Genomic DNA, 127,422 nt, shown 5'->3' with positions numbered 1-127,422 from the left:
AGCTTTTTAAAGCTTAAGCCTCCAGATCTGATTTTATTCACCGCTTTTTCAAAAGAACGATACAAACTTGGAACGTAACGGTGACCCGACATCATGAAAAGTCCCGACGTTCTGACGTCCCCGCTGATGGAAAATGTCCCGGAAACTTTCCTCTCACTTTGCTCCACTGAACGTCACGGAGCCACAAAGACAGCTGTGTGAGCACACACACACACACACACACACACACACACACACACACACACACACACACACACCGCCACTCTCCCAAATTAACTGTTAATCATAAACGATAAGAAGAGCTGAGTCATGCAATTCCTCATCTTTGCTGCTCTCTCTCACACACCCACAGACACACACACATTGGGCTAAATTTCTCTTTTCCGCTGTCAGCATATTTTATTTTCTGCTGATGTTTGTGAGTCCAGATTATGTTATTTCGACTCTGGAGCGTTTCTGGATCAGACGGATTGTTCTGTCAGTGATTACGGCTCGTTTCCTGCTGGAGGTCAGCAGCCTTCGCTGAGGTTGACCTGAGGAGCAACAGTGGCGCAAAAAGTGGGCATGCAGCGCATGCAACGCAAAGGGGCGCTGCACCAGAGGGGGCGCCAAAACCCCGTCTGGAGGGGGCAGGGCGCCAATGATGTCTTCGCATACACTTCAGCGCGTCCGTACACTCCTTCACCTCGCGCGCACATCACAGGGTAAATGTAGCGAGTTTTACCTCTCACCTGTCTTCCTCTCGGGTGGGGGGAGAGGGTTTAGCAAAAAAATATTGCAGAGGTGTAACACTGAAGTTATTGAGAGAGTAAAACTGAAATATATAGTAAGTAGAAAACGCATGTTAAAATCTGAATACGTTTTTGAATGTAGCTGAAATCAACTTAAACCACCAGCAGACAGTACAGTACGCCGATTATCTACTAAAAATAATGCAAGAAATGTAACATAGAAGAAGAGGCATTAGTTTTAAAACCAATAAATAAACTGACTTGGAGAAATATATTTAGCCAAACACACCCGGCCCCTAAAAGCAACACTTCCTTCCCTACCTGGCCTTCTCTGACTCAACACTTGCTGGTCTCTCCATCCTCATGCTCTGATCGTCTCTAGCAGCTGGAGGAATCAGTAAGACCTACAAGCCTGTCCTGCTTCAGCTGCACTCTGCTGGTCATACTAGGATGGGGAGTTAGGAGAACACCAAATTAAATTAATATCATAACACAGCAAAAGGCATATTACATGTAATTCGGAATAAAACTAAGTACAGGACACACACACACCAAATAATAAAAAAACAGAAATTATGTGAATATCCTCCTTCGGCCTGTGACCTACCAGCTTAGTTTTACATTTTAATCTGGAAGAAAATATATATTTAAGAGTTACACTGCCTCCCCTCATCGACAGCACTGATTATGTGCTTGGTAAATAAATCATCTGCACCGTCACTTGACGTGTGGTGCAGATTAATGTGGACCTGATAACATTGGAGCAACGATCTGCTGTTTTCCCACTTTAGCTTCAATGCTATTTAACACACACACACACACACACACGGAGGATTACACAACAGTTTTTAACACATATTTCCTCCAGATATATTTGGTATTTTCCACTCTTAAAGCCACTGGACAGAGGTTCGTTGGTTAACGAATTCAACATAAAGACAGGCGAATATTACACAAGCCTAGTTTATGAGCTTTACCTAGTGCTAACATTAGCTAGCACAATATGCTACCGGGGATCGCGGCAGACAAAATATGTGACTGTCGTCATAAGTTGTGTAAGATTTCTTCCTTGAAACAGGGTGGACACTTTAGAAGCTGCTAAACGGTGTAGTTTTGTGAAGATTACTTACCGTCACATTCTGTGTCCCGTCACCGAAGCCCTGCAGTTCGGGACGGAGTTCTGAGATCTCAAGGAGTCATCCGCTTTAGGCAGCGCTAACCAATCGGAACACGTCTTACATCGCTCGTCCTTAAGCCCCGCCCCGGATGTTCATGTGAGATTCGCAAGCAAATAAAGTTGTTTAATCAAGAAATGTTGAGTTCAACCAAAAATCAGGAGCTTCAAAGAAAAGTTAGACTCAACCAAAAACTTAGGCTGTCAACCAAAAAAATCTGATATGCAAAAATAAAAGTTTCAAACAAAAATCAGTGATTTCAATTAAAAAAAACTATTTTGTTTTGTTTTGTAAAAAATATTTCTATGATTAAAAAGTTTTTAAGATTTTTTTTGTTTGAATTTTTTTTGACTGAATAATTGTGAAACAAATCTAACTCCATGCTCAACTTGCTTACTGAGAAAAATATGTTTGATGTGCATTACTAGTCATTTTTGGTCCTGCAGCTTGAATGTGATCTAAAAACATTTTAAATTACATTTCACTGTAACTTTGCCGACCCCCCCAAAATTGGTCTTAAGAAATGTTCCTGTTTATGGTCCCCCCCAATAATGAGATGGGATTTACGACCTTGACATCATTTGTGAGATATCTGAAGTTTTATTTTTCCTTAGGATAGAAATGCACCACAAGCCTATGTGCAATATACAAAGGCCAAACAGGCCAAAGGGTTTTCTCCCTTTTGATCCCTTCTAAGACATAAACAGAAACTTTCTATAAGAAGGAAGGAAAGACAAAATAAATCCAAACTATTTGGACCATTTTCACTGGGTAATAAAATCTAATGTGTCTCTTTTGTGTTGGTCAGAATGATTTAAAGGGCCGTTTTCATCTCTACCTACACAAACAGACATAAACATGCAGTGAATAAACCCATTTTCAACCAAAGAGTTGAAAATATATAAACATGTTTTCACTGAGGCTCTTTAAAAGTGTCTATATTTGACAGTTGTGACTCTATACAAAATAGACCAGGGTGTGTTTGCTTATTGTGAGGAAACGCAAAAGAAATTCCCCCCATGTCCGCTAGGGGGCGCCCAGTAGCCAACCTGGTCAGCTGCTCACCTCTGACCAGGTATTAACTACTGCTGATTTCATAGCTAATGTATATTCTCCAGTACAACCATGGCAGCCATTTTGAGAAATGTCCATCAGAAAAAGAAAACACAAAATCAAGAAAATAAATATTTCTTTGTTTCAAAACAGAACTTTAAGCACTGGATGATTTTCTGTAAAGTGCCTGAGACGATAAACTGAACTGAATTATGTGAACTTGGTGCTGATGGGCTTGAATTTTCCCACTGTGAACAGAAAAGAACATTTCTTTTTTTTTTTTTTTACCTTCCACCTCTGGTTCTGTCTGGGTTTGGGTCCAACTGGATCATCGTGACCGGGTTTCCTTCAGGTTCTGGTCCAGATCAGTCCCGGCCTGCTGAAGTCACTGCACTGCAGCAGGGCACAGATAACAGATGGTCGCCATGGGAGAAGCTCTTTAAGCTTTTTAACAGACAGCCGGAGGACCAGGCTGGTCCCCAGTTTGGAGTTAAGGTTTCACTGGGAAGAGGAGCTTCTCCTCGGTATCATCTCTTTCTTCTCAGATCGGCCTGGGTTTCCTGATGTCCTAACCAGGGATTAGACCCAGCCCTTAATGGAGCGCTGGAGTCCCTCAAAACAACCAAACTGAAATTACTTTTGTTCTTATTTGCATTCCCAGAGCTGACAGAGACTCTGTTCATCTCCACACAGCTAAAACTATAGATATTCAGGAATTAGACAGTACCCCAGGCCCTCATTGGACCCATCTACTCTCAGATGACAAACCAAACCAAATCAACCGACATCCCTGCAGGCGCTTCTGCAATGAGACTCAGCAATGGAAGAAAGAAAGTACACCCTCCTGGAAATAATTTAAATCTGTCATGGAGTGTAAAAAGATCATTCAGAAGAAAAAAACTAAGTGCACCCCTTGATGCAGCAGGTTGGAGAATCTGCAGGATCTCATCGCTAGGAATTCTGGGATGCATCTAAAACCTGGATTAGACTCAGATGGCGTCCAACAACAGGTGTCCTAACTATCTGTGCTACCCATCAAGCCGTCCTACCTTGCGATGCGCACATTGATGCTGCGTCACAATCTGCTGACTCGGCAGATTTCTTATCCTACCTGTGGAAGTTTCGTTTCGTCTGATTTATTTGGTCGAAGATTAAGGTAAGCTTGATTTAATTTATTGTATTTACACCTGGCTTTATAGCCCTGTTCCTGTTCTTTAAAGTATTTTAGTTTAATTACACAGGTTTTATTAAACCTTGCTAAATAGATGTTGGTAGCGATACTACGTGGGACTGAAGCTGTAATAGCGGTTTAATATTAGTGTATATTAATCATATCGCATCATTTCAGTGAGCTGCAGGTCGGTGACACATTGTGGCTGAAAACAGACATGAAGTATTAATGAGCATAAAGGAGTTGCAGTGATCTGTATTTGTCTGTGTTTAATTTAATTTCAATAAAAACCTGCTTCCCCTGTCTGATACTGTTTCATGCTGACAAACACCTCTGTACTTAAAATGTTTTTTAAAAGGTAGCACATTCTAATAATGACTGCAAACATCTTCAGGTTTTTATTTTAAACGGGTAGGATATTCAGATGAAGGAAGTGATCTCCTTGTGGTTTCGTCGTGTATATAATTTGTTCCAATGCTAAGCTAAGCATAACTCCTAAGCTTCCACTTCAGTCACTTAAATAATGGTATCCAATATATTTAACATTAACAACCTGCTGTATATTGCAAACATGATGTAGCAGTTTTAGACAGGCAGCACCAACAGATAGACATAGCCATCAACCCGTACTATGGCAGGAAAATCTGACGAGGTAGCACAGATAGTCAGAACACTGGAAACGGACGGCCTGCTCCGTCTGTTTCTAGTTTGATTGATGAATAAATATTAAAGTCATCAGTCTGAATGGGAACACACACAGACATACACACTCCTCAGCAGAGCTCTAGCCAATTAGCTAATGGCTTGTTAAGATTGACGTCCATTACAGCGCCTAATCAATCAGTTAAATTTAACAGACGAGGATTTAATTGATCTGTTTCAGTTTTGGAGTTGATGATGTGGTTACTACGGCAACTTGATGGGACAGAAGTGATGAAGAAGCTGAGTCAGCAGGATGAGAGTGAGCCAGATTAAACTGGACAGTCATCATAAAATAAACATACAAAATCATGAATTTATTCATTGAGTTAATGAAAGCAAAACAGACTTTAACAAGGAGCAAAGTCAGGACAAGTTTCTATACTTTATATTTTATCACCTATTAGTGCAGCGTTTCTCCACCCTGGTCCTCAGCCCCCCTGCTCTGCATGTTCTAGATGAGCCTCTGTTCCAGAACTGCTGATCCAAATGATTGCATGACCATCAGGAGCTGCAGATCCTGTTAACCACCCAGAGATAGAATCCAGGTGTGGCAGAAGGGAAACAGCTGAAACATGCAGGGCAGGGGGCCTGAGGACCAGGGTGGAGAAACACTGGACTAGTGTGAAGACGTGGATAATGTGGGGCCCGGGGAAGGGGGGGTCCAGAACCCCAATCTTGGAAAAGTCTAGAATTGTCCCCCCCAAAGAAATCATGAAAGAAACCCTTGTATTTAAACAATATCAATACAAAAAGGCAATAGAAACAAACTTTCTTCCACCTTTCAATGTCCCATTTGGTGACCCTTGCAAAGTCCAAACTGGCAGTTTTGTGGCGCTGAAGAAGTCGTGGCCTTTGAAGACGTTTTTTGTTTCTGAAGCCCTTCTCTTGCAGATGCCGTCTGATGGTTATTGGGCTGCAGTCAGCACCAGTAATGGCCTTAATCTGCGGCTCAGAGCTGGTGAAATTTTTTTTGGGTCTACCACTTGACTTTTTTGTTCCATAACCTTCAGGATCATTTAAAAAATGCAAAATGACTGTCTCACTGCGTCCAACCTCAGCAGCCATGGCACGTTGTGAGAGGCCTTGCTTATGCAGCTCAACAATCCTGCCACGTTCAAAGTCAGTGAGCTTTTTTGCTTTTGCCATCAGGAGGTCTTGACAGTGTAAAGACTTGGCAGAAAATGACATGGAGTCCAGATTTTTGCACAGCTTTTGGCTTTTAAAGACTTTGGTCTTAAACTTTTGATCAGCTGAAAAAATCATGTTTGAGTGTAAATGCAGTTTCCAGAAAATTCCCTGCTCATCTATGTCATAACCGACTTTAAGACCAACAGGGCGATTTTTGTGGCCGTGTGGGGGAGTTAAAAATAGTTTTGGAGTCAGAAATCCACTGTGCTGTGAGTGATTCAGAGAAAAAGATTCCTGACTCTGTGAGACATTCAGCCTCGTCTTTTGCTTGTTCGTCTCGATTTATGTCGTCATTTTAACTCAGAATCCCACTAAAAGTAATAGCTCCAAGCTGCACGTTTTGATACCACTTTTGTCGGGGTGCACGCAGCAGTTCAGGCCACAATAATGGTGACGTAAGGAGAATAACTAATATTAAAGAAACGCCTTATTGAATGTAGAGCATAGGTTCCTGCCATGCTTTGCATGGGCAGGCCCCAATAAAGAAACAAATAAAGAGACATTCTATTGGGTGTAGAACAATAGGTGCCTTCCATGTAATGCTATAGCAGGCCCCAATAATAATTTTTTTAAAAAGTACATTTGTAACTCTGTTACACTAGGCATTTTTGGTCCTGCAACTTGAACACAATTTTTTTTAAATCACATTTTACGTTATATTTTACTGTAACTTTTCCGACAAGCCCAAAATTCCCTGCTTCCTTCCCTGTTTATGATCTCCCCCAATAATGACATGGAGTTTCTGACACTTTGCGAAGATGTAGTTTTCAGACTGTGAAATGAGGAAACAATGCTTTCTGACTTTAGTTGGAGCAAAAATGTTGAAATATTTTCATTAAAAAAAACAGCAAAATAGTTTGAAAATGAACAGCATGTTCAATATAAAAATGTGTTGCTGCTGCTGGTTGCACATCAGCATCCTGTATTTCTAAAGTCATGCGTCTTTTAAATCAGTGTTTGTCAAACGTTTTCAGGCTGAGGACCACTTACCCCATTTAACAGTCAGGGACCACCAAACCTGAAATCTCCCCGCTATAACATAACTTAATAAATAATCCAACCTGAAATGAAAATATTAGTCTCTTAACTCAGGTATTGTTGTTTTCTGAGTTCTTCCTAATGAAGAGTGGTGCTGTTTGGTACATGTGACGACAGAGCCATGAACACATCTACTTTGAGTTATTTACATGTTACAGGTCCCGGGTGTCAGGACTGCTGTAACAGTGATGACACACAATATGAAGAGTAAATAAATAAAAGTCAGCAATGACGACCAAGTGCTGCTGTTGGCATCCAGATTGTGTTTGAGGCAAACCGGAAGTCCATCCCAAAACCAGCAACGCCCCCCAAATCCCAGGCTGAGCATGTCGGTGACGATGAAAACAGGCAATTAAAACATCAAAAAAAAGTTTCAATCGTGGCGCGGTGAGCTGTATGATATCAGACAGAATGGATCAGGAGAGCAGAGCCGTCAGAACCTCAAGAACCAGACAGCAGCATCTCTTCATCCCTCAATCATCTCCTAGGCTGATATGGTGCAGAACACTTTGCTATGATTAAGTTTCTTATTGTGCTTTTAGTCGACTATATTGTTTGATTATCAGATAATCAATTATTTGCTTATTTAATGTATAGTTGCATCAGCCAAAATAATAGGAAAATGGCCATTTAGAGAACAAATCATACATAGATTAACAGTAAATACATCAATATTTCCTCCTTTAAAAAGATTTGTTAGGGCTTTCTGTTTGTTTTATTAAGAAATGCTGACATATTAATTCATGTTCAGTGATCATTTAGTATTACTAATGTCAGACACAGACCTGCAGCCCAGGGGCGGATCTAGATGGGGGCCACCAGGGAACTGAAGAAATTATACTAAATAAATGTCTAATGTTAATATTCAGTGGTGATTTTTTTTAACCTTCACAATTTTACTTTAACAAAGAATTAAAAATTATAGTGCTGCATTTTAGCTGCTGTACGGAGATAGGATCCCCCTTTCCATCTGCAACCTGGATTTCTGGAGACACAAGTGGCTCTTTGGCTCACTTATATAAAATTATGAAATATTGCTCTGGTTTTTTGTTTTTGTTTCATTCTTTTCTAAGTGTTGCCATGAAAAAAACACTGACTATCTGGGTAATTCTGGTCCAGAACCAGCCTCCAAACCCAAATATTTTGGTAATACTCTGTACAATACCAGAATGTTCACATAACTTTTATACTTTTGGCTGTCTGAGGACACATTTTGAATATTAAATCAGGTGTTATGATTAGTTACTCAGTACTTGAGAAGTTTACCAAATAGTTTTTACACTTGCTTAATTAAACGTGTTTAAGGTACATACTCTGACTAGAGTAGCACATCTCTACCCTAACTGACCTCTATGCATGAACGATTGCTCTATGGATCACCTTTAAAAACAAAAAACACCTCCATAAAATATTGTCTATCACTGCAGCAGACGTCCCACCCCATGAGAGAAGGACGACGGGCCGTGGGGAGCGTCCCTTATTTTGATTTTGGAAAGGTGGCAACCAGGCACGTGCAGAGGGGGGGCCTGGGGGGGCTTGAGCACCTGCCCTTTTTGCTCCTTGCCCCAAAGTGCCCTTTTGGTCATTTTTTTTTGTGTTGGTATTATTATTTTCAAAGCCCTCTTCTGACACATAACATGTGTTATTATGTGCGGTTTAAGCAGAGAGGCAATGAAACACAACAGACACTGACAGGCCTCTGTCTGCCTTTCTCTGAAGAACTACTGAGGGGAGGAGACAGCCAGGTGAGGAAAAACTGTTCTTATCCATCATTCAATATTTTTATCATACAGACATTAGGCTGTTGTTGTTGTGCTATTAGCTAGCTGCTAGCTAACGACTTTGCTAGCAAAGCTAGATAAATAAAAAGCTTCTTCCCTGTGTACGAGGCACATCGCCCGTCCAAAACTTATCATCTCCATAATGGATAAATGTCCGATCGTCTAATTTCCTTTGCTGCATAATGTACATCGCATTTATTCTGGCGTTAAGTAAATGTGTCTTGAAGGAGAATAGCACTTAAATAATAGTCCAACAAGGATTTTCATTTAGAATTAAAAATAACTCACCTGAACTACCATGATAGATATAATGTATGTCATTAATGAAGGGGAAAAAAACTCAACCCAGACTTTAAGTTTAGGGTTCGCAGAGTATGAAGTTAAATTTTTCCCCTAATTATTCAATGGGAAAAAATAAACTAACCTCACTTAAGTAAAATAAAATTGTAATCAAAACTTTTGGAATTGTAATGATTTCTTTTTTAAAAAACAAATTGTTTTGTTTAAAAAACTTTTTTTTTAATTAATTAACTAATTTTTGTCTTGTGAACTTAAAAAGTTATTTGCCAAACATAAACTTTTATTTGCACACATCAGAAATCTTGTTGTGATTTTGGGTCCTGCCCATGACGTCATGTGAGAATCACAAGCAAAACTTAGAATAGCAAGAAAAGATTTCTGACATGCACAAATAAGTTTGTTTTGCAAAAAAAAATTCACTTCATGAGACAAATGTGTGATTTAAATGTTTAAAAAAAGTTTTAAGCAAAACTCAGCAGCTTTTCTCATGGTGACATGTATTAACAATTCAATTTTTGCTTTTGTTTTTTTCTTTTTTTCTGCAGTTCCACCTTAAAGTTTGATGCAGCTCTGCTTTCCTGAATGGACCATCTTCATCTCCACTGCAGCAAACAGGCAGCTCTGTTTATAGATTACAGTCACTAAAAGGTTGCATTGGGCCTTGTTTATATTAGACCTGCAGAAAGAAACTACTAATAAAATATCTTACATATGTATGTATGCTCTGTATAGAGATTTACCTTAGCTTTGATTGTATATTTCACAATTTTGTAATTTATCATTGTTTATTAAACTCTGAAAGCTGAGAGGCTTTAATATTCTGTCCTAGAAGGAGGTAAGATGAGCCTTTTTTTTTTTGGAGCACCTGCCCCTTTAGTGGTCTCTGCACGGCCCTGGTGGCAACCCTAGTTAAAGTGGTCTAAAATGATTTAAAAATTGGTCATTTTGTGACACCTGATGAAACTGCGAGAGGGTTATTAGTTGAACACATTTATCAGTTTAGTCCTCTTGTTTGTCATGACGACAGCAAAATCAGAAGATTAAAATATTATTAAATGACGACAGGTGACCTCACCTTCTAACGTCACCATCAGCTGAGGAGAACATGGAAGCACAAATCAAATTAAAACAGTTTGAAAAGTTGACAGCGTTGGATGGTTTTACTGGGGCTGCTGGACTGTCAAGAACCAGTCCGACCAGCATGATGAGGGGTTTTGATTTATGATAAATGTGTCCGAGTGAGACATCGCTGTTGTTAAGCTCATCTCTGGTCAAGCGGGGATGCTCTCTGTAGTCAGTGTCTCCCTCTGCTGGTGGTTGAAGGAACCAACAAACAGGAAGCTGTTGGTAACACGTGGTCTTTGTGGACATAGACATAATATAAGCATAGACCCCTCATGGACCAACTCCGGCGCAGGAAATACGGCGGCCATCTTGGAGCGGTATACCCTCCTACTTTGCTCAATCAAAACAGCAGAAGATGCCTCAGCACTGAGGGATATTGTTGTTCTGGTCGATGGATTATTGATGTGAGGGCTCCACAGACAACATTTCACAAGTAAGATGGACATATTATTATGTATATATTGTGATTAGAATATAACTTTACTGTATTTATGTCCACCGGCGAGATACCAGCTAATATTAGCTACAGTGCTTGGTGTAATACGGGTTCAGCCCCGCTATGAAGGCTAACTGAGATTCTGTTAATCTAAAAAAATTAATTATTCTCTAACATTGACTTAGATTATCTGACACAAGGGCCTATATTAGAAATGAAACAATATAACACATATTATAAAACTTATATTATGTGTTATAACATTCACCGGCAAAGTTTACACAGGTGGTAAAGACTATTATTTATATTCTTTCACTAGTAAGATACATCCTAAATCTTCCGTTTTTGTTTTGAAAGTTTCCTAAAGACACGATGTGAGGAAGAAGAGGAAGAAATCTATAAAGAGAGACGGATTCACTGCAGCACGGATGAACCTTGCATCGATTTTGGATTGTCAGCTGAAAAACATAAACATAAACATATATATATATATATATATATATATATATATATATATATATATATATATATATATATATATATATATATATAAACATGTATCCAATATATATTATTCAGTATTAATCTTTATTTATTAGTGTTTGTATAGTTATATAAATATATATTGATATTACTAAATAATTTATTAAATAAACTATGAACGGCTGTGTGCTTTGTAATATGCTCTTCATACATCGATATCAGAATATCCCATTCCTCTTCTATTGTTATAGCCACTAAGCATATTTAAATATGATGAACTATGTATTAAAAACATACTTAAAAAATACAATTGTTTATAAATGTTGCTTTGATAGATGTTTGAATATGGTTTACAGTAACAAAAAAGTGTGTTATGATCGATTAAATGCGCTGATACGTCATTGTGCTGCTAAACACATAACGCTGAGTGGAGTGGTGGACCGCTCCAAGATGGCCGCCCTAAATCTCGTCAGCGACAATAGGCGAGAGCGGTCCATGAGGGTCTATCCTTATATTATGTCTATGTTAGTGGACCGTTTGACAACCAGCGGTACTGACCCAGTTCGCCAAACTGGACCAGAACCAAACCATAGTTTTAATGATAAAATATAATTTAATTTAATCTACGTTCATTTATATTTTAAGTTAAACTTGTTAATTTAAAACAAGCTAATAAAATTAATTGCAATGATTTTTTTTTTGTTTTTTTTTAATGACCCGCCCATTTTCTCAGTTTGTCCAATCAGCGCCCAGGGTGAGCTGGCATAAATGCGCCAGGAAGTACTCGACATAGCAGGCTAAGCTAACAGAGTAGCCAGCGGTCCGTCTGTTTCCTCTCTGATTCCCGGTTCTTGTCCCGGTTGTGTGTTGTAAGGTGAGTCAGGGACGCTGAAGGAGGGCTGAAGGTAATATTACCCGGTCCAATATTGTCAAGATTTCCGGATCCGGCAAATAGACAGAGTCACTCGACAGTTTGACTTTAGTTTTCAGGAAATAGACTGTGCCGGATCCAGTTTAAAGCTTCTTAAGGGAACCAGTCCGGGTTCTTGTTACCGCGGGGTTCTAGATCAGAACAGCTTAGTAGCTGGTTCTGGAGCTGAAGGAAGCCTTCAGGCTGCCACACCTCCCGGGAAATGATCCACCGGACCTAGAATATTCCTGGAGAACCGAACCAGATTCTGGGTTCTGTTCTCCAGAACCACAAGAAATATTCACCCTAGGCGCCTCCTTGATTCATCTGTTACAGTATTTACACCCTGTACCTACTAAGAGGATCTCTAGGGTCACAGAGGATGACCTTTGACCCCCCCACCCCTGCCCTGATTAGTTGATTGAATTCAGACTCAGAGATTTTCCAGGTCAGATTTTGACTAGGCCACTCCACTTGGGGGGGGCCTTTCACCTGGAGGTTTAGGTCTGAATGACTGGGACCAGACTAACGGGTTCTGGTCTGACTCCACATGGAAGCTCAGAAAGGATTGGATCAGATCAGGAATGGTTCTGAACCAACTGGACTGATGCGGTTCTGTTGTGGTTCTGATGGGTCTGTCTCTCTCCGGTCCAGGAGTCCAGATGAGTCTCCAGTGGACGGCCGTGGCCACCTTCCTCTACGCCGAGGTCTTCCTCGTCCTGCTGCTCTGCATTCCCTTCGTCTCACCCAAGAGGTCAGTCACCTAGATCTGCTGCATCTAGATCTCCTGCTGCATCTACAGCAGGGGTGTCCAGACTTTTTGAGACCAAGATCTACTTTTTCTCTCACCAGCCGCCTGAGATCTACCTCAGGACACAAAGACATAAAAATTGCTAATTAAACTCTATTGACATATTTTATATGCGAATATCCATCAGTTATAGCAGAAATAATAAAGTGACAGAAAACCTGATCCAGTTTCTTCCTCAGTGAGATTCTGACACTGGGAGCAGGTTACTGGTTTCTCAGTCAGAAGCTGGTTTCAGACCAGCAGGTCAGTCAGTCATGGTGGATCTGAACTTTGGTTTGATGACTGAAATATGAGAAACTACAGACTGATAGGAGGAACCAGAGAGCCCAGTAAAGGCAAATCTTCTGAAGTCGGGATATAATTAATTTAATTTCACATAATTATCGTGGCAGAGATTACTTTAAAAACACATCATTCAGTCCGTTACATATCAGGTTTCCAGGCTTGATATTTATTCCTCGGTTATGAATAAGCCTCTCATGGACACAGCGCTGGTCGAGCAGCTCATTTAAACTCCTGCTCTGCTCTGTCGCCTTTTTTTCTCTTACTGAGATTATTAATTTTAACACGTTTCATTGATTTTTTATTCTTTTTTAATGAAGCTACAAACGTTTAGCATCTTAGTGAATATTTTTGATAAGCCCGTCAGAAGAGGAAGTGCTGCTCTCAGCTTCCTGGCAGCGATCAGATTGTCACCTGCTGAGATCGACTCAGACCCTTTCCGATCGATCGATCGACGTATTGGGCACCGCTGATCTAGAAGCTACCAGAGAGAAAAAGGATCTGATAAAATAATTGTGGTTGTGGATGACGAGTCCAGACTGTGAAGGTCATTTATTGTGACTTCAGTACTATTGAGCACATCAGCAACCCGGGTTGCTGGAACCCGACTATTTCGGGTTTCTTTTGTGCCGTTGTCATGGTGAATCGCAATACCTGCATGCCATTGGTCGAGGCTTCCTGTACTCTGGTTCAGTTATCCTGAGTTCGTTTCTCCTGGTCTGAAACTGAAACCCTGAGAATCTCAGAGCTGAGGAGCTTTACTCAGTTAGTTAACCTTGCTTTCTGAACCAGGAACTGGACTCACCCCCAGTCCTGACCCGATTCTGACCCAGTTCTCCTCCTGGTGTGTTCAGGTGGAGTCGGATCTTCAAGTCCCGGCTGGTGCAGACCGTGGCGCTCTATGGGAACACCTGGTTCATGGTGGCCATCGCCATCCTCGTCTTCCTCCTCATAGGTACGTCGGCCTGAACTCTCCTGACCCGGTAGGCCTCTGGTCTGTTGCCATGGTAACGGTGCGTGTGTGTCCAGATGCGTTCCGCGAGGCGAGGAAGTACAGCCTGACGGACAAGGTGGACGTGACCAACAACCCGACGGCCATCGAACACATCCACATGAAACTGTTCAGAGCACAGAGGAACGAGTACATCGCCGGCTTCGCCCTGCTGCTCTGCCTGTGAGACACACACACACACACACACACACACATACACTCTGACCATCAGCCTGGGCTGCTCCTTGTAGTTCGTGTGTCCTACCAGCAGGGGGTGGCAGCAGCCCGCCTGCTGCAGCATGTGATCCTGCAGCTGCTGCAACCGGAGTCTGGGAGGAAGTTCTCCTGCGCCGGGAGTCAGGAGGAGACGTGTGGCTGGAGCAGGCGCAGCTGCTGGGAGTATTTCGGGGCTGTGACGTCATCGGTGGCCATGTTTGGAGCGGAGGAAGCCCTTTCTCTGCCGCTCCGCTTCTGGACGCAACAACCCGATCGGTTTCCCGGCTTGGAGGATTGGAAGGAAGCCGCTCTGCTGTTTGGACCAGGTTCCAACCCCACAGCAATCCATCCGCTGCGGAAAGTAGTCCCAGTGTTCCCAGTGCTGGTCCCAGACTGGAGGGAAAGGCCACGGAGTCACTGTAGCCAACATTCAGTTTTAATGTTTCACTGGAAGTTTCTGATACTGAAAAATCTTCAGATGAACATCGAGAATCTTCATTAGACTGGGAGCAACTGGTCCTTTACAGTCAGACCAGAACCATGTGGGGAGTCGGGTCAGAGCCGGCGCTCTGTTAGGACATCCAGCTGAGCAGCTGGGACTGGCTTCTCTGGAAATGGTGGCAGCGGATCAGCGTCGTCGCGTCGTCGGGGCCCCAGCGTCGTCGGGGCCCCAGCGTCGTCGCGGCGTCGGGGCCCCAGCGGCGTCGCAGCATCTTGGCGTTGTGGAGCGGAAACCCGCCACAAATAGCTGCAGCTGCCTGAAAGCTCCTGAATGCATCAGCAGGCAGATATTTACAAGCTGCATGTGTTCCTGGGTCACATGACAACATGGCCGCCTCCTGCTGACTCCACGCAGCTGTTGCACTGCAGAGACCACAAATTTACATACTCCCAACATGAGCACTGAGCCGCCTCCTCCAGATGAGTCAAGTTATTAGAAACATCGGCGTCCTCAGCTGCTGCTCCCTTCCTGTTACTCACTCTGACATCATCACCTTCAGCACACTGTGTGTGCGTGTGTGTGTGTGTATGTGTGTGTGTGTGTGTCCTGATCCCAGGAGAGTTCATGCTGCTGACTGACTGTGTTGGTGTGTTTGTGCTGCAGGCTGCTGCGGCGCCTCGCCACGCTGCTGTCACAGCAGGCCACCCTCATGGCGTCCAACGAGGCGTTCAGGAAGCAGGCCGAGGGCGCCAGCACCGCGGCACAGAACTTCATGGAGGAGAACGAGGCGCTGAAGGAGGTGACGGCCCCCTCTTCCTCCTCTCTGGTTCTACGGGTCGTCTGAGCCGGATCGGCACCGCCGATGCTGCAGGTCGGCGTGTTGCTGCCAACACGTCGACCGCCTGGTTCTGAACAGCTGCTGCCGGGTTTCCATCAACGCTAATTTCTGAACGTAGAACGGGTGACGTTTCCTTCTCACAGAAACGTTTGAGCTTCTTACATGGATGGAGTTCAGATCACAGCGTCGCTCAGGTCAGCTGGAGGGCAAAGGTCACAGCTGGAAGTCCTGAAATACTTTCAGCTACTCAGTCCAGTTAGTGCGATCCAGTCTGTTTGGTACCAGATGACATCATCATAACAAGCCAATCAAAGAGTGCAGGTCTGAGTGGGCGGAGTCGGGCCAGATTAAACAGATTAAGGTTTAATCCAGGAGGTAACAGGAAGTCAGAGAAGCAGCTGATGTTAGTTTCTGGATAAATCAGAGTGAACGGTGTAACGTTCGGGTCAGTCAGGACTTTAACGTTTCTGTTTCCATGTTTTCCTCAGAAACTGCGTGAGGCTCGAATCAACCTTCCAGAAGCCGGAAAGAAAGGAGTGGGAATCCAGGAGGAGAACAAGGCTCTGAAGGAGGAGGTGAAAACCCTGAAGGAGCAGCTGCAGGACACCAAGAAAGGTCAGGAGGTCACATGAGAGCTGAAGAAGCTTTAAGGTTTAATCTGACCTCTGATGTTCTGATGCAGCTCTGCAGAAATCAGAGAGCGACGTGAGTGCGATGAAGAAACAGGCTGAGAACCTGACGGTGGAGTACGACCGGCTGCTGCAGGAGCACAGCAAGCTGCAGGCAAGTTCCTCCAGTCAGAGGCAGCATCAAGGGACCGCCCGAGTCCCATTAGACGGCCCCGTTAGACGGCCCCGAGTCCCGTTAGACGGCCCCGTTAGACGGCCCCGAGTCCCGTTAGACGGCCCCGAGTCCCGTTAGACGGCCCCGAGTCCCGTTAGACGGCCCCGAGTCCCGTTAGACGGCCCCGAGTCCCGTTAGACGGCCCCGTTAGACGGCCCCGTTAGACGGCCCCGTTAGACGGTCCCGTTAGACGGCCCCGAGTCCCGTTAGACGGCCCCGAGTCCCGTTAGACGGTCCCGTTAGACGGTCCCGTTAGACGGTCCCGTTAGACGGCCCCGTTAGACGGCCCCGAGTCCCGTTAGACGGCCCCGAGTCCCGTTAGACGGTCCCGTTAGACGGTCCCGTTAGACGGTCCCGTTAGACGGCCCCGTTAGACGGCCCCGAGTCCCGTTAGACGGCCCCGAGTCCCGTTAGACGGCCCCGAGTCCCGTTAGACGGCCCCGAGTCCCGTTAGACGGCCCCGTTAGACGGCCCCGAGTCCCGTTAGACGGCCCCGTTAGACGGCCCCGAGTCCCGTTAGACGGTCCCGTTAGACGGCCCCGAGTCCCGTTAGACGGCCCCGAGTCCCGTTGGACGGCCCCGTTGGACGGCCCCGTTGGACGGCCCCGTTGGACGGCCCCGAGTCCCGTTAGACGGCCCCGTTAGACGGCCCCGAGTCCCGTTGGACGGCCCCGTTGGACGGCCCCGTTGGACGGCCCCGTTGGACGGCCCCGTTAGACGGCCCCGAGTCCCGTTGGACGGCCCCGTTGGACGGCCCCGTTGGACGGCCCCGTTAGACGGCCCCGAGTCCCGTTAGACGGTCCCGTTAGACGGCCCCGAGTCCTGTTAGACGGCCCCGAGTCCCGTTAGACGGCCCCGAGTCCCGTTAGACGGCCCCGAGTCCCGTTAGACGGTCCCGTTAGACGGCCCCGAGTCCTGTTAGACGGCCCCGAGTCCCGTTAGACGGCCCCGAGTCCCGTTAGACGGCCCCGAGTCCCGTTAGACGGCCCCGAGTCCCGTTAGACGGCCCCGAGTCCCGTTAGACGGCCCCGAGTCCCGTTAGACGGCCCCGAGTCAGAGAATCTGACCTCCCATGTAACGGTGTCTTTGCCCTGCTCTCTGACTGCAGGCGAGCAGCGACAAGAAGTCCGACTGACGATTTGGTTCCAGACTGTCGTCTTCATCGCCGTCTCAGACATTTGCAGCTTCGACCTCATCATCCTGCTCTGATGTCAGTGGCCATGCTGTGCTGTGATTGGCTGATCCCACTGTCTGTTTACGTCTCCGCCTGAGAGCTTTCTGTTTTTCCTTTTGTTTGTAACCAATGTGAAGCTGCTGACCTCTGAGGACAAACGTGACTCCAGATTATGTTTCCTGCAGGAAAAACTTCATTCCAAAATAAAAGCATCAGCCATTACATTTGAAGCATTCTGCTTTAAAATGAGAAAACGTCCTTCAGTCTGAAGCAGTTCCTTAGTTCTGTTGTGACGGTATGGACCCGTTTCTGTCTCCAAACAGAACCAGGCTTGGTTCTGGTTCAGTTTGGGTCAAGGAACATGATAGTTTTTCTGATTCATTGATCAGATTTTTGTTTTAATGGTAGAATGTAATAAACTTATTTCTGTTCTTCTTCAGAGTCTGTCTGGTTCTGGTTCTGGTTCTGGTGTCCGAGATGCTGCAGAATGTCTTTGGTTCTGATTAAGTTTTCCAACAGTTTGTGAAGCTGAAGTGTTTTGAACAGTGCTGCTCTCTGATTGGCTGGATGGTCCTGATTTAGCTGCTGCTCTCTGATTGGCCGGATGGTCCTGATTTAGCTGCTGCTCTCTGATTGGCCGGATGGTCCTGGTGGAAACAGACTTTAACAGTTTAAGGTTTTAAAATGAAGAGTTGGTGTTTCACTGTGACAGGAGATGTGATGGTTTGCTGCAGAGTTTAAATTTTGCTTAAACGGATGGATCGTCATGGAAACGGCTCGGCAGATGAGAAACTCAGTTTCAGGTGAAACATGATGGCTTCTTCCTCCTCTTCCTCAGACCTGCAGCGACCTGAAGCGTTTCAGGACACACACGTCTGTTCCTACTGCCTAACGGCTGCCAAAGGGTCAAAGGTCAGAAATGAGTCGGCTCCATGTGATTGAGTTTATTTTATCCCTACATTAATATAAAAACATGAACATAAAGGGATGAGAACATTCACATTTTATTTATTCACATTTACATAAATATGTATTTTGACATGTTTTCACAGTAATGAAATTATATTTAATCGTCAGTTTTGAGTCGCTGTTTCCTCTTGGCGCAGATTAAATGACTAAATTTAAATATTTTCCCAGTTACTGAACAGACTGGCTAATTTAGCCAGTCATTAAAGTTTAATTGTAATTTTCTGTTGGTTGGTTTGAGCCCACCTGACAGCAGTGAGCTCTGATGGTAACTTTATATAAAAAACTAAATATGTGGCAGTTTTCTTAGTCTTCATTCATCAAATGTTCAAGACAACTGGATGTTAGAAATCAGTCGATCTGTTGCTCCAAACCTTTAATACCAAAGATTTTTTTTATTGTCACGTTGGTCGTCTCAGGTTGAAAAATTGGCCAACAAGTTTAAATCTCAGTGAACTGGGCATGAAGTGGGAACCTTTTGCTCTACTGGGGTCACAGAGACTCCTTGGTGTCTAACGCATATCTCTGCAGCTCCAGACTTTCTGGGAGCTGAAATCATATTTTTAGTGTATTTTAATACACTAAAGATGTCCCTGCCTGTAGAGATTGAAGAAACAGAGTTTTCCTCCAGACTCACAATATCCAGAGAACATGGGAAAGTCTGAGATGAATCCTGAGGAGGTCTGGGTTCATTCAGCAGCGATGCCACTTTTCTCCACACCTGCAGAAAAAAGAGGTAAGAGCAGCAGGGATGCTGCAATGTTTCACTAAGCTGTAAGGTTTTCTGGGAAAATTGGATTTGGGAATATTAACACCTTCAATCTTAATTGAAGAGTTTTTACTTTGAGCAGCTGGTAGATCATGTTCACTGATCCATTTCTCCTGTTGCAGTGAAGATCAAGTCTGGTAGGAAGAAATCTGGAGAAACGCTCCAACAGTGAGACATGAAAGACTGCAGGGCTGCACGTAAAAACTCAACTTCATGTTTATTAGGAAATCTATAGAGAGGCTGAAGTTATGGTTTCTCACTGGGAGGAAATCATAAAAACGTGATCAATGCTGGAGTTTTATTAGCAGCAGCTGATAGGATCACAAACCCTCCTGTGTCCCTAACAGCCTGCAGTGAATTATCAACTTCTTTAGAGAAAATAAAAAATCAGGATCAATGTGCACAGCCACACTAAACCCAGTATCCATGCTGTAGCCCAGCGGTGCCCAATACGTCGATCGATCGATCGGAAAGGGTCTGAGTCGATCTCAGCAGGTGACAATCTGATCGCTGCCAGGAAGCTGAGAGCAGCACTTCCTCTTCTGACGGGCTTATCAAAAATATTCACTAAGATGCTAAACGTTTGTAGCTTCATTAAAAAAGAATAAAAAATCAATGAAACGTGTTAAAATTAATAATCTCAGTAAGAGAAAAAAAGGCGACAGAGCAGAGCAGGAGTTTAAATGAGCTGCTCGACCAGCGCTGTGTCCATGAGAGGCTTATTCATAACCGAGGAATAAATATCAAGCCTGGAAACCTGATATGTAACGGACTGAATGATGTGTTTTTAAAGTAATCTCTGCCACGATAATTATGTGAAATTAAATTAATTATATCCCGACTTCAGAAGATTTGCCTTTACTGGGCTCTCTGGTTCCTCCTATCAGTCTGTAGTTTCTCATATTTCAGTCATCAAACCAAAGTTCAGATCCACCATGACTGACTGACCTGCTGGTCTGAAACCAGCTTCTGACTGAGAAACCAGTAACCTGCTCCCAGTGTCAGAATCTCACTGAGGAAGAAACTGGATCAGGTTTTCTGTCACTTTATTATTTCTGCTATAACTGATGGATATTCGCATATAAAATATGTCAATAGAGTTTAATTAGCAATTTTTATGTCTTTGTGTCCTGAGGTAGATCTCAGGCGGCTGGTGAGAGAAAAAGTAGATCTTGGTCTCAAAAAGTCTGGACACCCCTGCTGTAGCCAAACAACAAATGCAGGAAAAATGATTGAATATAAACACTTAACTAAAACTATAAAAACTTAGAGGAAATTATAAATCTATTAAGCTCCTCTTCCTGCTGTCTGTATAGTACTTCCACCTTTCCTTCAGAAAGTCCAGCCTTCATTACAAATGATCTGACCTGAGGTAAAGGTAATTTTATTTATATAGCACATTTTCAGCAACAAGGCAATACAAAGAGCTTTACATGAATTAAAAGGAAATACAAACAAAATAAACCAAAGGAAAGAGGAAAACCAATTTAGTGTTGTAAACAAGGGGTCCCCAAACCTTTTCCTGAGGGCCACATAACTTTCCCCTTCTCTGCTGGGGGCCGGAGTCAGTCTCACAGAAAAAGTGACGATTGCAGGAGCCTAAATGTACAAATATATTGTTTTCCAGAAAGCACAATCAAATAACCCTCTCTGGTTCTTCACAGAAAAAATCCAGGAAATATCACTATTTATGAAATAAATACCGTATTTTCCTGACTATAAGCCGCAGATATCTCCAGGTTTTCCACAGCGATGCAGCAGCAGCAGAGGGGTGGACAGCCACCATCTGAGTCATAACAGGTCAATTGAATATCATTTATTACGGTTGAAAAAGAAAAAGGTGCCAAGTTTAGATTTAACTGAACTGATAACTACGGTGGCCGACAGGTGCAAACATGCAGCAACAGAGAAAAGATGCAAACAAATAAAATGCAGCAAACAAAAAGTGCTGAAAACGGAAGTGCTCCAGACCACTAGGGGGAGTCTAACAAAAAACAGCTGTTACTCTTTTATTATGTCTATACTTCGAAGGATCAGTTTCTCAGGGCCCTTGAAAGGATGCAGAGCCTAAATTCGGACACAGCTGTTTTTTTGATAGACTCCTCCTAATGGTTTTGCATCTCTTCTTGTTTGCTAAATTTCATTTGGTTGCGTCTCTTTTTTTGTTTGCATCTCTTCTCTGTTGCTGCGAGTTTGCACCTCTCAGCCACCGTAGATTACGATAGTTTCCGAACAGTAACTGTAACAGTAAAAGTGCTGATCCTTCGTGTTGCTACTAGCATGAGCTAAATGAAAATGGCCGCTTTCTTCTTCTTCTTTAGATTCCAACAGCAGCTTGCATCCATTATTGTTGCACTACTGCCATCTACTGGATCCTAATATCTGTACCTCAAATTCTCATGATGATCCCAGTATTATTTAAAAAACGAAAAATCTTCTTTTTCCCCTCAATGCTGTTTAACTGATCAGCAACTTTCTCAAATTTCAATTCCCTATTAAATCCGAATTCCGTTTTAATGGGCTCGTTCTTCTTTTATTTCCAATTTTGACTTCCGATGATTCACTTCCTGCTAAAGAGCCCCCTGGTGGTTGAAGAAAAATCCACATATAAGCCACATGGTTCAAAGCTTAGGAAGAAAGTAGCAGCTTATAGTCCGGGATATACGGTATATGAAAAAAAATCTGAATGCTCTCTGGTATTGTTCAGGGGGCCGGACCAAATGTGGAGGCGGGCCGGATCCGGCCCGCGGGCCGTAGTTTGGGGACCACTGATGTAAAGTATATAAACTAGATGGTCCTATTCTGGGTTGGTAGCTAAGTATCAGTAAGTATCCTCTGGTCTAATCCCTTTTCTGGGTTGGGAGAACACGAGTCTAAAATGTAGTTAAGGTAGTTTTTCTGAATTCCAAGTTCTCATCCTTGCTAAATAAGTATAAGTAAGTAAGTTTTCTCTGGACTTTCTAAGTGTGCTCTAAATTTGTCAAAGTAATGAGTACTCCACAGTTTCTAAGTAAAAAAAACTAAATGTTTCTGTTCTGGACTTTTTTTTCTGGATTCTAAGTTCGTTCTAATTCCTTTTCTGGGTTGCAGTAACAGACATCTCTCTGCATAACAATCTAAAAATGAATCTAGGAAGTTTAATATTGGTCTAAATAGTGAGTACTCTACAGTTTCCAAAAAAAAAAAAAAAAGCTAGAGTGATTAATCTGATTCCTTTTTTGGGTTAAAAGTGAGTACTCCATAGTTTGTAACAAAATAAAATAAAAAGAGGACAGGAACACATGAGGGCAAATGGCAACATTCAGACAAAACAAAGGGCAAAACAAAGACATGAGTGAAGGCGGTGACGTCACAGGGCCCCACGTTGCTCAGCCTTCCAGCAGAAGTCCAATAGGATGTTGTTTTTCTAGGAATGTCCACAGCTGCATGGATACAGGAGGGGGTGTGGATGGAAGAGCGTTGTGTTTACATATCTTCAAGGAGATTGGAAATATGCAGCCCTTCCAAGGCCACACAGGAAAAGCCAATTCAGAAACAGAATGTCTTAGGTCGAGAAGATTATAAACTTCAATCTTCCCTAAAGTCTCTCCGATACGTCTCAGTTCCCAATCATCCAAATTAGTTTAGTCGTTCCACTGAGCCGAAACTAGCAACTTCTCCAAGATTGATTCCAACTCGTTAGTGAGTTTTAGAGTCCTCGTCTCTGTCCACACCAACAGTCTGAGTGTTCGCTAGTTCGGCCACAAATTTGTCTATAGTTATAGATCAACTGGTTCCAGTCTGAGTAATAAACTGAGTAATAGAAGCAGCAGGTATCAAACCTGGTTGATTCAGTCTAGTCCAGTGGTTCTTAACCCCAGGGGTTCGGCGGAGCCTCTGCCGCGGAGGTAAAGACACCTCTGTAAAGTCGTGATGACGCCCCGCTTTGCCATCACTTGCTGCAGAGGATCACGTTACATTGCTGAGCCAATCAGAGCTGCGGAGGAGCCCTGATTGGAGGAGCTCCACTCTCAGCAGGGATTTGAACTTGTGTCTTTAATTACTTCAGCAAAACTCACAGTTTTTACCAAATAAGACCCTTTTCACATGACGTCAGACAACATCTGTTTTGACTCGATCCAGTGTATCTTTAGTTCCGGTGTGTGTAGTTAACGCTGTTTCTGGACTCTAAAGCAGCTGCCACAAATATGATTTGAAGATGTATCACTATTTGCAAACAATTTTTCTTCATCAACATAATCTAAACTGGACAAATTCCTCGCTGATTGGTACCAGTTTGACTACGAAGGTACGTGTTTTGTTTTTTTCTAGCTGTTAGTTGATATGCTAGGATAGCAATAGTAATTTGTTAGCTGGCTAACATTACGGAGCCTGTTTTGGAAATAAAACGTATTTAGGCTCTAATCTTAATCAGATTTTTATAGTATAGACTGGGGTTGCCACCCGTCATGGAAAATGCATGATCGTATTAACTCCTCCTCACGTCATACACTAGTTTCACCACCTGCTAAGTAGCGACATTACCTGTAGCCACAAGTCCAAAAGTTGTCAGTTATGCCAAACACCTGCTACTCCATCACGTCCTGAGAAGAGTAAAAATTCCCTTCTCTCCCTCCGCGGGTGGTCTCTCTCATCCTCTGAGCTCGGGTCCTCTAGCTCATCACATTTCTCCAATGACTATTTATCAATTGTTATGATCAGAAGGTTAAGTTTCTTTTACTTTGTTTTCCTGCAGACTTGGCAGGAGAAAATTGATAACATAGGAATAATTACTTCATATCCCTTTTAACAGGTTACACTTGATTCTGCTGTGGAAACGAAGAGCATGAAGTTTCTGCTCAGCTGGGAAAACCCTGTGGATCACATGGTGGGACTTCTGCTTCAAACTGCTCACTACAGTTTACCACTGCCTCTGTCACCCACCAGTTCACTGCAGACTGGCACCAGTTCACTGCAGACTGGGACCAGTTCACTGCAGACTGGCACCCACCAAGGACCCCACATGGATGTCTTCCTAAGTTGTAAACCCTGAGTACATACTGTTGAAATAAAATTGATATGCCTTTGTAAATACATTTTCTCTATCAATGAGTTAAATTCAGTGGTGGAGAAAGTACTCAAAAAAGTACTTAAGTAAAAGTAAAAAAGTACTCGCTTTTAAAAATACTTAAGTATTAAAAGTAAAAGTACTTGCTGAATACATAACCTAATAGCTAATATCATTAAGTGCGCCGATAGTATTTAATTTGAATATATCATAAATGTGCCATTTTAATGAACAATGCCACAGATAGAGCATGTTTTTATTGTGTTTACTCTCTGTGACATAGTTTAGACTTAGATATGTGATTCTATGCATCATAATTTCAGGGATGGAAACATCTTGTCTCCTATCCTAACATAGCATGAACTATTTTGAAAGAAATCCAACAGAAAGGGGATGGAAAGAAGCTGGGTGGGGGAGGACATGCAACCGAGGAACCATGTAGCAGAGTTGTAGTCTAGACCACCAACCCGAGACCAAGACCAGCGCCCTGCGCTACGTGACAAATGAAGTGCACCTATCAAAATTGGTTCTCAGATTGATCTGAAAGATCCACATTTCCATAAAAACACCTAGATGTTAAATACTTAGAGCTGAAATATATTTAACCAGTATCAATTAAAACTCATTTCATTCTGTTTTGCTTCCATCGCTGTGCTACAACCCACAGAGGTCTCCTGCCATCCCTATAAAAATAACGCCCTGGGCGGTTGCCCATATTGCCCATGTCAGAAACCACAACTGTCTGCACCATTAAATATAGCAATTAACGGTAAACAACACTATGAACACTGTCCAACGGCGCAACAAGCAGAAGGAGCACCGTGACTGTTCTCATCCTCCCTCCCACTGCATGTTTGCCACCATGACAAGAGACGAAATCAATCAATGAGCATGCTCTGTGTTCATACGTTCAACTTTTACTTATTCGGAAATTAAATAAATGTGTGCGTGTGTATATATATATATATATATATATATATATATATATATATATATATATATATATATATATATATATATATAGCTATATAGCTATATAGCTATACAGCTGTTCGAATCCGGGCTGGGGCGAGTTACAACAGTGCAATTGAGCTATGCAGTGTGGGTCCTTAGGCAAGACCCTTGGAGCTATATAGCCTACCTCATACCATGAGAGACATTGATACGCATAACATGCCGGCTCAGACGTCGCCCGGCCAAACAAGGTCTGCGTCAGGTGCTGGGGAACCAGAGCACCTTGATGAAAAATGGGCTACTGGCACAAGACGGAAATGGGCGAGAGACGAAAACATGGATCTGTTGGAATGCTACTACTCAAGTAACCCTAGTCAGAGGGGTTACATGCAAAGACTGAGGGTGGAATGGTTACTTCGACACCCACAGTCTACAATGACTGCCAAACAACTAGTAGCTCAGTGTTCCAACATCCGCAAACGGCAACTGCTATCACAACTTGAGATTGACGAGGTACAACACAAATGCTACGGCGAAAGGGAGGAGCCCAAAGGTAAGGTCAGGGGGGAGTTAACTACTCCCCACCCCGAGACTGGGTATGCAGCCCCAGTAATGAACGAACTATCAAAGCTGAACGAGACAGCAACTGACCTGAGAAAGAGAATCGTGGCCCGAATGAACACCAGGCAACCCCGACGCCAATTACAACGGCTGAGTGAAGTACCATCAGAAAGTCTCATTCAAGATGTGAATGCAGCATTGAGAACAATCCCTACCAACACCATAACAGAAACCAATGAGCTGATATACAACTCAGCATCAGTGATCCTTGAAATGCTCGGCTATAAGAGCAACTATGAGACCCAATATCCATCATGGAAAAGACGGTTAGAGGCTAAGATCAAGATAACAAGGAGGGAAGTGAGCCAACTGTCAGAGCTCCAAAGTACCTAAGAAGTACAGCCAGATGCCCATACCTGAAGCACTCGAAACTGCCAAACAAAGGCTCCAAGCCTTGGCCAGCCGCCTAAAGAGATACACAAGAGAGAATGAAGCCAGGAGGATTAACCGGCTCTTCTCCACCCAACCAGCTAAAGTGTACTCTCAATGGCAGGGTAATAACAACAGAGCAGACCCACCAAGGCTGGAGACTGAACAATACTGGAAAGGCATATGGGAAAGGGAGGCATCCCACAACAGCAATGCACAGTGGCTAACCTCTCTACGAGAGGACCACAGCAACCTCCCTGAACAAGCCCCGGTAACCATCACTGTGGCAGATGTCCAAGAAAGAGTCTCGGGTATGAAAAACTGGACAGCACCAGGGCCTGACATGATCCATGCCTACTGGCTAAAGAAACTCACTGCCCTCCATGAGCGACTGGCAGTTCAACTGAACCAGCTGCTACAGAATGGGACTCACCCTGAATGGCTAACTGAAGGGCGCACAATCCTGATCCAGAAGGATCCCTCAAAGGGTTCAGTCCCATCCAACTATCGGCCGATAACCTGTCTCTCTACAACATGGAAGCTCATGTCAGGCATCATAGCAGCTAAGATAAGCGGGCACATGGATAAATACATGAACACGGCACAGAAGGGCATCGGCATAAATAGCAGAGGAGCCAAACACCAACTCCTTGTAGACCACACAGTCACCCGAGACTGCAAAACCCGACACACCAACCTGTGCACCGCTTGGATTGATTACAAGAAAGCCTATGACTCAATGCCACACACTTGGATCATTGAATGCTTAGAGATGTACAACATCAATAGGACTCTAAGAGCCTTCATTGCAAACTCGATGGGGCTGTGGAAAACCACCCTTGAAGCCAACTGCAAACCACTTGCACAAGTGTCCATCAAATGTGGCATATACCAAGGAGATGCTCTGTCCCCACTGCTGTTCTGCATAGGCCTGAACCCCCTTAGCCAAATCATCAACAAGACTGGCTACGGATACTGACTCAAGAATGGGGCCACAATCAGTCACCTCCTCTACATGGATGACATCAAGCTGTACGCCAAGAACGAGCGAGACATCGACTCACTGATCCACACCACCAGGATCTACAGCACTGACATTGGGATGTCATTCGGACTAGAGAAGTGTGGCCGGATGGTTACAAAGAGAGGGAAGGTCATCCACACAGAAGGGGTCTCACTCCCAGAGGGAACAATAGCAGACATAGAGCACAGCTACAAGTACCTGGGAATACCACAAGCAAATGGCAACCTCGATGAGGTCACAAGGAAAGGAGCCACAGCCAAATACCTCCAACGAATAAGGCAAGTCCTGAGAAGCCAGCTCAATGGCAAGAACAAGATCCGTGCAATAAACAGCTATGCCTTACCAGTAATCAGATACCCTGCCGGAATAATTAGCTGGCCAATGGAAGAGATAAAGGCCACGGACGTTAAGACTCGGAAGCTACTAACCATGCATGGAGGGTTCCACCCCAAATCCAGCACCCTGAGACTGTACACAAGCCGTAAGGAAGGAGGCAGAGGACTAGTGAGTGTGAGAGCCACTGTCCAGGATGAAACATCCAAGATCCATAAATACATCAAGGACAAAGCCTCAATGGACGATGTGCTCAGCGAATGTCTCAGACAATGGGGAACAGAGGACGAGGTGCTGGAGGAACCATCATGGGAAGACAAGCCCCTACATGGGATGTACCACCGACAAATAACTGAAGTGGCTGATATCAGGAAATCCTACCAATGGCTGGAGAAAGCTGGACTCAAGGACAGCACAGAGGCCCTCATCCTGGCCGCCCAGGAACAGGCACTAAACACCAGAGCAATAGAGGCTCAGATCTACCACACCAGACAAGACCCAAGGTGTAGGTTGTGCAAGGAGGCCTCTGAGACAGTCCAGCACATAACAGCAGGGTGCAAGATGCTGGCAGGGCAAGCGTACATGGAACGACACAACCAAGTGGCGGGCATAGTGTACAGGAACATCTGTGCCGAATATGGACTGGAAGCCCCGAGGTCAAAGTGGGGAACACCCCCAAAGGTGGTGGAGAATGACCGAGCTAAGATCCTGTGGGACTTCCAGATCCAAACAGACAAGATGGTAATGGCGAACCAACCGGACATTGTGGTGGTGGATAAAGAACAGAGGAAAGCCGTTGTGGTGGATGTAGCAATACCAAGTGACCACAACATCAGGAAAAAGGAGCATGAGAAACTGGAGAAATACCAGGGCCTCAGAGAGGAACTGGAGAAGGCCTGGAAGGTGAAGACCACAGTGGTGCCTGTGGTCATAGGGGCCCTCGGGGCAGTCACCCCCAAACTGGAGCAGTGGCTCAAACAGATCCCAGGAACAACATCAGACATCTCAGTCCAGAAATGTGCAGTTCTAGGCACAGCCAAGATACTGCGCAGAACCCTCAAGCTCCCAGGCCTCTGGTAGAGGACCCGAGCTCAGAGGATGAAAGAGACCACCCGCGGAGGGTGAGAAGGGAATTTTTTATATATATATATATGTATATATATAATAAATCCCCTTCTCACCCTCCGCGGGTGGTCTCTCTCTCTCTCTCTCTCTCTCTCTCTCTCTGTGAAGACCACAGGCACCACTGTGGTCTTCACCTTCCAGGCCTTCTCCAGTTCCTCTCTGAGGCCCTGGTATTTCTCCAGTTTCTCCTTTTTCCTGATGTTGTGGTCACTTGGTATTGCTACATCCACCACAACGGCTTTCCTCTGTTCTTTATCCACCACCACAATGTCCGGTTGGTTCTCCATTCCCATCTTGTCTGTCTGGATCTGGAAGTCCCACAGGATCTTAGCTCGGTCATTCTCCACCACCTTTGGGGGTGTTCCCTACTTTGACCTCGGGGCTTCCAGTCCATATTCGGCACAGATGTTCCTGTACACTATGCCTGCCACTTGGTTATGTCGTTCCATGTACGCTTTCCCTGCCAGCATCTTGCACCCTGCTGTTATGTGCTGGACTGTCTCAGAGGCCTCCTTGCACAACCTACACCTTGGGTCTTGTCTGGTGTGGTAGATCTGAGCCTCTATTGCTCTGGTGTTTAGGGCCTGTTCCTGGGCGGCCAGGATGAGGGCCTCTGTGCTGTCCTTGAGTCCAGCTTTCTCCAGCCATTGGTAGGATTTCCTGATATCAGCCACTTCAGTTATTTGTCGGTGGTACATCCCATGTAGGGGCTTGTCCTCCCATGATGGTTCCTCCAGCACCTCGTCCTCTGTTCCCCATTGTCTGAGGCATTCGCTGAGCACATCGTCCGTTGAGGCTTTGTCCTTGATGTATTTATGGATCTTGGATGTTTCATCCTGGACAGTGGCTCTCACACTCACTAGTCCTCTGCCTCCTTCCTTACGGCTTGTGTACAGTCTCAGGGTGCTGGATTTGGGGTGGAACCCTACATGGTATTCCCAGGTACTTGTAGCTGTGCTCTATGTCTGCTATTGTTCCCTCTGGGAGTGAGACCCCTTCTGTGCAGACGACCTTCCCTCTCTTTGTAACCATCCGGCCACACTTCTCTAGTCCGAATGACATCCCAATGTCAGTGCTGTAGATCCTGGTGGTGTGGATCAGTGAGTCGATGTCTCGCTCGCTCTTGGCGTACAGCTTGATGTCATCCATGTAGAGGAGGTGACTGATTGTGGCCCCATTCCTGAGTCGGTATCCGTAGCCAGTCTTGTTGATGATTTGGCTGAGGGGGTTCAGGCCTATGCAGAACAGCAGTGGGGACAGTGCATCTCCTTGGTATTTGCCACATTTGATGGACATTTGTGCAAGTGGTTTGCAGTTGGCTTCAAGGGTGGAAAGGCATATGTGGGACATATGCCTTTCCAGTCTCCAGTTTCCTGTTCAGTCTCCAGCCTTGGTGGATATATATATATTGCAGTGTACACAAGAACAAAGAACGGCTCTCAGTGAGGCTTCAGTCCCATCAACCTTAGTAAAGATCCGTCCAGAAGAATCGGATCGTTCCTGAATGTCATATCACTATATTGCACTTTGGTCACAGCGTTGTCCCATATATGGACACCTCAGTCAACACCTCCACACAATAATTCAGTGCATGAGTGACAACTTTTTTTCATCGCAGATGCAACGTGTCTCAGTACAGCTAGCTTTGCTAGCATCACGTCCACAGATCTTACCTTTCTTTAAGCTTTCCTTCCAAGTGATGCTAAAAGTTGGACTAAGTCCCACCGTGAAAGCGAAGCGCTGCTGGTTTTACATGTCGCCATATCTTATGGTTTATGCAGCTATTATATTACTGACGATCACACAGACATCTTCTCCCGCTCAGAGGAAACCACTGCGCATGTCTGGAGCTCCACCTGCGAGTAAAGGTGGAGGCGATGGGTGACAACAGACACTAAGTCACGTTATTGCTTGGATTTTACGGCGCCACCTTAAAACCCTGAACTTCACATTTTAACGGACAAAAAGAGCAACGGGACTTGGATGTAACGAGTAACGGGACAGTTTAGTAGAAATGTAGTGAAGTAGAAAGTACAGATACTTACTGTAAAATGTAGTGGAGTAAAAGCAGAAAATATCCATTATTAAATCTACTTAAGTACAGATACACGATAAATGTACTTAAGTAAGTACAGCCACAAACCTTATGTCTTTGTTCCACAATGGCAGCTTTAATTTTAGCATTTCTTCTCATCCACATACTTCGTTGCCAGATGTGTAAAATTTACAAAAAGATGCAATTTAAATGTAAATTTAAATTGAAATTAATTTTTCATTCTCTTAAGAATGTAGAGCTAATTAAATGACCTTAAAGTGGTTCCAGTTTCTCTCGATGGCCAAACTGTTGAAATTGTGGCAGATTTTAAATACCTTGGCTCGTTCCTGGACAGTCAGATCAACTTTGCTGAAAACCTGACTATATTTTGAAGAACTGTTCTCAGAGACTCTACCTTTTAAGAAGACTTAGTGATCTTGTCTATGTCTTGAATTTGGGGGAAAAAAATCATATTTTATTTATCACTACAGAAGGGTTCAGCACATATGAAACTGGTGGGTTCGGTACCTGAAAAAAGGTTAAGAACCACTGGACTAGATTAATCTCAGCCGATCTCCAACCTGCAGCGTTACTGGAAAATCTCTTAACCAGCCGCTTCTAGTAACCTGGTTTCCATGGTTACCGCAGCACTGAGATCGGCCTAGTCAAAGGGTTCAATGACATCCATATAAACACAGACGGTGGAAGAACCACAGAGCTGGTTCTGGTTCTGATCATGTTACTGAACCGAATGGAGAACTGGGTCAGACTCTGCAGTCCAGAACTCAACTGGTTCCAGTCCAACCTGAAGAACTGGGATTTCTATTTCAATAGGAAACATCTCAAGAGGTCAGAGGTCACATGTGGGGTTCCCCAAGGCTCCATCCTCTGATTCAATATCTATAAGCTCCCACTGACTCAGGTTATAACAGGAAATAAATAACAGGAAATAAGATCAGTTACCATGACGACGCAGATGATACACAGCTCTATGTTATGTCACCAGTTGACCTTTGACCCCATCATCACTGAACAGAGAACAGAAAAATGTGTGGATGAGACGAAACTTTCTGAACAGAAACTGAAGTTACTAAAGAAGAACGATCTAAAGTCAGTTTCAGTTCCAACTGTAAACCAGAGATCAGGCTGACCTCTGACCTCTGACCTGATCCACTGGTTCCTGAGTGGTCCTTCTAGCAGCTGCAGGACATTCAGGCCCAGAGGACGAAAGTCTGAGACCAGAGAAACTCATCCAGGATTTAGTGGTTTGATTCCTGCAGCAGGTCAGACTGACAGACCAGAAGCTGCAGCTGGAGATCTGACTAGAACCAGGAGGGTAGAGACACCACCTGGTTCTACACCACCTGATTCTACACCACCCGGTTCTACACCACCCGGTTCCACACCACCTGGTTCTACACCACCCGGTTCTACACCACCCGGTTCTACACCACCCGATTCTACACCACCCGGTTCTACAACACCCGGTTCTACACCACCCGGTTCCACGCCACCCGGTTCTACGCCACCCGGTTCTACACCACCCGGTTCTACACCACCCGGTTCTACACCAACCGGTTCTACACCATCCGGTTCCACACCACCTGGTTCTACACCACCTGGTTCTACACCACCCAGTTCTACACCAACCGGTTCTACACCAACCGGTTCTACACCACCCGGTTCTACACCACCCGGTTCTACACCACCCGATTCCACACCACCTGGTTCTACAACACCCGGTTCTACACCACCCGGTTCCACACCACCTGGTTCTACACCACCCGGTTCTACACCAACCGGTTCCACACCACCCGGTTCCACACCACCTGGTTCTACACCACCCGGTTCTACCTGGTTCTACACCACCTGGTTCTACACCACCCGGTTCTACACCACCTGGTTCTACACCACCCGGTTCTACCTGGTTCCACAACACCTGGTTCTATACCACCTGGTTCCACACCACCTGGTTCTACACCACCCGGTTCTACACCACCTGGTTCCACACCACCTGGTTCTACACCACCCGGTTCTACACCACCTGGTTCTACACCACCTGGTTCTACACCACCCGGTTCTACACCAACCGGTTCTACACCACCCGGTTCTACACCACCCGGTTCTACCTGGTTCCACACCACCTGGTTCTACACCACCTGGTTCTACACCACCCGGTTCTACACCACCTGGTTCTACACCACCCGGTTCTATCTGGTTCCACAACACCCGGTTCTACACCACCTGGTTCTACACCACCCGGTTCTACCTGGTTCCACAACACCTGGTTCTACACCACCCGGTTCTACATCACCCGGTTCTTCTCAAATTCATGGAGTGGATGCAGATTTTGCTGAACTGTTGAAACCCTGCAGACTTGTTGACTCGGAGCCACTGAGTCTTCTGGCTCCGGTACTTTGGGAGGTTTTTAGTTTAGGAAAGTTTTTGGGGTTGATTTATTATTTATCATAATGTGTTGATGGTGTCTTCCATCTATATTTTCTTCTGAATGGCCTTCAGTCATTGAAGGAAACTCTTTTCTATTTCCTGCTTCCTATTTATTCAAAATGATCCAAGTGCTCTAAAGCTGCAGTATGTAATGATTATAAATTATGTTTTTTTCATATTCCTTAAGTTGCCACCATAGTGACACAATGAGACACAATGAGCCAGGAGGCGGGTCTTAGCGCTGTCAATCATCCTCATGCTACACTGGGGTTACACCCTAACCCTACTCACCACTGCACAGCTTGGCATGAATGCTAGGCTAGTTAGCATAACCACCATTGACAGCAGACAAACAGTTTTTATAACAGTAAATTGTTTCTCTGCCATTAGCAGCAAGTACATGAAGCGGTTGGCAGAGTTAAGCCCCACCTCCTGGCTCTGATTGGTTCCTTTTGGTGCGTTCCTGCAGGCGCAGCAGCAACTCAGAAAGGAGATCGATCCTTCATAGATTATTGGTCTGACGTCATCTAGTCTAAAGTGAAATAATTCAACCATCAGATAAACCCCACAGCCTAAAGACTCTTCCCAGCCCAACAACCACAAAGACGCTGCAGCGGTTTGTCTTCACGTTAGATTTATTGCTTCGGTTTTGACACTTGGTACAACACAGATGGCATCATCAGGGCTCAGAGTTAATGTCTTCTACCTTAATGTTTGGCTGGTGACTCGTTAACAAAGAGCCCAAGTTTCACTACATTCACAGCTAAAAGTCGAACTACCGGGTCTGCAGACGAAGGACGGATCGTCACGGCGACACAACAGGAAGCTCCGTTTGGGCTGGAAACGGGCAGGAGTCAAACATTTTCAGCTCCAAAGCTCCGATCTTTGCTTCGGATGAATATTGGTTTGGTGAAACATGAAGACCTAACAGTGACGACATGTTATCTGTTTCCTGAAGTTTCTTCTGTTCACAGCAGAAGCTTGTTGGACCGCATTGTTCTGGTTCTGTGTCCATCAGAAAAATTGCAGAATTTCTTTAAGTCGGGTTTTCAACTCCAATCCATTATAGTAGATTTTTGAAGTTAGAGAGAGGGCTTGTTTCTCTCCTTTCATTATAATTAATAACGTTTTCATGCTTTAAAGCAGCAAACAAAAAACATTTTGTCACAATGTGCTGCCGTGACTAATTCTGACCACTTGGTGGCAGCATATCGTCCAGCTTCTTCTCTTTGTCAGACGTTTAAAATGAATTATTTTCATCATCTAATTTTAATGCAACAAAATGTAAGTTTTCCTACTTTGTGTTTCGAGCCCAAACATGATTGTTTAGCATCAGGAGGAGAGCGCCCCCTGCTGTGTGAGGCCAGCTTTGATTATTCTGCCGCACTTTTGGGCTTTTTTGCGTTGTGTTAAAGAAATCAAACATCCTCTCTTTCTATTATGTTTCCAACCTTCGCTAGTTTTTTTTCAGTCACATTTTAAACATTTCTTTCTGACAGAAAATCAAAATACAAATTTTATCTGCTCAGAGAACAGCAGGGAAGTTTCTGGAAAGCCGACGCTCCCCTTAACAACTTGGCAAACTGAAGTTTACTGACAGAATCTGAGATGAAACCGGACCGGACCGACCGGACTGGACCCATTTGGCTCCCTTTGATTTTGGACCAAATTTCTTTTTGTCTCATTCGGGTCATCTGAAATTAATCTTTGACACCAGATAATAAATCTGTTTTCTGTTCAGCTCTAGCTGCTTTTTCCCACATCCCTGTCCTGGATCAGAGTTTCAGCTCCGACTGGATCCGGTTCCTTGGTTTGGGACCGACCGGTTCTTCAGACCGGGCGTTTAAGTTTTGACACAGATCCATAAAAAACAAATTTAGAAGAATCTGGTTAAATTTGTGGAGTGAAAATGTGATTGCGGCTCCGGGTCTCGGTTCAGATTCGGTCAGCAGGTTTTTGGCAGATGAAAAATAACATTTAAACATGGCTGCAGATTTAAGAAGTTTTTCCTCCAGGCTCCAATCCAGACCCACACAGACTGAAGAAATTAAACATATTCAGCTTTAAACATACAACGTTTTTCATAAAATGGTGAGTTAAAAGCACAGCTGCAGATTAGTCCAATTAATGCAAAGAAGGATCTTCTCATCTGGGTTTTAATGTCATGTACATTGAGCCAATATCTCAGATATTTTAATACATCCAACTGAAACTAATAACTTGAGCATTGTTCATTTTTCTTCAGTGCTTAAAAGTAGCTGATGCATCTTTACATATAGTTATTTTTTCAGTTAATTTCTCCAGGTTTAATCTGGATGATATATATCTGGGTATTCTCTGCAGGTTGAAGCAACATTAAATTGTCCGTTCTAAGCTCAGTTTTCTACATTTCTATGCAGATGATTTGCTCTTTTATATGATAGCAAAGAAAGTTCAAATTCAAATTTTGATCCTACATTACTAATCAGATTTTTGTTTGCTCCATCAGGAAACTCCAAGATGACCGTGACTGGCCATAAAAATGCACCTTTTTATTATTTTCCTTGTGATTTTGCTTGGAAGAACATGTTGACCTGAAAAAGACAGAGTATGAAACTGAATTGATCAAACTGATCTCAGATTTAAATAATGAGAAAGTTTCCATGATTGGGAACCAAACATCTCCTTGTTGTAGTTGATCAGCTTTTATAATTGTTTGATAAAGTTTTTAGCCTAAATCAAACTGTCGCTGAAATCTGCTCAGTTTGATGCTGAATGTTTCGGATTTTTTTTCTGGTAACATTCAGGTTTCAGGTTAGCAGAACAGCAGGACTGAAGATTCATTTCATGGTCAAATGAAAACGGAGCCGACGTCAAGCAGGTGAAGTGATGTGAGCCGCGGGACGTCTGAGGGAAAAACACAGAAGGTCACCTGAAGCTAAAACTATGGAAACGCTTTAGCACTTTGAATGTTAAAATAAAGGACAGGTTTCCCTTTCATAAATCACTGCATCGCAGCAAACCCGCCACAATAAAAGCACCGGCCTTTGCTGCTTGTTCACGTCAGCCGCCGCAGCACCATATGGGTTTCCTGTTTCCTGTTTGGGATTTACGACCAGCTGAAGAATCAGAACCAGCAACGGGTTCTGATTCTTCCGACTCCCACCGGCCGCAAACATCGGCTAAAAAAAAAACCTCAGGTGTTTTATTTTGAAAGTCTGAAAGAGAAGTGAGGTAGGACTGAAGCGGTGGATTGTGTTCGCCGACCGAACGTGAACAATCAGCCAAAAATCATCATAGTGAGTACTGCATCAGATATAGCTCAAAGATTCAATATAGAGATTTCTTCATCAAAATAAAAGCCTCCAAAAAATAAACTTCTGTTTATTTTACAAAAACAAAAACTGATTTTTTTCATTATTTCACAACAACGTGCAAACGGATCTGGTTTTCCCACATTTGGATGCTCATTTCCCGGCAGCGGCGGGATGCTAACTGGTTGCTAGGAGACAGAGTCTTAGACACGCCCACCGACAGCGAACAAGAGGTCACAGGTCAACCGTTTGAACTCTAAAGGTGAGACAACAACATAAGGCAACGCTCGGCAACGCCATCAGTCCGCCGGCTCTCTTCAGGTTTCCGAACGACATTCGGATCAAAACGACTCTCCTTCTGACCCGGTTACCAGTTCTGATGGGTTTATGGACAGAACCAGTAAAGCATTTTAATCTTCTGCTAACAAGAGGAGAAAGAGAGGAAGCGGGATGAAACCCAACAAAGATGGGCAGAACCAACTGGACCGCAGCGTTGACGAGGCAGAGGAACCGGGTCGCTGGCAGCAGCCCAGTTCTGACATCAGAACCTTTTGGCACTCAGATAAGAACAGATGGCTGGAAATCTGATCACAGAACCTGAAGGGAACCAGTCGGTGCTTCTGTCTAGAACTCTGTCTGTCCTGACAAACAGCAACGATCCAAACTCTGTCGGCTGAAGGTTCTGGCTGACAGTGAGTCCATCATGGCTGTTTGTCTGGTTCAGGTTTGTGGTGACCGTCTATCCGACCCAAGACTAAACTGACCCTGTGGCCCTCACTGGAAGACGAGTTGTTTCGGATCGTCACGATCCGCCTTTCATCCTAAATCAGGAGCACCAGAACCCAACAGAACCAGAAGTCCCAAGGGAACCTGGGAAAAGCTTTGGTTGCCGTGGGGACCAATCAGAGTCCAGCTCATTCATGATGCCCTGCGCAGAAAGCGGTGGGAGGTGAGGGTGGAGGTCGGCCATCTTGTCTTGGGAGGGGTGGGCAGGTCCGGTCTACATGACACTCTCGAAGATGATGACCTTGTTGTCATCAGAACCGGGTGTCAGCGAGCTCAGGGGCCCGATGTCAGGGGCCATGTACTCCAGGTGGTGTGGGCCCCACACGGGACTGGTCAGGTGAGCCCAGCGCTGCAACACAGAGAAGTTATGATCACCAACATGGCTGCACCTCTGGCTTCTCAGCCAGTCAGCATTCACCGGGGACAATGAACCCAACCCGTCCGTTCCAGAACGCCAGACCTTCCTGCTGATCTCTGAAGGTCAGAGGTCAGGAGGATCTGCACTTTGACACCGATTAGTGAGAAGATCAACTGAAACAATGGAGAAACATTGACAACATTCACTAGGAACCGGAGCCAGTAGTCAGCTGGAACCGGACAGCGAAACCCGTCCCATTCCGCCCCATTCCATCCCATTCCGTCCCATTCCGCCCCATTCCGTCCCATTCCGCCCCATTCCATCCCATTCCACCCCATTCCGTCCCATTCCACCTCATTCCGTCCCATTCCGTCCCATTCCGCCCCATTCCATCCCATTCCACCCCATTCCGTCCCATTCCGTCCCTTCCTATTCCATCCCATTCCGTCCCATTCCATCCCATTCCGTCCCTTCCTATTCCATCCCATTCCGTCCCATCCCACCCCATTCCGTCCCTTCCTATTCCATCCCATTCCGTCCCATTCCATCCCATTCCACCCCATTCCGTCCCATTCCACCCCATTCCGTCCCATTCCACCCCATTCCGTCCCTTCCTATTCCATCCCATTCCGCCCCATTCCATCCCATTCCACCCCATTCCGTCCCATTCCATCCCATTCCACCCCATTCCATCCCATTCCGCCCCATTCCACCCCATTCCGTCCCATTCCATCCCATTCCGCCCCATTCCATCCCATTCCGTCCCATTTCACCCCATTCCGCCCCATTCCGTCCCTTCCTATTCCATCCCATTCCGCCCCATTCCATCCCATTCCACCCCATTCCGCCCCATTCCATCCCATTCCACCCCATTCCGTCCCATTCCATCCCATTCCACCCCATTCCGCCCCATTCCATCCCATTCCACCCCATTCCGTCCCATTCCATCCCATTCCGCCCCATTCCATCCCATTCCGTCCCATTCCACCCCATTCCGCCCCATTCCGTCCCATTCCGTCCCATTCCACCCCATTCCGTCCCTTCCTATTCCATCCCATTCCATCCCATTCTGCCCCATTCCATCCCATTCCGCCCCATTCCGTCTCCCGTCCCATCTTGAATACAAAGAAATATATATTATATTTTCTCCGTTGATGCGACGGTAATTAACGAGGCGTGAAGTTTACAATCCCAGCTGTATCAGTATTTACACAGTTTACTTAAATACTCTTCTTCTTGCTGACCTTACTTGCACACTATTGCCCCCTGCTGTTACTGAAAATGATGGGTTACAGGTTTTGCTGTAACAAATGAACATATTTGTCTCATGTGCATTTAATAAACCACCAAGTTTGAGATGCTATCTTCTGTAACTGAAGAGTTCTCGTGTTTTCTTGGTTCTTCTCCATCCTGACTGACCTCTCTGATGGTTCCTTTGGCTCTGAAGAACTTGTAGAGGAGGCTGACGGGGATGCAGAGCATGGAGGACAGAGCCAGGCACCAGCCGATCACCTCGCCCCACCACGGGTACACGTACACCGTGTTGTAGGTCAGCGGCTTGTAGTTAACCAGGTGGAACAGGAAGATGCCCTAATGTGGCAGAGGAGTCGTGTTACTGGGGCTGTATTTGGTGACGGACAGGAAGCTGTGGGTCTCACCATGCAGACGCATGGCGTGATGAACGACCAGCACCACTTCATCCAGGGGAACGGCCGGTAGCCGATCATACGGGCCACATCGTCCATGAACCGGTCCGCACCTGCAGAGACACCATCAGCTGGGACACAACCACACACCTGGTTCACACACCTGTCTCAGCCTGGGCTAGCAACAGGCGCCTCCTAGCTGCCATCACAGAGTATTACAACTGCTCTCACTATAATGTCCGGCTGAGCTACATTTCTGCGGTCAGAACCTCCTCAGCAGGAATGTTTTTGGTTCCTTAAGGAGCTCAGCTCCAGAAGTCTGTGGTTCTGTCAGGACGGCGGTCCATCAACTCCAAAATGCAAAACGTCTGTAGTCAGCCAGGACCACTGGAGCCCCACGTGACCTCTGACCCCACCCACTGCTTCAGGTCACATGCAGGTGTTTCATTTAAAAATGAGAATAACGCATTCAGTAGCAGTTTGATTTATCAAATGTTAATTTAAAGAAAAAAAGAAAAATTACAAGATGATTTTTTTGACAGAAAGACAAAAAGTCCCAAAATCTCCAAATTTAAACTGAAGGCTCTGAACTTTGACCTTTACTTGGAGTTAAAATCTGATCTCATGTCCTATTTAAGGATCACTCAGCTGCACCCTGCAATGTAACACCATAGTGTGTGTGTGTGTGTGTGTGTGTGTGTGTGTGTGTGTGTGTGTGTGTGTGTGTGTGTGTGTGTGTTACATACCGTAGACCCAGGCAACTACAATACATTCCCAGAACGACTGCCACAGCAGCGTCATGCCGCTGGCTGAGTAATAGTCAAACAACTGGAAGACGTACATTCCTCCCTGCAGAAACATATCCAAATATTAACAGTCTCCTTCCCCAGCGTTTGGACTCCTGCAGCTAAAACTGAGCAGGTGAAAGTTTCTGTGCTGACCTGCGTCACCATGGAGAGGTCAATGATGAAGCACAGTAAACAGCAGATCGCCACGGCGATCTCACGTTTGTAGCGGTGGTAATATTTCCCAGGAAACAGGTCTAGAATCCCCGTGACGAATCCCTCCACCCCGACAAACTGCAGGAACAGAAAACATTAGAGCTGGAAGGTCTGAGCCTCCCTGAAGGCATCACCAGGCATCGCCTTCATCACGATGATCCAACCGCATCAGAACAGGAAGGCTGAGAAACGATTCCTGGCCGCCAGGGATTCGTTCTTTATTTCAAGAGGTAAAATTATAAAATATTTTTTCTGCAGTTTTAGGACTGGAGACAGAAATAATTAATCAAAAATGTTTGAAAATCTTTAAATTTAAATTTTTTTATTATCAGGTTTTTACACATTTGGGGATATTTCTGTGTGTTTAATACAAAGTAAAGTTTATCTTAAATAAATTGTAAAAAAATTAGTCAATCTGAAAACACATCCTGAAAAGAACAGACTAACTGATTAAAACAGTTAGCCTCGTTTCACAATTAATAATTATCCCAAATTAAATTATTATTTGGGATAATTATGGTCAGCAGGTGACGAACCATATTATCAGTTTATTATTGTTTATTGTTTTATTTTCTGTAGTTATGAGGTGGGGGCGTCCCGTCCAGACCCTCAGTCAGTAAAAATGGACAATACTAAACCCTAACCCTAATCTAACCCTAATCTGCATCAAGTACATGTGGCAGATTTAACAAGAGGTTGTTTTATCTTCACTTCCTGACAAATTGATGGAATAAAACTGAATTAAAACTTAATTTACGTCATGGTGAAATGACTAAGCGCTGCAGAATTAATCAAACTTGAGAGATGAGTTTGTAGGTGTTCTTGGTCACCTGACTGTCGAGTCCAAGCAGCAGCAACATGAAGAAGAAGAGCGCCGCCCAGAGCGGAGCCACCGGCATCAGACTGACCGCCTTTGGATATGCGATGAAGGCCAGACCTGGACCTGAAACACCGACAGGACGGACTCATCGACACGCCGTAGAGTAAAGCACAATATTTAAAACCTTTAAAGCTATGCTGAACTCATTAAAGCTTGTGATTTGTGAAGTCTTTATTTCATTTGTGAATGCACTAATATGGTTCTTTATTGAACATTGACATATCAAGAAAAAATTTCACACTCTAGGTTTCAAATATTCTGCTTTCAATGTAGGATAATTTAGTCCATGTTGAGCATCGAAGTTTTTAAATTAGAGCTAATTAAAGATGCTAAACATCAAAATATTTGGTGGAATGGGATCAATCTGAAGCTAACTTCAGCTTCTTAGGGTTCTGACGTTAGCTAACGGCCTCACGTTGGATTACAGTAAAATGTCAAAAAACACGTCAAACCATCTAACGCAGTGGTCCCCAAAGTGGGTCCTGGAGGGCCAGAATCCTGCATGTTTTAGTTCTCTCCCTGGTTTAGCACACTTGGATCAAATGATGCTCATTAGAGGCCTAAGAGGAACATCAACCTGCTGAAAAAGTTGTTACTACCACCAGGAAGTAGCCACCGCTGGTTGCGCTGCAGAGTAAATGTTGGCACTAAACTCGGCCGCATTGAGGCTGAGCGGAGTCTGGGCAGGTTTTACCTGATTCAGCCACCTGGGAGACGTCGACTCCCTGCTCAGCCGCCATGAAGCCCAGGATGGAAAAAACCACGAAGCCAGAAAAGAAGCTGGTGCCGCTGTTGATGAGCGCCAGGACGAAGGCGTCCCTGCAGAGCAGCAGAAGAAGAAAATAAGAACCTCTGAGCAACGCTGCGGTCCGGTTCCATCAACACCAGCTGACCCGGACCCCAGTACTGCATTAAGGTTCTGTCCAGTTCTATCTGGTTCTGTCTGGTTCTAAGGTCCAGTCCTGTGGTTCTGGTACTTGTAGCAGTCGTTGTTGAAGCGGTTGTAGCTTCCCAGAGCGGTCAGCGCTCCCAGTCCGATGGCGTAGGAGAAGAAGATCTGCGTGCCGGCGTCTATCCACACCTGTGGGGTCAAAGGTCACAGGTGAGAGGTCTTTTATTTCATAATCCAATTCACAACCACAGTCATGTCAAGGCACAAAAAATAATTTGAGTCCAACCACTCCTTCGTTCCTGAGTATTGAAACATTTCTGAGGAAACCCAGCAGAGCATCGAGTCATTCGTTCCCTGGACCAGCAGGGGGCGCTCGTGTTGTGTCATTAACTTTACAACAATCCCTCAACCAAGCATGCATGTAGCGACAGTGGATAGGAAGAACTCCCCTTTAACAGGAAGAACTGTTCATCAGGAAATTTCATAACCAACAGTCCCATAAGTTGGTAGCACAAGAGTGGCTTTCATTTCCATGAAAATCTGCTTTTCCAAAATCCAAAACTTTTCTCTAACGACTTAAGAGGAAAAATATGAGTTTAGGTTAACGGAAAGCAGATGTGTTGTTCCTCACAGGCAGTGCTCAGGGCAAAGCCGCCCACAGGCTGGACCAACCTGAGCCTCCTCCAGTTTGGACCAGTCCGGTTTGATGTAGTACATGATGCCGTTGTAAGCTCCAGGGAGCGTGACGCCTCGCACCAGCAGGATGATGAGAACCACGTAGGGAAAGGTTGCTGTGAAGTAAACGATCTGAAACAGAACCAGCAGAACCAGCAGAACCGGAGTTAGGGTTTGGTCCTGCAGGAAACTAGAAACAAGAAGTCTCCAGCAACCATTAAAGAGACTAAAACAGAATGTTTGGACCGGTTCTGCTGCTCAACCGATCATGTAAAACAGCTGAGAACTTTCCAGAAATATTGCATCAGACGTTACAAACGTTACTATAAAAACATTTCATAAAAATGTTTTTGTTAAAGACGTTCATACAACATTTTACAGTGTTATTATTAGGAAGGATTCAACTTTAGGATTCAGAACAAACATCCAACCAACCAACCAACCAACCAACCAACCAACCAACCACCGTCCGTCCGTCCGTCCGTCCGACCGACCGACCGACCGACCGACCGACCGACCGACCGACTGACCGACCATCCATCAGAAACTAAAGAATCAATCTGGTCCTTCAGTGATTTTCCACAGTAACAAACTGAAATGGTTCAGCAGAGACAGAATCAACTTTGTTCCCCATGACTTCTGTCCACATCGGAAGCGTGGGTAGAGGACACATTGAACTGAGTCATCACTTGTTGCTCAGTCACTGATTTGTTTTTCCAGAGCATATCGTTTTCCTGAAATATGAAGCAACGTTGATGAGTCTGAACTGACTCATGAACCAACCACCCATCCATCCATGGTTGGTTGGAGAGATGGTTGGCGTAGCACTACGCTCTACAAGTTCAGATTTGTCTAAGTTGGTTAAAATTTACATATTAAGCTGAGGATAATGTCAAATATCTTTTGAGTTGTTGAAGTTTCCTCATGCCCAAACACATGGTGGTGAATGGTTTGAATAGAGAGGAGCAATCTTCTGCCCTGTGCCACACTGACCCAGACTGAGGGGCATTTTGGTGGTGTTGCTCGTCGGACCAGATAGTCGAGGTCTCGCTCATTCTTGGCATAAAGTTTGATGCCATCCATGGAGAGTCGATGCTGGCTCCTCTTCAACATCAGTATCCTTCACCAGTCTGCAAGCCGCTCTCACCAAGATGGTTCTGACCCATCCAGACCAGTAGTGTCGTCTTTCTTACTGGTTTTACCATCAAGTCCATAGAGCTGCTCCGACCCACCAGGGACTGAGTCCTGCTGTGATACACTCCCTTGTTTCACTGATTTAATTTTACTTTTCACTTGGTTGATTTATTTATTTAGTTTATTTTTTGGTTAATATGTTTGCATTTTGAGGAAAATTTGTAAAGGGTTAGGGGTTAGACATTAGAGGAGTGAGAAGTGGGATTGCAAGATTCTCTCTGTCCCTCTGCTGGGCTCTTCTTTCAGCCTCCTGCTGATGAACAACACCAGCGGCTGTTTGTGTTGGGACTGAGAGTCGTGTGAGCGCCGTGTGTAAAGTGGATCTGACAAAACATCGTCAAGATGAAGACAGACGATAAAAAGTGACAAATTCCTCTGAAAACCAGAACCTAAGGGTTGGAGAAGGTAATAAGGAAACCAATAACCCTCCATCGGGCTTCATGGTCTCCAGCTAAAGACCCTCATCTTTTGCTGATTAAAATAATATTTAATAAACTCCTTGAAACAAGATTTAGCAAAACACCTTTGATGTCAAAGTAGCAGAAACGTCCAAGAACGTTCCTGGAGAAAAGTTTGATGTCAGACGAGTTGAACATTGAGATGTTTGGATGCAACATCCGTTTATTTAGAAGAGTAACTTTAAGAACGAGAGACTACTTCACAAACATGGAGGAGACAGCATCATGATGTGGGATTTGGATGGAAACAAATCAACTGCCCATCCAGAATGAAGCCAGAAGGTTGCTAATGCTCTGGCTCATGTGATCCTGCACTAATGTCCAGATCATGGTTTTAAAAAACTGTTGCTAAGGTTTGCTGTAGGATCTCTCAGAGTGAATCTCGATGTTTCTGGAGAGCCAAGCGGTGAAGGTGGAGCCTGGATCCACCATCTGACCTTCTGCTTTCTAACACTTTCTGCTTCTGGACCAGAACTTTCTGGAGGTTCTTCAGGTGCCGGTTGTGAACCCGGCAGCGCTCGTCTCCCTCAGCATCTGGATGTTTCTGTGTTTGGTATTTTCCCAGCATCGCAGCAGTACAGCTCAACTTGCGGCCTCTCAATCACGTCCCACTGCAGACAAGCTGCCTTCCTCTCAGCCGGCGAATCGCGTCCCGCCACCTCACAGGGCCTCAATGCCTCCCCCCAAGGTCGTCATAGCAACTCTGAACCGGTCATGTGACTGATTCATCCAGGGTGAATCAGAGGTGTCAGCTGAGTATTTAAAGGGGCGGTGCGGCATTTCCCCCCTGACTCAGACTCACATGTTTCTGTTTTACATGTTGGACAAAAATCCAGCAGGAGAGAAAATGTGAAAACTTCCTGCAAATGAATATTCATAAAAATAAAAACTAAAGATGATAAAGGGAGCAGGTCTCTGCTGGCCGACGTCTTTCAACTGAAGCACATTCAATATTTCAATGTTTTATGTTTATCACATCATAAACACCTGCAGGGAACCCCATCTGGCCACACACTGGTCCCACTGGTCCATAACACACTGGTCCCACTGGTCCATAACACACTGGTCCATAACACACTGGTCCATAACACACTGGTCCATAACACACTGGTCCCACTGGTCCATAACACACTGGTCCATAACACACTGGTCCATAACACACTGGTCCCACTGGTCCATAACATACTGGTCCATAACACACTGGTCCATAACACACTGGTGCATAACACACTGGTCCCACTGGTCCATAACACACTGGTCCATAACACACTGGTCCATAACACACTGGTCCCACTGGTCCATAACACACTGGTCCATAACACACTGGTCCATAACACACTGGTCCCACTGGTCCATAACATACTGGTCCATAACACACTGGTCCCACTGGTCCATAACACACTGGTCCATAACATACTGGTCCATAACACACTGGTCCATAACACACTGGTCCCACTGGTCCATAACACACTGGTCCATAACACACTGGTCCATAACACACTGGTCCCACTGGTCCATAACACACTGGTCCATAACATACTGGTCCATAACACACTGGTCCCACTGGTCCATAACATACTGGTCCATAACACACTGGTCCATAACACACTGGTCCATAACACACTGGTCCCACTGGTCCATAACACACTGGTCCATAACATACTGGTCCCACTGGTCCATAACACACTGGTCCATAACACACTGGTCCATAACACACTGGTCCCACTGGTCCATAACACACTGGTCCATAACACACTGGTCCATAACATACTGGTCCCACTGGTCCATAACACACTGGTCCATAACACACTGGTCCATAACACACTGGTCCATAACACACTGGTCCCACTGGTCCATAACACACTGGTCCATAACACACTGGTCCATAACATACTGGTCCCACTGGTCCATAACACACTGGTCCATAACACACTGGTCCATAACACACTGGTCCATAACACACTGGTCCCACTGGTTCATAACACACTGGTCCATAACACACTGGTCCATAACATACTGGTCCCACTGGTCCATAACACACTGGTCCATAACATACTGGTCCATAACACACTGGTCCCACTGGTCCATAACACACTGGTCCATAACATACTGGTCCATAACACACTGGTCCCACTGGTCCATAACACACTGGTCCATAACACACTGGTCCCACTGGGACCAGTCTGGTCAGTCTGGTCCCAGCAGCCTGAATCGGACTGGTACCTTGCCGGTGGACTTGACTCCTTTCCAGACGCAGAAGTAAACCAGAACCCAGACGGCCATCAGACACAGCATCAGCTCCCAGTTGATCCGACCCGGTTGGTCCAGTCCAGACGAGATGTTCAGCACTTTGTTCCTGCGCAGGCACAGAACGGGTCAGAAAGACGACCCCGACCCGACCCGACCCGACCCGGTACTCACTCCCAGAACTCGATGATGGGCGAGCGGGCGTCGGCCAGGTCGGCGCAGGTCAGGTTGGCTCCGCCCACGGTGGCGTTGGCCAGGCTGGCGTTGCTGCAGTGCAGGTGGTGGAAGGTCTCCAGGCAGTTGGGCGTGTTCCATTCGTTGTCACAGGTGGACCAGGGGAGGGCGGAGCTAAAGGACTTGATCAGGTAGTAGAAGCCCCAGGCCAGAACCATGATGTAGTAAGTGTTGCAGAAAAACACGATGACCATGGAGGCGTAGCCCAGACCTGCACAGAACACAAACAAGATCAAAACCTGAAGATAAGTTTCAAACAGGAAACATTTCAAACATTCCTGCACTGACATGCTCTCTAATCTTAAAACATGAGGTGAGTTACTGGAATCTGGAAACTTTTCCGGATTATTCTGGATATGATTGATCGAACAATGGAGGCTGAAGTCCGCAGCTGGTTCTGCTGTAAACATTATCAACTTTTTATTGGAGTCCAGTTTAATGTTTGACCTCATCAAAGGAAACAAAACTTCACAAATTAACTTTGCACACTTGTAAATACCTTGTTGTCATGGTTACAGTAATAAACAGGCAGCTCTCTTCAGCTTAAACATCTGAGTTATGAACATTTATGTCACTTCCTGGAAGCTTCAGTGGATTTTCATGTTTCTTCAGTTGTTTAGTAAGAAATAAATTCTCCTCTTTCAGATTTACTTCTTTTCTTTTATGTTTTTTTCCTTCTGGACAAAAGAAGGAAAAATGACTAATTATTTCCATTGAAAACTTGTCAGTTTTATTAATAAAATCTCAAAATCAAAATTTGAATCTACCAAAAACTATTTTAATTTTTTTTTCCAATTATTTTTAGACTTTTGTTAGTGTTTAACTTTTTGCCTTTATTTATTTTAATTATTTTTTTTTTAGGAAACAAAGACATAAGTTCACCTTACTTAGACTTAAATTAAAATTCCAGGTTTTGGATATTTTCAAGAGAAAAAAAGTTAAAATTTTTAAATTAAATATATATATATATTTAGTTTGAATTAAAAATGCATTAGTTTATGTAGTATGAACGCGTTTTCTATTTTAGGTCATTTTTATTTCATGTAACAAAAGTCATTGTTCCCATCCAGCGGCCATCTTTGGGGGCGGGGGGGGGGTGCAGCAGTTATTGGGCGACAGGCGCAGGACACCAGGACATGTCCCTCCGTCCACCACATGGACAGACATGGACACAGACAGCTGAGCACAGCGAGGAGTTTTCCTCTCCACTGTAGCTTCCTCGCTCCGTTCCACACAAGGAGCTGCTCGGTCAGCTCCCTCAGATGCAGTAAACTGTTATCAATGTGTGGAGCTGATAACAGGAAGCAGCGCCATGAGAGGATTTATGGTTGTGAGGCTGAAGGTCTGAGTGAAGGATCCGTGGCTCATGAACCTCCAAACTGCCGACGAAGCAATTCTTCCAGGTTATCAAACCAACATGTCCTCAGATTTTCAGCTGGACTTAATCTGGGACAGATTATGACGTTATTGATATTGTGTGTTGCAACTGTTTCCGTGTATAATTATCTGAACATTCTTGAAAAACGATCTTTGTTTTCCAGGAGTTTTATCCCAGTTAAAGGTTGAAAAAGGACAAAAACTTTCCTCTAACAGAAATTTACGTTTTTATTCTGTTAAGTTTTTGCTACTCATTTTTTAAACCCAGAAGAAATTTCTCTCAGGTTTGTCACATTTTATGAAAACTAGTTCTATGTTCGGTTTATGCAGTCAGTCAAGCTGAATAGTTAATATTTATAATATGAACAATCAGTATGAATCCGCATTTGGAATTTCATTTTCTCCCTCAAAGTTGATCAACTTTTCAGAATTATTTCAGCAGCGGAGTGAGAAGGATGCAAAACGAGTTAAACTAACATTATTCTCATGAAGACCAAATTTACTGTGTGTTAAACTGAACTACTTAAATGTTGCTTTAAAAAGTTAATTAAAAAGCTGTGTTCTGTAGATTCAACTATTTTTAATTTCACTGAATTCAGAACTCGGTTTCTGACAGAAAGTAAAATCTGGATGTGTTCATTCAATTCAAGGATTTAATTAACAAGATTAATGTGTTTTATTATCATAGCTAATAATAAAACACAACTACGAATATTCTGCAATCCTGCCAACAGATTAAGTTCTGGACTGGTTCTGGACTGGTTCTGACACAGACATAAGGCTGCGTGTCGTCTGCGTACGTAAATGCTGCATTCAGAATCTGAACCAGAGAACCAGACGGACCGACGCATCAATCAAAGTCCAAGACAAATGAACAAGTTTAAACACGTTGAGCAGCAAATCAGCCAAGGTTCTGGTAAGCCGGACCCAAGGTTCTGGTAAGCCGGACCCAAGGTTCTGGTAAGCCGGACCCAAGGTTCTGGTAAGCCGGACCCAAGGTTCTGGTAAGCCGGACCCACCTTTGAACAGTGGAGCGATGTTCCACACGTTGATGCTGCCGGCCTTCATGAACTGACCGAGGGCGATCTCCAGGAAGAAAATCGGGATTCCTCCCACGAAAACGATCAGCAGGTACGGGATCAAGAAGACGCCTGGGGAGACACACACGATGCATTCAGGGACAGTCAGAAACACCAGCCACACTGAGGAGCTGCCTACTCAAAATGAATGAGTAAATGCAGAGAGAACTGGTTTGATTCATCTGGAAAATGTTGTGGTCCATTTGACGCCGAAAGATTCTGGTCCGGACCATCTGCTCTTGGACTCATTTTCAGCCCGGTTCTGTCCACGTTGTGCAGAACCTTTGAAGGTAGAACAACCGGGATCACGGGTTCCACAGCAGCAGGAAATGAAACGATGAGGACGGGCAGAGCGGGAATTGAACCTGCAACCCACCAACTGCAGGGCGACCGGTTCCATTCAGGCCCATTTGTTCAGTTGAAATCATTCGTGATCCCGTCAGCTCGGGAGTTCCCCAGGGCTCTGACCCAGGACCCTCAGTACTCGGTTTCCCATCTCTCTCTCTCTCAGCCAAACCGAATTCCTTCCCTCCTTCAACTTCAAGTAAAACTCAAATTCATCCCACTGGTTCGCCTACAGAACCCCGTCCACCCCCAACCCCTCCATAACTCTCAGACCTCCTTCACTGCTACACCTGGCCGTACCTTATTAGAACCGGACCAGAACCAGAACCAGACAGTGGGACTGTTTCAGCAGACGGACGCAGCGGCTTTCAGCTCTCTTGACAACCGGAAAAGTTGTGCATATGGATGGGTGGATTTTCTGAAAATTTGCTGGAACTTTGACAGCTTAATATGAATTTATTACTCAGTTATTTTTAGATTTTCTTTTATATAGTTGACCATTAATTATTCATTTGTCAATTTCCATGGCGGCACACAAGGACACAATGGTTTTCAACTTTCTTAACACCTGGACAAGTTGAACGTGATTACCGAGCAGTTTTTATAGAGATGGGACATTGATGTCCTGTTGATGTGATGAGTGACTTCCACCGGAGGTGACGTCGGGACCACCAGGATCTACATGGATTATGGTCGGACTCGGAGAGAATCGTCGGTGTTTTGTACATTGACGACGTTAATAGAAACGAGGAGGGGAGTTCTGGAGGGACTCATGGACCTCCCCTCCCGAACCTTCTCCTCCTCGGATCCACCATCAACAGGCTGAATGAAGAGTAGCTCCTTGAAATCTCCAGCTCCCAATATTCTAGCCTTTAAGATTGCCATCATCGTCCTGCCTACCAGAGACATTTTTCCCCAGATTACACCAATCTTATATGTTTTGACTGTTCATAAATGACATAAGAACAGCTGTACTACTAATTTCGTCGTACAGTTTATTCATTCCCTGAATCTCGTGTTAAAAGGACGGCGGAATAAAACAGGCAGTTAAATTCTTGATAAAAACTGTTTAAAGCATTGTGTGTGAAAGGGAGTTTTATTACCGCTCGGTGATATAACTTCATACAAATTCAATGTTTTTTTATTGTTGATTAAATGTTGCATGACTCTGTTTTTGCGTTCGGTGATGTAAAGCCTTGCTGCTGAAATGTGCTATACAAACAAAATATGATTTGATTTGTACAATGACAATAAATCAAATCTGATGGAAGTCATCACTTGTGGTTATTCCTGAGGGTAAAAGGCCAACCCGGTACCGGTAAAATAAAAGGATCCATTAAGGGTTCTGGTGAAGCTTCACCTAACATGACCGCCACGTGTTGGAGTCACATCTCAAACCAGAAGCAGAACCGCGGCTGCAGTTAGCGCGCTAATCTGCAGAGCTGCAGTTAGAGAGCTAAACTGCCTAATCTGGATCAGTCAGTGGGCTAAATACTGACAGGCTGAGCTTCATCACCACCAACATCATCCTCATCATCAGAGGTTCTGGTTCCTCCTCACAGAACCTGGACATCCAGACACGGAGCTCCACCTCCTCAGCAACATGGACGCCAAAATGTTTCAGACATGTTTCCCCCCATGAACAGCTGAAGACTCAGGCTGTTCCCTTCTGATGGTCCGGTCGACCCGGTTCAACTGGAACCAGAACTTCATCTCCTCCACCTCCAGCTGCTGTGGTTCTCTGAGTCAAACCAACTTGTTCCCCTCCTGGCCTGTGGGGGCGCTGCACCAAGAAGCACTGAAGGAAAGGACATGAAAACCTCTGAAGACACTGAGAGCAACTTCCTACTTCACCAGATGGAGACCAGGAGCCATTTATGCTGCTAACGCTAGGCTAACATGTTAGCTTTGGTTGTATTTACCCAGAGTGCCCTGTGCTGTGCTATAGTTCACTTCCTGCTTTTGGGGTGGTCTCTAGTCCTAAATAAGTGATTTTAATTCTTTTAGGTTTACGGTTATTCGGAGACCTTCAGAGGCAGAAGACACTTCTTCTGCTTCTCATAGAACTACCAAGTGCCCCCTGCTGGCCTGGGGGCTCCAAGCAATGCTCCACAGTGAGCTTCCTCTGTGGATCAACAATCCTGACAAGATGCCCAGTGTGAGTCATTCCCATTGGGCTGACAGAACAGAATAATCCCATTTCTAAACATAACTGGCCTCTTATATATTTATAATTAATGTCTGAATGCTGTGAGCCTTCAGTCCTTCTTAGTGGCTCAATCTCGGCTAATGAAGCTGCTTCTGGCAGCATTGCCAGTCACCTTTAAAAATTAATTTTCTGAAACTTCTAAGACCTTCATACCAGAGTGCAGATTTATTACCATATAGAGTTTAAATAATTGTTTCTGCTACATGTTTTCCAATCTGAGTCAATGTTTTGTTTTGGTTATAATCAGAGCAGATAACCCGGTTCTGGTTCTGATGAGTGTAAATATTGGCCACTGTATAATTGGGTAGAAACTGTAGACACTAGTAGAGACGTGAGGATGGTGACGGTAATGGACAGTGAGACGGTAGTGAGGTGTGCGGTGGAACTTCTCTCTTCAATAGTTGATGAAAAAATTATGGAAAACTGATAATGCATCAAATTGTGTCTCTTAGCAGTCTTGATGTCTGCAGTTACATTTAACTCTTCATGGTTCACTGAAACAAATTCCCCTCAAACCTTTAGTCCATCAACATACAGCCCCGGTGTCTGTTGATGCATATTCAACACAAACCAAGCATGCCATGTCCTATTAAAACTTCCATACGTTATTTACATACTAAATACCTACATATATTGGATATGGTCAAATGACTAGTGAAAGTAGGAACATGGAGTCAGAGCGGCGCTGTCGTTAGCTCTCCTCGCTCTGCTCTGCTGCCAACTGACCCAGGATCAGTCAGAGTGTCTCCTTACATCAGAAGCTATAAATAAAAGTCCACACATCCATGAGTCACATGTACAACTGCACCGTACACTGATCGGAGTGGTTCATTCACAGATATCCCAGGACTAAACTGTAACCTTCCCCTTTCAGAGACACGGCCAATGGAAGCTTCTGCTCTGCAGGTTTTATTTTGAAAGTTTCTCTGCAGATTGTCTGAACCATCTGGTTCATGCCAAAGGTTCTAACAAGCTTGTTCTGGACCGGCTTGTTAGAACCAAGCAACATGTTTCTGTTGCATCATCTCCTTGGAGTCAGGAGTTCTTACTCTTTCTCTCCAGTTGGCATGGAGCCATTGCTCTGGCAACTTCAACCCCGCTCGGTGAGAACCAAACAATTTCTGCTGTTTCTAGATCATAATCAGAACTGGATAAACCACCAGTCTGAGATCTAACTGGGTTTAATGACTCCAGTCATCAACAGTTGTGGTTTCCAGAAACCATTTCAGAGTTTTCCAGGTTTGATCATTTGGAACGCCAGTATTCCAGATTTCCGTTAGAAAAGGACCAATGAAACTTTCTGAGGTTTTTAGGATTGCAGCGAGTCTGGCATACAGGCAGAGAGACTCAGGCGTGCTGAGCAGATAGCTAACATGTCATAGTCGTGTGTCCGATTTCCTACATCTCACATGACAGATTCCTTCATTTCCCATAATTCCACTCAGCTCAGTCCTCCTTCCCCGAGGACTGAACGATTTCCTCCCAAATATTTTCATATATTCCGATTGATGTATCAAATACATTTCTTTAATTTCTAATCTCTTCTGTCAGATATTATTCAAAATTTGACTCCATTTCATCCACAAGATGGGGCCAAGTCGACCTCTTGGCCTCGGTGTCGCATCCTAAACGGTTCCATGTGGAGAGTGTTTCTAGTCCAGAGGTTTACAGAGCGACACCGAGTTCAAGGTGGTAAAAGAATGGGGTCTCATCGCCCGAGCATGGGGGAGCGGGTCTGATGGGAGTCGGTGGGACTGTTACCAGGTCACCATGGTAACGGACCTTTGGTCGGGACAACGAGCGGTTCGTTTTCTGAGCTAGTCAGCATGTGGAGCAGAGATTAACAGGAGTGGCCTGTAATCTTTTAATCCTGTTGACAGGCTTCACCTCTCCTCCGCCCTCATCCCGCCTTCACCGTCCCCCACCGTCTCCACTGGAGACAGTTCAGAGGTCATCTTTGGCTGCAGCAGCCTTCACACATACAGGAGAGTGGACTTGTGGACTTGGACATCCTCTACTGTTCGTTTGATCTCCAGGTCTTCAGCTGACTGGTCCTCACAAAGATAGCAGCTTTGCTACAAACACATCAATCTGAAGGTTGGGTTCTCTTCTTCATCACCAGCCGTCACTGTGTGTGTGTGTGTGTGTGTGTCCTTCACAGGGTGACTGTAGCACACACACACACACACACTGCAGGAAAATAAATCAAAGTGGCTCAGATTTATTAGAGGACAAATACAAAAAGGACAAACTATCTGATGGATGATGTGGGACGATAAAAACTGAACTGATGTAGGAAGAAGAGGAAGAGGAGGAAGAGGACAGGACCAGGATGGGCGATGAGAGGACCATCGGTTCTGACCAGGACGTTTATTTGGACGCTGTGAGACATTTCAGTTTGGACCAGAGACAGACGATCCGGCTAGCAAACACCTTCAGCTTCGGCCAATCAGGCGACAGTCATTTGACCTTTACAGGAAGTCTGACTGCACTGTGAGAACCGGACCTTTTCACTGTCCGGATCCTACGGGCCGGTGCTGAGAACAGGACCTTTTCACAGGAGGAGACGTGATGAAGACTCCTCCTCCTCCTCCTCACCAAGGAGCCAATCAGCAGGAGGCCTGCAGCTCCTGACGACAGAAACATGGTCCTGAACTGGTTCTGACCCGGTTCTGTCCACATTATGTAAAAAGATGGATGCTGCAGCCTCAGGTCTGAAAAACGAGGCCGGCGCCTTCAAGCCGCATTCTGGCTGAGCAGCAGCAGGGGGCGACGGCGCTCCAGAGACCCGCATCAGCAGTTATGTATCTCCATAGAGATAATCTATAGATAGAAACATAGATCTATGTTTAGACACATAGATCTATGCAGACTGACATCAGTCGGTCTCATGACTTCCAGGTCTCGCCTTCATCATCACCACCACCACCATCATCATCATCAACAGATTTGTTTCATCATCATATTTCAGTTTCTCAATATGAATTTTTTCAATTTCTACTGGATTGATTGATTAATTGACTGATTGATCGATTGTCTAGTGATTCTGTCAGACGCTTTGGGAGCTGCCTGATAACTGCTGCCCCCTGGTGGCCACTGATGTGCCAGCTCCAGCCAGCCATCAATCAATCAATCAATGAACAAGGCAGTTCTAAGTGCTTTACGTCATAAAAGCATAATAGAAACACAAAGTCGACAAATGAGAAAAGTTTTTGTCTTTAAAAGTGGATTCAATGAATTTTGGACCAAATGGAGCCGCAAATAATTTTCTAGGTTTTAAAATATTTGTTTTCATTTATGTTGGTAGAAAGTATCCCAGGTGACTTCCTTCTGGAGAATTATTGATTAATCTGATGATTTAATTATTAATGTCTGAAGGAGACAGGAAGGACCGAGGCGAGGTCACATGACCTGCTGGGAACCAACTTCATCAGAGGGGTCATAGAGACAATCAGGGCTATTATTTTACACACACACACACACACACACACACACACACACACACACACACACACACCATGCTTGTGTGTAAATACAGCCTGAACCTGCTGCTGTCACTCAGATCGATACCGCCCAGCGCCGTCTAACATGATCAGAACATCGAAGCCCCGCCCATTTATAAGCCCCGCCCATTTATAAGCCCCGCCCGTCATCAGGCCACTGCCTCTCTGCCCGGCCAGAGTCTCAGTTGGGAACAAAACCTGATTCTGTTTTCATGCTGCAGGTTCTGTTGGACCAGCACCTGGATGACTGACCCGGTCCAGTCGGAAACATTCTGGTTTCTTTGAGCCATGGTGTGTGTGTGACCTACAGAGGGGGCGGGGTCTGCAGCTTTAGCCCCGCCCCCGGCGTGCTGAGCCTCACCTCCTCCGTTCTTGTAGCACAGGTAGGGGAACCGCCACACGTTTCCGAGTCCGACAGCGAATCCCACGCAGGACATGATGAAGTCCATCTGCCGGGTCCAAGTCTCACGCTCCTGGTACCCCGGACCCGTCCCGATGGCACCGCCCCCTCTTTTATCCTGACCGGTACCGCCGGCCACGCCTCCGCCGGCGAGGGACCCGTTGGCGGCGGCGAAGCCGCTGGACAGGAGGAGCGGGTTCCTCTTGGTCTCCTCCACCAGAACCACAGAGCAGGACGAGGCGGGCCGGGCCGGTTTCTCCATCTTAGACAGAACTCGGTCAGAACTTAACGAACCAGTCAGGAACCAGTACAGGTTCTAAGGTCCAGTCTGTCAGAACCTCAACCACTTAGATTCTGTAACAGAATATCAGTCAGAACCCGATCAGAACCACTCAGCAATCAGACCCAATCACAACCACCCAGAACCCAATCAGAACCCAGTCAGAACCCAGTGAGAATCAGAAGCAAAACCCAATCAGACCCAATCACAACCACTCAGAACCCAATCAGAACCACTCAGAACCCAATCAGAACCCAGTGAGAATCAGAAGCAAAACCCAATCAGACCCAATCACAACCACTCAGAACCCAATCACAACCACTCAGAACCCAATCAGAACCACTCAGAACCCGGTCAGAACCAGTCCGGTTGTCTTTCTTTCACTCTGCAGCTCTTTAGCTTTAGAACCGAGACCGAATCGATCAGTTTCCCTCTGATGCCGGGTCAGAACCAGTAACACCCCAGTAATCCCAGTCCAGCTCCAGGTCAGAGTCCCATCAACCAGTCAGAACCAGAGCCGGTCCAGTTCGGTCTGCTCCGGCCCTCTCCTCTCTTTTAATTTAGGACTTCAGTTTATCTAGTTAAATTTAAAAATGGTCAAAAAATCGAAATGTTTTACAAATAATTTAGATTTTTTTTTTCTGTCAAATAAAAATAAAAATGTTGAACTGAAGAGAAAAACGAACCGAACCGCAGCCGAACCGCGACCTTCAAAAACAATCCACGAAGCACTTGAATGTGAGTCTGAAGAATCGCATGGGACCTGCGAGTCACGGAGGAGACGGCGGCCTGCTGCGGGACGGGGAGGACGGCCGAACCGAACTTATGGTTCCGTTAGGTCAAACCGAGCCGGGTCAGGAGCGGCGCGAACCCCGCAGCTCCATCCGGACTGAAGTGGCACTGAGGCGGGCACTGAGCGCGGTCCCGGTCCAAGGTTCGGCGGCTCGGTCTGTCTGCCGGACTGTGCGGCGGTTGCGGCTTTAAAGCGGAGGAGGCTGACTGCCGTGACGTCACGCCGGGAACACGCCCACGTCTGACGTCACTTGGATCTCTGCACACAGGTCAGCTTCAATGGATTCCTGACAAACCGAGAGGTTCTGCTGGGTCAGAACCAGAACTCCAGCTAAACCAGATCAAGACCGTTTGGGTCAGAACCGGTTCTGAGATTCTCCGTCTGAGAGCAGAATATCAGGTCCACCAGAACCAGAACCACATTTAATATTCTGGGTCTCAGATGAGAAAATCATATTTTAATGTTTATAATAAATGACTCATATTAATTTAATGTTTTACTTTGAATTATGATTAAAAATAAACATGAAAACAGATTAAAAGATTCACTATTATCACCTCATTAATTACTGTCATATTTATTATTTTTGTTTTATTAATACTGATCGTTTCCAACTCTTAGATTATTGATTTAATGTTTGATCTTTAAATAATCTCTTCCTTTATTTCTATAAATCCTCTGAGTATTATTTGATCTATTTCTATTCCAGATCGCCGCAGCCATGATCATAGGACCAAACTGGGAACCATTCTGGAGGAGGGAACCAAACTGGGAATCATTCTGGAGGAGGGAACCATTCTGGAGGAGGGAACCAAACTGGGAACCATTCTGGAGGAGGGAACCAAACTGGGAACCATTCTGGAGGAGGGAACCAAACTGGGAACCATTCTGGAGGAGGGAACCAGACCCCAGCAGGCTCTGATTCTGTTGGATCTGTTTAGGAAACATGAAAGTTACCTCCTGACTAGAAAGCGTCAGGTTGTTGTTTTCCCAAAACATGGAGTCCAAGATTGTGTTTAGAGGAAAAACAGAAGGTGGTTTGGGTTTCCTTTCTGGAAAATCAGAGGAACAATTTGGACAAGAAGAGCCGAAAACATGAAGACAGAAGAGAGGAGCAAAATAATCGGCCAACGGAGACACACTCTGAGACACATAGAGACACAAAGAGACACGATGAGACACGATACAGGCCCGGCAGCATGGGTGGGCATTGGGCGGCATTGTCCACCCACAGAGTCAGCCGTGCCCACTGGACTGGAAGCTGTTTGTTGTATTTACCTCAGAATGGCCAACTCTCTGTTATTCCTATATCGGTTTGATACAGTAGGGGCTTCCGCACTTCCCATGTCTGTGCCTTCTGTCACTTTTTTCAGCCATTAAAACTGTTTAATCCATTGTTAACATGTCGTAACCTGTTTTTCCGAGCCGCCTTTAAACGCATCATGAACGCTAAGACGCTAGCTGGGTTTACACCTGTGCGGCAGCGAAGGAGACCTGCTGCTGCTGGGTGGAGCTGCTCAGGTGTGTTAGTATCATGGCAGCAAAACGCAAAGAACTTTGCACAGTTTTTCCCCCGAACTAACCGACTGAGTTCAGCAAAGCTGCTGGATGCAGGTAATGTTAGCTAAAGGGCGACTAGCCAATGTTAGCTAAAGGGCGACTAGCCAATGTTAGCTAAAAGGTGACTAGCCAATGTTAGCTAAAAGGCGACTAGACAATGTTAGCTAAAAGGTGACTAGCCAATGTTAGCTATCAGGTGACTAGATAATGTTAGCTAAAAGGCGACTAGCCAATGTTAGCTAAAGGGCGACTAGCCAATGTTAGCTATCAGGTGACTAGATAATGTTAGCTAAAAGGCGACTAGCCAATGTTAGCTAAAAGGCGACTAGCCAATGTTAGCTAAAAGGCGACTAGCCAATGTTAGCTAAAAGGTGACTAGCCAATGTTAGCTATCAGGTGACTAGATAATGTTAGCTAAAAGGCGACTAGCTAACACCAATACAGCACCATAAGCTTGTTAACTAGCGGCCTGTAGGCTACTAGTTAACAAGTAGTTAACTAGTAGCCTGAATCAGCTACGTAGATTCATTTTGTCCCCCCAAAATAAGTCGACGCCTCCATGTTCTGACCCAAGGGACTCGCTGGTCCGGTTCCGGTCCGGTTCACTATATTCTGAACAGAACGCCACAGAACAGCTGATGGATGCAGAATAACTAGCTGTTAGTGATGGGTCCGGCAACATACATCAAGCCCAAAGACCAAAACCCGTTTCGGTGCGCGTATTGGTTTCAGCAAGTCACGTGACCGATACAGGAACTGTTTCGAAAGGACATTAAAGCGCCAAACTGTGTTTATAAGGAAGCGAATCTGTCAAAAGCATTTGTCAAACGAATTATTGATCTTTTACAGTATCAACTATGGAGCAGCCTCAAAGGAAAGGTTTCCTCAGTGTGGGAACATTTTGATCTTATATTGGAAAATAAATTTGTTTTCATTTTGTTTTCATCCGGTTCTTGTCAGTTTCTACTTGATCTATATGAATCCAAATTCATCTGAAATTGACTCTTAGTTTACTTTCATATCATGTTCTGCAGGTTAAATGTCGCATATGTTTGACTAAACCGTCTTATTTAAATAAATCCACCTCCTCAATGCTGAGGCATCATGAGACATGAGAATGAAGTCCCAGATAAACTCAGATGCAGCCATTCTACAAATTACTCAGGTGCTTTTTATAAATTATTTCATATACAGCGATCCCTCACTGTAACGCGGTTCACCTTTCACGGTTTCGCTGCTTCGCAGATTTTTTTGTTACGTTTTTTCCACAGTGTTCTGCGTCCTGATTGACCGAATGATTTGTAAAAACAGTCTCCGCGCTTCTTCTCTATCTGAGTACCATTAACGTTACGGTGTTTAATACAGATTGGAAACTGAAACTTTGAATGCCAGCTGGAAAAAATCTGATGCCAGAGGCAGCAGAACCGGACCGGAGGCTCAGATCCGTCGCTCTGCTGCAGATCCAGCTGTGAATCTCTGGGGCAGCTTGGAGGAGACGCTTTACTGACACTCCGGATCACATTAAGGCCCGATGGATGAACATCCGCTGACCTGAAAGCAGGTTTTGTTCTTTGGTTTCAATGTAGAGTATTTATTTATGCTGTGTAATAACTGTAAAAAATAAAGGTAACTACTTCACGGATTTGGCCTATTTTCGGAACGCATCCCCTAAGAAAAACAAAAATTCGCTGTAAATGTAGTTTACTTCGTTTTTTTTCTACATCAGAAGTTTTGTCAAAAAAGCGTAACAGGCTAAATTTCAAAATGTTGTAAAAAAGTTTATATATATATATATATATATATATATATATATATATATATATATATATATATATATATATATATATATATATATATATATAAATCTGTGGGGGAAAAAACAGTCCACAAGCATCCTCATTCAAACACATTCACTTAAATTTTCACTTTATGGTTCATGTTCACATTTTTTATTGACTGTATATCAAATATATTTTAAATTTAACTGAAGATATGACATAATACAATATATAATATTCAATAAAATACAAAGACTTAAATCTTATTTTATAGACCAGTGTTTTTCAACCTCTGTGCCGCAGCACACTAGTACCGTGAGTGATCATCAGGTGTGCCGTGGAAATTATCCAATTTCACCTCCGGACTATAAGCCGCTACTTTTCTCCTACACTTTGAACATGCGGCTTTTCTGTGGATTTTTCTTCTACCACCAGGGGGCTCTTTAGCAGGAAGTGAATCATTGGAAGTCAAAATTGGAAATCAAAGGACGAGCTAATTTTCATTTAGAACAAGCACATGCTAGCAGCAGGCACGACGGAGAAATGTTTTCAAACTCATATGATGCAGCTTCTAAGTTGAGCAGTGTCGATCTGGCAGCACAGGAGGGAAATAAAGCCGCTGCACGTAAACTCGGCGTGAACAAAACCGGATTTGGAGACGGAGAACTTTGTCCTTAATATATCCAGCAGGTATTAGGACGCAGCCCTCTGCTGCCCTCTGCTGGTCCTTATGGGAAACCGAGAGCGGCAGAGATACCAGCGGCCTGTAGCCCGGTGCGGCTGATATATGCAAGTTTCCGGGGGATTCAAAAAATTTGAAGGTGCGGTTTATAGTATGGTTCGCTCATAGTCTGGAAAGTACGGTAATTGGTCTTAAAAGATTTTTTGAAAACGAATCAATTATCTGCAAATGATGCCATCTCTGAGCGTCTCTGCTGTAGTACTGACTAGCAGTGTAATCATGTCATTTTCTTACCACTAGATGGCAGCAGGTACAGAGCATTTTACATTAAAACAAGAGAATTAGTGAAGCTTGAATGTTACTACATTCATGCATCACACCACAGTGTTGTGGCTGTTCAGGTGTATTTCTGAAGTGGACATGTTAATTTGATTCCTATTCAAGACACTTTGATAAGAATGTATATACTATAGGTGGCTACAGAGTATCTGTCTACATTTTTGGTTGGTGGTGTGCCTCGGGATTTTTTCAATTAAAACAATGTACCTTGGCTGAAAAACACTGGTATAGACTACTAGGTCATCAAATCACTACGTTGCCTGTAGGAATTTTTAATGTCCAGCAGGTGTCAGTATTGAGTGACAGTATCAACACAGAATCGACACAGTTTTGCTTTGTGTCGAAACGATACATGACACCTCATCTACCCATCACTACTAACTGTGGCTCAATGGACCAGGCTAATACCTGGACCCTGGATCTAGGTAACTGCTGAACTTTGACCTCTTAGATTAGGGTCAACAACACCTGCAGCTGCTTCTGACAGAACAAGAAGGCTCCACCCCGCCCCCTGGTGGCAGCTTGACCAACTGCAGACATCAGTTTTATTATTGAACAGGAAAGTAAACCTGAACTTTAGTCATTTATCACAATAAAAATATATAGTAACATAAATGACTTCTCTTCTTCTGCACTTATTTCACATTGAAGTGAAATAAAATCAGAAAAGTCCTTGTTGACCCACAACAGGGGGCGCTGTAAACAGTTTAGTGCCACAGACCGAAAAGTTGCAGATTTCATTCCTTCACATTATAAACATTTTATTTTATTAGTGGAGTGTTTGTTTTTGGTTTAAATTCATGGGAAGATTTCAAAATACATGAGAAATAATAAAACAAACTTCAACAAGATAACATGGAGAACATTTCATTTAAAAATCAGTGACAGAAAGTGACAAATTAAACAGAAAACAAAAAAGCAAAACATAAAAATGTAGTTTTATTTTAAGGTAAAATGAGCTTAAAGGAAATTTATTCTGACATGAAAGGAAGTTCATAAAGATAAACTGACAGAAAAAAAAGATATTTGGAGTTTAATAAATAATACATTTTTAATTTATTTTCTTTTTTTCAATATTTTGAAAACTATAACTTTTATTATTACAACCCAAAAATAATAAAATATAACAATAAGAAGGTGATTTTATCAAATAAATAACTTTTTTTATTTTATTTTACTTTCTAAAATAAAAATGTGTAAATAAATCAAATTAAGTTATTAAACAAATGCATACATTTTAAAAATGTGTATATCTCTACCTGGAAAAAAAAAATCCAGCCTTTTATTTTGAAATGTTGAAAACCAGGAGACATTCTGAGATGGTTTCCTGATCCGGTTCAGAGAGACAGAACCACGTTGGTTCTCCATGTGAGAACGCTAACGAAATCGAATGAAACCGGAAACAGAACGAAACTGAACGATACGAACCCAAGAAGAAGCAAAGAAATGAAGGATCAGAAAGTTGATCTTTAGTTTCTGCTCTTATTGTGAAGGGCCACAAAAAGTCACTTCTCAAAGTTCTGCTGATTTTCTTCTTCAGATAAAACCCTGAATCCAGAACCATCAGCTTTTCATCACAATGAGATGATGAGACTTCATGTGTTTCACCTAAAAACAAACTGAAAGAACGGTTTACGGTGTGACTTCTATGGTGCTGGAGAGCAGAACTGAACCGTTTTCAAGTCCAGAAGATGTTGGAGTGATGCTGTCTGGCATCTTAATTTGAAAGGTCATGACCTCAGTAGACAGGAAGTGGTAGCTGTCCATTTCAGGATCCTTTCTCTTTTCCTGAACACCTGCAGGACGGATAGAGGAAGAGGAAGATTAAAAAAGAGATCAGGAGAAGAATAGCCAGAAGACGGTTCCTTCATGGCCTCATCCGAAGAGACGACCGACTTCTGGGACAGGAAGTTCTACAAACAGGAAGTCCTTTAAACAGGAAGTTCTCTCTGAGAAACTCTGAATTTCATGATCATCTCCAGGTGACTCCTTCTTATGGAGATGAAATAAATCTCCGTTATTCTGTCCGTGTCGACTGCGGTCCAGAACGTTCTGGTCCAAACCTGCCGCTTCCGGATCTTAGAACCCCTGAAACCTGCAGAGCACCAGGAACTTCCTGTGTTCGACCCTGGACCGCACCTCCAGAACCAGGCCAGAACTTTCAGGACCATTGATGAAAACTAATCAGATCTGATCAATCAGATCCACAAGCAGGTCAAAAACCAGTCCTCCCAGTAAGACCAGCACACTGACCTGGAGAGGTCGTGACCTGGGTTCGGATCCTGCCTGCTGCAGCAGAAATCCATTTTTGTCACAAACTGGAATATTTGAGGAATTTCTCAGGGAAGTTGAAAGAAATACAATAGAAATGTACTTTTTGTAATTTCGTGATAATAGTTGGAGTGAAACTGGAAAATCAAGTTTCACCTGAAGGGAACCAGGAAGTAAAAACTTTCTGATGGTTTTCCAGTCATGGATTCACAAGTAGCTTTTCTACATCCTTTTAATTAGATTTGGTGTATTTTTAAAATGATTAGAATATAAAAATATAGTGAAATATATTAATGTCGAAACATTAGTAAGAAATGTGTTAATTCTAAACAAGATGTTTATCTCTGGTGATTTATTGTAGCGTTAGTCTGATCCTGACCTTTTTTTTTTGGCTCTAGTGGCCTTTATTTGACAGGAAAGTGGGTAATGAGAGAAGGGGGAAGACATGCAGCAAAGGTCGCAAAGGCCAGGAATCGAACCTGCGACAGCTGGACTAAGGCCTCCTGACCTTTGACCTGGCTGGGAAGCAACAGGCTAAACGTTTCGCTCTGCTGAGGCTTAAACTGCCTCACCTGTAGTTCGTTAGCATTAGCTCTGCTAATGAGCTAACCCTTTAGCCAGGTATTCGCACCTGGCGGCGTTTCAGCTTTAGTTAGACATCGATGTTATTCAGGCTCATTTTTGTCCCGATTCCAAACTGAAGGGAAATTAAAAGACAAACTCCAGAGTTTAGTGTTTGATTTATAAAACTTTACCAAAACAAATATTTACAAACTCACAAGCTGTGATACAAACCAACAACCGAGTGCAACCGCACAAACTGTCCCAACAGTTTGAGAAAAACAGGAAGTGGACATGAAACCCGGAGCTGCAACTGTTTCCGGTTCGTCAACACAAGAAAATATCCAGCAGGGGGCGCTCCAGGCTGTCAGCTCAGATCAAATCTGATTCAGAAAATCTACAGATTTCCACCAAACACAGAAACTCTGCGTCATTCAGGTGAATTTATAATCTCATGGGATTTAATTTTTACACAGAAATAAAAACAACCCTGTAAACAACTCATACATCTCAGTTTCTTCAAATATAAAAACAAGAATGGTTCAGTTTTTTCCCCTTCAGATGCTCATGATTCCCCCCCCCCCACCTACCCCCAACAAAAAAAGCTTTCAGGAAAAAATATAAAATGTTTCACTTTCAGCACAGATAAAATAAAACGTATCAATATTCACCTACAATTTACATTTTTATATATTCTTCATTTATCTCTTGCATTTCTATTGCTCAGGAATAACATTTATTACATCAATTTGATAATAAATTATGATTGCAAAAACAAGACAAAAAGAAAATATATTTTAATTACATTTTTGGCTTTTCAGCATTTTTTATTTGTGGACAAAAAATATAAAAAGATTTAATGGAAAATGTTTCATTACTTTGAATGATGTGAGATATTAATGTTGAAAGGATTTAAACAAGGAGCCAAACTCTATCCGGGTATGATGAGGCTGCCCCCTGGTGGCCATGACCAGACACAGCGAGCAGAAATAAAGAAATAAAAGAAATTAAACTTTATCATTCATTTTGTTCTTCTTGGTCAAAACATATTTATAAATAATTTTTCTATTTCTTCAATCATGTTTGGAGAAAATTACTATTTTGACGATTGGTGATTTTTTTACTGAATGATCTTAAGATGAACGTTACGGAAAAAACTTGAGATTCATATGAATTAATTCTGTTTTCTTCTGTCACCATCATCATCGTCACCGTCAGACCTCTGGGTCTCAGAGAGAAAACTGGTTCTGAATCGTCCTGGAGGTCCAAATACTTTAACACCTGAAACGCCTAGAAAACATCTGCACAGCTGAAAAACTGAAGCTTCAGATTCAGGAAAAACCAAAAAAACGTAAGAATCCTCGTTATCCCAAGAGAATCCCAATCAATATCATCAACACGAGGAAGAGTCCGGACCGCTCCTCTTCCCCTCACCCACCCAAACAGAAAGAAAATCCAGCGAAATCTTTGCAGTTCTGCCGGGTTTTTGTCTCCAAATGGACCAGAGTGATCCGGGTGAGCCGAGGTCCGATTCCAACCAACCCGGAATACAGCGTTTAAATCCGACAAAAAGGTTTTAAAGGAATTTAACAAGAACCTTTCTGACTCAGGACCAAGTGAAACAAGACTTTTGAACCTTAAAGCTCAAACTGATTGGATGGAGACATTTTAGCTGGTCCAACCAGAAAGCAGCTGTTTCTAGATCCTGATGTGGAAATTAAAGAACCTTTAAATCGGATTTAATGAAACATTTTCTCTGTAGTTCTGTCTTATAAAACCTCTGACTTCTGGATTATTTTATGGTTTTGAAAACTAAATATCTGATTGATTTAGTCTCTGTAGGTTTTATTTCTGTTCTACTCAATTTCCTCTGATCTTAGTTTAATGGACCAGAGAAATCTGCTGTGAAATTTGAGGGTGTACTTTCTTTTTACTGAGACTGAACAATATTTCTGCTTTCTTTGTAAAAGGAAAACCCGGCGGTGACCAGTGGATGTGGGTGGGACTGAGATCAACTCCTGACTCCGCCCACATGAATTTGTGGAAATTTTGGTTTTCCACAAAATGATGAATATCCATCAGCAGAAACAATAGAACTCATTTTCAGACTTTTAGAGAGAATATTTCTCTGCATGTGCTGTTTGGACAGCGCCATCTTCTGGTGGTTTGGGTTATGACATGAAGGTTCTGGACCTGCTCAAGTTTTCAGGAACATATCAGGTCTTAATGGAGACAAAAATGAAACAATGACCCTTGACCCCGCCTACAGACAGGCCACGCCCCCTCCAACAACAAACATCACAGATTAGTTGAAGAATTAAAAAATGCTCCAATCAATGAGCACATTCCCAGCGAGCAGCCAGACCGGACCGGGCTACACCAGGCCGGGATCAGAACCGCCACCCTATGGCTTCAGACAGAGGGAAAGGCAACATACAGTCCACAGGTGGCCCCGCCTCCACGCAGACCAACCAATCAGCAACTACCAAGCAGGACCCAATCAGTGTAAGGCGCTTCTTTCAGATAGCAAAGAGTTTTAAGGCAGAGAGAACAGCAGGGGGCGCTCCAGCTCCTTCCTGCTCAGCTTCTAGGAATTAGTCTGTGCCGTGGCGGCTGGGGAAGGAGCTCTGAGGAAGAAAGGGGGAGCAGAGGTTAGGACAGGAAGAGGAGGAGACGCAGCAGGAGGAGCTCACTCATTGGTTAGTTGGAGCAGAGAGGAAAGGAGCACCAGGTGGCGCCAGAGACACAGAATCACTTCACCAGGACTGACTTTGGCAGAAACACCTCCATCTCGCCGCCTCTGCCCGCCCTCGGCGGCTCAATGGACGCAGAGGAAGAGGAGGGTTCGGGGCATGGGAGGCCGCCGGGCGCCTTGGGGAGGCTGTACATGTAGACGGCGCCGATGACAAGCCCCGCCCCCGCGGTGAACAGCAAGTCCACGTGGAAGCCAAACAGGTAGACGGACATCACCGTGGAAACGATGATGGAGAAGGAAGTGGCGAAGCCCTTCAGGATGTTGTCAGCGTACTTCACCACCACGGCCACCAGCAGCCCACCGAACGCCTGGTTGAAGATGACGCACCACACCATGCCGGTGTAGCCGAACAGGAAGCCGCGCTCGGCCACGGCGGCGCCGTCGTTCCACCACATTCCCAGCAGTCCGAGCGCCGTGCCGAAGATGCCCAGCTGCACGTTCCTCATCCACACCGACGCAGAGCTGCCCTTCAGGATCCGCTCAAAGTAAACGCCGGCGAAGCCAGACGACAGGCAGCTGATCACCACTGCAACCAGACCCACCATGTAGTTCTGGTTGGAGGCGTCAGCCACCGCTGCCTCCTTCTTTCCCTCCTGCTGCACCTGCAATCAGACCACAGGCAGAGTCATCAATACATCCATCAATGGACAGATATATTGATCTACTGATGGATCTATCGATAGATCCATCAGTAGATCCACTAATAGATCAAATCGGGGTACGGGGTTCCCCAGGGGTCAATGTTAATGCCCGTTCTTTTAGCCTTGTATCTGCTGCCTCTGTGTTGTATCTTTAAAAGCAGTCTCTCCTTCTATAAATCTGCCTGCAACTACAAATGACAGCCAGTCTGCTGTACAGATATTATAGGGTTGTCTGCAGGATGTACAGGCTTGACTAAGAGCAAACTTTCTGTACCTAATTAAGAAAAATACTGAGTTCTATTTCGCATAGGCTTTGCCCTTTAAGGCTACCGCTAGTGGGCTTATCCCTCATGCGCAGCACTGAAAAAAAAAGCGTAGTCCACGCCCATCCAGTAGGTGGGCCCCACCCTGGATAAATAACGGCTAGACCGGACAAATGGACCCCTTTTTTCTTCAGCGTAGCGATATCAAGACTGTCTAAGAGCAAAGATGTCGTCTAACGGTTCCACCCATTTGTGCCCGTCTTGTCAGACAGGGTACATCATGTCCTTCGATGGGCACCGGATCTGCGAGGGATGCCGGGGCCCCCAGCACGCGGGCCTCGCTCTAACGCCTCAGCCCTCTTGCTGCTCCTGTGCTCTCCTCCCACTGGAGGTGAGAAGGCAGAGGCAAGCTATTTTCAAGGCTGGTGCTAGGCGGAGCCCTGGGCCCACCGAGTCCAGTTGCTGTTCATGTGGTGCTTACACTGAACGGAAATCAAATGATTCTGCCAGCAGAGAGGAAGTTGGAGAGAGCAGCAGCGAAGTTGCCTTTCAGCTGGGAAGAACTGCGGTGGAATAGAGGCGGCTGAGCGGATGCTCAGTCAACCCCCGGGCTCCGTATGTCGGACTCAACCCCGCTCCCAGCAGTGGGCTCGCTCCTCCACAAGTTACCTAGCTTGATCAAGGAGGCGGCTAGCACTAAAGGGCTTTCTGTCCTCCAACCTCCCCTACCGTGTTCGAATGATGATCTGGCGGGACAGTCTGGCTCTGCCCAGAGTCGCCACCCGGACTCCATCTGGCCTCAGTTCCTAGTCATGATGACGAAATTAGCTGAGGCAGCGGCTGAAGCCACAAAGGTGAGGGCGCCTGTCTCCACCTATGCGCCCATCATCAGGGTGGAAGGATTCATTGCCGGACTGTTCCCTCTGTTCCAACTCTGGATCCGGGCCTCGCTGACGTGTTTGGGTCCAAGACGTCCAGATTATACCAGCAAAAGGATCGTGCCCCTTTCTAAGCACGATTAGTTGATTACCAGGTTCTCCGACCGGGCCTACCAGTGCGCCTATCAGACAACAAGCATGCCACGAATAATGCCACCTTGTTGTCATGCGGCATCTCTAAGAGGGTGGAGGAAGCTGCCTTGCTAGGGGAGCTTAAGAGCTCTCTCTGCAAAGCGGTTGACATCATACTCAACCTGTGCGCCACGTCAGCGATTTGTTCCTCATGAATCGCTTCCTGGCCCACTCTGATCCAGAGGACTGCCTGGCTCCGCCTGTCAGCGTCAATGTCCGAGAAGCTCCAGAAGGACCTGCTGGACGGCCCCATCACCTCTGAGTCTGTCTTCTGCCTGGTAGGGTCACAACCCGATACCTGCACCTCTGGCCACTGGAGGGACAGACGTGGCTACCGTCAACACCTGAGACACTCCACAGCTGCAGCAGCCTCTTCCTGCTCAGCTCTTCCGCCTCCTCCACCTCTTGGCAGTTTTTCTTGGTGCGACAGCCAGCAACCCAGCATCTTCCCAGCAGATGTCAGCCTGAGCCACCCTGGACTGGCCAGCCATGGAGCAGACAAGCTAGGAAATGACTATTAGTCCCTCAGAACATTATTCAGAGTGACGGCGCTGCATGTTCCCTGGACAGGTGGATGGATCAGCTAATCAGCAAGGGTTACATGATGCAGTTTGGCGGCAGGCCTTCACTGTTCAGGGGGATCGTAGAGACGCTTCTACCATCTCCGGTGAAGAACGCCGCTCTCATGTCAGAGCTGCAGGAACTTGTGGCGAAAGGTGTCATTTCCACGGTTCCCCAAGGAGAAGAAAATGTGGAGTTTTATTTCCGCTATTTTCTGGTCCCCAAAAACAGGAGGAGTGAGACTCTTTCTCGATCTGTTCCTGTTCAACAGCTTGATTGTGGAGAGGTCATTCCATATGCTGAGAATCAGACAGGTGCTGGAAACGTTCACCAGGACGACTGGTTCACCTCCATAGATTTAAAGGATGTATATTTCCACGTCTCCATCATCCTGAAACACTGGAAGTATCTGTGTTTCTCTTTCCAGGGGCCCAGTATCAGTACAAACGTCTGTCATTTGGTTATTCTCTCGCCCTGTGCACATTTTCCAAATGTGTGGAAACAGCGCTGCAGCCACTGCACATGGCAGGGATGAGAGTCCTCTTCTATCTGGACGACCTGCTTTTACTGGCTCGGTCCAAAGAGGAAGCTGCCATTCAGACCCAGAAGCAACTGAGATAAGAGTTCAGTTTTTCCATCTCAGATTATCATTTATCTAGGAGTGGAGTTGAACTCGGCTACGATGAGAGCCCGATTAGCACAACCGAGAGTCAATCCTCTGTCAGCACAGCTCCACCATGTCAGGCCTCGCAGCGTAGCGGCAGCTCTGTCAGTCACGCAGCTGCTGGGGATGACGTCAGGGGCTCACGTGTCTCCAGAGATGGTTCACTTGCCTATGCATAGATCCTCACCTGGACTGGAGTCTCCATCCCGAGCTAGTTGCTCAATCATGATCATGCGCCAGAAGAGGTGCATGATCTCTGTTCCTCCTTCAGTGGGAGCCAATCTCATTCACTGTGGAAGCCCCAGCATTCTGGCAGAGGGAGTTCCCCTCAGCAGACCCACGTCACACCTATTGGTGTTCACAGACGCATCCCAGGTGGGATGGGGAGGAACGTGTCTGTCTCAGGTGGGTGGAGCACAGTGGCCAGACAACATGACTCTTCATATAAACATGCTGGAGCTCCTCACGGTGCTGAAGGTGACTCAGCACTTTGCTCCTCTGCTGAAGGGTCAGCATATTATGATCCACATGGACAACAGAGTGGCAACAGCAGGCCCGGTGGCATTGGTGGGCATTTTCCATCCACACAGTCAGCCGAGCCTCCGCTGTTAAACTCGTCTGGAGCTGGGGCTGGTGTAACAGCCTACATAAATCCCCAGGGTGGCGTGCGTTCCACTCAGCTGTTAAACATCACCAGACAGCTGCTGTGCTTTTCAGGCATAAACCTGCTCTGGATCAGAGCGGTGTACATCCCCGGTGTCCTGAACAGAGGAGCGGACATCATGTCCAGGGGCGGTCCTCACCACAGGGACTGGAGTCTCCATCCCGAGCTGGCTGCTCAAATATGGAGCAGATTCGGCAGACCGGCAGTGGACCTGTTCACCATGTGGGAGAACGCGCAGTGCCAGCTGTGGTTCTCACCAAGTCCACGGGAGGACCCACCACTAGGAGTGGACGCCTTCGCTCACAGCCCATAGCCAAAAATGCTCCTTTATGCATTTCCCCCAGTTCCATTGATTTCACGGCTCCTGGACCGAGTTCAGGAGGAACAGCTGTCGGTAATCCTGGCACCCGAGTGCAAGAACGCGGCGTGGTTTCCCAGTCTGCAGCAGTTGGTGTCAGGTTGACCGTGGAAGCTGCCATGGAGAGAGGATGTGCTCCTCCAGGCTGGCGGAGAGATCAGGAGCCACCCGGAAATAGGCCAACATCTCTGGGTCTGGCGGCTGAACGGGAGCACCTAGAGAGGCTCGGTCTCCCTCAGGATGTGGTGCGCACCATTCAGTGCCCATGAGCTGCTTCTTCTACAGCTTCATATGCTTCGAAATGGTCAGCCTTTCAGCACTGGTGTGTGGGAGAGAGGGTGGAGCCCATTTCATGTCCTTTAGGCTGCGTGCTGTCATTTCTCCAGCAGCTGATGGACAGAAACTTAGCTTTCAGCACCATTAAAACATGCTGCAGCTTTTTCCTCCTGCCATGAGGGTTTTGGTGACAGAACAGTCTTCAACCACCCGCTGATGAAGCGGTTTCTGAGAGGTGTACGCAGAAACAGACAGGTGTCATGCCCACTTGTTCCTCTGTGGGATTTAACACTGGTCCTGCATGCTCTGGTTGAAGCTCCATTCAAGTCTTTAGATCAGGCTCCTCTTAAGTTCCTTGTCTTTTAAATCTGCTCTGTTGTTGGCCCTTACGCAAGAGAGTGAGCAATTTTTCCTCTCTCTCTGTTGCTCCTTCTTGTCTCAGAATACAATGATGTTGAGAATATGATGGTGTTGGATGTGCCCTACATTTTCACATACCTCGTTTTTATTTCCACTCCATTAATGTTTCAGCTTCAGGACTCCAACGATAGCTGAGTTTAGTTTTTGGTTCAAACTCGAGGCTGAGCAGTTGCATTATGATTTCTTAAGATTATATTTTGCTGCATCCCAACTAGGGCTGTTGTAAACGAATATTTTAGTAATCGAGTAATCTATCGATTATTCTTACGATTAATCGAGTAATCGGATAAAAAAAATTACAAAATGAAATATTGGTAAATCTGGCATAATACCGGTGTTACTATCAGATATCAGTATCAGTCCAATTTTTCATATTTGAGCATCCCTAACAGTTGCTTTTTTGTAGTTTAGAAAACTAACCTGTAACAATAATAGCTCACTTTCTAAGTTAACCAGAAGAAAAGTTATAGAAAAATCTGAAATTCTATTGAATTTAATAACAAAGAGGCAGGCTCACAAATATGCTTATAAAAATGTCTACAATCCAGCTTTTAGTTTATGTATTCATCTTCAGTGAGTTTAATAGATTAATTAAACTCACCTTGCCACCTAACCTGTCACGCTTTGGGTTTGAAAATACGGGAAATGCCGCCTGGAGTGGGAGGAGAGGGCGAATGAACGAACGTAAGATGGGGTGGAGGGGAGGAAATAGACCAGCGGACTGAGGAACCGTTAGACCGGGGGACGAACACGGGGGGAAGCAATACGGGATATTTACGACACCTTCACTGGTCACACTCAGAAACTCATCTACCAGCCATGTACGATGCGCTCCGCCACCCGTTTCTTCTGACCGGGATATGAAATTTATTGTGCGGTTCGTCGGTAAAGCTACATTTACACGGTAAGCATCAGCTACTCAGCCGCCCGCCCTGTTCAGGCTATCCGCTCACCTCAGCGCTCTTCCCGCCGTTCGCTTTCAACCAGCAGCCCCGGAGGAGAAATGCTGCCGTACTCCAGGCATTCCCCCAGTCATTTTAAGGATGCTTATTGGTTCCCCCAAAACGATAAAAAGTCGGGCATTATCATCAATCAATAAAATCCCCACGGGCCAATCTTGAAGACTGGACTTTATGCCGCTGAGACTTAGCTTTTGTCAACAACTCAGAGGCGGAAGTGAGAGCTCCGCGCAACGCAAATGAAGTCCCGGCCGGAACACGGTGCGCTAACTAATAAAACATAAATTAACGAAGCTTCGAGGCAGGTAAATTTTCCTCGAGGAATTTTAGTAATCGAGGTACTCGAATCATTCGAGGAATCGTTTCAGCCCTAATCCCAACCCTGCTTTACTCCTCAAAGCATCACAAGCTCGTTCAGATCAAGAACGATATCTTTGGAGGGTTCTTAGACCCCTCCTCATAACTCTGAGACAGAAGCTGCTTCTCATCTTCTCTGCCCCGTGCGCGCGCTTTCTTGTTATGTGGCGCTCACGTCTGCACTGCGTCGCTCTCCGAGTCTGTTCATGCATTACAGAGATAACTCAGTGGGATGTTCTCTGTCCACCCAGCATCTTTCTGTGTGAGGCCATCTCACAGGCTTACACTTCTTCTGGATTGGATCCTCCAGAGAATCGGAGAGTCACTCCACCAGAGGGATTTCATCCTCCACAGCTCTGCGTGAAGGAATGTCTGTGGAGGACATTTGACGGCAGTTTCCTGGTCATCTCTGTGCTCATCTATTTGGGTTTACCTGTGTGATGTTTCCACGTTCTCTATGACCCATTCTGTTCAGATTTCTGACAGAATAATTATTTTTGTTACGTTTACTCACAAAGCATTTGAGAACAACATGGTTGTCCAAAGTGTTGTATAATATAAGTTACCTGTTCTGTTCATCATTATACTGTCACAGTTCGTAACGTTCGTTGTTCCTGTTCACAGCAGCAGGTCTGTTTGTCTCAACCTTTCTGACCAGATGTTTTCTCCTCTCTGGTCTTCTGCTGTATGGGAGGCCGGGAGTGCGTAATTCCGCACTCTAGGCTGAGACTGTTTTTGTTATATGCGAGCAGATGCTTCATGGTGGTGGTCTGGATGGACCCAGTGAGGCATAGACTACATCCTGCTTCGCCTTTAGCACTAGCGATAGCCTTAAAGGGCGAAGTCTATGCGAAGTAGAACGTTGGTTACGTATTGTAACCCCAGATTCTATGAGTATATGTGCAGCCCTTTAAGCTGTGGGCTTCACTGGTTCCTGAATAGCTGAAGAAAAAGGCCGCTAGGGAGCCGTTTGTCCGGTCTGACCATTATTTATACAGACCAGGGTGGGCTATCGCTATCGACCTCAGGCTTCTGGGTGGCTGTAGGGCTGCTTTACCCTCTGTCCCAAAAGCCAGGTGGTAAAGAAGACAGAGCCTCTCTGTGGATCGTCTCCCTCTGGCTGCTAAACTCTCAGTCAGCTTAAAAATAAATAAATAAATAAATAAATAAATAAATAAATCCTTCAGCTGCAGCTGATCCAGAACGCTGCTGCTGGAGTTCTCACTAAAACCAGGGAGATAGAGACACCGCCCAGTTCTATATCACCCAGTTCTAACATTACATCACCCAGTTGTCCTACACTGGCTCAGTGTAGGACTGTAGCATTCAGCTTCTATGCGCCACATATCTGGAACAAACTCCCAGAAAACTGTAAAACAGCTGAAACCCTGAGCTCCTTTAAATGTAGACTAAAACTCAGCTGGATGGAGCAGATTTTGAAACAATCGTGAAACATTGATCAATAATCTGATGTGTGATGTTCTCATGTTTCTATGACTGTGTAGTTTTGTGTTTTTATGATGTAAAGCTCTTTGAAATGCCTTGTTGCTGAAAGGTGCTATACAAATAAAATTTGATTGAGTTTGATTTAAGTTGGGACTAAAACTCATCTGTTCTCTCTGGTCTTCAACACCAGTGGAAGGATGGAAGAAAATTGCTGCAGCTAAAAAATTAAGTATTGTTTGGTTTTATTCATATTATTAGCTTTTAGTATCTTTGCCAATTTTATTTTTTTGTCTTATTTTTTACTGAACTTTTATTTTTATTTTCTATTTTATCATTTATCTACCTGTGATATTTCCCGTGAAGCGCTTTGGTCAGCTTTGGAAATGTGCTATAGAAATAAACTTTGACTTGACTTGAGACGGACTGAACCAGAACAAGCCTGAAAGAAAACCTGCAGAAGACCAAAGAACCGGAACCGTTCTCCGGATCAGTGGAGCCAGAACCAGGACGTACCTGGACGATGGCGACGCCGGCGAACAGCAGCAGCAGGGAAACCCACTGGACTCTGGACAGAGACTTCCTGAGCATCAAGACGCTGAAGAGCGCCGTGGTGAGGATCTTCAGCTGGTAGGTCACCTGGAGGGGGAGGAGCCTGTTATGACCAGGTAAGACCTTTAAAATATCTGTGGCAGACCTTCCTGAAAACTCCAACCTGAAGGTTCAACAAGATCTTTGAAGAAAACTATTTGTAGAAACATATTAAAATGTACTAAAAGAAAAAAAAACATTCATGTGGACGAGACTGACAGGAAGGAAGACGGTGAGACATGGAAGATTCCTCCTGATTGGGAAAATCTAATTCCAGACTTCCTGAGTATAAAGTTACCCTAAAAAGAACTGTTGTCAAGTTTATTCAGATTCAGATTTAAACTACTGGTGTTCCAGCTGCTATGAATCAAAGGCAGCTCTGAGCAAAGAGGTTTATAGGAATGGTGTTCCAATCGATTGGCCACCGATCACTATTGGCCGATTTCCGTGAAAAAGCAGGTGATCAGTGTTCATCGATCACCTGCAGCTGATGCTAGGCAGCAGTGACCTCTGCTTTCCTTCACACCGCAAACGGCCGCAGTAAATCCTGCCATGTGGAACCTCTGCAGCGTCTGAGAGAACGATGGGAAGTTTGAGATGGAAAAATGCCTCAGGGTGAAGAAAGCATCAAAATCAAATTTAATGTGATATGTAAATTATGAGTTGCAGAACGGTGAACTGGTGTCTACATTACTGCTTTGTCAGGACTTCCTGTCTTCACTCGTCAACAAATTCAAGGACCAAAGGGTAAAAAAACATTAGAAACTTTCTGTTCCCAACATCAGAGGGGCCGAAGGTTCTGCTAGCCGTCAGACGCCACCTGCAGAACCAGAACCAGGACCAGAGGACTAAAGTCTCAGATCAGAGAAACTCATCCACCCGGTTCTACATTCCTTCACTGAGACTTTAATCTGCTGCTAGTTTATAAATCACTGGACGGATCGAAGATTCTGGTTCTGATGCAGAGCAGAACCAGAACCAAACATGGACAGCCAGTATTCAGCTTCTATGCTCCACAGATCTGGAACAAACTTTCATCCATCTTCTTCCTTTTATCCAGGGTTGGGTTGCGGGGTTAGCAGCTTCAGAAGGGAGGCCCAGACTTCCCTCTCACAGCCACTTCTTCCAGCTCCTCCAGGGGAATCCCAAAGCGTTCCCAGGCCAGCCGAGAGACAGTCCGGGGCCCCGGGGCCTCCTCCTGGTGGGACCTGAACTCCTCACCAGGGAGGCGTCCAGGAGGCATTCTGACCAGATGCCAGAGCCTCAACTGGCTCCTCTTGACATGGAGGAGCAGCGGCTCTACTCTGAGTCCCTCCCGGATGACCGAGCTTCTCACCCTATCTCTAAGGAAGAGCCCAGACACCCTGCGGAGGAAACCCATTTCTTGTATCCGGGACCCCGTTCTTTCGGTCATGACTCAAAGCTCATGACCATAGATGAGGGTGGGAACGTAGATCGACCGGTAAATCGAGAACTTCGCTTTTTGACTCAGCTCTCCCTTCACCATGACAGACCGATACAGCGCCCGCTTCATGGCAGACTCTGCACCAATCTCCATGGCCTCTCCAAACTCCTCCCATGCCTGAGTTTTTGCCTCAGCGACCACCCGAGCCGCATGCCACTTCACCTGCCGGTACCCATCAGCTGCTTCTGGAGTCCCACAGGCCAAAAAGGCCTGATAGGACTCCTTCTTCAGCTTGACAGCATCCCTCACCAAAGGTGTCCACCAACGGTTTCGAGGGTTGCCGCCTCGACAGACACTGACAACCTTCCGGCCACAGCCCAGATAAGCAGCCTCAACAATGGAGGCCCCTGGGGTGGATGAGATCCGCTCGGAGTTCCTTAAGGCTGTGGATGTTGTAGGGTTGTGTTGGCTCACACGACTCTGCAATATCGCAGGGACATCGGGGGCAGTTCCCCTGGATTGGCAGACTGGGGTGGTGGTCCCCCTGTTTAAAAAGGGGGACCGGAGGGTGTGCTCCAATTACAGGGGGGTCACACTCTTAAGCCTCCCTGGTAAGGTCTAATTCAGGGGACCCAGAGGCGCAAAAAGTGGGTATACAGCGTATGCAACGCATAGGGGTGCAGCACCAGAGGGGGCGCCAAAACCCCGTCTGGAGGGGGCGACGCGACGATTATGTTTTCCCATACACTTCAGTGCACCTCACGCTCCTTCACCTCTCGCACATAACGAGGTAAATGTAGTGAGTTTTACACTTCACGTAGCGTCGCCTCGGGGGGGGGGGGGTTTGAGCGTCGGTCCTTCACCCTGAAGTTCCTTCCCTCGGGAGTGGTGGGGGGGGGTGCCGATTTATGTTTTCGCATTCACCTGAATAATGTGCAGTTGCGCCACTGAGGGGACCTAAAGAGGAGGGTCCGTTGGATAGTCAAACCTCGGATTCAGGAAGAGCAGTGTGGTTCTGGTCGTGGAACACTGGACCAGCTCTACACCTTCAGCATGGGAGTTCGCCCAACCGGTCTACATGTGTTTTGTGGACTTGGAGAAGGCGCTCGACCGTGTCCCTAGGGGGGCCTTGTGGGGGGTTCTCCGGTAGTATGGGGTACCGGGCCCTTTGATTCAGGCTGTCAGGTCCCTGTATGAACAGTGTCCGAGTCTGGTCCGCATTGCCGGCAGTAAGTCGGGCTCGTTTCCGGTGAGAGTTGGACTCCACCAGGGCTGCCCTTTGTCACCGATTCTGTTCATTACTTTCATGGACAGAATTTCTAGGCGCAGCCGAGGTGTTCACAGCCGAGTGTGAAGCGGCCCGGATGAGGCTCAGTGCCTCCAAATCTGAGGCCATGGTCTTAAGCAGGAAAAGGGTAGAGTGCCTTCTCCGGGTCAGGGAGGGTGTCATGCTCCAAGTGGAGGAGTTTAAGTATCTGGTAGAGATGTGCCGATCAGGTTTTTTCCTCCCGATACCGATACCAATCACCCATGAGGGCCGATACACCGATACCGATCACCAATACCGATCACATAATTATTATTATTTTTTAATCATAAGCACTACCGGTTACATTATGTGGAAAAAGGAACCATGAATTCACCTTAATTTAGACAAAAACTTGTTTTTAATAACTTTTTCCAAGAAAAAACTGAACAGGCATTGTGCAAATTGTACTGCTATTGATAAAACTACCTTTAACAGACTGAAAACATATGAAGGCTCTGAAGAGGCTAAATAATGCAAAGAGCCAAAATAAAACCTCTCAACATTGCCAAAAAATTCAAGTATAAAACTTAACATTCAAAGGCAAAAACAGGATCCATTACAATAAACAATCCAGAGTTACTGAATGAAAACTTCCTGTTAGCATGGCGGCTAGCTGGTTACTGCTAGCTCTGATTGGCTGATTCTGGCTGAGCGGAGTAATTATGCAGAACAGGGAGGAGATCGATTATTTTCTCAGAGATCATCTGTCTCATGTTTTAATACTATGTAAAATGTATTTTTAGGTTAAGATGCTGCAGCTTTAAGCAGGTTCGGTGTGAGAGTCACCACCAGGTGGAGCAGAAGCGAAGCTCCGTCTGTCAGATATTACTACCTGTAGCGTAGCAGCGGTTCAACAGGAGAGCAGAACCAGCGTCTGACATCGCAGCTCGAAGACTTAAATAATTTTCCAGGTTATTTGTTTAGCTTTCTGACCGTCATGCTAATCCGGTGAGTGTTTGTAGCTGTGCGCTGCTTTACCTGCTGTCTGATCCTCCGTATGTCTTTTTTACTGCAGTGAGCCTCGATGTAGCCAAACTCCGTCAGGTATCTCAATGTTTTTATGTCGTATTAGCTTCGTTGTGTTGATGCATTTTGACGTGCTTCAATTTTCTGCCGCAACACGCAGCAAACTTCCCCATTCACTCAGTGGTTATAGTTCCACATCGCTTAGGATTTGTTGCTGCGTTTGCGCAGAGTGAAGGAAAGAGGAGACCAGCTGCACAGGCAGGTTGGGAAATGAGATCTTGGTGATCGGCAACAAGAGCCAATGATCGCCGATCACCGATCATGCACTTTTTCACGAAAATTGGCCCGATTATGATCGGTGACCGATTGATCGGCACACCTCTAGTATCTGGGGATCTTGTTCACGAATGAGGGAAGAGGGGAGTGGGAGATCAACAGGTGGATTGGGGCAGCGTCTGCCGTGAAGCGGGCGCTGTACCGGTCCGTTGTGGAAGAGCTGAACCAAAAGCGAAGCTCTCGATTTACCGGTCGATCTACGTTCCCACCCTCATCTATGGTCATGAGCTTTGAGTCATGACCGAAAGAACGAGATCACGGATACAAGTGGCTGAAATGGGTTTCCTCTGCAGGCTGGCTGGGCTCTCCCTTAGAGAGAGAAGCTCGGTCATCCAGGAGGGACTCAGAGTAGAGCCGCTGTTCCTCCATGTCAAGAGGAGCCAGTTGAGGCTCTGGTGTCTGGTCAGGATGCCTCCTGGACGCCTCCCTGGTGAGGAGTTCAGGTCCCACTGGGAGGAGGGGCAGACCCAGGACACGCAGGAGGGACTGCAGGTCCTTCTCAAAAAATGAGCATACTGTGATAAAGTTCATTATTTTCCATAATGTAATGATAAAAATTAAACTGTCATATATTTTAGATTCATTGCACACCAACTGAAATATTTCAGGTCTTTTATTGTTTTAATACTGATAATTTTGGCATCCAGCTCATGAAAACTCAAAATTCCTGTCTCAAAAAAATAGCATATTTCATCCGACCAATAAAAGAAAAGTGTTTTAATACCATAAAAGTTAACCTTCAAATAATTATGTTCAGTTATGCACTCAATACTTGGTCAGGAATCCTTTTGCAGCCTTCAATGCGGCGTGGAGGCAATCAGCCTGTGGCTCTGCTGAGGTGTTATGGAGGCCCAGGATGCTCCGATAGCGGCTTTAAGCTCATCCAGAGTTTTGGGTCTTGCGTCTCTCAACTCTCTCTTCACAATATCCCACAGATTCTCTATGGGGTTCAGGTCAGGAGAGTAGGCAGGCCAACAGTAACACCATGGTCAGTAATACCAGTGGTTTTGGCCCTGTGAGCAGGTGATGCTGAAAAATGAAATCATCTCCATAAAGCTTTTCAGCAGATGGAAGCATGAAGTGCTCCAACATCTCCTGATAGCTGCTGCATTGATCCTGCCCTTGATAAAACACTTTTTCCTTCCCACTGAGGAGCCTTGATACTCTGGGAACAGCCTATTGGTTCAGAAATGTCTTTCTGTTTCTCACCCTCTTGCTTGAGGATGTCAGTGATGGCCTTCTGGACAGCAGTCAGGTCAGCAGTCTGACCCATGACTGCGGTTTTGAGTAACGAACCAGGCTGGGAGTTTTTAAAAGCCTCAGGAATCTTTTGCAGGTGTTTAGAGTTACTTTGTTGATCCAGATGATTATTTTTATTGCTCGTTCAGAGAACCTTTTCATAATATGAATTTTTTTCTAATTTTTTGATATAGGAATTTTGGGTTTTCATGAGTTGTTTGCCAAAATCATCAGTATTAAAACAATAAAAGACCTGAAATATTTAAGCTGGAAGAAGTGGCTGGGGAGAGGGAAGTCTGGGCCTCCCTTCTGAAGCTGCTGCCCCTGTGATCCGACCCCGGATAAGCAGCAGAAAATGGATGGATGGATGGATGGACAATGGAGGCATGGAACATGGTCCATTCAGACTCAATGTCCCCCATCTCCCCCGGAACGTGTTCGAAGTTCTGCCGGAAATGGGAGTTAAGGCTCCGTCTCACAGGGGACTCCGCCAGACGTTCCCAGCAGACCCTCACTACATGTTTGGACCTGTCAGGTCTGACCGGCTTCCCCCCCCCACCACCAGAGCCAACTCACCACCAGGTAGTGGTCAGTGGACAGCTCCGCACCTCTCTTCTGTCCAAGACATATGGCTCCAGATCCGATGATATGATGACAAAGTCGATCATCAAACTGTGACCTCGGGTGTCCTGGTGCCAAGTGCACATATGGACACCCTAATGCCTGGACATGGTGTTCATTATGGACAATCCGTGACCAGCACAGAAGTCCAACAACAGAACACCACTCAGGTTCAGATTGGCGGGGCCGTTCCTCCCAACCACGCCCCTCCAGGTCTCACTGTCATTGCCTACATGAGCGTTGAAGTCCCCCAGCAGAACAAAGGAGTCCCCAGGAGGGGCACTCACCAGTACCCCCTCTAAGTACTCCAAGAAGGGTGGGTAATCTGAACTGCTGTTTGGCCCGTAAGCACAAACAACAGTCAGAACCCGTCCCCCACCTGTAGGCGGAGGGAGACTACCCTCTCGCTCACCGGGGTAAACCCCAACGTACAGGCGCCAAGATGGGGGGATGGAACAAACTTCTAGAAAACTGAAAAACAGCCGAAACCCTGAGCTCCTTTAAACCCAGACTGAAAGCAGCTGGTTGGAGCCGATCTGATCAATAACTGGAACATTGATCAATGATCTGATGATTATTGATAATATTGACAAAAACACTTGATCAAATGTAACATCTGTTTCTGCTGGCGACTGTGCGACGATTTTATGATGAAAAACAGTTTAACTGTCTTGTTTCTGAAATGTGCTACAGATAATATGACTGACCGACCCATCGACCCACCCAGGAGGCCCCACTGAGCAGACATCAACTGGACCTGTCTGTGTGACCAGGTGCTGACGCAGATCAGGGTTCTGGTTCTGACCTGGAAGGTGGCGGCCGGCAGGTTGGAGATGGCGACGTACTGCAGATTGTTCTGCAGCGTGTAGATGAGCGACGGCACGGCGAGCTTCAGCGTGTCCTGGTACTGCAGGACGACAGAGTCCAGCAGGAACCACAGCGTCTCCTTCAGGGCGCCTGCAGAGATGCAGCGTCACACACAGTGGCTACTAGCCCCGCCCACCACTACTTACATCTCTTCTGCAGCAGAACGATGAGCAGGCACGTCGCCACCTTTAGGACCTCCGCCATAACGACGGCTGATGTGGTGAAGAAGCGGTCGCCCGGCAACGTGCGGACGTAGCGGATGCTGAGGATGAGCGAGGCATTCTGGACCACCAGGACAGCCAGGCTGATGTACTTCAACTTTCTGTTGGCTGCAGGGAAGAGACGGACACAAAGAGGAGCTTTCATCCTTCCACTCAACTCTCAGAACCAGAACTCTGATCCTGGTTCTGGTCGACCCACTACTTTCATCTGCTTTATTATCTGGACTCGACCAGCTACTACTGCCTCTTCCTCATCATGCTGATCTGCAGCCACCTGCAGAGCAACAGAGCCACCCCACCCCCTCCAGACACACCTGAGTCAGAGCTCCACGTCACCAAAACTGCTGATTCCACCTTAAGCTCCACATGTTTAAGGTGGAATGGGTCATCAGCATTTAAGGTGGAATAGGCCTACCAGGCCTCCATAGAACCTGTCAAAACCCTCTCCTGCAGTTCTGGACCAGGTAGAATAAGAATCCAGTACAAATCAAACAGAAGTGATTATCCATAATGAATCAATTTTTTCTGCAGCACTCCATGTTTAATTTTTTAGATTTAACCATAGAAACTATTTTCTTCAATAAACACTAGAATATTTAGCTGTACGGTTTGTATTAATTAGTCGGCATAGCAACTGATTATTCGGCTCGGTTTAAACCAGTAAACTACTTTATTAAGTCGGTCCAAACTGGTTAGTTTAGCTGCAGGTAGCTGATTCTTGCTACTAGACAAACCAGTTTAACCACTGGGAATATTTCGAAATCATCCAGTTTTTAATCCGGATTATTGTTTACCTTCACTCTGACTCCGGGTCGGAACCTCCCCGGCCTTACTGCTGCTGCCACCCGACATGCTGCGCTCTCTCCCTCGTCGGGACCGAACTCTCACCCGCTGCCTGCACAGCTAACTCCGCTAGCCTCCCGGCTAGGCTCCGCTGTCGGTTGCGGACCAGTCGGCGCTCCGAGTCTCCGGCTGGTTCTGGTTCTGGAAGCGGGAGGCAGAGGCGGGCGAGTCGGCTCGAAATGACCGGAGCTGAGGAGCGGGACCGCAGAGGACTAACAGACGGAGTATGGGGGAGCATCAGGCGGAGAACCAGGGCTGCGTGGAGGAGCTGATCTGTCCCGGAAGTCACTCGGACTACAGCTGCGGAGAGTAGACTGAGTGACAGGATGTTTCACTCTGTAGGAGGCGGAGAAAGAAAGAAAGAAAGACAGACAGACAGACAGACAGACAGACAGAAACAACAAGAAACCAACAAAACAAAGAAAGAAAAAAGAAACAACGAAAGTCCATGATTCTGAATCTATATCTTATTAATTACTATTCAATTAAATTCGCCAATTTACAAGCGTTGTCTCAAGACACTTTGCAAAAAGAAAAAAATGATTTCAATTCGCTCAGAAATTTCCTAATTGGTCCTAGTTATCAAACAGTTAATTATTCAGAGCAGCTTAGGAAATTCTAAGGAAACCCATCGAAAGATTGAGTCATTGAATGCAGCATCACTCCTCCTGACCAGCAGGGGGCGAAAGTGGAGAGGAAAAACTCCTCCTTAATAATAAGAAACCTCCAGCAGAACCAGTACCAGAACCAGGACCAGAACCAGAACCAGGATCAGTACTAGGACCAGAACCAGAACCAGGACCAGGACCAGGACAAGGACCCAGATCAGTACCAGCGGCCATCTGTCACGACAGACTGGAGGTTAGAACGAGAGGGTTATTTTTCTGCCATAATTCCAGACCACACAGTTTCAATCAGTTTCAGTCTGAAAGCAGGACTTCATGTCTTTCTTCTCAAAACTTGTAATGCTTGTACTCAAAACTTCTCTTTGAGTCAGGCCTGAGTCTGGTCAGGACCAGGCCTGACCAGACTCAGGCCTGGTCCAGCGTTCAGCGCCCTGCGCCTCCGGGAAGCATGGGCTCAGTCAAAGTCCCATCAGGGTTCAGGGGTCAGGGGCAGAATGGCCCTGGGTCCTAGCTTCACATCCAAAATGGAGGACTGGTCACCGTTTAGGCATTCTACTGCTAACAGAACTACAACAAAGCAGATTATTTTAAATGTTCAGTAAAGGTATTTCTGCTTTCGTAAGTGATTATTGGAAATATTTGTTGGAGATTTGTGTTTTGTTGTGACTTGTTGGATACAGAAAATTCAATATAATCTCACATGTTCAGCGAAACAAAAATTATTTCAATACTTTATTTTTTAAAACTGATTTTATTCTATTTTTTTGCAACAGATGAACTTTGCCATATTTCCAAGATTGCAAAATAATACACATTAAAATGTTCTAATCAGTTTATCAGTCTATTTGACTAATAGAGACAGGATATTTTAACCATCTGTTTTATGCAGCTAAAAATTAGTTTGGTATAAAATGGAACTAATAAAGATCAAGTGAAGGACAAACATACGGCATATATGAAAAATAAAAAAATGTCTGATGCTACAGACAGATCTTTAAACATATTTGATTCCTTTTTGACTGTCAAAACAACAGTCTGTTGTCCACAGAAGAACAGAGTCCATGAGGTTAAGCTTTGTACTGTATGAAGTAGGGAAACAGTACAAGTTGCAGTAACCCCAGTTTGACTCTGGTTGGCGTCACTTTGATTCCTTGTGATGTTTTCCTCTCATTCTGGCGCATAATGAAGCCACTTCTTGACAGTTTTGCTGCAGTCCTCAGGAGTCAGCTTTCGGTCAAACTGCAGAGCAACAGCTGAAAAAAATAAAAGTGAGGAAGGTGCCGGTTAGAAAGATGATAAACAATTGAAAAGTTCTGAAAAACATTGAAATATTAAACAGTGAACTGGTTACAGGTCTGAGAACAAATACAAACCATATAGTTCCCCATGTACACTCACTGTTAAATTAATATCTTAATCTTTCATTAATATTTATCTTAATGTTTACATATACAACTGCATTTACCCATCAAGCTGCAGTATAGTGTAGGATTTATGATACTGATATTAAATAAATATTTAAAATAAAGGCTGTTTATCAGAAAACCTAACAATAAAACTCAGGGAGGATCAGGTTTATTTAACACACCAGAGACAAATAAATAGAGCAAAAGGTGATTTATACTGTAGATGGAAAAATTATCTATAATTCATACAGAATAAACTTCCATCAAATAGCTGGTTCAATCTTCCATCAACTACAAATATTTCCAAATAAGTTGATTAAATTCCTTAAAAAGTGTCTGTATGCTGATAAAGATCCCACACAAGTAACAATAGTCCAGTTCAGTTTAACCAGTTACCAATCCAAGGATCAACAGACTGAATCAGTCATTAGCAGGTTTAGTTCAGTGTTTCACCTGCCTTACATGTTAAGTGTTTCCCTTCTGCCTCACCTGGATTGAATCTGTGGATGATTAACAACCTTCTGCACTTCTTGATGGCTGCAGACGGTCATGTAATCATCCAACTCAGCTGTTCTGGTACAGAGGCTCATTTAAGCACGACCCTAAGCACATCGTAATAAAAAGTTAAAAACAAGTGATTACTATCACAACAATTTAAAGCCCACCTGGACCAGCCAGCCTTACACTTCCTTGTCCACCACATGCTCTCCCAGACCAAACAATAGGCCCCGCCCTATTTTAAAAACTCAAATCCCACAAAATCTCACAGGATTTCATACTTAGGCCTGGAGTGGTGGGTAGGATGAAAATAATACAAAAGGAGACATGACCTCAATTATTAAAAATATCCGTTTTGCCCCAAAATAACCAGGATTACTATGGGCACAAAACAATGCCCTTATTTTTCAATAAACACATTTAAGATCAAAGTAATATTGAAAAACTTACCATAAAAGTGCTCAGCGGAGAATTCAATTCAGAAGCCGGTAGCAAACAAGCCAGCAGCAAAGTGGCTGTTTGGTTGGGACAAACCACAAGTGTAAAATTGGGGAGGTGGACTGTACAACTCCTAGTACAGACTTGTAGATGTTTTTGTGTCAACACATTATGCACAGTCAGTAATAATATTTACAGACAAGTAAGAAAATGTACAGAAAGGAATCACAACCCACTGTTCTCAACATGTAGTGCTTAATTTGAAACATGATTAACCCCCACCTAGTAATAAAATGTTCTGACCCAGAGCTCAAGGAGGGGGAGGGAAGAAGGGATGAGAGGGGGTAAAGAGGAGAAGGTTGGGAGGAGCATCTGGGTGGGGGAGGTTTGGGAGGGAGTAGGGGGAGATGAGGAGCTCTGGGTCAGAGCATTTTATTAGTGAGTGGGAGTTATCACATTTTAAATTAACCTCTGTAAAGGATAGTGGGTGATGATTCATTTCTGTACATTTTCTTTCTTTTTCATAACAAAGTCCTACTGACCATTTGTGTGTGATATATTGACACAAAAACATCTACAACGTACTACAAGGAGTGGAGCGGTCCACCCCTGCTATTTATATTGAGACGTAGATGGGGCCAGGTGGGGGGAGAGGGGTGTGTGTGTCTTTGGCGGGTGGAGGGAAGGGATTTGGGTGTTTGAATGGCAGGTGGTGGTGGAGGGGTGTGAAAAACAGCTTACATTGATTGAACATTTAGATTACTAGTTCTTCCCCAAACCTTATCCTCAATCAAACTGACCTGCGTGTTTTCAGTTCAGCAAAACCCTGTTAATCAGACATCAATTAAAATCGTGTGTGCTGAATTAGGGAAATGCCTAAAACTTGCAGGGCCTGGAGGACCAGTGCTGTAAAACACTGGATTCGATGTTAACATTTCATTTATTTGATGTCAACCACAAAACAACATTGATTCAATGACACAGTTTCAATATTAGTTAATTGGCTAGAATTGAATGGTTGTTTTATAGTTGATCCACCATCATTTGTCGACTTCAACCAAAAATCAACCATTCTAACTATAATTCAACGTTGATGTAACGTTGTGTGTTATCTGGGAATAAGAATATCTTCCTATTCCACTCCCACAAAAAACGTAAGATATTAATTTCATAATTATATATAAAGTTTCTCCTATAATGGCTTTCTTCAAAAGAAATTCAAAATAAATATAAATTCCCACATTTTATGACAGATTTTAAGACAATAAACATTTTTAAAATTGTCATGAATGTTTTTAGAAAGTTTTCTAAAGTGGATATTATACAATAAATCTATTCCATCTTGAGTTTTAATTTAATAAAATTTGGTCTTCTAATAGCGACGAAGAGTTAAATTATGATATATTTAATCTAAGTTTTATTCACAAATACTGATTTCTAAAAATCACCTCTGTAGAAGCCTAAATTCAATTTTAGTTAATTCAGACTTTTAGGATAAATTATGTTTATATTTCTTATGGTAATTTGTTTATTTGGATAAAGATGATCACTAGTTAAATCTCTATTTCATACTAATTTGTTATATTGGACTATTCTAAGGTCTTCTTGTAAATTTGCATCCGTAATTGCAGTTAAGGATTTGAGGGCTGAATTAGTTGGGCAGTTGGAGTGAAGCCACACAGTTTTTTGACCTCTCTCTCTTTCTTTTTCTCTCTTAAGACTCTCTTTTGTTTATTCTATTATTTTTGTGGAAAAGTAACATTTGTACCGTTTTTATTTTCGAAGTAAACTGTTAACCTTTATCGAGAGGACCCAGTCTGGTTTTTTGTCGTTTTCATCATCAAGTGGACCGAAGGGGGAGGACGGAGAGCGTCAAGCTTATGGCTTCATTATTTAGGAACCTACAACCTCCATTTTGAAAATTAAATAATTTTATTTTAGAGTGCTTAAATAAAATCACAAAAGCCCAGTCTTTGTACCAACATATCTTAAGATTTGAAATTTGTCTTGCATTTGTGACATTTTGTTTTACTTTCCTGTTAGTTTGTGACTATTTCTTTTATTTCTTCTTTTTTTATTTCTTTTTTTTTTGCTCTATTTATATCAAACTTTTTTATTACTAATGTGCCTTGTCATGATATTTTCTTTGAATTTTCTATAAAGATGGAAAAAACAACAAAAATTTCCATAAATCCGCCTTTTAACTCAAAACGTCACATGCAGCAATGAATTATGGGTAATACACTTCCCCGAAGTCTGTAGAAATGCGAACGTTGTGTAAAGGTGGAATAGGTCCCAAAATGGGCGGATGTGGGACACACTGTGACCTTTAACCTTCAACATGAACAAGGGAGGGGACTGGGACCGGGCCTGAGTCTGAGCATGAGGAGAAGTTTGGAGTTACAAGTTTTGAGAAGAAAGACATGAAGTCCTGCTTTCAAAATAAAAATGTAAGGAAAAGTATTAAAAGTTCTGAGAACAAAAAACATGAATTCCTGCTCTCAGACTCAAAATATGTGCTCTTGGATTATGGCAGGAAAATTCCCCCATATGTTGATGGTTCTGGCGCAGATGAAAGGTTTATGTTGGTATTGCATTTTTATTTCTACTTGCGAAACACTTTTTGGTTTTCTGACTGTAAATAGGTGCATTAAATAGTTTACTGTTTTTAAATAAGTGATCTGTTAATGTTCCCTGTTTGAACCAATCAGGTTGAGGGATATCTATTGAATTATACGTAAAATTAACAAGGCTAGAAAAGGCTAACTGAATGTAGTTACTTTGTTTATTGTAACTACTATTTTGCTTTTATTTTGCCAACGTTCTATATGAGGTATCCATGGTAACAGAACAACAGCGCTACCGAGAAAGTTAACTGCAGTGAAGGAAAAGGATAAAAGCATAAAAACCTTCTTAAGTTTAGCTTGAGTCAATAAGGAAACAAGGTAATGGCAACTGAACTTTATTTATGTAGTTTAATTCTGTGATTACTAAATTAATGAAAGGAATTGTGTCAATGTAACAAGCTATGCTTGTTTATGAGATACGAAGCTCAAATCAAACTAATCCTCAGTTCTGACAAAAACCAAAGTCAGACAAGAGATGATGAGTCTATTAGAGAAAATTAATAACTGGAAGAAAACAAATCAAACATTTTACATCACTTCCTGCCCTCTGATGAGGTTGATTCCACTACAAAGTATTGTTAAGAAAATAAATTTCAAATATGCCAGTTTTAAAACTTAACATTTCTTGATTGAAATAGCCTAATTATAGTTTTAAAATTAGTAACTTATTCTGGCCTGTTGACCTTTATGTTACCTGTAGTTACAGCAGATGGTTTGCTAAGATCTTTTGATCTGCTCTTTGTCTGTGTGGGAAACAATCAGGAGAAGTTCCAGCTTTTCAGACAGATCCGTGAAAAGCCATAAAACAGCAGGAGTTCAGGAGAGTCTGCTTTCATTTTGTTTAGATAATGGGAACAAATGGCCTTAGATCGTGACTTGGAGGGAGTTTTAGAGAGGGTCAGAGACAGATCCTGGTTGGATGAGCAAAGATACGCCTTATTTGAATAAATTAAAGACAGGAATACGCCTTTACTATAAAAGTTTGTCCACAGGAGTAACAAATCAAATTTGCTCTTGCAATTCTCCAAAGACGTCTTTGTACGTCTTTGCTTTTTTTCTTCTTCCTTCCTTCCTTTCTTCCCTTCTTTCTTCTTCTTTCTTTCTTCTTTTCCATGTGTCTCAGGTAAATACATGTATGTCTCTGTTGTTCAGCAGTTTCTGTTGTAATTTCATACTTTGTCTTCTATTCGATTAAACTCTGTAATTCTGTGACGTCTGTACTCATTTTTGTTTTCTGTGTGGCTACATGCGGCCCGTCGGGAGAACCTGGGATCCGTGAGAAGAAGATCAAGCTAGAAAGTTTCTTAAAATATACTATAACTTAAAATCTTCTTCAACAGTATCAAAATAAATAAAACTGGGAGAATCTGCATCTTTCTGCATATGAAACACCTGGAAGTTTTACTATTTTTAGTAACCAGCAGGGGGCGACAGCCAAGCATCACTGAGCTGTAAGCTACATGTTTGTGTTCATCGCAGAACAAAAATCATTTATAGAAAACATGCCAGCATGTCAAAATGAGGGAACAGTCAAATCATCTGAAATGTGAACAAAACAAAGGAGATGCTTGTTGGTTTCAGGAGGAACAGGGTCAAAGGTCAAACCCTATTTCCATCATGGGAGAAGAAGTGGAGGTGATGAGGAACATAAAAACCTGGATGTTCATCTGGACAAGAGACGGAGGAAGAGAAGATCCTTCAGGGTTTGGATCTGCTGTCAGAACCACCAGAACCACCGAAACCAGGAGCTAAAGAGGTTCAACAGCCTGAATAAGAAGGCAGGTTCTTTTCTGGTTCTGACTGGGTCCTCTGGTGGTGATGATGCAAAGAAGGATTCTTCATAAAATCAATAAAGTTCTGCCGGAGCGTCTTCAGTCAGAGGCTTCTTCAGCGTTGCTGTGGCACAGACTGCTACAGGAGATCCTTCCTTCCAACAGCCATCAGGATCTTCAATAACTGAAGAATCTAAAATGATTTACATCTCATTTCCCTTCGTAATTAATAAAGTATTTGTGAATTTGAAACAAAACGACGACCAGAGTCTGAAAATGTTTTTATTCAAACATGGATCGTGGTTCTGATCCAGAACTTGTTATTTAATGTAAATAAACAGAACCAAGTGGCAGCGGAGCCACTTTGAAGGAATACATATGTATTTACGGAGCGGCGAAGGTTTGCACCGATGTCCAGACTTCAGCAAAACTTAAATCGGTTTTAATGAGACAAAAACGAAAAAAAAAAAAAAAAAAAAAAATCAGAGTTCAGCTTTCCTCCTCTTCATCACTCTTCCTCACCTGAATTGGTGAGGAAGAGGAGCAGGAACTGCTGAAATAATAAATAATCCATAAATAAAGACTCATCATCAGAGATGAGAAGCGTCTCAGCGAAGGTAAAGTGACTTTATTTCCTGTTCCGTTCCGACCCGGTTCACAGCGATGCACTGGGCAGCGAGCCGTGCTCCTCTTCCTCCTCATCCTCTTCCTCCCCCACCTCCATCCAGGGGTGCGTCAGGATCTGCTCCAGCGAGGGGCGGTCCTCCGGCCGGAGCGACAGACACCAGCCAATCAGAGCCTGGCATTCTGCAGGAAGGGTTGGACACAGTCAGCATCACGCACACCTGAACCAATCAGGGCACAGCGGGTCAGCGCTTACCTTTAGAGACGCGGCGAGTGTAAAAGGGCGTGGCCTCGACGATTTCCTGGTCACGCTCAAACGGGATGTCGCCGCACACCATGTCGAAGAGCAGAACGCCGAGCGACCAGACGGTGAGCGGCTCGGCGCGGTATGACCGCGACTGGACCCACTCAGGTGGGCTGTAGACCCGCGTACCTGCAGGGAGGGGACAGGTGAGGCTCCGTCCACTGACTGACCCATTATGCCCCGCCCACCGCACGGCTCCGTACCTTCGAACTCGTCGTAAGCCGCGTCCTTCAGCAGCGCGCCGGAGCCGAAGTCGATGACCTTGACCTCCAGCGTCCGTGTGTCCACCAAGATGTTCTCGTCCTTCACGTCTCTGTGCACGACCCCATGCGCGTGAACGAAGCGCAGCGCCTCCACCGTCTGCCTGAAGAACCTGCAGGGGGCGGGGCAGAGACATCAGCGTGGCCAGGGCGGCGGGACGTCGCCAAGGTAACGAGCGCGGGCCCACCTGAGAGCGAGGCGTTCGGGCAACGCGCCGCGGTCCGTGATGAAGTCGAACAAATCCCGGCACTGTGGCGGCCGATCCATCACCAGCAGGAAGCCCCGCCCCTCCACCTCGAACCAGTCCAGCATGCGGATCACGCCACCGTGACCTCCGACCTCACAGAGCCGCTGCAGCAGGGCAATCTCCATGGGAACCGGGCCGAGCTCGCCAGGCTGCGGGAAAGGAAGACGCGAGTTAAAAAAGCACAAAATAAAGGAACTATTTAATTCACTACAGAACCGGTCTCAGGGTGTGGGGGGGCTCCCAGCCTAAGGAACCAGTGCATCACTGGGGGAAACCCACTGATGGAACAATGACATCACAGGTTTCCGTGGGAACCCCCATCCTGCAGTTCTGCCGCCTGTCCAGCAGAGGGAAGCAGCCGACTGGGTTCAGGTGGAAACTGAACTGGTTCTGGTTCTGGAGGTGAGCCTCACCAGTCTGGCCCACTGCTGGACCTGGTCCCTGGAGATCTGCTTGATGGCGACCGGAAGTCCGTCTGAGAGTCTGTGACCCGAAAACACAGAACCGAAGCCGCCGCTGCCGATCAGCGGGCCGCAGCGGTACCGCAGGGTGAAGGCTTCCTTCCCTGGATCAGAACACAGAACCACATCAGAACCCCCAACACACACATATATATACATATATTATTATATAATAACTCAGGAAAAACTGTTTAATCCTTTAAAGTTCTGGTTCAGTCCAGTTAGAGAAACTAAGTTATTCTGCAATAAACATCGTTTAAAACGACACATGAAACAATAAACTCCATCTTAATGTTTTATATAAATATAGTGAAGCCTATTTAAAGATCTGTGACTTATATTTGTTCTGTTCAGTCCAACTTCTGCTGCCGGAGACCAGAAACACGGTTAAGATGCAGAAACAGAACGGAAACCATCTTTTGGTCCTCACACTTGTTGTGAATGGATCACAATCCGGCCCATGTTTGATGCCGAACCGGAATCGATCAAAGGTGATTCATTACTTTAGGTGAAATAGTCCTTTACTAAAGCGACCAATCAGAAGCCAACTTCGCCACGGCGCAGCCAAAAAAAGAAAGAAAAGAAAAGAAACGTCATAAAAACCCAAATTAATGGACCAGAACCAGATTTTCCGGAACCGATTTTGAATCTTAAAGTAGGAATGCAAGTAAACTTTATTTATATAGCACATTTACAGGTCAGAAACCGCAAAGCACTTCATAAAATACCAAATTCAGAAGAAAAACCTCCGCTTACCGCGTCGTTTGTCCTCCAGGTTCGGATCCGCGGATCTTTTCTCCAACATCTCCCCGAGTTTGGCTCACTAGGAGCGGATCATAGCCACGGTGTCTCCTCGGATTTTATCGGTCCAAAAGGTTCGGTTCGGGTTTTTCCCACTTTGATGCGTCAGTTTCAGAGCCCGGAAGGCTCTGCTGGTCCAGAACCAAATGATACCGTCCTGAGCTGGCAGCAGGTTCTGGACCTGCTTCACACTTTATAGCTTTCTGAGGCCACGCCCACCCCGTGCTCCTCATCCAATCAGCGTCTCACAGTGTGCTCAGTGTTTTGAACTGAGCAGCCAATCGGATTGAAGCTCATGAATATTCAAACAGCGCGTGGGGAAGAATTTGTAGAATTGAGATCAACGAGGCGGGGGAGCGCGCGCTGACAAACTGCCGGGAAGCTCGAGGCCGATTTCCTCTCAAACATCAGTGCGCGCGCGCACACAGCCACAGAAACTGAACAGGCGCACTGCTTTAAAAATCACTGGGCGGTTACTCCGACGCGCACGAAGCTTCCTGTCGGTTTGTGAGGCTGGTGATGCGTTCAGGGGACAAGAGGGAGTCGTAACTAATCAAATTTAACCAACACCTAAGCCTGGAAAATCAATTAGGCTCCATAATTTTATATTTTTATTCCTGTTGTGTAAATTAGGGCTTCTCTCTTTAAATTGTGTAAATAATTGACAGAAATGTACAAAACCTTTCCATAAAAGAAACAAAACTTTACAATTAATGATTTTCAACTTCAATGAAGGTTCCATTTTTTTTCTTTTTATCTTTTAACACTATTAACACACATCCATCCATTAGCTGTTGAGTGTAAACATATTAAAATGACTAATTTCAAGCATGAAGTTTATGCTGATGTGAAATATTCTGTAAATTTCTCAACATCCACAATTGGCCTCATTTTCTCAGAGGGGCCCTGAAGGCAGCATGACGTCACTTCCTTCAGAATCAACCTTTCATGCTGCTCATCTTTACAAAAACAATTAAAAATCTAAAGTGCAAAAACTATTTCTGTAGGGTCAGAGTGGAGACAGTTTTAGTTTCTGGGTTTATTTAGAAATATTTATAATATTTATAAATATTTCAGATTTTCAAGATGAAAATCTGAAAAATTAAACATCCTCATGAATGAGACTGGACTGGATTTCTGGTTCTGGTTCTGCCAGAACCCAGACAGGCAGCATCACCATCCCTCACTGGAGCTCCTTCATCAGAGGAACCTGCAGCTTTGGGCCGGTCCTTCAGAACCGGAGGGAACTTGGAACCAGAATCCAAACCAGAGGAAGCTGAACTCAGAACCAGAACCAGAACCGGTTCCAGCTTTACAGACGGCTGGAATCATGAAGCTCTCAGCTGCTTTTCAGAAACTTCCTCTTTTTATTCCAAGAAACAAAAAAAGTTTTCATCCAACTGAGAAAATAAAATAAAACAAACTTATATTAATAATAGCAACAATAATCACTGAGGATCAGAAAGACATTTTCTATTTTTCTCTTTAATTCGTTTCTGCTATGATGAAATCGGCTGTTAAACATGCAGCTAAATAAGTCTGATGATGAAGGTGACGATGAGGAGGCCGGGAATGATCAGCACCTAACAGAACATGATAAGACTTTTGATGACTGAACAGAACCGGACCGGATCGGTGAACAGAACCGGACCAGGTCGTCCTTCATTGGAACCACGGAGCAAAACTCGAGCTGCTGGAAGCCGTCCACATTTAAATAAGATCTGATCCCGGATCAGCGTGAAGACCCGCCGACCCCGCCGACCCGGAAGTGGAAGTGATGCTGGAAGTGGGAAACAGGAAGCGGATGATTTAAAAAAGGAAATGAGTGCATCGTTGTTGGATGGTTTATTTTCTCCATGTTCGAGTTCTGTCTGTGGGCCAGGGGGCGGGGCGGGGTCACGGCGGGGTCAGTGCATGGCAGCAGTGCATCAGCTGCTGTCTGGCGACGGCTCGCGCTCCCGATGCATGGCGGCGGCGGAGCTCTGGTGTTTCATGCTGTCCAGATATTCCTGCTGGGAGACGGCGAGCACCGAGGCCAGGATCTCATCGTCCTCCCAGTCCGTCAGACCTGAAACACACACCAGTGAGACCAGTCAGATCAGTACAAAGGTGAAAAATGTCCGTCTGTACAATTTCATTTCAAGCTGTTGGGATAAACCTGAGCCTGCGTTGTATCAGTTGGTCGCAATAAATGCCAATAAAACATGAATGGAAAATATGCAGGGTGTGAAAACTTGGTGAAGCTCAACCAGCTGAGGACTCGTCCACAAACATCCTCTAGATGCATCCTGGGTAATATGTCAGTCAGACAGCAGATGTACCGTTCTTTACTGGAAGCACTGGTTTTGGGGCAGAGCACCTCTTAAAGCGGAGGAAAGACAGAGGCTGATCTTGGATTGCTGCGGTGCTTTATTGGACTCCCAATAAAATCATTTATGGTTTCTTAGATGAAATAAGAATAGATCCAACAAAAATAAGAACAAATAAAATAAACTAAAAGTCAGACTCCTACCAGCACCAGGACAAACTGCTCCCCTCTGCTGGAAGCCAATCAATCCCACAAATCAACGCTTGCATGAACACAGATTAGCAATTAAAATATCTCAGATTATAACTCAACACTATAAATCCAGACTGCTGAGCTCTTCCTGCTGCTGAATGTGATCTACTCACATCTAGAACCAGCTGTGCTCTAGATCTACAACTCTAGATTGTTCTAGAATAACTTCAGCTTCTGTTCAGAAAGTTTTGGCTCATCCACACATTTGTCTGTTCTCAGCATCTGTTCAATGATTGGATGGATCAAGAAACATCTGGTGACATCATAATGTACAGCTGTATATCATCTGTGTTGTCATGGTAACTGATCTTATTTCCTGTTATAAGCTGAGCTATAACAGGACAAGGAGAGGCGTGGGACAGAAATCGCTGCCCTGATTCCGTCACCGCGCTTTCAGCAGGCGGCGTTCTGGTTCCCAGTTGAGGGAAACCACACGCTGCAATATTGGCTAAAGATTACCCAACATGCTGGATATCCCCGATTTTAGATCGGGGTGGTGTCGGCATTCTCCCGAGTGGACCAGATCAGTCTTAAGGACCACGGCAAGATGGACCTCCTCCAGATCTCCTCTGAACTAAAACACGGGTTTTAATTTTGATTCAGTGAAAATCTGAAAATACAGGAATTCAAACGTTTTCTTTCTATGGATTTCTCAAGAGCTATGGATTATCTTAAGAGTCATCCAATAATTAGGGCAATTGTTGGAAGGGAAAATTGGGACAAAAATTTGCGCAAAAATCCCGCTGGCTTTATGATCAGCCTGGGAAATTGATCTTGGTGTGGCCTTCGTAGATCAGGAACATTAAAAAATGTCCAGGGAACTTAAAACAAGATTAAAACAATTCAAACTACTGCATAGAACATATTGGTCACCAGTGACCAATATGGGGGCAGGGGAGGGCAGGGGGGCAGGGGAGGCCGGGGGGGCAGGGGCTCTAAAGTCCTATTTATAGTTTTCCAGATAACAGTGGAACACAAAAACACTCAAAAATTACCAAAGGATTTTTTTTGTACTGTTGTAGCCATTAAACAATCTCAGTCCAACCTTATAAGTGGAGACATATTGTTGATGTTACCATTATAAAATAACTTATAGTTAAGTTTTGGCAAAGATCAATGTAATTTTCACAGGTGGTGGAGCGTTGTTGTTGTTGCTCAGGACTTCTGGAAAGTGATTTATAAATTTATATTTAAATGTACAAATCACTTTAATCATTTATGTTTAAAAATATGTCAAATCGATAATTCAAAAACAGCTTTCTCCAACATTATTCACTTTGGGGATCTGTCTCCAATTAAACATTTGCCCTCCAACATGGCGGAACGCTCCAGACTGCATTAACGTCGGCTGTTATTTCTCAGCGGAAAGACTCCATCCACCCATCTCTACTACTACTAGTTTTTCTCAAACTGTGGTCTCCGATCACTGGTGGTCTGCGGGCGCCCCCTAGTGGTTCGCCAGGTACTGCATGTAAACAACCGTTTATTTTCCGTGACGTCAGCTCAAAGTGCGACGATCCAGCTAGCTTAGCAAAGGATTGTATTACAAATAATGATGGAAAACTGGCTTAAAACCGGGTCACTCAAAAGAAAAGCTGCAGGTACCTGTGGAAAGAAAACAACTCCAGGAATTTTATATGACCTGAGGAAGTTCAGTCATAGCTACCGAGTGTTGATGCGTCGTTCACTAGCGACTGGATTCCTTTGAACGGGTAAGAATCGACTCAGTTACTGAGAACTATTCTTTGTTTTTTATAACTTTGCTTGGTAATGAATGATGCTCTGCTTTCAGGTCACCTAACTGTTATTTTTATTCAATTAAAAACTATTAAATTGAATTAAATAATAAATAAATAGAAATGGTTAGTTGTTTATTTTTCTTTAATTGTGCTTCTAAATCACAAATAGCCCTAAATGTTATTAATGCACATAACACTTGGTAGTAAAGAACAACTTCTTTTTTATTTCCATGACATCATTGGAAAGCTTAGACACTTTAAGAATCTGTAAATAACTCAAAGTAGATGTGTTCATGGCTCTGTCGTCACATGTACCAAACAGCACCACTCTTCATTAGGAAGAACTAAGAAAACAACAATACCTGAGTTAAGAGACTAATATTTTCATTTCAGGTTGGATTATTTATTAAGTTATGTTATAGCGGGGAGATTTCAGGTTTGGTGGTCCCTGACTGTTAAATGGGGTAAGTGGTCCTCAGCCTGAAAACGTTTGAGAAACACTGTACCGGTACTACTGCTGGGAATACTACTACCCTCTTAAATGGGACCCATTCGTACCCAGACTGCAGGGCCAGTTAAGGGCTGATCATCTGGCAGCAATCGGTTTGTCTTTACAACTAAAAACTGGCCAACCTGAGTCTTTTGTTTTTTAAATATGTGAAATGGGCTCCCGCCAGGCGTTCTGGGTCCAGAACCAGGCGGTTCTGATGAAGTACAGCTTTTTGAATTCTCTGGCTGCTTACTGTGTCCTCTGACATACGGTAGGTCCCATCTGGATTCAGAGGGTCCCAACCAGATCCACGGATCAGCCCATCCTGATCAGCCCTTGTTCTTCTGGGACAGTGATGTCACTCTGTCCTGTGATTGGATGGAGGACTTTTTGTAGTTGACAAAATGGAGTCTGTTTGTGATGAGTTTCAATCTGGCTTGGTTTGTATGGACTTCATCTTGTCTGTCAAGATCCAAACATTTCCAGGAGATTCTGAGATTCTGTTAGCCCAGAGGTGTCCAAAGTGGGTCCAGGAGGCCCGGCATCCTGCATGTTTTAGTTCTCTACCTGGTTTAACGCACCTAGATCCAATGACGGCTCGTTAGAGGAGAACACTGACTTGCTGAGGAGGTTGTTTCTACCATCAGGGAGAAAATAAAACATGCAGGATGCCGGGCCTCCAGGACCCACTTTGGGCACCCCTGTGTTAGCGCTTAGCCGTTAATCAGGAGCCGCCCGCTGTGGCTCTCATGAGACGGTGGTCCACTGACAAACGCCTTTAGCTGTGGAATGGGTTGGAATGGATCAGAACCAGGCAGAAGATTTTACTTACCGAACGCTGTGGGAGACATCTCCTGCATGATGGCCCGGTACTCCAGGTGGTGCCGGCTCTGGTTGCTTGGACCTGAACACAGAAACATTCAGCAAGTCAGCAACATGGACAGAACCTTCAAGTTCTGGTTCTGATCCGGTTCAGCAGACAGCTAAAACTTGAGCTTCAACATTGGAAAGAATGGAGATCGGACACAAACCAATCTCCATTCTTTGGACTATTTGCAGGGTTCCAGTTTGGTTCCTAACAGGACCCAAACTGGAACCCTGCAGAGGTTCTCAGAGAACCGTGGACCCGATCCAAACTGCAGTTCCCTCACACACATCCTGACTTTGTTCTGGTTCTGTTGGCTCCTTGGGATTTGATGATGGTTCTGTCCGTGATGCGGGCTCAGGTCCAAAGATCGGCACCAGATCCATCGGTCCGGAGTGTCAGAGTCAAACTGGGCAACGATCAGAAATTCAGTCCAAATGGACTTGAGGTGCTGCGAGACTCAAACTTCCAGATGGAAATCATTCGGATCTGTTCATTACTAAGTCTTAAAAAGTTCTGGATTATTTGGTTCTTGAGGGAAAATTTACATTTTTATGGAATTTAATGTTTTTACAATGCTTCTAAAACAGGAAAAATGTCTTTCAGTTACAAATTTGAGGCTTGAGATCCAAATCCTGGTTCTGAGGTTCTGGTTGCTCTTCTGGACTCAAACATGATTCACCTGGTTGTAGAAAAGCTGTTCCCCTGAACTGGCACCGGTTGTCTGCTTCTTTCCGAGGGAGCAGTTAGCAGGCTAATGCTAGCTCATTTCTGTCTGTGGCTCTGGAAGAGAATTTGGACCAAAACACGTTCTCTCTGCAAGTCCAGTTCATCAGAACAGGTTTTCGGCTTCAGGTGGTTCTGACCCAGTTAGCTGAAGCTCAACAGTAGTCAGAACCTGCTGACCAGAGTCAGGGCTGCGTAGAACTTTATAAACATGTGAGACCCGGCGAGGACCAACGTGGATCGGTAGAACATAGTGGCGCTACAGCGGGATTCTGCAGCTCCAGGTGCAGTGTCTCTGCGGTCTGGCTACCAGTTCTGGTGAGTTGGACTTGGGACAAAGACCTCCAAGATCTGACCTGGTTCGGTTCGACTACCGAGCTTCAGTGGCAAATACTTGAGAAGATGCACTTCCTGCTCGCCGTCAGCAGGGAGCAGGAAGTGACATCACCGTGTGTGTTACCTGGAGCGCAGGGCGACGGCGGTTTGCTCAGGATGAGGGCAGCTCCGGCGGGGGACGGTGGCTTGTTGCCGGCCGGTGCAGCGGCCGTAAGGTCAGAATGGGAGGGGTCAGAGTCCCGTTGCCGCGGCGACCGGGCGCTCCAGTCGTCTGGTCCGCTAGAAGCAGCCGCAGTGGCCGAGCTGCAGGTGGCGCTAGCTTTACGAGGCTGCAGGAAGAAGCAGAGGACAGCGTTACCTGGAGCTCCGCCCATTTTGATTCAATACCACCAGGTCTCGTTGGGTCTCAGCTGTCAGTTCAGGATTTCCCCCAGTGAATTATAAGCCTGGCAGGCTGCCAGGCTTTAGTTTCCCCCCGCCAAGTTAAGCATGGCTTGTTTTTGTTTTTTATATAAAAAAAAAAAATACAAAATTTAAATAAAATTATTTTGTTTAATAATCCAGACTGCAAGAGTCTCTGCCGCTCTGAGTATTTTACTGGCAGGGCAGAATCATTCCTGGGAGATGAGTTTATAATTTTTATAGTTGATGCACTTAACAGGGAACAGACCAATCACACCGCTGGTGCTACGTGCGGTCGCAGCTGGATCTCTGAAGTTTACTTCACCATGGATCACTCACCTATATGGACATTTACATCAACCCTGTGTGAAGAAGTATAGTTTGGAGAACTCATCAAGGTAAGATTCAAACTCAATGTGAACTGCTAATATAGGTGCATGTTTAGAGGATGATTTAACATTGTGAAAAAAGCAGCGTGTGCGTTTACATCTCAACACGCTGACTCTGTGTCTGTGCTGATTATTAGAGATGTGCCAATCAGGTTTTTTCCTGCCGATTCAGATCACCCATGAGGGCCGATCACCGATGACATAATTATTATTATGTGATCATAATAATAATCATAAACACTACCGGTTACATTATGTGGAAAAAGGAACCATGAATTCACCTTAATTTAGACAAAAAACTTGTTTTTAATAACTTTTGCCAAGAAAAAACTGAACAGGCATTGTGCAAATTGTACTGCTATTGATAAAACTACCTTTAACAGACTGAAAACATATGAAGGCTCTGAAGAGGCTAAATAATGCAAAGAGCCAAAATAAAACCTCTCAACATTGCCAAAAAATTCAAGTATTTATCATTCAAAGGCAAAAACAGGATCCATTACAATAAACAATCCAGAGTTACTGAATGAAAACTTCCTGTTAGCATGGCGGCTAGCTGGTTACTGCTAGCTCTGATTGGCTGTTTCTGACTGAGCGGAGTAATTATGCAGATCAGGGAGGAGATCGATTATTTTCTCAGAGATTATCTGTCTCATGTTTTAATACTATGTAAAATGTATTTTTAGGTTAAGATGCTGCAGCTTTAAGCAGGTTGGTGTGAGAGTCACCACCAGGTGGAGCAGAAGCGAAGCTCCGTCTGTCAGATATTACTACCTGTAGCGTAGCAGCGGTTCAACAGGAGAGCAGAACCAGCGTCTGACATCGCAGCTCGAAGACTTAAATCATTTTCCAGGTTATTTGTTTAGCTTTCTGACCGTCATGCTAATCCGGGTGAGTGTTTGTAGCTGTGCGCTGCTTTACCTGCTGTCTGATCCTCCGTATGTCTGATTTACTGCAGTGAGCCTCGATGTAGCCAAACTCCGTCAGGTATCTCAATGTTTTTATGTCTATTAGCTTCGTTGTGTTGATGCATTTTGACCTGCTTCAATTTTCCGCCGCAACACGCAAACTTCCCCATTCACTCAGTGGTTATAGTTCCACATCGCTTAGGATTTGTTGCTGCGTTTGCGCAGAGTGAAGGAAAGAGGAGACCAGCTGCACAGGCAGGTTGGGAAATGAGATCTTGGTGATCGGCAACAAGAGCCAATGATCGCCGATCACCGATCATGCACTTTTTCACGAAAATTGGCCCGATTATGATCGGTGACCGATCGATCGGCACACCTCTACAATTATATTTAAAGATGTGCTCAACGGTTAGTGGGCCGGTGGTTCAGCCCTTGGAGGAGATGTTGCGCTCGCCTTGTAGTCACACAACAGGCTGGTTTAATTTCTTTTAAAATTTTATGTAATTTTTTTGTGGCAAGACAATGCATCAAACTCCTATATCAAATGCTTTCAGGCAGAGTTGCTGCGACCGGCCACGCCTATATCAAGAAAACTCGTCCCGCAAAGCTCGGCAACCAAAACAGTTTCTGTGGCACCTTTTAAAAACTCAGCAGACAAGAGATGGAAGAGCTACTAAAACCGCATTAATTAGATTTCCTGTTTGTCCCTCTGTATCCAGCAGAGATGCACAGTGGAGCGGATTTAGCTCATCATGCAGAGCCGGTCCAAGGCTGTATGAGACGTGGCGCAGAATCTGACTTAGGGGCCCCTGTAGCACCACTAACAGCATTTCATCATGGATTTAGTCAGTTCTGGGAGAGGGGCCTAGTTTGATTAGCAAAGTTTAAAAGCAATCAATTATAACTGTAGTTTACTCATTTGTATTTGTGAACAGAGCTCAAACTCAGCTGTGGCAACAAAACATAACTTTGAATATTGTTCTTTGAACTTTCACAAAAAAATCTCCTTACAATTTTAAATTCATTGACATTCTGAATAAACAAATGTTGCATTTCTATATCTGTAGGTAAAGATAATTTTATTTATATAGCAGATTTTCAGCAACAAGGCAACTCAAAGTGCTTTACAGGAATTAAAAAGAAATACAAACAAAATAACAAACCAAAAGAAAGAGCAAAAGAAGAAAAAGCGAATAATGTTGATCTAACGTAAATAAACGAGATGCTCCTATTCTGGGTTGGTAGATAAGTATCAGTAAGTATCCTCTTGTCTAATCCCTGCTCTGGTTTGGAAGAATAGGGGTCTAAAATGTAGTTGCTAAAGTAGTTTTTCTGGGTTCCAAGTTCTCATCCCTGTTCTGGGTTGCTAAATAAGTGTAAGTAAGTTCAGGGCCCTGAAAAGCCTGGGGGCCTTAAGCAGCAGCTTAGTTCAATTATGCTTTGGTCCGGCTCTAAATATGATCAGCATCATGTTTTTAGAGGCACTGACTGATGATTTAGTTTGGATTTATAAGAAGTGCAAATAATTGATATTCATTTTAATTATGTTTTGATTTGTTGTTTTTAAGACTAGTTGTGGGTTTGAGATTTGTCAGCAATGTCTTTTAGTAACAGATCTATAATTACCTTGCAATATTTTACATTTGCTGTCAACTTAATACGGGCTGAGCAAGTTTTCTGGGGGAAACCCTTCTCACCTGTCGGGCCTGTTTCTCCTGGTCCTGCAGCCACTGCAGGTAGGATTCGCGCGCCACCTGCTCCTCGATGGCCTCGTTGGTCGCCTCCCAGTCCGTCGCCCGCTTCTTGTCCTCCAGCATCTGCTGCTCGATCCACGACTCCTCGGACGTCTTGATGGCCGACTTCATCAGAGACTGGTCCGCATACTGGGAGGGAAAGGTCAGAGGTCAGCACTGTGGCAATGGTCCTAAGGGGAAGTGTGTCACTGCGGTTCTGGTACCCCGGGTTTGAAGGCGGGCAGACCCAGGCCCACTCCGATCGTGGCCTTGTTGGGGTTCACCACGGAGTTGTAGTGGATGTTGCGGTGGTAGCTCACTCTGATTGGCTCGTCATTGTTCTGATGGATGCCGTGGAATGTGTTGATTGGCTCTGTGGGACCGGGAGGTGGGATCGGTAAAGATGCGTGAATCTGGTTTGGGTTCAGATGTGCCGACGGGCTCACCTGTGCTGTACTGGTACACCTCCACCGGTCTGTTGTACATCTCCGCCATGGCCTGCATCTCGATGTGGTTGCCATGGCAATTGTTTTTCCTCTTCCTGTTGATGTACGTGGTAAAGTCTTCTGTCACATAGTTGGAGAAGTAGTCTGCGTTCTTCATCTGAAGGAGCCAAACAGACGCCGTCAGCTGATTGGCTGAGAAGTCGGCGAGGGGAGGGGTCATGTGATCAGACTCACCAGGTAGTCCATGCAGTGCTTCCTCACCACCTCGTGCATGTCCTGATCCCCATACACCTGGTCGGCTGCAAACAGAGGACAGCTAATGGAGCAAAGGGATGGGCGGAGCCAGAGGTTCCGACCAATCAGCTCTCAGCTAACCTCATACAGGCTTTGTTTTATGTTCTGCTTAAAAACTCGACAGCTATGAGTAAATATGGAATATGCAGAAAACACTTCCTGGATTCAGACATGAGTTTCAGAGACAACAGACAAACAGAACCAACAACCTGTTTTCGACTGGATCTTTAGGTTCTGATACCATCAGCCTAACCCGCAGAACCCGGTTACTTCAGATGAACAGGAAGAAAATCCCACAGAAATCAGGATTTAGCTCCGAGACGGTGAGAAGGACCTCGCTGCAGCAAACAGGAAGGGGCGGGACGGACCGCTGGCAGTCTCAGACCTTATTTGGAAATGGAACCATTGCACTCCGGAAGTGAAGGGGGCGCTATTTCCTATATTATCCGCGTTCTCCTGTTTTTATTTTCTTTTGAAATCTGTGATATATCTTCATCTTTAGGAAGGATTTTCACTCTCAGCATGTTTTTGAACGTTTCTCTTATTTTTTTCAGATTTAGAAGTACACAGAAAGACACAGAATTTAAAAATTGAGCTGCGCTGAAGAAAATGAAAGAGAGAAGTTCAAAAACATGCTGAGAGTGAAAATTCTTCCTAAAGATGAAGATATATCACAGATTTCAAAAGAAAATAAAAACGGGAGAACGCGGATAATATAGGAAATAGCGCCTCCTTCACTTCCGGAGTGCAATGGTTCCATTTCCAAATAAGGTCTGAGACTGCCAGCGGTCCGTCCCGCCCCTTCCTGCAGGAGGTCTGCTCAAAGATGGCTGCCAACATGGAGCAGAAAGCAGCCTGATGTTTGATCAGACGTTTATAAAAGTCGTTTCAGAGCCGATGGACCTGAAACTTATGGAGAGAAAGACTCAAACCAGTCCAGAACCGGTCCGGCAATACTGATCTAGATGACCTAGTTCTAGATCTGCGTTCCTCTGCTCCAGACCTGCATGACCTCCTCTGAATGGTATGAGGCTGAAGGGAATCACCTGCAGGAAGCAGCACCAATGGCCTTCAGGGCAGGGATTGCTATAGATCTAGGTGACATAGATCAGCTTAGAGTCTGATAGAAAACCAGTCTAGAAGTTGCAGCTTCCAGTTTTAAAAGAAACATTACAATTTAGTTTTATTTAGAAGAATAAATACTGAGCTGTGTCAAACACACAGACACACACCCTTCCTCCTTAGCGGAGGCGTCAGTATGCAAATGAGACTCTCAGTTTGATTTCCAGCAAGTCACATGACCCGTTGCCGCGACGATTCTCAGAATCCCCCAACAGCTTCCCTTTCTCACTTGTGGTTATCGAGTGTGTGTGTGCGTGTTTGTGAATGTGTGAATGTGTGTGTGTGTGATTGTGTGTCGTGGACTGCGACGCGTAAACAAACTGAGAATCAGCCTGAAAACTAAACCAGCTCCTGGAGCAGCAGGGGCTCTCCCTGAAACCCAATGACCTGACCTGGTTCTGCTCAGAGCCGTTTCTGGGAGCAGCGTCTCCACCTGAGCAGCAGTGAGTCAGAACTTCTCAGGGTGCGGTACCGGTACTGCACCCTGAGAAGTTCTGACTCACTGAGTGGTTCTGACGGACCCAGTCATCAACTGTGTGGTTCTGAGATGGACCGGGCGGTGCATCAAGAAAGATCCGATACACATGTGTCACTGGCAAGACGTCAAATCATGGCCAAGTATCGCCACAAGTGTGAAGTTGTGAACCAAACAGAACCAGGTTCTGGACCTGGTTCTGTGACCTTTCATTACAAAGTCAGCTTGGCTTCACCATGAGGTTCTGTTCTTACATCAACTGCATTCAGAACAAACGGTCCGATTCAGGGATGTAAGGAGCGGATTCTGACAGAAAAAAGAGCAAAAAATCAGGACCAATCAGGACTAAAACAAATGACAGCAACAAGATCTGGATCGGGTAGGACCAGAACATGCAAACATGCAGCTGGTAACGTCAGCAGGTTCTGGGCTCATATGCACATAAAATATGCGGCGCCATATTTTACGCACAAGTCAGCATGTATAATATGAACGTGGCGTGGAAGTTTTAGTAACTGTACGCTAACTTTTAACTCACCTAAATCCACTGAAACCTGACGACATTCAGCTATTTAGACCAGGAAGCATCAAACCTGATGATCATCATGATTTTAATATTTTATTGTTTAAGTGATGAAACTGAACCACATTTATCCTCAGACAATAACCTGAAAAATAAAGAAACTAAACTAAAGGAAGGTAAAACTTCCCTCTGACGTAAATAATAACTTCCTCAGTTTGTCTCATCGTCTGAAAGCATCTGAGGCTCATTTCATTCTGACTGGAGAGAAAACAGGCTGATCAGCAGATGGACCCACCAGATTCGGTTCTGATCAGGAGACGATCAGGTCCATCAGCAGCTGATCCAGGTGAGCCGCTACCTGAGGAGCTTTGGCTCTGAGGGAGGATTGATCACAGATCAGATCCATCTGATGGTCCATCAGCGTTTAGATTCATCCTGGAGCTCTGAGCAGAACTTAGAGCGGTACCAGCGGTACCGGTACCGGTCCAGCTGCAGCCGTCCTCCAGTGGAGCCGCCCGCTTTGTGAAAGCGCCTGATGGACAGAAAGCATCTCTACTCTGTGAATGCAGCTTCTGCTGCTGATTCCTGTCTGCAGAGCAAACGTCCACATTCAGAACCTCTCTGGTCTGTAATCCGGCTGGAGGCTCTGCTGCAGCAGGTCCGACCCGGAGGCTCTGCTGCAGCAGGTCCGATCCGGATGCTCTGCTACAGCAGGTCCGACCCGGACAATCTGCTGCAGCAGGTCCGACCAAGAGGCTCTGCTGCAGCAGGTCCGACCCAGAGGCTCTGCTGCAGCAGGTCCGACCCGGACAATCTGCTGCAGCAGGTCCAACCCGGACAATCTGCTGCAGCAGGTCCGACCAAGAGGCTCTGCTGCAGCAGGTCCGACCCAGAGGCTCTGCTGCAGCAGGTCCGACCCGGACGCTCTGCTGCAGCACGTCCGACCCAGAGGCTCTGCTGCAGCAGGTCCGACCCAGAGGCTCTGCTGCAGCAGGTCCGATCTGTCGCTCTGCTGCAGCAGGTCCGACCCGGACGCTCTGCTGCAGCAGGTCCGATCCGTCGCTCTGCTGCAGCAGGTCCGACCCGGACAGCTTTACTCTTTATTTTGGATTATTTTTATTTTTGTGAGGTGACCTTATGTGCCCTGAAAGCACATTTTAAATAAAATATATTTTTATAAATACTCATACTGCTACAAACAAGGCCGTTGCCATGGTTACTGCTTCACATGGCGGCAGACTTCCAGGTATTTATACTACTTTACACTAAGATGTATTTATGGAGGCGACAGGCGGAGCAGCAGCTGCTCAGTTTCCTGTAAATTGGGATTTATAAGGAAAGGTGAGCAGGGTTTATACATCTGAATTTTATTGTGCTTTGCACTTTTCTAAATTTGTCTGTACTCTTTCTTATATGAGGCCCCTGAATAGGGCTGCACTGATTGCAGATTTCTAGCCGATCACTGATTGTGATCTTTAAAAAGCCTGGCCTGCTGATTCCAACTTTGGTCCTTACCAATTATTTTTATCTGAAATGTCGCTAAATATGACTTCTTGTCAGTGAGTGTCATCAGGGGGCGTCTGAGACTGGAGGACTCTTCTTCAGAAGAAGAAGAAGAAGAAAGTCACTAAGTTGGCAACAGTGGGGTGACTATTGTTGCTGCGAATGAGCAGACATGACCTGGCTGGCGGGGCTAACCCAACAGGAGGTGCTAAACCAGGGGTGGGCAGCTCCAGGCCTGGAGGGCCGGTCTCCTGCAACTTTTAGGTGGGTCTCTACTTCAACACACCTGAGTCAAATAATGAGGCCGTTAGCAGGACTCTGGAGAACCTGACTGCACTTAGGACGTGAATCAGCTGTTAGATCCAGGTGTGTTGGACCAGGGAGACATCTAAGAGTTGCAGAACATCGGTCCTCCAGGACCAGGATAACCCACCCCTGGGCTAACCCAATGGGCGGCGGGGCTAACCCAACGTGTGGGCAGTCAAACCTTTCACTGCAGAGCAACGGATTGTTTAGACCTCTACTGAGGAAGATGAGATCACTGGATCAGATATGCTTCATTTTTAGATGTCGACCAATCACCGATGTCCCAAATTTCAGGACATCGGCGCCTATAAAGAGGTGCACCTCTAGTCCAGAACCTTGAGTCCAACAGAAAGTGAGACCATGGAGACTTTGTTTATAGTCGTCATATATTAGCAGATTCTTTATGGCATTTATTTTGGCCCTGAGTTTGGCCGGTCTCATTTCTGATTCTGCTAAAATGAAAGGAATGAGTTTCAAGGTCCAAATGTGGCTCAGAACCAGAACAGGTTCAGGAAGCAGAGAGGAAATAAAACATGACACGTTTATCAGAACCACCAGCCGGACATGTGAATGATGTCAGTTACTGAAAAACTAACCTAAATAAATCAGCATGAGCTCCAACGTCAGCAGCTGAGGTGGTTACCGTGGAAACCAGATAGGCTTCTGCAGAATGAATAATCAACCCACACAAGAAACCACAGCCAGCCCTTTGATTGGTCAGCTGTTTCTCAGAGGAGGCGGGGCCTCAGTGCGTCCATCCTGTGTGTCGATAAAGTTTTATCTGACTCCACTGGAAACAGCAAAGCATGCTCGGTACTGCAGTCCACCAGAGATCAGTCCAGCACCACTTCTGGGGGTTTCCACCAATCAGAGCCGACCAGCTGTGAACCTCCGCCCCTTCCCCTCAACCGCATCAAACCAAACCAACCCAGTCTGAGACCAGTCTGGTAAACTGGGCTGAACTGGGACCAGTTCAGAGTGAATCAGGTGGTCAAAGTCTCCAACAGGTTCAAAGAATCAGGCACACTTAATGTAAAAGCAGAAAATGATCAGAGACTGAAAAAGAAACTGAGAGGAAACAAACTGTTGGGTTTTACTTGAGTCAAACTGAAGGAAACCACAGTCCCCATTTTTAGGACTTTTAAAGATTTTAAAAAGACGCTGTGGAAAATCTGCTGGAGGCTTAAACAGATCTGAGACTGAAAGCGTCACTTCCTGCAAACATGGAAATGAACCTGAATGAAACTGATTTCTGCAACTTGAAGCTTCGCTGCAGGTTGGGGCTGAAACTAGGAAGAAACCAACTATATTAAGGACACACACACACACACACACACACCACATGTGAATGATGTCAGCGCATATGAATTACACACACACACACACAAACGCACACACACGCACACACACCAAGAGTCCAACAGCTGCACAACGCCCCCTGCAGGTAGGAATGTGTCAGACAAGAATGAACTAAAATATAAAGACGAAACATGAAGGAATTTTGCAGTTTGTGCTGCTTAACGAATAGAACTGTCAACTGAAGTATCAAACCAACCTGGTCCTGTTCCAGAATCATCTGTAGTAAATACTGTTCTGGCCCCAGCTGGAGGTAGTAAATACCCCCCAGCTGTGGGGGACTTTTAATGTTCTGGGGTCAAAGTTCCAGACGTTCCTCACAATAAAAATGTAAGGAACCAAACGTTAAGATTTACCAGAAATAAGTTATTGTAGTTTGTGAATAGAACTAAAAATATTGTTTTATGTGCATGGCATGTTAAATAAGAGGAGAAATAAATTGTCTGAACCAAGCACAGTTCAGATTCCACCAAACACTGACACCTGGTGGTGATTGGTGGAAGTGCAGGAACACACCTGTGGAGGAATGGACTCACCCACAGCTCTGAAGAGGCACGCCCCGTCCTCCTTCATCTTCTTGATGACAAATCCTTTCTTCTCCCTCAAAGCTTTCTCGAACCAGTGTTCCTGCTGGAGAGCAGAGCGCTGATCAGGGAGCGTCCCGTTAGGTAGGACCAGGACCCAACGCTAACGCTTTGCACATGGCATTCTGGGTAAATATATTACTATCTGCTCTAGCAAAGTTGCGTAGGTTGCCATGGCAACGGGTCTGCGTGTAGAGTAAAGCGGACAGAGAACAAGGGAAAATGGAATATAAATGGTTTAAAAGTTTTTCTTGTTTATCAGTTACTTTTCCTGTTGCCGTGGCGATCTGCAGCCACTGTCATTTTTAATCCTTCAATAAACAATAAAATCTGGACTAATTGCCTCATTTGTTTGTAAAATGTGGCAATATCTATAACTATAATCAAGTAAGATTAAACATTTAATAAAGTATGGGAACAATTGTTTGCTAAGTTTTAACAAATTAATTTTAACAGCATGTATTAAATTACTAACCAATGCAAAAGAAAAATTTGCTTAGTCCTCCTTTCCATCTTGACAGAAACCAACCTGTTTGTAGATTTACATCTTGGGAGAAAACATACTTTACATATCAAAAAATCAGCAATTTCCTCAGCTTGAATGTAAACTATGTTTTATAGAAATTGGGTATGAAATAAAGGCCCTATGATCATTTTTGTGACAGATTCCAGCTCATTCTGCATTGGAACCATCTGGTTTTAGGGTAGACTCACGACGTAGTAATGGTGCCTGCAGGAGTGTCACTAGCTGCAGCAGTTGATGGGCGATGTTCAGTCACTTATATCAATGGAGAAATCCTTCAAAATGCGATGCTACTCCAGTTTTGTTTATATTTTGTGAAGAAGGAAGGTTTTGTGTTGAGTCCTTCAATAATTCTTGGTGCAGCAATCTACAACCATCTCCTTTGTTTTGTTCACATTCAAGATGAGGTGATTGTTCCCACAGCATGCCACTAGCTCTCTGGACTGAGTACTCTCTGATCTTCATCCCTGAACACACATCTCTGATACTGTTCTGTTGGAGCTTTTATCCAGCTTCTTCCTGTGCGTCTCCTTATTGTCTCTAATCTTAACTGTAAGCTGCTTTCGTATACTTCTCCATAATTCTCTGACTCCCTAAATTAAAGCTCTTTCATTTTTTATAACAGTTTCGTCAGGTAAGAGGAAGGTTTGTTATTAGGGAAAAATCTCAGTGTCTTGGTCGGGATGGTGTTGTTCATGCAGACGTTTATATAGTTCAGGCGTGGCATAGATGTCTTTTCCATGCAATCTGCTGGGCTTCCTATAAACTTTTTAATCTATTTTGAATAATTATTTGAGCATACTGTACTGCATCATAACTAGAATTAATTGGAACATATGTGTGGTTGAATAGAAATAATGTTGTAAAACGGTGCTATATAAATAAACTGAATTGAAGCAAATGTGGCTGGCACAGAGCATCCCAGTCCATACCCTCAAATCAATCCAAGGTTTTCTTCAGTTTCCCGTGGCCATCGTCTCTCAGGTTTGATCTGAACAAAAGGTTTAAACACCGAGCAGAAAAACACAAAACTGTGATTGGACTTGCCACGAGTAGGTTTTGCTTTGGAAGTGTATAAATCTTTGAAGAATCCTTAACCTTTACCCCAGCAGTTTCCAAACATTTTCTGGGCCCCCCCTATGCCCTGTGCTGTCTGGTTGAAAGACGTGTGGGGGGGGAGAAGAGGATTCTTAGAGATTCCCTGTCTAACTTTTTTGGGGGGCCAAATAAATGAATGTAGCTGGACATAGACAACAACATCAGGAGCCTACAGGCTACTAGTTGACAAGCTTAAGGTGCTGTATTGATGTTAGCTAGTCATCTTTTAGCTAACATTACCTGCATCCAGCAGCTTTACTCAACTAACTTGGTTAGTTTGGGGGAGAAACTGTGAAAAGTTCTTTGCGTTTTGCTGCCATGATTCTAACACACCTGTAGCTCCGCCCAGCAGCAGCAGGTCTCCTTCACTGCCCACAGGTGGAAACCCAGCGCGAATGTCGTAGCGCTCATGTTGTCTTTAAAGACGGCTCGGAAAAACAGGTTACCACATGTTAACAATGGATTAAACAGTTTTAACTGCTGATAAAAGTGACAGAGGACACAGATATGGGACGTGTGGAAACCTCTACTGTATCAAATTGACAGAGGAATAACAGAGAGTTGGCCACTCTAAGGTAAAAACCCAGCGCATACAGCTTCCATGTTTTTTTTTTCATCCAGACGGCTTCCTGCACCCCCCCCCCCTGCGATGGCACGGCGCCCCCCCCCCAGGGGGCGCGCCCCACAGTTTGGGAACCTCTCCTTTACTCTACCCAAACACTTGAACCAGTCAAAGGTCTTTGATTTAAAAAGATAATCTCAACATAAAACTAACCCTGACCCATAGACCTGAACCTGAGTGAGAAGCAACTGGACATGTGTCCATCTGGACCACTTCAGGGTCACAGCATGTAAACAGGAAGTATTACAGAGTTGGGTTACCAGACATCCCTGATTTCCTGGGACAGTCCCTGTCTTAGGTGCCCTGTCCCTGGAAAGGTCCCCGATTTAACATTTTATGAATGAGAAAAGAAGTTTCTTATAGATCGTTATTACGGTAGCCGGAGACTCCTTATGGCAGGGAGTAGAAAGTGCGAGTGAGCGTGTTATATAAGAGCAGTTACGGTAGCTGCTCGTGCTACTGCTAACGTTACAGAGAAGAAGAAGAGCAGCAGAGCCAACAGCCAATAAAAATCAAGAAAACAACAGTTGCACGCCATTGGTTGAAACTTTCCAACACACACTGATGAAGATGAGAAGGTATAAAATAGGTTGGTGTTAAGACTTCGAGGAGATTTTTTGTGACAAGAAATGACGATGAAGATTTTGTATTGAACTGAAGAAACTGTAACGAGGAATCCGTGGAAGTGTAATAAATCTCCGGCTCGTCTATGGCCTAGCAGCAAGAACTACGTCTCTGTGCGTTATTTCTTTTACTTAGATATTTAAGAGTATAGCCACCTTTCTAATCCTCAATACGCGCTGCAGGGAAAACAAGCTGGAAGAGGAGAGCCTGTCTGAATCAACGTGTTTTATTTGGACGGGGCTAATCTTTGCTGTCATAAAGCTTTGGTCCATGGTAAAATAAAACCAAATTTTATTAACAAACACAAAAAGATGAGAGCACAAAGAGCAGCTGTAGCATTAGCCAGAGTGAGAGAAATAGCAACAGGTTGGTTAAAATAAACTCATTGTAAAGAAAGACGTTAATTAAATGGTAATCCTGGGGTTTTATTTTGAAAGCTATATATGAGTTTATACATATTAAAGTTTCTCACAAAAAATGGAGTCACTCAGTGACAAGGAAACTGAATGAAGCCGAACATGAACTGAAACTGATGAGGATGGAGAGAAAATCTCTTCTGTTCGTTTAGCTCCAAACATCCAGTTTCTCATTTCAAAATAACTAAATTCTAAAATAAAACAATCTGATTTTATGAAATTGTACATTTTCAGTGTGTCTGTACATTCTAATGTTTTGGAGGAGATTGTGATGATATTATGTCTCTTTTTTAGAATAGTGGCAGACTGATAAAAAATGAGACAGGAGGAAAATAGTCTGATAAACTGAATGAATGAGAAATATGGGAAAACTGACAAAGCTGAAGAGAAAGATGAAATAATTGTCTCTTGTATTTTAAGTCTTTTTCTTTACTATTAGCTGTGGTGTTTCTCGGTTAATCACATAATCTGTTTTGCTCTTATTCTATCCAGATCTGTCTGATCATGTGGCTAATGGCTCTTTAGACCGAGGAGACCCAGAGATGAGCTCATGTTAGTGGACTACCTGACCGAAGTTCACTCATCTTAAACACACACAGTGTCCTTACATATAAACTACATAAGTTTACACACAGACCTCATGTATTTATGGACACTTATGTGTCCATTCTTCCACAACATTCACATGTGGCCAAAGTTGTTGGTACTTTCTGTTCATGATTGAAAAACCCACAGTGGTCACTGAACCAACTTGAAACTGACAAAAGTAACAAATAAAAATTTACTGAAAATTAACCAATAAAAATCAGGCATTGCTTTGAATTGGGGTTCAACAGAATAAGAAAATGACAGAACATGATGTTGAAGCAGTTTGATGCACCTGTGACTACAGACATACAGATTATTCTGAAATTTAAGGTCCACAGGACTGGAGCCAGTCTTCCTGGCTGTGGGTGCAGGAAGAAAATTAATGACAAATTCAAGAGAATTATGATATGAATGGTTACCAAAGAGTCCAGAACAACCTCCACAGAAAGTAAAGGAGAACTCCAAGGTCAAGGTGAACTTCATGTGACACCAAGGAGGAAAGCAAATCATAGAAAGTGAGGTTGGGATTTACCACAAAGGTTCTGGGAGAGATGAGACAAAAGGTGCATCAGCTCTGTGGTCACAGACACAAAAATGCTACTAAGTTTTAGCTCCCATCATTTTAATTGAGCCACAATTTAAAAGCAGCGTCTGACTTTCATCAGTTTGTCAGTAAACAATTTTTTACTACTTTTGTCAGTTTCAAGTTACTTCAGTTACCATTGTGGGTTTTTTGTTCATTAACACAGGTACCAACTATGTTATTCATGTGTATGCATGCTCACTTACAAAGTATTTACACCCCCCCTTCCCCGCCATATATTTTCCAATTTTAGTTCTCTATTATTATTATTGTTGTTGTTGTTGTTGTTGTTGTTACAATTAGGAAACAACAGTGTGGAGAAATATGTTTCTGCTTTTATTCTTAATTCTTAATGTTTAAATATCAATAAATATGTAAACTGTAACTGTCCCAGTTTCTTCATTTAATTTTGATAAATTTACTTAATCTTTATCGCCGAGCAGGAAATGTCCCCAGATTTAGTCTTGGAAATCTGGTCACCTTAATTTGGATCATTATCTTTGGACTCATCAGCTCATCAGAAAAGATTTGATGAGCTTAATTAAAACCAATGACATGAGTTTTCCAACTAAGAGCAAGGAAACATCTGAACCTGGCCTTAGGTAAGTTATCAAAGTCATGTAAATGACATTAATCAGATAAAAACATCACCAACTACGAAATATTCAACTGAAACCAAAACTCTTCACAGACATTTGAATCATACAAGATCACATAATTATTATTATGCTGGCATATCTTGTAAGGTAACTTGTATTACCTTACAAGTTACCTGCAACATCAATGCCGTTACTATAGCAACCTGAAAATTTGGGATAGCAGGCTAAACTTTGACCTGAATAGGGTACATAATTACATCATTTAGTCTCTCTGTACCTGGATAAGCAGGAAAAATAGTTCAATTGGAACAATCCATTCATTCAAATACATTGGGCCATTTCTCCAGCTCTGACAGGGACCCCTACTTTAGAAATCCCACCGTGTAGACAACATTTTTATCCCCATCCCGTGAAGCCACATTAGCCTGCTATTAGCATCGTTAGCTCACTACCTGCTCCACGGTGGCCGGGTCCACGGACTGCAGTCGGGCCGCGTTCTCGTACTCATCCTCGCTGTTGTTCCCGGCTCCTTCTTCAGTGTCCTGGCTGGAGCCCACTCCTCCCGGTCCGGTCACTCCCGGCTGGCCTCCACCGGCCAGAGCAGCTACCACCCCCCCGGAGCAGGTCCCTGCCTGCCGCCGCCTCTTGCTCAGCCCGGGCCCGGAGCAGCAGCCTCCTATCGCTCCGCCGCATCCAACCACACCGGAAGACACCACCAGCTCCCCCCGAGAGCTAGTAACCATCCCTCCGCTGCTGTCCCGTCCGTCCCCTGGACCCACCGGGGACACGGAGCCTACCGGCGGCGGGGAGGCCTGCTGAGGCCGGGAGCTGGCCTCGATGTTCCGCCTGTCTTCTCTGGCTGAAGGTGGGGCGCTCTGGTAGGACCATGGAGGTGGTGAAGCCCTCGGCCTGGATCCGGTCCTCCCGGTGTGAGGGTGCGTGTGTTGGTGAGAGTCAGACCCGCTCCGACGGTCGTTGTCATCGGTGTGGTCCGAAACTCCGACCGCAGAGCTGGGCTTCTTTTTCGGGAGGATCGTCATGGTGGAGTCGGTGTAAGGGGAGCAGGGAGTCGGTTAGAGATGGAGACAGCTCCGTTGTTCTGGATCTAAAGTGTCGGTCGGGTCACCGTCCGGACCGGCCGTTAGGCTCCTACCACCAAGCTAAGACCCTTCAACGAGCCGGAGGTGAAGAAAGAAGCGGCCCCTCGGCTCCTTTTCGACGGTTTGATTTGAACAAAAACAAAAAGCGTCTCCCTCTTCCCGTTCTCCAAAACATCAACACAGGCTGACGGAGCGTAGCGACGTCACCTCCTGTCTGCCACGTCATCACGCTCATCTGAACTCTTGTCACACTAACGAGCTTTTCTCGTCTCTGTCCTGAGACAAGAGTTGAGGATGCAGCATTTTTAGTCACTTTACTCGAAATTCAAATCACATTCAACATCCTTAAATGTTTAATTAAAAACAAAATGCTTCCCTGATCACAACTTGATCGTGCAACAAGGAATAAAGTGGAGCTGAAGTCAGTTCCACTTTAACGTGATAAAAGTAGATATATTACTTTAAATCTACTTTTATCGTTAAGAAAATCTATGGGTATGATTTTCTTAACGTTTTATGCTGTTCTAATTATTTTGACAGTTTGAAAGTGACCCATGCAGGCATCTGAAAATCAGATGCAGTTCAACTTAACAATACATTCCCAGATAGCACATGATGTTAAATCAACGTTGAAAAATAGTTAGAATCGTTGATTTTTGGTTGAAGTCAACAAATGACGGTGGATCAACCATCAAACAATCATCCACCTCTAGCCAAGTAACCAGTGTTGAAACTGTGTCATTGAATCAATGTTGTTTTGTGGTTGAAATCTAATGACTGAAATGCTGATGTCTGATCAACATCTGATCAATATTGAATCAATGTCAGCTGTTTTGCCTCACCCCTTCCCCTCCTCTCCTCCTCATCAGCGCTCTGGGTCAGAGTATTTTATTACTGAGCGGGGGTTATCACATTTAAATTAAGCACTGCAGAGGATAGTCGGTGGTGATTCCTTTCTGTGCATTTTCTTACTTGTTCATAACAATTCTCACTGACTGTGTGTGTGTGATATATTGACACAAAAACATCTACAACTTACTACAAGGAGTGGAGCGCTCCACCCCCACCGTTTACATGAGTGGGATAACCCAAACACACAGCTGCTTCGCTGTTGGCTTGTTGGAAAATATGTTAATTCAATGTTGAATTATCATCACAAAGGTTGCATGTTTGGTTGAGGTCGACAACTGATGGTGGATCAACTATAAAACAACCATTCAATTCTAGCCAATTAACTAATGTTGAAACTGTGTCATTGAATCAATGTTGTTTTGTGGTTGACATCAAATAAATGAAATGCCAACGTCGAATCCAGTGTGTTTCAGCACTGGTCCTCCAGCCCCTACAAGTTTTAGGCATTTCCCTAATTCAACACACATGATATTAATTGATGTCTGATTAACGGGGTTTTGCTGAACTGAAAAAACGCAGGTCAGTTTGATTGACGTCAAGGTTTGGGGAAGAACTACCCAGATAGCACACGATGTTAATTTAATGTTGAATTATGATCACAAAGGCTGCATGTATGGTTCAGGTCAACGACAGAAGCTGGATCAACCATCAAACAACCATTCAATTCTAGCCAATTAACATTCATTGATTGAAATGCCACATCGAATCCAGTGTTTTTCAGCACCGGCACCAGGCACACTGCCCTGCAAGTTTTAGGCATTTCCCTAATTCAGCACACATGATTTTAATTAACATTTGATTAACAAGGTTTTGCTGAACTGAAAGCATGCAGGTCAGTTTGCCTTGAGGATAAGGTTTGGGGAAAAACTAGTAATCAAAGTGTTCAGGTGTTTTTTGCACCCCTCACCACCGCCTGCCATTCAAACGCCCAACCCCCTTCCCTCCAAAAACACACACACACCTCTTTCCCCCCACCTGGGCCCATCTACCCCTCAATCAGGTGAAACAACTTTAATTTTAAGTGAGGGTTTTTCATTTTTCACATTTTAAAGGATTGTTTTGGCTAGTGGCCTTTATTTGATAGTTAATTGACAGGAAAGTGGGTGATGAGAGAAGGGGGGTAATGCAGCAAAGGTTGCCAAGGTCAGGAATTGAACCTGTGACAGCTGTGTTGAGGACTGAGTCCTTGATTGTGGTTTGTGCTTAACCCCTGCGCCACCACAGCACAACCCCTTTTAGGTGAGGGTTAATCACGTTTTAACTTAAGCACTATGTGTTGACAACACTGAGTTGTGATTCCGTTCTGTACCCAGATTAACTAGCGGAACAAGTCAGCGTTGGGCCGGGGGGCGGGGCTAATTACCGGACCCCTAACGAATCACCAGGCCCCTGACGTTTATCGCCTGCGCTACCAGAAACTGTTGAGCGAGGGGCGGGGAGGTTGGTCTGCGTTTTTTGGTTGATCTTTACCCAGGAAACACATCGGCTAAACCGTGAGTGAAACGGTCACTGGGACTGACTAGTATATATTCCATTGAGGGAAAGTAACTTTAACATTAAATAGACCTTTCTCAACAGGCGGTAGACTTTCTCAGTCTATAATCAGATATTTAAGCCCCCCCCCCATAGCTCTGCGCCTGCCCAGATTGCACATGATGGCAATTCAACATTGAATTAACATCTTTTGCCAACAAGCCAACGAAGTGGCTGTGTGTTTGGGACATCCCACTCATGTAAATGGCGGGGGTGGACCGCTCCACTCCTTGTAGTAAGTTGTAGATGTTTTTGTGTCAATATATCACACACAAATGGTCAGTAGGACTTTTTTATGAAAAAGAAAGAAAATGTACAGAAATGAATCTTCACCCACTATCCTTTACAGAGGTTAATTTAGAATGTAATACCCCCCACTCACTAATAAAATGCTCTGACCCAGAGCTCTGATGAGGAGGAGAGGAGGGGAAGGGGTGTGGCAAAACAGCTGACATTGATTCAACATTGATTCAACATTGATCAGACATTGATCAGACATTAGCATTTCATTCATGAGATTTCAACCACAAAACAACATTGACTCAATGACACAGTTTCAACATTGGTTACTTGGCTGGAGGTGGATGGTTGTTTGATGGTTGATCAACCGTCAGTTGTTGACCTCAACCAAAAATCAACCATTCTAACTATAATTCAACGTTTATTTACCGTTGTGTGCAATCTGGGCAGTTTGTTGCAGCCCTCATAACCTCCTCATCTCCCCCTACTCCCTCCCAAACCTCCCCCACCCAGCCGCTCCTCCCAACCTTCTCCTCTTTACCCCCTCTCATCCCTTCTTCCCTCCCCCTCCTTGAGCTCTGGGTCAGAACATTTTATTACTAGGTGGGGGTTAATCATGTTTCAAATTAAGCACTACATGTTGAGAACAGTGGGTTGTGATTCCTTTCTGTACATTTTCTTACTTGTCTGTAAATATTATTACTGACTGTGCATAATGTGTTGACACAAAAACATCTACAAGTCTGTACTAGGAGTTGTACAGTCCACCTCCCCAATTTTACACTTTTGGTTTGTCCCAACCAAACAGCCACTTTGCTGCTGGCTTGTTTGCTACCAGCTTCTGAATTGAATTCTCCGCTGAGCACTTTTATGGTAAGTTTTTCAATATTACTTTGATCTTAAATGTGTTTATTGAAAAATAAGGGCATTGTTTTGTGCCCATAGTAATCCTGGTTATTTTGGGGCAAAACGGATATTTTTAATAATTGAGGTCATGTCTCCTTTTGTATTATTTTCATCCTACCCACCACTCCAGGCCTAAGTATGAAATCCTGTGAGATTTTGTGGGATTTGAGTTTTTAAAATAGGGCGGGGCCTATTGTTTGGTCTGGGAGAGCATGTGGTGGACAAGGAAGTGTAAGGCTGGCTGCTCCAGGTGGGCTTTAAATTGTTGTGATAGTAATCACTTGTTTTTAACTTTTTATTATGATATGCTTAGGGTCGTGCTTAAATGAGCCTCTGTACCAGAACAGCTGAGTTGGATGATTACATGACCGTCTGCAGCCATCAAGAAGTGCAGAAGGTTGTTAATCATCCACAGATTCAATCCAGGTGAGGCAGAAGGGAAACACTTAACATGTAAGGCAGGTGAAACACTGAACTAAACCTGCTAATGACTGATTCAGTCTGTTGATCCTTGGATTGGTAACTGGTTAAATTGAACTGGACTATTGTTACTTGTGTGGGATCTTTATTAGCATATAGACACTTTTTAAGGAATTTAATCAACTTATTTGGAAATATTTGTAGTTGATGGAAGATTGAACCAGCTATTTGATGGAAGTTTATTCTGTATAAATTATAATTTTTCCATCTACACTATAAATCACCTTTTGTTCTATTTATTTGTCTCTGGTGTGTTAAATAAACCTGATCCTCCCTGAGTTTTATTGTTAGGTTTTTTGATAAACAGCCCTTTATTTTAAATATTGATTTAATATCAATATCATAAATCCTACACTATACTGCAGCTTGATGGGTAAATGCAGTTGTATATGTAAACATTAAGATAAATATTAATGAAAGATTAAGATATTAATTTAACAGTGAGTGTACATGGGGAACTATATGGTTTGTATTTGTTCTCAGACCTGTAACCAGTACAGTGTTTAATCTTTCATTGTGTTTCAGAACTTTTCAAATGTTTATCATATTTCTAACTGGCACCTTCCTCACTTTTATTTTTTTCAGCTGTTGCTCTGCAGTTTGACCGAAAGCTGACTCCTGAGGACTGCAGCAAAACTGTCAAGAAGTGGCTTCATTATGCGCCAGAATGAGAGGAAGACATCACAAGGAATCAAAGTGACGCCAACCAGAGTCAAACTGGGGTTACTGCAACTTGTACTGTTTCCCTACTTCATACAGTACAAAGCTTAACCTCATGGACTCTGTTCTTCTGTGGACAACAGACTGTTGTTTTGACAGTCAAAAAGGAGTCAAATATGTTTAAAGATCTGTCCCTCTTTTCTTAAATAAAATGTTAAATCAAACCCATGTTGTCATTTTTAACCTTTTGTACACAGTTTACGCATCATCTGCCAATAATACAGTGTTTAACACCAGTGAAGAAACTTTTAGTGGCATGTTATGATGTAGACCTATCAGACGTAAAATGTACATAAATCCTTAGCTTTCATTCAATATAAAAACAACCCAAATCTGCATGTACATCCACAGTCAAATGAGTGTTGAATCAACATTGATATAATGTCAGTAATGGTTGAAACCCTAACGTTGATTCAACATACAAGTCACCGACCACTTTCAACGTTGATTCAATGTTTCTGGCTGACATTGATTCAATGTTGTTTCAATCATTCTGTGCTATCTGGGTTATGAATCCCAAAGGTAAATTAAATATTTATGTAACCCATATTACCCATGTTTTATGAGTTGTTGTAGATGCAGATGGCTGTGGACAGTAAGAATCTCCTGTCAAGGTCTGTATTACAGCGGCTTTGAAGAAGCCTCTGACTGAAGACACCAGGCCTTTCAGATGCTGTGCTGAATTGAATAAATTGTTTCTGTGTATTCTAATCCTTCATAAAGAGGCAGGAAAATCTGGAGGAGGATCCAGCAAATCAATGAGATTTGTTTAGAAATCTAAACAGTTAGAACCTGTTTAGAAATGCAACCTCTTTGGTAGAAAAACCCTTGCAGAGAAACTTGAAGTTGAAACACGCAGGTGGACAAAAAGGTGAAAGAATACCTGAAAAAATTTGTTGCAATTTATTTATGGTATGACAGCAGCTAACCATCCATGTCTACAGCTTCCTGGAGTGGAGTCTGCACGCTTAAGAAACTTCAAGACATCAAAACCTTCGCATGTGTAATTTGAAAGAAATGTAACTGTAAACATAAGCACAGTTCTGCTTGTGGTTACAGTTAATGGTGATTATTATTGCAGTCTCAGCAGACACTGGACCCATTTCTATTCAACTTTCAGAACTCGTTTCCCAGTCCAGAGTTGCAGAAGCTCAGTGGTAAGAGAATAACCAATTCTTACCTTGCAGGTGAAGGAATATGGAGTATTTTTAATACACTAATATGCAGCGATACCAGCGCTCGCTCTTCCACAAGGTCATGTGCGCTCATGGCCCCTCCCACCAGAGCTTAGTTGATGGATGGAAACAGTCATAAATAAGTGAACTGCTAATGCTTTAAAATCATTCTAGTAAATATGATGAAAAAATGCTTGGACAATATCAGATGACTAGCACTGGGTGACACGTATGAGCCAGAGGTGAAATCCTGGCAGTAAAAATGTTTCAAACTGCTTGTGATCTTTTGTTGTTAAGGTTTCTGGCTGACTTGTGATCTTGTTTTGAAAACCCGTGTTTTCTTATTTAAATGTATTTAATTATATTTGCAGATGAATCGCACTTTTTGTCAACTTTCTATGCCATCTGACTGAGTTTAACTGTATTTTAGTTCTGCTTTATTTTTTGGGTTTGCTTTTGCAGCACTTTGAGTTTCACTTGCATTTGAAAAGTTATTAATTTCACTGAACTTAATTCATTCATATTTATTTTAATGTTTTTCTTCATCACCTTTCCCAGCTGCCCTGCACTGATTGATGAAAAAAAACATCAAAAACATGAAATCAGAAGAGAGGGAACCACCTGCATCATGTGTGCAAATTTATATCAAATACAGAAGTAATGCAAACACATCTCCTTGCTCTTAAATAAACTTGTGGAATTGTAAAAATCTCTTAGATGCAGATTTCAATATAATATTTCTTTTTTTATTAAAAATCACAGGTATTGAAAAGATTATTGACAGTATTTATTCAGTATCTACAAGCAAGGTGCATCAGATGGATGTCAGGCATGCGCAGCAACATTTGTTTCTTACTACCTCTCCCCTGTGGTCCATGTTGCTTAGCAACAGCAGGAGAGGATGGAGAACAAAGACCTGCAGCAGCATCAGCACCATTGTACAGTGCATCCTTCCTGATTCACTGAAACATAACATCTGTTCAGTCTGCAGAGCTCATGGCACCTCCTCGTGGAAAATCTACATCACTACAGGAAAGAAGAAAACGCAATTAGACTAGTAAATGGCCCCCTTTATAATATTTAAGTTATCATAGAAAGCTTAATGTATTTCAGCAACTGTATTCATCTGCAGGTTTTTTTATGCAATGAACTCAGCTCAGCTCTAAAATATCATCTCTTAGCCTCTGTTGGATGATGGAGTTTTATCTTAATGCTGCTCTGAAGACTAGATTTATTTATTTTTGTATTTTTAAGTCAGCTCTTTTAACCATGTTTATTTGTTTTGTCTTCAAACTCCGTTTTCAAGACATAAATCAAATCTCATCTGAGCTTCTGCTAGGTGCCAGAAATGTGTTAACACCAGTGTTGTGGTCAAGACCACCTAACCTGAGACCAAGACAAGACCAAGACCAGAGTGTATCGAGTCCGAGACGAGACCAAGACCATCAAAAAATGGTCTCAAGACCAAGAATGATCTCGAGTACTCGGTGGTTAACACCATTCTGAACATCAGAAATGGACTTTAAAATGTCCGTCAGCATTACCCAGAATACAATTGCATGGTGGGGGTTCAGATTTTAGCTTCTAGTTCTTTTTGCTGCAAACCCTAACAAACCATATATTTTAGCGATCAATTTAATATGCGATTTTTATCATATTTCACACTTTTTTGTCATGTAGTGTGGTGCGCCGGTCTTGGTCTCGACTTGGTCTTGGGTTAGATGGTCTTGACTACAACACTGTCCTCCCACCAGAACACCACCACACATCTACCACACAAACACACACATGCATGCACGTGTATATTGTTAAGGAAATAAATAAGTCTTAACTAAGGTGAAACACTGAGTCAATCAAGAACAAATCAAAATTATTTTATTAAGAATTGAAGCAAAGAATATGAGCAATGACCCCATGGTTAGTCCAGGGAAGTGAAGAAAAGATGAAGGTACATCGCTTTTAATATCCACCAGCCTTATTACAGAGATGGGAGCAAAAGGGCGAATCCCACCAGTTTCAGTTTACTTCGCAACTCTGGTATTTGCACATGCAAACTGTGATCCTGGATAGGATCAGAAATACCTTTATTACAGCTAAGGCTAAAGGAAATGCTACATCACGGAACACCCTCTTTAGGCCATAGCTTAGGTAGAGGCCGATAAAAGGAATCATAAACTGTTAGGCGCCATTTTGCTGTGTTGTTCCTTAAATAAACATGGCGATGGACCAGTGCTGCATTTTGGTCTTCATAAATAGGATTGATGATTTCAACACCTCCTTGGGCTCCCACCTCATCGTGGTGGAGGGGTTTGAGTGTCCTAATGATTGTAGGAGCTATGCTGTCTGGGGCTTTATGCCCCTGGTAGGGTCACCCAAGGCAGACAGGTTCTAGGTGAGGAACTGGACAAAGTGCAGGCCAAAGACCCCTTTGATGGACAAGAACTTTGGATTTTTATGTTGTTCCCTCACCCGGACGCAGGTCACCGGGGCTCCACTCTGGAGCCAGGCCTGGAGGCGGGGCACGATGGCGAGCGCCTGGTGGCCGGGCTTTTACCCACTCATTAGTTTAGGTGAGTTTGTGGTAATGGGAAATGAGATGTTCTTTTTAAGGGAGCATGTTTAGATCTTAATTGGTAAGAGGGTTAGGAAGTGATGTGTAAAAAATTTTTTAAGCCTATTCAATCCCACCCATTACTGAAATCCCTTCAGTTTTTCATAATTCTGCATACACAGAAAATCAAGCAAAATCAACACATGCTTGAATTTTTTCAAGCTAATATATTTCTGAGTTTATGATAAATTTGTTTTAAAATGTTTAAAACAAATTTTCAAAAGCTTTGGGTTTGAGTGACTGCTTACATTTACCTGCAGGTGGCAGTATTTATTTCTTCTTCCACACTGCTGCTTCAGCCTAACTTGATATCACATTATAGACTGATCAAAATTATGCATAAAAATCGAGCTATTTAAGTTCTTCAAAACAAATCTGATTTTATTTTTATAGCCCCTTTCAGCAACATCTTTGCATGAACGAGATGATCCTTCAGATTTTTGCTCCTGCAGAAAGCAGATATGGGCCTCCTGTCTTTCAACCTTCCACTAACAGATTGAAACTCTAAAAAATTTTCTTCAAATCTAGGGCCAGATTAACATTAGTAGCTTCTGATAAAAGAAACTACCACAGCTTCATCTTCCTGTTTGGATTCAGAAAAGTACTTTAAGCATCTCCTTAAGAAGGACATAAAGTGCCCCCTGCTGGACAAAGCCACAAACAGCACCTTCATAGAAATGTGATTCTTGTGTCCAAATTCTTTTAAACTACAGTAATTGTGACTTTACTAATCCAGCAAACTTGTCCTTTGGATGGAAACTTGATTTAATGCATGTGTATCAGTTGGTTTAAAATAAATTTTGATGTCCAATTGGTGCGTACTGCTGAAATTCGGATCTGTAAAGGTAGTGGTGTTAAAGAAGTCCACTGCAGTAAGGCTGGTTGTTGAGAAGACTTTGTGAATCTGAGCTGGGAGCAATCGCTTCAGTGTCTTATCAGAACACTTATAAATATTTGTGTGGATGTAGAAGAAATTAAGAGGAGTCCTATTCAAAGTTCACTTTTATATAGAAAGGTTGCCAGAATGTACATACATGGAAGCAAGTGGGTGTCTGCCTGTATGTGTATGTGTGTGTGTGGTCTCTGTAGACAAAACAGAATACAAACCAATTAGCTAAAGTTACAACATATACAAAGCAAAGCTATGCTTAATTCCACCATACAGCTGAGTAAACTGGCATATCACTTCTGACTAATTTCTTAAACTTGAAGTCTGATATTATGAACTAGCACACATCAAGCAGCCTTACAACAAAGGCACATTAGCCACAATAACAATCGACGTACACATGTCAGTAATAAACATTTTTTCTAAGACGACCGCTGCTTATGTATAGCTCCATTTAAATACAAAACAGTGAGATAAAGTCCTAATAAATCAACAAAATACACTCATGGTTTAACAGAAACAGAATTGCGTGAATAACAACATTAAACTCATGGTTTTATGAACGCACACATTGTCAGTCATTTTCGACAGCTTTCTTTTGACGCTTTTTTCTCTCTGCAGAGGTCATCGATCTGCACATCTATGTTTTATTCAGAGTGCAAAGGAATCCCATATACAGCCATAAGGATGTCATATTTATGGTCAATGGGAATTCTCCTACACAGCAATAACCTTTTGTATACTGGTGGTTTACTTTAATTTGATTGAAGCATTGTGGTTACTTTGGGTGTGTAAGGAATGATTAAACTCCTCTGAATACTAACCCTATACCCCAAATGTCATTCAAATACTTGAAATAATGCAAAGACTTATGACAGACACTGAGTGCACGTGTCCCAGTCAGTCATGAAAAAGGTTTTTAGCTCCGTTGTTTTTTTTTACATTAGTCACAGCTCAGCTTTAAAATGTCATGTCTGAGAATTTGTTGGATGAAGGAGTTTTATCCTAATGCTGCTTAGAATGCTGGAATTCAGTTTTAAAAGTCTGCTCTTTTAAACATGTTTAATTTCATTTTATTTCTCTTCAAACTCCATTTTTAAAAAAGAAATCACAGCTCAGCTTCAAATCTCATCTCTGAGCTTTCTGCTAGGTGCCAGAAATGTATTAAGCCATTCTGAACATCAGAAATGGACTTTAAAATGAAAATCAGCATTACCCAGAATGCATTGCATGGTGAGCCTTCAGATTTTAGCTTCTAGTTCAGCTTTTTTTTTTACTGCAATCCCTAACAAACCATATACTGTTACGCTAAGCATGAGCTCTTCTGTCAAACTAGATGGCTTAGAATGAGCTTTGAAACATGTAGAAAATCGGCACCATGAGTGAGAATGAAGTGTGGATTCTTGAACTGCTGCCTGCTGCAAGCTTTATCACATAATACTCACCTGGTGGCTGCATTGGGTAAGTTTCCTCACTTTGTTAAAGTGGTCATGTACCCTTTTTGAACAACATATACTGAGCATTCTAGAGGTCTTGCGGTGTATGATGGCACTAGAATGGCTCTTAGTTTTTATTCCAGGGGTGATAGTTTGAATCCAAGCAGGTGTCTGGAAACCTGGAAGGCAGTAGCTCTCTGCCTCTGGTCTTGGTTCTCCTTCCTTGGGAGGCTTGGTGGGTTGCAATGCATTGCTACGACTGCTTTTGTTCATCCTTTTAGGGGACAGGAGGGCACAGGGACAACTTGGTGGAAATCTGCTGGTGTTCCATTTGCTTTAGTTAGGCTTATTCAGCACCTCACCAAGAAGACTGCTGGCACTCAATACAAACCAGATCGGCAGAAAATCAACGGAGAACGCTTCTGCTTCCTGGGCATGCTAGCTCCACCTTGCGGTGTTAACGGATAGCGTGTTTTTGAAACCAGGGGCGCGGT

The 127,422-nt window shown here is 44.4% G+C and overlaps 5 protein-coding genes and 2 long non-coding RNA genes across 9 annotated transcripts; 2 read left to right on the top strand and 5 right to left on the bottom strand.

The window, feature by feature from the left end:
- Positions 1-11,917: 11,917 nt before the first annotated feature.
- Positions 11,918-18,129, top strand: bcap31 (B cell receptor associated protein 31). The gene is made up of 8 exons (XM_014975394.2): positions 11,918-12,057; positions 12,748-12,847; positions 14,041-14,141; positions 14,216-14,360; positions 15,499-15,634; positions 16,162-16,288; positions 16,356-16,456; positions 17,625-18,129. Exons 2-8 carry the CDS (start codon positions 12,756-12,758, stop codon positions 17,649-17,651), a joined length of 729 nt encoding a protein of 242 aa, XP_014830880.2. The 5' UTR covers positions 11,918-12,057; positions 12,748-12,755; the 3' UTR covers positions 17,652-18,129.
- A 15,869-nt stretch (positions 18,130-33,998) lies between these two features.
- On the bottom strand, positions 33,999-57,224 carry slc6a8 (solute carrier family 6 member 8). 2 transcript variants are annotated; one of them, XM_088003364.1, is made up of 14 exons: positions 57,002-57,224; positions 55,920-56,220; positions 49,442-49,573; positions 46,986-47,256; positions 46,788-46,920; positions 42,910-43,044; positions 42,323-42,426; positions 42,040-42,164; positions 41,296-41,408; positions 40,406-40,543; positions 40,211-40,313; positions 39,477-39,577; positions 39,238-39,408; positions 33,999-37,809 (listed from the first exon to the last, which is right to left on the bottom strand). In XM_088003364.1, the coding sequence occupies exons 2-14, from the start codon at positions 56,218-56,220 to the stop codon at positions 37,675-37,677; spliced, it is 1,962 nt and encodes a 653-aa protein (XP_087859490.1). In that variant the 5' UTR covers positions 57,002-57,224; the 3' UTR covers positions 33,999-37,674. The 2 variants fall into 2 exon arrangements, with proteins under 2 accessions (XP_087859490.1, XP_014830879.2); XM_014975393.2 differs by having other exon boundaries at positions 55,920-57,224.
- A 4,676-nt stretch (positions 57,225-61,900) lies between these two features.
- On the bottom strand, positions 61,901-83,685 carry slc35a2 (solute carrier family 35 member 2). Its single transcript, XM_088003365.1, has 6 exons — positions 83,003-83,685; positions 82,134-82,316; positions 81,926-82,077; positions 75,170-75,292; positions 66,993-67,579; positions 61,901-63,186 (listed from the first exon to the last, which is right to left on the bottom strand). The coding sequence occupies exons 1-6, from the start codon at positions 83,058-83,060 to the stop codon at positions 63,159-63,161; spliced, it is 1,131 nt and encodes a 376-aa protein (XP_087859491.1). The 5' UTR covers positions 83,061-83,685; the 3' UTR covers positions 61,901-63,158.
- A 547-nt stretch (positions 83,686-84,232) lies between these two features.
- On the bottom strand, positions 84,233-86,374 carry LOC148152596 (uncharacterized). Its single transcript, XR_015762138.1, has 3 exons — positions 86,032-86,374; positions 85,573-85,685; positions 84,233-84,930 (listed from the first exon to the last, which is right to left on the bottom strand). It is a non-coding gene; the product is annotated as an uncharacterized LOC148152596 (long non-coding RNA).
- Positions 86,375-90,686: 4,312 nt separating this feature from the next.
- pim2 (Pim-2 proto-oncogene, serine/threonine kinase) lies at positions 90,687-93,301 on the bottom strand. Its single transcript, XM_088003372.1, has 6 exons — positions 93,072-93,301; positions 92,268-92,419; positions 91,795-92,003; positions 91,550-91,719; positions 91,299-91,475; positions 90,687-91,225 (listed from the first exon to the last, which is right to left on the bottom strand). Exons 1-6 carry the CDS (start codon positions 93,118-93,120, stop codon positions 91,074-91,076), a joined length of 909 nt encoding a protein of 302 aa, XP_087859498.1. The 5' UTR covers positions 93,121-93,301; the 3' UTR covers positions 90,687-91,073.
- A 1,159-nt stretch (positions 93,302-94,460) lies between these two features.
- Positions 94,461-116,228, bottom strand: otud5a (OTU deubiquitinase 5a). Of its 2 annotated transcripts, none has more exons than XM_015009641.2 (9): positions 115,379-116,228; positions 109,826-109,919; positions 103,945-104,009; positions 103,711-103,867; positions 103,489-103,637; positions 103,229-103,414; positions 99,957-100,161; positions 98,738-98,809; positions 94,461-95,184 (listed from the first exon to the last, which is right to left on the bottom strand). In XM_015009641.2, the coding sequence occupies exons 1-9, from the start codon at positions 115,964-115,966 to the stop codon at positions 95,045-95,047; spliced, it is 1,656 nt and encodes a 551-aa protein (XP_014865127.1). In that variant the 5' UTR covers positions 115,967-116,228; the 3' UTR covers positions 94,461-95,044. The 2 variants fall into 2 exon arrangements, with proteins under 2 accessions (XP_014865127.1, XP_014865128.1); XM_015009642.2 differs by having other exon boundaries at positions 109,826-109,916.
- Positions 116,229-119,769: 3,541 nt separating this feature from the next.
- On the top strand, positions 119,770-120,981 carry LOC148152595 (uncharacterized). The gene is made up of 2 exons (XR_015762124.1): positions 119,770-120,043; positions 120,683-120,981. It is a non-coding gene; the product is annotated as an uncharacterized LOC148152595 (long non-coding RNA).
- Positions 120,982-127,422: the final 6,441 nt, after the last annotated feature.

Source organism: Poecilia mexicana, unplaced genomic scaffold (assembly GCF_051168715.1).
Source record: "Poecilia mexicana isolate PSO_F unplaced genomic scaffold, ASM5116871v1 scaffold_23, whole genome shotgun sequence".
Lineage (NCBI taxonomy): Eukaryota > Metazoa > Chordata > Actinopteri > Cyprinodontiformes > Poeciliidae > Poecilia > Poecilia mexicana.
The sequence above is the reverse complement of the archived record's forward strand: the minus strand, read 5'-3'. Positions and strand labels throughout refer to the sequence as shown.

Bases quoted from the DNA above. Each gene is read 5' to 3' on its own strand.
- bcap31 (XM_014975394.2), top strand. From the start codon at position 12,756: ATGAGTCTCCAGTGGACGGCCGTGGCCACCTTCCTCTACGCCGAGGTC. The intron at 12,848-14,040 runs GTCAGTCACCTA...TGGTGTGTTCAG, and splicing joins CCCTTCGTCTCACCCAAGAG to GTGGAGTCGGATCTTCAAGT. The intron at 16,289-16,355 runs GTCAGGAGGTCA...GTTCTGATGCAG, and splicing joins GCTGCAGGACACCAAGAAAG to CTCTGCAGAAATCAGAGAGC.
- slc6a8 (XM_014975393.2), bottom strand. From the start codon at position 56,220: ATGGAGAAACCGGCCCGGCCCGCCTCGTCCTGCTCTGTGGTTCTGGTG. The intron at 42,427-42,909 runs GTTGGTCCAGCC...TTGACCCCACAG, and splicing joins CCAAACTGGAGGAGGCTCAG to GTGTGGATAGACGCCGGCAC. The intron at 40,544-41,295 runs GTGACCAAGAAC...CTGTTCCTGCAG, and splicing joins TGCTTGGACTCGACAGTCAG to TTTGTCGGGGTGGAGGGATT.
- slc35a2 (XM_088003365.1), bottom strand. From the start codon at position 83,060: ATGTCGGGTGGCAGCAGCAGTAAGGCCGGGGAGGTTCCGACCCGGAGT. The intron at 82,317-83,002 runs GTAAACAATAAT...TCTTCCCTGCAG, and splicing joins GACCCGGAGTCAGAGTGAAG to CCAACAGAAAGTTGAAGTAC. The intron at 75,293-81,925 runs GTCAGAACCAGA...CTCCCCCTCCAG, and splicing joins TGCCGGCCGCCACCTTCCAG to GTGACCTACCAGCTGAAGAT.
- pim2 (XM_088003372.1), bottom strand. From the start codon at position 93,120: ATGTTGGAGAAAAGATCCGCGGATCCGAACCTGGAGGACAAACGACGC. The intron at 92,420-93,071 runs GTAAGCGGAGGT...GTTCTGATCCAG, and splicing joins CCTGGAGGACAAACGACGCG to GGAAGGAAGCCTTCACCCTG. The intron at 92,004-92,267 runs GTGAGGCTCACC...CCTTTCCCGCAG, and splicing joins TCCAGCAGTGGGCCAGACTG to CCTGGCGAGCTCGGCCCGGT.
- otud5a (XM_015009641.2), bottom strand. From the start codon at position 115,966: ATGACGATCCTCCCGAAAAAGAAGCCCAGCTCTGCGGTCGGAGTTTCG. The intron at 104,010-109,825 runs GTGAGTCCATTC...CTCTGTTTGCAG, and splicing joins GTGCCTCTTCAGAGCTGTGG to CCGACCAGGTGTATGGGGAT. The intron at 100,162-103,228 runs GTGAGAAGGGTT...TTCTTCCTGCAG, and splicing joins AGGAGAAACAGGCCCGACAG to CCTCGTAAAGCTAGCGCCAC.